General features: G+C 39.3%; 8 protein-coding genes and 2 long non-coding RNA genes across 13 annotated transcripts; 4 read left to right on the plus strand and 6 right to left on the minus strand.

The window, feature by feature from the left end:
• Positions 1–4,331: 4,331 nt before the first annotated feature.
• Positions 4,332–5,841, minus strand: LOC111571983 (endonuclease domain-containing 1 protein). Its single transcript, XM_035950597.2, has 2 exons — positions 5,517–5,841; positions 4,332–5,317 (listed from the first exon to the last, which is right to left on the minus strand). Exons 1-2 carry the CDS (start codon positions 5,808–5,810, stop codon positions 4,709–4,711), a joined length of 903 nt encoding a protein of 300 aa, XP_035806490.1. The 5' UTR covers positions 5,811–5,841; the 3' UTR covers positions 4,332–4,708.
• A 6,772-nt stretch (positions 5,842–12,613) lies between these two features.
• kdm6bb (lysine (K)-specific demethylase 6B, b) lies at positions 12,614–34,977 on the plus strand. 2 transcript variants are annotated; one of them, XM_023275439.3, is made up of 22 exons: positions 12,614–12,771; positions 14,987–15,125; positions 17,263–17,319; positions 17,732–17,855; positions 20,109–20,165; positions 20,392–20,605; positions 20,727–20,975; positions 21,129–21,284; positions 21,443–21,721; positions 22,042–24,662; positions 24,752–24,878; positions 25,280–25,385; positions 26,129–26,334; positions 27,510–27,688; positions 27,778–27,846; positions 27,945–28,093; positions 28,191–28,305; positions 28,398–28,585; positions 28,736–28,877; positions 28,958–29,084; positions 29,166–29,336; positions 31,467–34,977. In XM_023275439.3, the coding sequence occupies exons 4-22, from the start codon at positions 17,737–17,739 to the stop codon at positions 31,488–31,490; spliced, it is 5,298 nt and encodes a 1,765-aa protein (XP_023131207.2). In that variant the 5' UTR covers positions 12,614–12,771; positions 14,987–15,125; positions 17,263–17,319; positions 17,732–17,736; the 3' UTR covers positions 31,491–34,977. The 2 variants fall into 2 exon arrangements, with proteins under 2 accessions (XP_023131207.2, XP_035806485.2); XM_035950592.2 differs by having other exon boundaries at positions 17,281–17,319.
• A 1,403-nt stretch (positions 34,978–36,380) lies between these two features.
• Positions 36,381–46,119, plus strand: LOC129350492 (uncharacterized). Its single transcript, XR_008603906.1, has 3 exons — positions 36,381–36,562; positions 37,689–37,837; positions 41,256–46,119. It is a non-coding gene; the product is annotated as an uncharacterized LOC129350492 (long non-coding RNA).
• A 5,008-nt stretch (positions 46,120–51,127) lies between these two features.
• Positions 51,128–57,132, minus strand: LOC129350478 (uncharacterized). Of its 2 annotated transcripts, none has more exons than XR_008603890.1 (3): positions 56,410–57,132; positions 54,472–54,572; positions 51,128–52,623 (listed from the first exon to the last, which is right to left on the minus strand). It is a non-coding gene; the product is annotated as an uncharacterized LOC129350478 (long non-coding RNA). The 2 variants fall into 2 exon arrangements; XR_008603891.1 differs by lacking the exon at positions 56,410–57,132 and adding an exon at positions 55,477–55,533.
• A 647-nt stretch (positions 57,133–57,779) lies between these two features.
• tmem88a (transmembrane protein 88 a) lies at positions 57,780–60,700 on the plus strand. Its single transcript, XM_023275434.3, has 3 exons — positions 57,780–58,216; positions 59,330–59,655; positions 60,181–60,700. Exons 2-3 carry the CDS (start codon positions 59,347–59,349, stop codon positions 60,466–60,468), a joined length of 597 nt encoding a protein of 198 aa, XP_023131202.1. The 5' UTR covers positions 57,780–58,216; positions 59,330–59,346; the 3' UTR covers positions 60,469–60,700.
• A 1,574-nt stretch (positions 60,701–62,274) lies between these two features.
• pcolcea (procollagen C-endopeptidase enhancer a) lies at positions 62,275–70,334 on the minus strand. Its single transcript, XM_023275435.3, has 9 exons — positions 70,050–70,334; positions 66,537–66,645; positions 66,192–66,450; positions 63,781–63,905; positions 63,541–63,677; positions 63,102–63,457; positions 62,942–63,019; positions 62,696–62,866; positions 62,275–62,609 (listed from the first exon to the last, which is right to left on the minus strand). Exons 1-9 carry the CDS (start codon positions 70,136–70,138, stop codon positions 62,479–62,481), a joined length of 1,455 nt encoding a protein of 484 aa, XP_023131203.2. The 5' UTR covers positions 70,139–70,334; the 3' UTR covers positions 62,275–62,478.
• Positions 70,335–75,279: 4,945 nt separating this feature from the next.
• vamp2 (vesicle-associated membrane protein 2) lies at positions 75,280–87,290 on the minus strand. The gene is made up of 5 exons (XM_023275412.3): positions 86,940–87,290; positions 81,484–81,583; positions 80,989–81,147; positions 80,471–80,522; positions 75,280–80,234 (listed from the first exon to the last, which is right to left on the minus strand). Coding segments are annotated over exons 1-5 (330 nt in total). The 5' UTR covers positions 86,942–87,290; the 3' UTR covers positions 75,280–80,217.
• A 5,188-nt stretch (positions 87,291–92,478) lies between these two features.
• mpp1 (MAGUK p55 scaffold protein 1) lies at positions 92,479–105,211 on the minus strand. Of its 2 annotated transcripts, none has more exons than XM_023275416.3 (12): positions 104,864–105,211; positions 100,074–100,202; positions 99,903–99,981; positions 97,898–97,983; positions 97,717–97,785; positions 95,890–96,086; positions 95,336–95,439; positions 95,163–95,243; positions 94,774–94,854; positions 94,465–94,667; positions 93,360–93,434; positions 92,479–93,268 (listed from the first exon to the last, which is right to left on the minus strand). In XM_023275416.3, the coding sequence occupies exons 1-12, from the start codon at positions 105,197–105,199 to the stop codon at positions 93,092–93,094; spliced, it is 1,617 nt and encodes a 538-aa protein (XP_023131184.1). In that variant the 5' UTR covers positions 105,200–105,211; the 3' UTR covers positions 92,479–93,091. The 2 variants fall into 2 exon arrangements, with proteins under 2 accessions (XP_023131184.1, XP_023131183.1); XM_023275415.3 differs by having other exon boundaries at positions 100,074–100,205; positions 104,864–105,209.
• A 5,328-nt stretch (positions 105,212–110,539) lies between these two features.
• On the plus strand, positions 110,540–119,004 carry tmlhe (trimethyllysine hydroxylase, epsilon). The gene is made up of 7 exons (XM_023275436.3): positions 110,540–110,886; positions 110,958–111,134; positions 115,957–116,236; positions 116,392–116,511; positions 116,709–116,945; positions 117,796–117,934; positions 118,077–119,004. Exons 1-7 carry the CDS (start codon positions 110,583–110,585, stop codon positions 118,212–118,214), a joined length of 1,395 nt encoding a protein of 464 aa, XP_023131204.1. The 5' UTR covers positions 110,540–110,582; the 3' UTR covers positions 118,215–119,004.
• A 2,455-nt stretch (positions 119,005–121,459) lies between these two features.
• On the minus strand, positions 121,460–126,980 carry LOC111571984 (V-set and immunoglobulin domain-containing protein 1-like). The gene is made up of 7 exons (XM_035950595.2): positions 126,821–126,980; positions 126,568–126,731; positions 125,607–125,814; positions 122,680–122,835; positions 122,486–122,602; positions 122,250–122,394; positions 121,460–122,171 (listed from the first exon to the last, which is right to left on the minus strand). The coding sequence occupies exons 1-7, from the start codon at positions 126,861–126,863 to the stop codon at positions 122,075–122,077; spliced, it is 930 nt and encodes a 309-aa protein (XP_035806488.1). The 5' UTR covers positions 126,864–126,980; the 3' UTR covers positions 121,460–122,074.
• Between the last annotated feature and the right edge of the window lie 4,762 nt (positions 126,981–131,742).

Below are 131,742 nucleotides of genomic sequence, written 5' to 3' on the forward strand. Positions count from 1 at the left end.
TTTTAAAAGGGTCTACTACTGATATATAATGAGAATTTTATGCCTGCATGCATCTTTTGATCATAAGAGTAAACGCAAGCATGGCAACTTTTGTTGCCACTAGCATAATACATAGTCCAATACATACATACATAGTCAATACATAGTCCATCCAATAAACCAAATTTTGTGACCTATGGCCTGACTGTAGCAGACTGCATGAAACAAACTAAAGCAGACCCTGTTGATTTGTTCCTGCTGATGTATCCTCTAACTCTAAGGGTGCTCACAAGATGATTCCATACACAAAACAGCTATCAATTGCATGAACGCATTATGTACACTAATCCTCTGGCCATGATGTTAGTGGTCAGTAAATAGTCAATCTAAGCTACTGCCACAATGTCAATTTATTTTATTTTAGTAAACTATGGTCAGTTCTTATTTTTTAAGATCAAACACTCTTAGCTCTACGATTATTTAACTGTTTTATGAGACTGTGAAATGCAGTAATTGCATTATTGTCAAGTTTAGTTCTTTCCAGTATTCATTGCCATGGTATCTTCATGTATCTGATAAAGTTGTGAACACATTTATAACCATGCCTAGTTATGATATATTACACATATTACAGTAGTAAAAAAAGATGTCCAAAATTCCCTGAGTATAAACCTTTAATATGTCAACAAAATGAAGCAACAATTTTATATTTATATTCATTGTCTAGGTTTCTGGTTTGGAAATGAATGCAAATTAGTGCATAATGTGATGGATAATACTACATTTGCATAATTAAACATAAAAAGAAATCATTGTGTTAATGTAAGTAATCAACTTGGGAATTTTCCTGGTGCTATCTGTTAGTTAAATTTTCAAATCCTATTCAACTCTGGTGTCTCCCTTTAATATTTGGTTGCTAACAGAACGTCAGAATAGCTGCTGCTGAGAAATGAATGCTGAATATTAAATTTAGAAAAAAGGCCAAAAGATCAAGAAGGTGTGAGTTGGCGGTTGATGTGTTTTACTTACTATTTAGGACTAGTGGCATGTTTTCCATTAACAGTTTTTGGTCAAATGCAGGGTGCAGAGAGGCACTGCATGTCATCTGGGTTTCTCCTTCTCCTGTGTTTCTTTGCGAGCATATGAACACTTTGGTGCGTACTGCTACACCTGGGTTTACGAGGAGTTCAGCAAGTTCTCACTTAACATCAGCGTGCATTCAACACTTTAATAACAGGATCGTTTTTTAACAGTTCTTTGACATGCATTTGCAGAGGTTTTAGTTACTGTAGCTGTATTTCACAGGTATGTTCTGATTGTAGTTTCCTCTCAGCATTCTGCAATCACAGGTTGAACCACTGTTAACGTCCTAATTCTCTGCAAGTGCACATGAAGTCAAACACTTTTTGAGGAAAGAATATTGGATTTCCTTAAAGATGTTACTACACAACAAAGTAGATTTTCTAATATGTACCAAATAAGCACATACATAGCTAGCTAACTACTATCCATCTGTCGTACTTACGTGTCAAACCAAGTCATAAAATTCAGTCTGCTTAAATTAGTAAAACATGCTAAATCGTGTTTAAGTGCAGTCCGGCTGAGCAGACTGGGCAGTAGTCAGAATTAACAGATTATCATGTAAAGGGGCTTTCTATAGGGCACTTCATCCTAGTTTACCCTTAACTAAGACAGCCATAACAGAATGTGTTTTCTTTTTTTCTCCTTTGTGCGTGCACCTTAGAGATCATTTTATCATCTTTGTTCTGTTGTCGAGAACCTTAAGGGGCACTTGGCAGTTTTTTTTGTCCTTTGGGACACTGGAGAGGAGGGTCCACCAGTGTATAGGATGTCTTTTTGTTCTTTATAAGACCTTTAGTCAGCCAGAACATACCTGTCTGCCTGTCCACAGCTGCACATTTCTCATATACAGCACTGTGTACTTTTCCCCTTCATTCCACTGTGATGATGATGATGAAAATACGCTGAATAACCTTTTATAGCTCACCTGGCTGTATGTGTTTTTGTGCTACCCAGGCTGCCACAGACAGGATTTTCATAATAACATGATGAGACATTAACAAAAAAAACAAGCTGCTGAAACTGTTGCTAAGTAACCTTATAAATAATGTTAATCTCAATGGCCTAAATGCAATAATAAGCCTGTTTTTATCCACTACTGGAAAAAGAAGAGGGATAGCATTAAACAGTGAATATTTCTCCTTTAATTACAACGAAGAAGAATATCTGGATTGATGACAAAAAACGCTCATTAGCTTAGCTGCAGCCTGAGCAGACACACAGACAGGTGAGCTGCTTGGGTGAGTTTGGATGACATAGTTAAATGTCTAGACAGTTTTTGTAGCTCAGTCAAAAATAATGCAAGAAGAAGTTTTTGATGTGATTTAAAGATAGATCTGAGCGTTGCCTTGGCTCTGTAATGGCACTTCAAGTTGTTTTACCCATATAAACAAACCACAGAATCTCAGCTGAATAGTAGAAATTCTGGAGGATGACATACGCTTGCCCAGCATACATGGAATAAAAACAATTCAAGTTGGAGCTTGTTCTTGTATTGTGCCGCTCAAGGAGTGATACTGGCTTTGTGTAGTTTCGTCTAAAACTGGCGGTACTGCAACATACAAGGATTTCTTTATAGATAGTCTGACATTTTAAAAAATCCAGTCCATTTTGCTGCTAATGCCTCCATACTTTTTAAGTACCATTAGTAAATGAAGCCCACTTATTACGAACATTAGGCTAGTGGAAAGCAGTACAAACTGAGCTCTGACTGTCATTCCATTAATTCATATTCAAATGATTTTCAAAGCCTGAAATAACTTGGCAGCACCCATTTTATAGGGGGAACTGTCCTCCGATCTGTGTTTATTCAGCTGTTGTACACAGTAAATTATTATCTCAGCAAATATACTGAACCACCCTGATGCACTGGTTTGTTGGAAAAGGCATTTCTGCAAACGACCAGCTTTCCATTCATTCAAGCCCCAGTGTGGAAGTAATTCAATACCTTTTTTGCCACCGTTTACATTAATATCTGTGTTATCACTGTTGATTAAGTGCTTTCAGAGCATATTGCTCTTATTTTTACCTCCCCAAAGTCACATTTTATACTACAATCAATTGATCATTCGTTTTCCAATTACACCTTTGGCATTGTAAATAACCCAAGTAGACTACAAATAATTACCTTGGCTAAACAATAGAGATAGATGATTTCAATACGCAGTTCTTCCTGCAGCTGTGTTGCAAGTTTTTGTGTTGTGTGGGGTTTTTTTTTTGGTTTTTTTTTAGATTAATATACAAGAATCCCCTAAAGGAAGGAGGGACAACTCTAAAGAGTCTGCAATAAATTTTAACAGGTTAACTGTATACCTGTTTTTATTGGTTTTTAATACTTTGTGTTATCTGAAAGACCAAATGTTTATTTTTGGTTTAGGATAACTGCCTTGAGTTATTGCTGCAATAAGAGGCAAGTTATTAGAAGCTGCTAGGTCTAATAGGATTCATCATGAATAGATAGCACAATTGTTTAGATGACTGATGCACATTGTAATCTCATAGCACTATTGTGTTGCGTTCAACTCAATTACCTCTGCAGAGGATATTATGTTGGACTCTGTGTAGGCCGTGATCACGAACAGTACTTTCCTTCCTCACTAGATGGCAGTGTGACGCTACAATGTATGGACAAAAAAGTATCACAAAGTTCCTGCTTCTAACATGACTGAACTCTATTAAGGAAAAACTCACAGAGCATCTTGCGAGTAGAAAATTAGGAGGCTGTCTTTACCATCACTAATTACTCAGTTATCACTTTTATTTTCTATGATGATAGAATCTAGATGTTAAGTTTATAAGGGTTCTCAAACCCTGGTGGTTTTCTATTAAAACCTCAAGAGCTTTGAAAGAAATTTATGTGACTGTCTATGGATTTTTTTTTTTTTACGATATCCAAAAGTCTTTTATGACTTGTAGATTAACTAAATGATTAAAGACAATAAAACCCATCTGACGACCATAAAAGTCAAATCCAATTTCTATAACTGCCCATGCATTCAAACTCACATATGCTCAGGAATATGGTGAAAAGAAGCAATTTCTAATCTCACTCCAGTATACAGTGACAATTTACAAGAGGTGACCCAGCTTCAGTGAATGTCGAGGACTGTTTTTTTTTGTTTGTTTTTGTGTGGGGGTGGGGTGGGGGGTCCCACGGCATGTATTATTTGTCTTTATCACTGCAAAAATTCATGTTCAAATAAAATCTTGTATTTTACATATAAATATGCTTTGCATCTAAGTAACAAGAACACAGTACAGGCAAGTAAATAAGGATGTTTTATTAAATGAGCCCATTCCCATAGCCTCCCACACAGCAGTATTATTAATCCTCTTGTCAACGAAATAGCTCTTCTATAAATTATGTTTCAGTGGTTGTTTGTAAAAGGAGAGAAAATGAAGGAAAAACCTGCATCTACAAAATCTTGCTGAATACAGAACAAATTGGTTCCTTTAAAATTTTCAACAAGTTTTTTCCAAAGGATAATTTCAGAATAATCTGCAGGACAAAATTTAATTTGCCACTAAAGAGAGTTATTACAATATCTGATTTTTTATAAGGTTTAGCAAAAAGGCATAAATGTGTACTATAATTTGTGGAAGTACACAGAAACCTGCATGTACACAGCAGGTGTAGCTGGGATAGCTCTCAGATGGTGTGTTGCAGGTAAAGAGGAAGGGGTGAGGGAGAGATGCAGTTGTCATAGAAGATCTGAAGATTCTGATCAACATCCATGTGATTTTTCAGAAAGTTTTCAAGCTCCTGGACCGGCATCTCATGAACACTGTTGCCCTCTTTGGCGTTCTTGGCCAAGACTGCGTGGGATGGGAAGCGGATACGAACATCGTGAGGTGAGTTGTGGTCGTAGTCAGTGCAGCAGTAAGCGGACCACACATCTTCAGGGATGGCCACACGGTCCTGGTTGTTCCGACGGATCATGTTGCCCCTGGTGGTCACTCCAGTGACGATGTAGGCAGTGCCACGGCAGAAGTTGTTGAGGCGGACCCGGATCCGCTCCTCATACTCACGCCAAGGGCCAATGTTGAACTCCCGAATCTCTGGGACCACATTGGTCAGGGTGTAAGTGGCAGCACGGTCGTGTGGAGTGGACTGGTGCTGGTCTGGGTTCAGGTGACCTCTTTCATAAAGAACCACATCAGAATAGTCATCCAGCACTGCCTGGCTGTCCTCAAACTTCATGTGCAGGTACCCAGTGGGGAACGGCAGCATGTTTCCATTTCCATCAGTTTCTGCCAGCTGGAGAGACGGGGAAGAAAACATACATGAGTCTTTTGAAAACCGAGGAAATAATATGAATACAAAATACCTCTATCATCAGTTATTAGACCAGTTGCCTATTTAAGCATCTGCCGTCTTCTTTTAAAAGTTCACCTTAGTGTGAATTACTTCATTCAACAACCTTTATCAGTACAGAAACTACTTCAGAAAGACTGACCTGTGGCTCATACATCCAAGGGTAATCCACACGTCGGTCTCCTTCTGTTTTCTTGAAGGTGTAAGCTGAGTAAACCGGGATCCGCTTTTGAGGATCATACAGGGTCACGTATCGAGGTTTGTCGGCGTAGCGTTGGCAGATCTTCTTCAGTTTGGTCTCGATGATTCCCCGTGGTGGAGTCCCCATATACAGAGAGTCCTTGCACCTCTCTACATGATTGAAATCTTGAACAACTGTTGCCGATGTAAGAAAATTGAATATCAGAGCAAAAACTAAAGGCATTAACATCTTCATCGTTGAAACGTCTCCTCGAAGTCTTGTGCTGAACCCTCTGAAAAACAGTGACAGCATGTCAGTTAAGCTTTAAATGCCACACAGCAGATATGCAAAGCAGGAATTGTGTGATTAAAGACAGGCCTCCTAATGCATGTGCAGGTCGTTTCAGCAAGACTCTGACCTACAACTTTTGAAATTATATTGACTACTGTTAGAAATGTATGGACCTGTTGAGGTTGGGTTAGGTTAGGTCCATCATCTCCATGGCCATTTAAGCAGCCTTAACGAGTTTGCTGTGAGTTCTTCTGGTGGTTATTACTTCAAATGTAGAAGCCTTTATTATTTCGATAGTGTAGTCAAGTGGTTGAGTAACAGGAAACTAGATCATTTATTTTACTAGAGGTACAATGATGTTCATAAAGATGTTTTGTGTTGTTTTTACTTGTAATTAGTATTTACATTCACTGAAATACTAGTAAGACGAAACATATGACATTGAAATGGGACATTCACAAATGCTTTACCAGTGTAATCACGAAATGCAAAACTTTCTAATCTGTCTCAGTGATGAACAAAAGGCCCACAGTGACCAGTGCGCTTCAGAGGTATTACGCTATTCAGTGTCAAAGGTGGATAAGCCAATGAGTAAAACAGAGATAAAGCATTCAAGTTTAACTGCATCATGGCAAAGAGTGTAGCCTACGTGTAGTACACATTTTCAAGTCAAGATCTTTGACTCAGTACCCACTCATGTGTCTTATTGTTAAACAAAACAGTTGTAAAATAAGTTGACAGCTACCAATAACCAGAAATAATATACTGTTGGAACTATTTTGTTTGAAGGGTTGAGTGTAAAAGGCTGACATGACACCTACCATGAACATTAAAAAGTATTTATGAAGGTTTAGGACTGTTAATATTTTGTGTGAATTGTTTTGTAATTTTTAATGCAAAGTTGCCATATTTTGGGATGTCCTTCTTGTGACAACTTCACATTCATGAACAGTTAGGGATAACATACAGGTTATCTGACTGGTGTTTATTAACTAGTCCACTGCATCTAAGGTCAAGGAACATTTTCATGATGTAAAAATAATGGTTTCATCACTGACAATGTCAGAGTGAAAGATAGTCACACATAAAGTTAAATAGTTACAGTCTGATAATGAAGCCTGCTAGCTCATTTTTATGGCAGGTTTATGACTGCACACCAGTGAGCAACAATGGAAATATAAAACTACACATGTAAAAGAAAATATCAAAACTCTATCTGGTTTAAAAGTAATAAAAGTAGGTTTACAAATGGGTTTTACATGTCCAGCGTTAGTCGTGTTGTGAAGGGGCACAATGTAGCAGCAGCTGCTGCAAAGTCCTCTAGGCTTTAATTTAGACCTCTGGACAACCAGGAGCCTCTGGTCAGTAGGCCTCAGTGACCTGATGGGAGTCTGGAAAGTTAAAAGATCAGAGGGGTAGGGAGTGCTAATCTATTTAAGCACTTAACAACAAACAATAAAATGTTCAAATCAATTCTCTCTGTAACTGAGAGCCAGTGCAGAGTGGTAAGTTCAGAAAATAGACTCACTGACGTGCCATTTTTTTGACCAGTTACAGGCAAGAAAACAGAAACTGGCAGACACATGAATAGAGACTATTGCAGTAGTTGAGCATGGACAAAACAGAGGTGTGCATCACCTTTTCAAAGTCATTGAAAGAAAGAAAAGGCTTGATCTTCAGAGGGATCCTCAGTTGGAACAAGCTAGAGCTGATAACTGCATTTATTTGCTTGTGAAAGATCAAGCTGAGGTTTTTTGGCAAAGGATCTGTTGAAGGTACCCAATAAGTCAAACGGCACCTCATAGGGTGTGTGGAGGTCCATCCTCATACTAAAATGTCAGGTAGGTTATTGTCAAGTTGGTCAAAACAAAGACATCTCTTGCAATGTCAACTTCGCATTTAAGATAACATAATTCAGTTAAAGTTGTTGTTGCATCACGGTTTTAATGGTATCAGTCAGTGTTGTGCACATCCCATTAAATACAGTGTTACTAAATATTTTATAAGCTTTTTGTACAGGTAAAGGTTTAGAGTAACAGGCCAAAGGCCCAGTTCACAGGATGGTGTGTTTTTTTAAAAATATAATGACAAGCAACAAAGTATTAGTAAAGAGACTGATGAATATAAAGAAAAAAAAACAGAAGTACTTTATAACAAATCAGGAAACTTCATTTGCAATGAAGAACAAATATTTCATAGCAAATGGCTTAGTGTTCTGCCAAAATGGGTTCTTGACCTAATTTGGCAGCTCACTGTGTACAGATCAACCAATCCATCTGAAACTGTCTCACTGTTTCCAAAGTTTTTTTGTCCTCAGCATTCCTTTACAGCTTTTGGACACTTATTGCAAACTCTTTATTTGTATATTTCTCCTCATTAAACTCATTTCCCACCAATATTTGAACATTTGTTGACTCAAGCTGAGCAATTGTCCCTCTTCAGCAGTTGTATGTTACCTTTCTGTACATTTTCTTGATTTTATACCATACAATGTTGCCACGTTATAAACAGAAAGTTGACTGATTTATCTCTCCATCCGCCGCTTGTGAAGAGCTCCTTGATCTCGTTATACATACTCTGAAGAAGGTTATCATCGAAATCAGTGTTTCTGACCAGGGTTTTTTGCACCCATGGGGGTACTTCTGCACAAGCCTTGAGGCAAAGATTTAGAAAAGTCTGCTCAACATTAGTATCTGATCTTGTTGTTAAAGTGCTTTTCCCTTGGCATCACTGTCACATCTTGAAAAGATACAATCTACTTAGCTTTAAGGGCTTCATTCTTTTTCATTTTGTCAAATTAGTCTTGAAATGTATCAACAGTCCCCGAGCCTCTTTCCATATATACCTAATGACAAGACAGTAGCAGAGTAACTAGGAGCACGTTGAATACCACATTGTAGATCTAAATTTGGACAACCATCTCTCTCCATAAAGGGCTGTCAATTCCTGAAGCCATTACCAACTCAGATCAGATTACATACAAATATAAAGTCATTCACATAAAGGTTAAGTGCTGGCTAAAAGCAAACATAACCTGTTGCCATTATTTAGCTAATTATAGTAACACACAATTAAAGCATTTTGTTGTGAGTATTCCCTTGTGCTTTCATGTCTGTGGATTTAATGTGGTCTTATGAGAACAAAGGGGTATATCTAAATTGTACTGTGTTTGCAAAAGCTGCACCAGGACAAGAGCTGAAAATGAGCAATAGTTAGAAACTCTCAGTGCAGATCATCAGTTTCATGCTCTGTATTGGAACTATGATAAACTGCATTGTCCCTGTTTAATAACATATATTTTGTTCAGTTCAAAGCTAGTTGGGAACAGTGAAGTTAAAACATTTAGTAAGATAAATGAATAAACAGTTGATATAGCTCTATGAAAGTAAGCTCTCTCATTTAAGATCAATTCAAATGAATACATGTGGGCTGTCGTGATTTTTCTGAAATTGTGGAACCCGTCAGTGGTTTCTGGTGCTGCCCTACACTGCCCTTTGATAAAGCCTGCTCTATGCAAATGGAAAGTGTTTGTCAGATTAACTGGAGCAACAATCCTTCACTGCCCTAATAAGTCAATTTGAGTGACTGAGTGTTGTTATTCATCGAGGGACCAGCCTGCCTCTCCAATCTAATCTTGAGTTATGACAATCATAACTTATGTAGCTGTGGCTGATGATGCAGTTATGTGAACAGACATTTTTCAGCTGTCAGCATTTGTACCAATTAAAATTATAAATTCAGGCCAAGTGCAGAACCAGCTCAGCTGCCCTCTGCTGCTCCTTAGTGGAAGAGGGAGAGTGTTTTACTGCTGCTGAACCGTTGTTTCGAATCACTTCTGTTGTAAAAAACGTAACTGCTGCCCTGGATTGTCCATGCAACACATTTTAGTTTTTTTCATATTGTCATTGTGTGAGTGATGGGAGGGCAGCATTTATGAGTAGTTTCTATGATTTTCAAATATTTGGCAAAATTTGTACTGTTATAAAACATGCTTGAAACAAAGTTGGTACTCGAATCAATCCATCTAAGTGTGTGTCTGTCTGTTCATTTTTTTTGGGATGGATTAAATGCTACATAAATCTGTGATTTACAGTACTTATCATACAAACCACAACATTTCAAACACCTACTTAATTTTGTCCAGGCCTCCCTCGTACAGCCAAAGCAGCTGTGATCCATGAGGCCGTGAACCCAGGACATCTAAGGGTGTCCTGGGTTCATGGCCCAGCAGATCCTTTGGTTCCCGTTGGTCGTGGGGTGAAATCTCTGTAGACTGAGTTTGTACCGGTGCATCCTGCTGCTGCTGCTACTGGATAAGATTATGATACAAGGAGATTGGAGGCCGGTTCAATGCTTAGGCATTCATGTGTAGTTTTGTTGTTGGTCTGCAATAATGTTTAGGTAGGTGGTGTATGTATAAATAAGGTCAACATGAATGCAAGGACCCAAGGTTTCCCAGCACAACATTGCATTGTAATGAGATGATTAATGTTATACACTTCGCCTGTCACAAGCTTTAATGCTGTGGCTTTCTGGTTTACATACTCAACAAAATAAATTTCCGCTATTGCTCCATGTGATCCTCAGACTGCAATTGAAAGAATGGCCGGCATCAATTTTAAAAACATGACTGGCTTATTTAATACAAGCCTAGTAGACAAGCACAAATGTGTCAGGCTGTGAAAAGATTTATTGACAAATTAAAGAAATTAGTTGTTTTTGGTATTGGGCAATCACAATGTTATGGAATACATTATGACAATATAATGAAATAGATACTTAAAAAAACATTAAAAATATTCCTACCCACTCTATCATATCTAACAAAAAAAATGACTTCACGGCAGATCTTGTTCTGTCATTATGTAATACCATCCATTGCCCACATGGAGGCAGTGTAGACTTGGTTGTTGATTGTTCCCATTTTCTGCTCCATGCGGATTAACATAAAAACATCAAATAAAACTTTTTTTTTCATCCAGCCTCAAGGCTGCATGCACAAAACTTAAAGGTAGCAAACGCTGATATTGTCACTTTGGTTTTTAATCTTCACTGATGTGTTTGAAGTATTATTCTAGTGTGGACTGTAATGTGTGATTGTATATGTATGTATGTATGCTTAAGCGTACATTTTGGAGGAGACATAGAAGATATATTTCTATTGATATTTTCCACATATATATTTGTCCCCCCAAATAAAAACTTAAAAAGCAGAGGACTTTTATTTTTTGAAAAACTGCTATAACATTCTACAAAGATGATGCAACAGTGCAAACACATGCAGTAACATAAAAATTGCCATAATGCAGAAAATAAGGTGTCTGATGTGCTTTTTTCTTTTAATCTTGCATCTCTTATTTCAGTGGCATATTGTGTCAGGAAAATGTGTTTAATGATAAAACTTTTACTGAGTATATGTTTAAAATTACTTTTGAGCTTCACAGGTAACACTACATAAAAGATTACCTGTATCTTTAGTGTATCATTTGATCCTAAGCATGACAGCTTTTTGACTCTTGCTCCCAACTCCAATCAGATTCTCCCTTTATTTGTAAACTATAGGTTTAGGCTTTCACTGAGCCACCAGGGGGCATAATTTAGCAGATTTTCTGGCCTCTAAAGCTGTCCTTGCTTAGTTCTGCACCAAAGCTTGCTGATTGGTCCAAATACCCACATGGGGTTGAGGGCTGACCAATAGAGTTTGGGCTGATCAGGGGCTGTTGCTAAGGCACTTCAGAGGCAAAAAAAAAAAAAAAAAAAAAAAAAACTGTCAGCAGTCTGCTTCCACCATTTCACTCTTACTCTCATCTGGCTCCTCATCAGCTCTCCCTCCGTCTCTACCTCTCACTGTGCTCTCAGGGCTGAAAAGCTCAGGCGGCTTTTTATTGGTCGGTGATGGGTGAAACGAGCAGAGGGGTGAGTGGTGGTTTTGCATTGTGAGCCACAAAGACTAGGCCCTCCCTCATGAACTGAGAGCTGTAGCCCCACCTCCCCTGGTTATCCTGTCACTTGACATTTGAGCTCAGCCAACACTGGCAGCCCCTCTGTCACCATTTCACTCTGCTTCACTTCTCGGTTCATCCAAGAAGACACCGGGGTATTGAGCTCCACCAAGAGCCTCAAAAAATGGGGAAACTTATGCGCTGTTCTCACCGATACTGTGCATGATGATTCTATCACCTTTTGGTTTTTATTTAGTCATTGAGCATTCTGTTTTCTGATATATATATATATATATATATATATATATATATATATATTTTTTTTTTTTTTTTTTTTTTAAATGCAGTAACAAATGTCACACAACTGTTAATGTGCATGGATGCGTGTGAATCTTTTTTTTTTTTTACAGAGAAGAACATAAAGCCAAAAAATATCGCATTCAAAGTGAAATAAGTGCTGCAGAGACACTCAGTAAAAATATCTCTCTATCAGCCCCCAAAAATACTTTTACAGCTGTGGAGAGATTTAAAATATCTCCTCGTACTGTACTGGCAGTGTTCCAACTGACTTACACACACACACACACACACGCACACACACACACACACACACACACTGTATATACACACTCGCACAGAGGAAAAGAAATAAAGAGCCCCTCATTATTTCTCGCTGTCTGCTGTTCTCCCCTCCTCCTGCCTCCTCTTGTTCACTGCAAAATGTGACAGATAACAGATTCTCGCCTCTCATTGGCTCCTGTCTTGTGATTGGCAGCTTGTCGTCCCGCCCATCGGTCTCTGCACATGGATCGGTCTGCTATGAGAGCCCGAGCATCAGAGTGGAGTGGAAACAGGAAGAGGAGGAGAGGGGAAGAAAGGAGACAGAGGAGAGGATCGGGTGAGACAAGGTGGCGAGGACTGAAAGGGAGGAAAAGGGGAGCAGAGGGGTGTGAGGACCAAAGAGAAAGAAGACAACAAAAGAGGTAAAAGCAGGACTACAGAGGAGCGGCTAGATGAGCTTTTATGGCTGAATGGAAATATACTGCATGCATTGAACAGAGTGAGAGAAGTGTGTGTTATTGTACCTCTTGTTTGTCTTCATTTGTTTATTTTTTGTGTTTTGTGTTTCATTGTTTCTGAAGGATTCGTCTTGGAGTGAACATACTGCAGTGTGTGTCTGCAGACTGCTGCACATTCATGCATGAAGCTCACACACACATACACACACATGCACACACATGCACACATGCAGTGCTCACGTGCAGACACAGCGAGTGCAAGAGCAGCAGTGTGAAATGATGAATGTAGTGGAGGGGAACTGTTGCAGCTACTCTTGTGTTGTGTTTGCACTTGTGTTCTCCTGGACATTTAACTGTTGAATATCAGCCTGTGTGTGTGTGTGTTTCTGTGTACAGTAGTAAGAAGCTACAGTGTGACCAAGTGCACCGATTAACCTTAATTTAGAGTAGTGCCTTAACTGTGTAGCTTGCTGTGCAGGAGTTGGCTGCCTTTAAGATCAGTTCAGTTTGTTTGACACATTTTATACAAAGACTTTTGCTTTGCAGCATTTTAATAGAATAATTGGCTGAAGTGTCATACTTTTATATATATGTCACACTCATTTGTGAGTTATTTGAAAAAGAAAGGACATCTAGGGTTACTGTCACAAACGTACACCGTGAACCCAGTGTATGCTTTCAGTTGATATGATTGTCAGCTTAGGTAACCACCTGGACGTGCATTTCTAGGTTACCGTTCCCCACACAACCCAGCTGTCGGACGCCCACAGACACACATCCTCACACGCACACACACACATACTCGTGCATCCAGCGTCTTCTTCAAACCTGTTAACCTGCTTCATTGTCTTTGTTCACAAAAAGCTGTACATTTTGCATTGTTTGCAAAAGACACCCCTCTTTCTTCTTCTTGACCTTGCCTTGGTACATTCCGGCACCCCTCAGAGGGCTGTGCTTTATGGAGCATACACCGGGAGAAGCTGCTATTATAGAAAGGGAGAAGGGGATAGGGCAGAGGGAAGCGGGGCTGCGGGGATGTTATTTTTAGAAATGTGATTGATATTCGGCTCATACTGTAAGTTCTTTCTCTGTGATCGTGATGCTATTTCAGGGCTGCATCCAATAAAATCCCACACGTGCATGCATTCAGGGTGGGTTGTCCAGTGTCTGTCTGTCTGTCTGAACATTGTTGCTCCTCGTTTCCTCTCCATCTGTTCTCTTCATGTCTCTGCTCTTCGTGTTAGCTAGTCGAGGAGCCACCAGAGACAGGCCTGGTCTATTGCAGCCCATCCCTCCTTTTATGGTATAGCAGCAGTATCCTGACTACATACACACACATGCACACATAAAATCCCAGCAAGAGATGCACATCTGCAGTGGTTAACTGCAGCTAGCATGGGTTAAGATATGCATGAATGTGATGGTTTGTTTCTGATTGAACTCAAATTGGAGGGTGTTTGCAGCTCTTCACTCTTCAATGAATATTTTTATTCGGGTGACAAAGCATCTTTATTGATGCTGCAGGTACCTGAAAAGAGTCAACAGAGAAATGTGGAAGTATACATTCAATCCTATAGACTTGTCTACCCACCCACCCCCCTCTCACCATGTCAGAATCACACACAAATGCAAACATTCCCCTCCTTGCTTGAGGCCTTCCTCCCAGCTCTGGACTAAATGATATCATCGGTTGCCAGGGATACAAGGACACAGCGTGCAGAGAAAAGGGAGGGTGAGGCATAGACAGAGCCACACACATTGCCTGAAAGAGAAAGCGAGAGGCTGGGATATTGGGTATCAAGAAAAAAAAAAGAGAAGCCTTGTTGAAACAAGTAGTGAAGATAGCAAAGGCAAGAGGGCAGGGCCATGAGGAGGAAAGATAGGAGAAAATAATGCCTGCCAGCCTGTCAGAGGTTACCAGCCCATGTTTCCTCTCCCCTCCTTCTTACATCTCATTGCATTCTCTCTCTTTGTCTGGAGAGGGTCAGATTTGCAACTGCAGATGTTGCAGGAAGTAAAAGATAAGAATAGAAAAGAATGGATGCTATACCTGAGGGATGGAGGAGAGTTACTACCCTGGGTTTGACACAATAAACCCTTCCTGTCTTGTACATCTGTGCACCAACTGGCTATGGTATTTCCTCATTCTCTTTACTATGTGTGTCTGTGTGTTTGCCAGCTCGCAGAGGATGAGCCTGTCTATTTAAAGGCATCTGAGACTGCACGGGTCTGCTGTCTTTCTATTCCTGACCAACAGCATCATCAAATTTGGACCAGAAAGTCTGTCTCCCCTCTTTTTTCTCAGTCCTCATTGCAAGGTAAGATTGGTCACAAGAATGCACAAGCACATATACACATACACTTTATATTAGGTGTCACATGAACCTTTGCAATTGTGACTTCGCAGAAAGGATTAGTGGGGTGAAATTATAATAGGTTAGACAGCCAAATGGGGGGTTTTAGTAGAGACTTGAATGGATGCATGGTTGTCCTTCTATAGTGGCCAGGAACTCCTTGATGACAAGACAGAGGGAGGAAGCAGACTGAGGGCTGCAGACAGTGTGTTTAACCTGCCATTAGGTCTTAAGTGCTTACCCACCAGTGTAACAAATAACAGGTTTTGATTTTAAAGCATCATTTGAGCACACATAGTTAACTTTATATTTGAGGAACAGAGCTGTAAAGTCTTAAAAGTAGTGCCGTAATTTAATACAACTTACATTTAATACAATATACTCAGGTACTGTTTGCATTGCCCATTCTCTCTATAAGAGACTGTGAAGGAAAGAGTTTACCCAACAGCAACTTAACCCATTTTGCACATGACATCATTTAGCATCAGAACTGAACTCCAGATGTCTTGAATTAACCCTGCGCAGATGGGTTTCATATTGGAAGCACAGAGCCATTGTTGTGTAGAGCCAAATTTAAGCTGCTGTTGACTGACAGCTCCCCCTACAACACTGTAACATAAGTGTGTGTTCCAGTGTGCAACAGGGAGGGTCTACAACAGATGGTCTGTCTACTGTTTGCGTAATGTTGCTCAAATACTAGCAAGCTCTCAGTTACAAGCACAGTAAGTGCAACACTTTGTCAAAAAATGTTGTACAACCACACAGACAGTGCAACACAGTTTACAAGTAACTGGCATGAATTGAGCACACAGTGACCGTCTTTGTCAGAATTCATAACGGACAACAATGCAACATTTGTATGTAGCAACTCATGGCATAATGTGCTGTATATAAAGAGAAAGGGTCACAGTGTTATTTTACTGTATGTTAACACTGTACCACTGTATGGACATAAAGGCCTGTTGTGTCCTGTTTTTGCTCTAAAAATACATCGAAATGCAGTTGAGTCTAAAAAGCCTGAAGCCACAGCAGTAAGAACTGTCTGGCTTCAGTTGCTCTAGCAACTGGTTGGATATGGACTGTCGAAGAGGCTGCTTACTTGGCTCATTCAGCACTCACAGAAAGGTTAATATGGCAAAGCTGCACCAGTCTTACCACACGCAAACCCGTGGAGCAAACTTATTCTACGAAAAAACGTGAGACTAGGGAAGTGGTAAGATGTTGCACGCCACTTCGTTATACCGGTTATAAATAGCTGTGGGAAATGAATGCATATGGAGGTGCAGCCAGTCAATGGTACCACAATAATGTCTTCAGCATGCAAAGTTGATCTTTACAAGGTTATCTCAATTCAACACAAGTGAGTTTTGGACAGTAGACACAGTAAGACATCTTTTCTCTCCATGGTAACAAAATACAATAAAGAGAAAATACCCAACCTGGTATAGTTATACAGTAGTGGCTCAATACTCAGTGGGATGCTGTAGAGCTCGCTGTGCCTCTGGAAGTTGGTGTACTTGAGGAAAATGGAATAAAAAGAAGCACAGATCTACTGATCTAGCAGCTGATTAGAAGCAGCAAGACTGGATGGCCAGAATGAGCCCCTGTTGAGAATGTGTTCTCTTGATCTGAGCCACATCTACCATCAGTTCAGTCAGTAAATTAGGACTTAAGGAGAAGTAAGAGGAAGGGTAAAAGAAACACTACAGTAGTCCACCATGTTTTTTTCTTCCTTGTTCTTAAAATGAGGTTGTCATGGTCCTTGGTCTTACAGCCATGCCTTTTTCTATCATTGGACGGCCGCTGACTGTGGGGCTGCTGGGCTGCAGTGATTAGAGGGAGGCTGAGTGAACAATGCAGCTCTGGCTGACTAATGATATGACTGTTGAACAGATACAGTGCAGGAGAAAATACAGCATGAAAAATTAAATGTGCTAGAGATGCACAAAATTTCCATTTTTAATTGATCAGTCACAAATTCACAAGCTTATTTTGCATTACACTAAAAAGGTGTATTGTGGAGTAAGGGTCTAGAAATGCATGTTTCTTGGTCTCTGTGGTCATACACAAAATGTTCCACAACTATGTGTTTTGTCCACAGACTGCTTTTTGCTCTCAGGTGTGAAGAGGAGGGCCTCCCAAACACAGACCAAGACTGGTAACTACAGAACATGTGTTTCTGTCTCTGTACATTATGTGTGCATGTGCATGACTAAATGCAGACATACCATACTATGTGCATCACTATAAAACTGTAATTTATCACAGACGTGCTTAGTGGATTGAAGGTTCATAGCACAGTACTGCAAAACCAGTGAATGTCTAATCAGCCTAAGGTACAAGGATCCTTCCTTTTTTTATCATACATAGTATAAATCTAGGAATTAATGGCATTGTGTAATTCAGGGTGATAGGCATTCTCATAGTGTAATATAAAGTTTGAAAAGTAGCTGCACTTGCTTAATGCATTTTTATTCAGTCAGTCAGATTCTTCAAATAAGGTGATAGATTTATTTGTTCATTTACGTATTTTATATGTTTTCACACCATGCAAACCATTTGTGTTCCAGGCTGCATGTATCACCAAGCAGAGCTCTATTCTGGCCGTAACACATGGGACTCCTATCCAGCTGGGGGACCTAACAGAGGACAATGGGCTCCTGTCAGCAGTCGCCCCTGGAGCCACACAGAAAGGTGGGCTGCACCATCACAACACTGCATTGAAATTGGCAGTGTTTCTACATGTTTATCTTTTGTTATTTAAAGTACAATATTCCATACATGTACATAGAGATAGATTGGATGTCTCCGGTACATGTTTTTCTATTTCTGTTCTGATCATATAGATAGATCAGAGATTTTGGTCTCACAATAAAATGAGCATGGAGACTGCAATATTGATGTTTAAAATGGATATAAAACTCTACTCATAGAAAACAGCCCATAAAGTCGCTTGGCTATATCTGAAATTAGAACGACTTCTTTTAGTCTTTTCAAAGTAATGTTGGGTTTCACAACTGTCTGAGTTGTTGCTATGCAAACTGAGTGGGCAGACTTGAGACTTCTCTGTGCACAGCTGCCAAACTAACGTCTACCCTAGCCTGCATGTGAGACGTTTAAGGAACATCAATTAATTGTCGTGTGTCCATAAACACATGTTCAGGAAGTGAGGACTTTAGGGTGCGATTTCATTTATATGTTTCCTCTGCAAGATACACTGAATTCAGGTGAAGAGAAACTTTATTTTAAGTCTCATTCTGATGTAAATAATTGTGCATCACCAGGAATGTAGCACAGCATGAAAGTTAAAGCAGTGCTCGTTTATTCAAATGAGTTGATGATGTCAGTATTGGTCACAGTGTAGTCTTTATATGAACTTAAGGTATAAACACCCACCAAAACTAACACTAAGACTACAGTTACAGTCACTATCACTGTGGATATCGTTGGCTGTCACCGTGAAGAAAGCAGACATAATATAAATGCAGCATTTCTGAAAACAATTGTAACTCAGTGGGAGGGGGAGCAACAGCTTGAGGCTTAAACTTCCTCAACAAAAGTCATTCCAGCAGGTGGGACCTCAGCTTTTGTTGTCTGGGCTGAGTCTAGATAAGCACCACTTTATGGGGCTGACTGATTAACTGAACCTCTGATGAGCATATTCATGAAAAGCTCTTATTTCAGCTGCAGCTATAAGAATAAACCCATCTGCAGTTTCAACAAGCAGAGTTTTGGCGAATAAAACTAGAACATCCTCAGCTGCAGCTGACAGAAGCCTCAATCCAACTACTGAGTTGCAGCAGTTGAGAGTAGCACTAATAAATGTGATTGTAAATTGTACAGTGAGTATCTGATTGTGACTTGGGGCAATATAAACAATAGTGACTTATTAAGCTGTATGACTCTCAAAGAGACATAAACACTAAACTCTAAATAGTAAAAATAAACTTTTAGCGTAGAGCTGACATGTTTTGACTGAGCAGTATTCTGTATAGTACCTCAGGCTGGTAAAATAAATTACCATTTGATCCAATCTAGCTGACCTACTGCACTTGTAAAAGCAGCATTAAACACTTTGATACAGATGGTTTTATTTTAAGTAAAGAAAAAATTAACAAACGTAAGTTACTGATTTATACACTTGTCTGTTTGAAAAGTTCAGTTGAGTCAAGGTGACATTATGCCCCTCTGTGTTGTGCTAAATGATCCTTGCGTAGGCATTTAATTACCAAACTGCTGCAACTTAGTGAAGTCAAAGAAGTGTATTGCTACAAAACTGAATGTTTTCCAGTCTGTCATGCAGGAATATTGGTGAAATAGCATCTCATTTTTGAGTGTTTTCAAAGTCGCTATCAGCAGTGAGGTACCCTTGATTGAGTCATTCAGTGGAAGTGCATATACAGTGCATGAAACAAGTATTCACCTCCCCTGGAAGTTTTTCATTCTTATTTATTTTCAACATTGAATCATATTCGATAAAATTTAGCTTTTTTGACAGGAATTTACAAAAAAATGCTCTTTTATGTCAAAATGAAAACAGATTCCTACAAAATAGTTTCAAGTTATTAAAAATTTAAAATGTAAAAGTGATTGCATAAGTATTCACCCCTTAGAATTCCATATTTAGTGGATGCATCTTTTTGGCCACAATTACAAAATTTAGCCTGTGCAGAAAGGCTTCAACCTGCCTTGCACATCTGGACACTGCATTTTTACTAATTTTTCTTCACAAAACTGTTCAAACTCTGTCAAGTTGCATTTTTTAAAAAAACCTAGGAAGAGAAAATAATGGCTGGTTAAGTCAACAGTGAGGAAAATCTAATCAGTTTGACCCAGCATCTAGCCAGTGGCAAAAGTGTCCAACCTCCTGGGTTTGTATATTTTTGCTTGAACTACGCAAAAACCTTGAGAGAATATAGATTTTTCTCTGTTTTTTTATCACTACAGATGCCAAGGAGGGCGCAATCAATCACATCATTCACTATCAAACCGTCTTTACAATAGGTGAGTGAAACAGTTTATCAGTAATACATGGCACCAAAATAGTTGTTATTGTGTAGTACTGATAATCATCTTTAAAGTCTGATAGATAGTGTTGTTGTTGTTTTTTTAAAGTTGTACTTAAGCAACAGAACAGAACAACACTAAAATGGACCTGAGTAAATAGTTGTGTTGAATCCTTGCCTGCAACATGATTCCTGCTGCTGACTTTAGTTGGTCTTTTTCCTAGGGGGGACAGAGCGGTCAACCACGTCCAGGACAAGGGGATCTCAAAGGGGCACCGACAGCTGCTACGAATTGGTTACGGTAAAGAGCAGCCATTTGAGGCCCAGAACTGGCACCACAACTCCACACGCTCATTCCACAATCGAGCCGGTGGCAACAATGGTTATCTAACGGGACCAGGGGCACGCTACTGGGACAACAATGTCAACAACTCTGAGGTGAGAACTGATCTGATCTGGAACAAGACTATTTTCAAAGGACTTCATGTTGTCATTGAAGCTGGAAGTATATCATCATTTGACTCTTTCATTGTAACTGTGCTTTTCCTCTTTGTGTTAGCATGGGGGTCCTCGCCTGCATCGCAACAACAACAGGGAACTCCAGCCCCCACCAGAGAGATGGGCCCCCTCAGACTGCCGCAGGAGCTTCCCAGGCAGAATGGTAAACAACAGACCAGGGCCTTGGAAACGGCCAGCCCTCCATCAGCGGCGTGAACAACTGCACCAGCACAGTCCACCCCCACAGCACCCTTTATCCCCTAGAGATGAGTTTCCAGCCAAAAGGAGAAGAAACTCGGGTCCTGATCAGGTAAAGGTGTTGGATCTGGTAAAACAAACTTTGTTTCATATGTGAAACAGCTTATTTGTTTGTACATGATGTTCAATTTCTGTGCAACAGCACCACCCATTGGCAAAATTTTGTCTTCATAGTATCACAGGAGGCTTTCCCTTCTCTTTTCAGTCATCTCATCCTGGATCAAGGCATTTACCTTTACTTACCCATGCCCCATCACCACCTCGCCACCACCGCTGCAACCCAGATGACTGGAAGCCTCTTAATGACAGGGCAGGTCCTTGCCACCACTCTGATCACAGGAGCTCAACAACACAGCAACAAGTAAGCTTGTATCAACAGTGAATGATGACTGAAATTTTAATTTTAAACATAACTCTGGTTCATGACTAGGGGCTATTAGTCCCCACAAAAGTGTCCATGGCTTGATTCCAACCCAAAAGCCAGATGTAAAATTCTATTATTTGTCTTGAAATTTGCAGGAAACCTCTAAACTGCGAGCTGGAGGACATGGCCTCAGTAACCCGGTACCGCTACACCAGAGCTGCGGCAGCAGACCACCACATCATGGAAGCAGAGGGAAGATCGACCGGAAAATCTTGTCTTCACCAGCAGACCACACCCGTGTGCCTTACAGCCACCAAAACCATCATTACCACCACCAACGGCACACAGGCCACTCGAGGGCCCAACAGCACAACACCCTGCTACGCCCTCTGGAGGAAAAGGATTCAAGGACACATCACCACAAACAAAGCACAGTAAGACATAAACATTTTAACTGCATGATCACATAAACATCTATCTGCATATTTGGTGTTCTGTTGCATTATTTTACTTAAAGTAGTTCGAGTGTTATACTCTATATACATATGGTGATTAAGTAAAGGAACGTAGAAAATAAGACCTGTACACTCTCACTATATCTTCCTCTTTAGTAGTTAGTTTTGTTGCATCTATACAGACCTAGTTTCTACTAATATTAAGGTTATAATATCAGTATGATACTGTTTTTGAAAGAACAGAATTGAATGTCCTTTCCCCGAATAAAAGTCAAAAAAATATTATTTTAAATCTGCAGGAAACTCAGCGCACTCATTTAAGGGGAAATTCAAGAGATGTAGATTCTCCTCCCTATTCATCCCTCCTCTGCAGTCCAAAAGATGGAGGCTCGCCTTCCAGCAGTCCAGGTGCTCCTTCCAGTCCCTCTTCATACACACCAGTTAGTGGCAGAAAAGATGCATTAGTAATTCAACAGTGTTGTACCAGCCTCAGTGGACAGCAGAATTTTCAAGAAAGCCCCAATCACATCCCAAGGCCTAGTTTGTCATCGACCACATCTCTTACATCTCACGCTGGTTCCAAATCCAGGTTTTCAGATCCCAAATACAGAAAGACCTCACAGCTCCTTTCCTCACGACAGTCTCCTCATGGCAGATCAAGAGCAAACAAGCCTGAGAAAGAGATAGAAGAACACAAAAAACCCGAGTACAAACTAAAAGATAAACCAGTGAAAAAGGAGAGAAAGGGTGAAATTCTAAAGACCAATAGAAAGGGTGAGGAAAGAAAAAGGCGGAAGAAAAAGGAGGGAAAAAGGTTGGGCGAGAAGAAAAAGAAAAGAGATAAAGCTATTAAGAGGGAAAGAAAATTAGGCTTGAAAACTAAAGTCACAGAAAAGGAAATGTTTTCCTCTCTCTGCACTTCCACCTGTCCAGACGAAGTAATATTGAGTAAGATGGAGACTTCAACTTTGACGGCAGAGAATCAAGGACAGTCACCCCCCAAATACAAGCACTGGAAGGGGAGTGAACAAGCAGAGAGGATATCACATGGGCTGTCCACAGACCATCCTCCTCCCATCTGCACTTCACAACAGCGACCCTTAAAATCTGGAAATCACAACATGCCCAAAAAGGACAGCTGTCCCCTAAAACTCCCTGTCAAGGAACAACTAATGCCATCTCCTCCCAAGAACACTAGCCCCAGTCAGACCAGCAAGAAGAGCAACATTGTCTCATCCCAAACAGAAATGGGACCAAAAACAAAGCCTGATGACACACTCCCTTCTCTGTTATTTGAAGCCTTAGTACCTCTCAGTACAGCATGTTCTGTTACCTTAGAGCAGTCTGTCCATGGTAAAGAAGTTGGGCAGGGAGGGGTCCTCAGTGCCCCAGACCTCCAGCCTGTGGCGGTGATGGGAAATCTTAGGGAAATGGGAGACAACCTTGCCAACACTCCCCCTGTCCTCAGCTGGCAGGGTTCTCCTGTGTCAGTTCTGGGAGAGGATGAAGAGGAGCTAGAAAAGGGAGTGATAAGTAGACCAGTCCTCCAGCCCAGCCCCACCCAGTGCTTTTCACCTCCTCCTGTAGAAAGTGAAAGCAATGAGGATAGGAATAAGGAGCCTTGTGAGGATACACTGGATGATTATTCACAAAGTGGCGCATCCGAGCTCTGTGATCTGCCTTGTAAAACCGAACAAGTGGCTGAGGAAAAAAATGAAGAGGAGGTGAAGAGCAGCAAGGAGACCCCTGGCTCTCTTCTTCGTGAGCTTCACCACCACAAAACGGGTTTAGATGATGTCTTCAAGAGCTTGGCCTCCTTCCTTGGAGGCCAAAGGGTCACATGTCGAGGTGGTCCATTCGGCGGTCCTCCTGCTAGTGCTACAAAAGGTGTGAAGTACTCCTCCTCTCTTGCGCTGGGGCCAGAGATCCACTGTCATGAGAGTCAGGATTTCTCCCCCACATCAAATTCCACACCATCCTCTGAACCCAGTAGTCAATCGCCAACTCACACTACCTCAGACACACTTTTACAATTACACAGTAAAACAGATCTGAGTGAGCCAGTCACTGATGATCCGGCACAGGAAAAGCAGCAAAAAATTGAAAATAATATAAAAGAGAAACAAGAGAGCAAAGATGCAGAGATCCTACTGGAGAGAACAGAGTCGTCTCTTTTGGATGGGTCACTGAGTGCAGAGCTGAGACTGACCACAACACATACAGCCTCTTTCACCAGCCTCATTACTGTGTCTACCAAGGAGGAGAGAGAAAATGGCAAGGAGACAGAACACACAGGTACAGACAGAAAGAGAAAACAAAAGGTTAAGGAAGGAAGAGGAGAAGGAGAGATCAAGATTAAGATAAAGACAGGGGAAAGCAAAGTCCTCTGTTCTAAAAATAAAGCAACCGAAATGAAGGATTTGAAAGAGAAGGATGTTCCATCCTCAGTGCCGGTCATCTCCAGAAACTCACCCAGACCTCTCAAAGATAGTATGAAGGGCCAGATTCCTCAGGAAAATCAAACCCCACATGGCAAAGGCATCCAGGGAGAAAAAAGGAACACTGGGAATGCTAATGTAAAGAGAGCAACAGAGAAGAAGGAAGAGGTTGATGAGACATCGTCTGCAGCAGGAAGTACAGATACCAACAACTCACAGTCAGCATCTGGTGTAACAATCAGTACATCCAAATTAGGTGCTCCCACACCAGCAAGTAAACCTCCTTGCTCATTAGCTCCAGTGGACCCCCTGAAACTGAAAGCATTGTCCATGGGCCTGTCTAAGGAACTGAAGATCCTCTTGATTAAAATCGAGAGTGCTGGGAGGCAGACATTCAACATATCAGAAGTGGAAGAGCAAAGAATCCCACTTTGCAAGATCAGCATCAAAAACACGGCCACTGAAGTCATCAGAGCATGCAAGTGAGTCCAAGATGCTAGAAGTCCATCAGATTTTCATTCACTCCAGCTAATGAGTGTTGAATTTAATTGCTCTGTTATCTTTTTTGTAGGGGAACAAGAGTGAAGGGGAAATTCAAGGAGTCATTCGTGCTTCCTGCGTTCTCTGTTAAACCCAACATTGACATTGACATTCCCATTCCTCGGGAAAAGCTGAACCCTCCCACACCAAGCATTTATGTGAGTGCACACTAATTAACGTTGTCCGAATGACTCACCTTGACAAGTAGTGGTACTAAGTGTTGAATCACAAAATCTTGTTTCTAGCTGTGTTAGCCGCATGGTTACAGGGATGACAATGTCTCATTATAGGTCAGTCGATCCACCACTGTGGCCTAGGATAAACTTGATTGGAATACATTTGTACTGACATTGATCTTTCCAGTGGTTCCCTAGTGACTGTGGTGAACTTATGATTGGTTCACAGTGAAGTGAACAGTGAAGAGCATAGAGCTAAATCCTTAATAACAACAAGAACATCTTCACATCTACATCCTACTGTATTCTTCATTTGGTGTCAAGACAAATTTGTTCCTTTGCTAACCTCACATGTTCCAAATTATGCTGTTCTGTTTGTACAGTTAGAGAGCAAGAGGGACGCCTTCTCTCCAGTTCTGCTTCAGTTCTGCACTGATCCCAAAAATGCTGTTACGGTCATCAGAGGCCTTGCTGGTTCTCTCCGCCTTAGTAAGTATTTGTACCACAATCAAAATAACTAATGTACTCTAACATATTTTTTTAATTTCCATTCCATCTTAAGTTTTTCATGGTTAGTAATATATTGCCATTAATTTGGGCCTTTAGTTTATCGACATGAAAAGAAGGCATGGATATCTCAGATATACATGTGGAATGTATTGTAGAAGCTGTAGATGACTGCATGTCATTTTTTGATGTTTGAGTGATTTCTACAGTCACAAACTAGGTAAGAACAATTTGTTCGAAGAAGTGCTGTGGCCTGAAAACTCTGCACAGTCAATTTGCCATTAGGGCAGCATACAATACCACAATTTCACAGTCACATCACACCTGTGTCTTCATCTTCCATATTTGAATGCAGACCACGCATGCTGAACCACGACATGATGGCTGGGCAGCTAGGGACGCTGTACACTGATCGAGGATTGTTGCTTTGAATACATTTGCATATTTCAGTGTGTGTTTTACAATCATTAGTGTAGATAAACTCATCGTGTTTCTGTTCCTGCACCTTTTCTCTGCATCAGTAGTATGAAATATTTTAGGCTTCAGTCAGAAAAAATAAATTAATGCAACACCAGTGAGATACAGTGTTTTTAGTGTTTTAAAAATCTCAATGCCTTCATAAATCTAAAATGTAAAAAAAGAATCCAAAAGTATAACAAATAAAATAGTTTGGAAATTTTCTATTTACCTGCATAATTACCTGTGCTTTCTTTTACTTATGTGAGATCTTGGTCTGTTCTCCACCAAATCTCTGGTGGAGGCCAATTCGGACCATGCAGTGGAAGTGAGGACTCAGGTTCAGCAGCCAGCTGATGAGAACTGGGATTCAAGCGGTTCAGCACAGACATGGCCCTGCGAAAGCAGCCGCTCGCACACCACCATCGCCAAATACGCCCAGTACCAGGCCTCCAGCTTCCAGGAAAGTCTACAGGTAGACATTTTCTCTCATGCCCCATATGTACACACACAGTTTAATGTTTAGGAGTTGAAGGCATTAATAATTCACTTAGGCCTGTTTGTATTCCAAGTCTTATCTAAATGCAGTCAAAAAGCATATGTGCTTGCTTTACTGACACTTCATCTCATAAAAGATCCACTCCTACAAATAGACCTGTTTGAAGTTGTTCTTATAAGTGATTGAATCTTGATGACTTTTACTGGCATATTTAAGCAAATCAGATTTATATAGCTCCATAGTTGCTGGAAAATGTTCTTAGACCAACAGCTGCTTTTGGGATTTTGTACACGTCTCTGTCCAGTTGCACCCTGTGTTGGAACCAGCTGCAACAGTCTACTGTAGGCTATGGTGTTCTACTTTATAATATCTCTGTGACTGTACTATCCCATGGAACTGCTTAGCACTTCGCTTAAGCAAAAAGTATTTTAGCATGAATAGTATGTCTATTTTATCTTCATTCTGGTGCAGCACAGTGCTGCTCTAATGACAAAACACTGGCAGCTGTAGGAACCTGCTTCTCAACATTTGCTAACTGTCTCCGGTCCTCAAATATGAGTAATGACACTGCTAAATTTGTTGCACTTTTTAAAATTAAAAAAAAAAATAATTTATTACTATTACTGTGTTTATGTTTACTATGTTTATTGCTACATAAGTTGCTGTAACAATGTGAATTTCCCCTGGCGTGGGGAGAAATAAAGGACTATCTTTGCTGAATCTTTCTCACTCTTAGGTATTGTGTTTCACAAGGTTAAGAACAAGTAGCCCTATATGGTGATGTGGTAAATTTGAGTTTAGCCTTTCTTTATGTGATCTCTAGAGTAATGCCTTATCAATTTTCAGTAGGATTCAATCAGTTGTTTTTGACTCAGAAGGAATAGAAAGAAAGAAAATGGTGTACCGTAGCAAACATACAGCCATAGTATATAACAAAATAAACAAACTTAGCATTTACGAAATATGCTGTTTATGACATTTATTTATATTTTAAGTTTCTGTTCCTCGACACATATTCACACATTCTGGAGTAATAAAATCCACACATATGGTAGGCAAACACTGGTTGAACTCACAAGTGTTTGAAAGTTTACTATGGAGTGATGTATTTGTTTTTAGCTGGCAGCTAAGCTCATGCAGATGTGTTATAGGAGGAGAAGGAGAGTGAGAATGAGGAGGAAGGAGAGCAGACCTCAGACCAATCAGCGACCACAAAAGCTGCTCTGATGTTAGCCAACATTAAAGGCAGTGCCACCTCAGCAACCAATAAAGCCAATTCTGCTCCCATCGTCAGCAAAGCCCTCCCTGTTCACGGCACCAGCACGCCCAGGTTAGACAAAATCCTAATCTTTTTATGTGAAGAAAAAACTGTTTTACTATGTAAACAATACTCAGCTCAGACTTTACTATTTCCACCAGCTTAGAGCAGAAAACAGCCGGGAAGATCATTAAATTCGGGACCAACATTGACCTCTCTGATCCTAAAAGGTGAGATTATGTTTTTAAATTCCACTCACTCGAACTGAGCTCGCTGTGGGTCCTTTTTAGTTCTTGTGACCTGCCATGGTTTTTTTTTTTTTTACAAGGTGGAAGCCCCAGCTGCAGGAACTGCTGAAGCTGCCAGCTTTCATGCGAGTGGAATCCAGTAACAACATGCTCAGTCACGTTGGTCACACCATCCTGGGCATGAATACTGTCCAGCTGTACATGAAGGTGCCAGGCAGCCGCACACCAGGTCAGTCTGTCTGACGTCGCACTTAGGTAATGGCAATCCTCTCATTCTAGAAGTCTGGAAATGTTTTAATTTAGAAGTTGCCTGTGTTTCTTATCAGGTCATCAAGAGAACAACAATTTCTGCTCAGTCAACATCAATATCGGGCCAGGTGACTGTGAGTGGTTTGCAGTCCATGAACACTACTGGGAGGCTATCAACAAGTTCTGTGAGAAGTGAGTAAGGAGGTTGTTAAATTTAACTACAAGATGTACAAACAATATATCTGCATGGACTAAGTTGCTTTGTTGCAAACTGCTCCCTTCAGGCATGGAGTAGACTACCTTACAGGGTCCTGGTGGCCAGTCCTGGAAGACCTCTACAGCTCCAACATCCCTGTGTACCGCTTCATTCAGAGGCCAGGAGACCTGGTGTGGATCAATGCAGGGACTGTGCACTGGGTCCAGGCAGTGGGCTGGTGCAACAACATCGCCTGGAATGTGGGACCACTCAACTGTAAGTTACAACAAGGACCAGAAAAGACACAACACCCAGTAGCCTAAACCTTGATTGTACGTTGCTGTTCTTGGTTCAACTTACTAATTAAATAGGCTGTTAACTGTGCTTCTTCAGTCTCACCACTGTTTGTGCATTTTGTTCTCCCAGCATACCAATATCAACTGGCCCTGGAGCGCTTTGAGTGGAACGAGGTGAAGAAGGTCAAGTCAATCGTTCCCATGATCCACGTTTCATGGAATGTGGCTCGCACCATCAAGATCAACGATCAGGATACCTTCAAGATGATCAAGTAAGATGCCTGCATGTAGATGTCTGAGTGAGTGGGCGTTTGTTTGCATCTCTCACTGTCTGCTCCTGTGTCTCTCTCAGACACTGCCTGATGCAGTCCATCAAGCACATCCAGATTCTGAGAGACCAGCTGGTGGCTGCGGGGAAGAAAATCTGTTACCAGAGCCGTGTGAAGGACGAGCCGGCCTACTACTGCAACGAGTGTGATGTGAGTCCCCCCTCCTCTTCTGTGTTGTAAATGCATTACATTGATGATGTGAAACCGAGTGCCAGCACTGTGTTTGTGCAGGTGGAGGTGTTTGACCTGCTGTTTGTGACCAGTGAGAACAGCAGTAAGAAGACCTACGTGGTGCACTGTGAGGACTGTGCCAGAGCTAAGAGCCCATCACTGGCAGGAGTAGTGGTGCTGGAACAGTATCGAATAGAGGAGCTGATGAGAACATACGACAGTTTTGTGCTGGTCAGTAACACTTCATAATCTTGTGGAACATGTTGGACACAGTTTTTTTATGCTACGTTTTTTTTTTCCATCATTTATCTCATTAAAAAGAAGTGAAGCTGCCAAATGAATGTAGTGGAGTATGAAGTGTAATATTTTCTTTTGAAATGTAGTGAAGTGGAAGTATAAATTAGCATTAAATAGAAATACTCAAGTAAAGTACCTTAGAATTGTACTTAATTACAGCACTTGAGTCAAAATAGTAGAGCTTGAATCTTGAGTAGATATTACAAATGTACCGTACCCCTGACCATTTTGCAAAGGCCCGTACGATCACATTTTAGACTGATTTCTGGTCTTCCAGGCAGCCATTGGTTCAGTTTATTTCAGTTTAATAAGAGTTTCACTCTCTTCGTATTTACATGCATTTATTCATTCTCAAAGTCTACATTATTTTTTTTTGTACTCTAGCTACAGGCAGCGATCATCTAGATTTTGAACCTCTTGGTGCTTTTAAATAAACAGCATTCTTATTTGCCTTCTGTTCACCTTTTTTGGCAGAAGATAGTACGTTTGTAAAATTTCCAGTACCCCACTGACAAAGAAGTTTCAAAACAGACTTTGCTTAAACCAGACATCAAATGCAGTGTCTGTAGTGTGAGTCCAGCTGGAGGCTTTTGTTCCATGTCATTTCCCTATCTCATCTGTCAAATGTGTAATATAACCATTAAATTCCTCCCTGAAACAGTCTCTGATCACAGCTGGGAAATGATAATCTGACTTTCATGAAGCACCAATGCAAACTAACTGTCCACTGTGGTGGATTACCAGCTGAGTCTAGTGTAAATTTAATGTGTCTGCAAGTTTATTTGTATATCGCCTCATCAAACAACTTTGCCAAGAACTCAAGCCAATGGCTGGCTGGAGATTTACAGTCTGAAAACATTTGCTGTGTTTTCGAAAATGGTCAGCAATAATGTAAAGACGTTCTCAACGGCACCAAAAATCAGACTTAACATCAGAGTAGTATAATACAAAGTGAGAGGACTGGGTTAGTGATGTACAGTACGTAGAGCCTAAAGCCAGAGTTTTCAATGTCACAAAGGTGGAGCTACAAAGCTTACCTGATCTGGAGGTTTTGTTAAGAGTTTGGGATTTGCATCAGTTGTAAGAAAGCAGCTCTTTCAATAGTACTTTTCCTGAAAATATCCTTTATTTAGTGATACTGCTTCTCAGCTGAGGGAATACATTTTATCTGCAAAACCGTTGAGCCGCAAGTCAGTAATGTCACTGAACAAAGCCCTGCAGTTACAGTGGCATTGTCGCGGAGATCTATAGGCATTTAGTTGGTTATAGAAATAAATGCATAAATATAATTTTATGTTTGGTTCTGATATACTGCAAAGACTGTTTCACAGTGCTGGTAATGTAGCTAATAAAGTGCAGATTACAAAAACTGAATACTGTATTGTATTTATGACAAAGTATTTAATCAATACCATTAATTTCACTTTGATTTGGTCAAAAACTAAAATGATTTCTATGTATTTCTCTTTCAGGGACAGCGTTAGACCTAAATGTTTTGGCTGATCTCTAGAAATAAGCATTTGACTGCAGAGTGCACTAAAATAAGTATATTAACTTAGATCATTTACAATTTTGTACCAGCTTTACTCTCTTGCATCATTTGCATAAACAGCCTTTTTTACCTTAGTAAATTTTCATATTAATATGTGTTCTCTTCACTGATGTAGGCAGCACATGATTGGTTCGTTTGTGCATCTCATGATGCATCAAACTTCCCTTTTTTATAGAAATGTGTGCAGAGCCTAATGAAGAGAACCTGGTTAACAAAGGAAGTTGATAACTACTATTGTCATACCCGTTATATCTCTTTGTGGTTTGAGGTTTTGTCAAGCCAGCAAAAAAGAGACTGACCCTGTTGACCTCACCTTATAATGCACCCATCTGCAACACAAATAACTATGAAGTATAACATCACATATGCGCTTCTAAATATTACTAAACCTCGTGGTGATATGTGTTAAGTTACAAATGTGTTTTGTGTTTGGTACTGTGTTTGAAATAGGTGTTAACAGCTGTTTTTAAGTGGCCACCTGAGCTCTGTCTTCATCTTTTTCCCTCCTTTAGACTTCACCACCCCTTTCAAAGTGAGGACTCCTCCACAGTGTTTTTCAGCCATAACCAAAACTCTAATGGCAGCACAAATGTTGTCTTCAAGGCAATCTGTTCCTGCAAACACTTTCTCAGTCGGCCAATCACGTTTACTCAGTATTGTTTACATCACACAATAAGGTATGGATACTCAGCCAATCCAACTATAGCTCACTGTCTTCCCCATACCAGCTGCTGATTGGACGTGTGTTTTGAAATAGAATGACTAGACTGGTACTTCTCATGAAAAGCATTTCAGATGAAAAAAAAAAAAAGCAAAACAATGTGAGCACTGCTAGCACTGAAAATCAGGTTATATATGTTCAACGGACTCTGCTGTGATTCAAAAGCGTCAAGTAGCCGGTTCTGTGTAATGATTCAGGTACTTTTATGCAAATTCAGTAGAACTTTTTTACACCAATCTAGTTATTCTATATGTCCATGAATTTGCTGTGATTCTATTGTACCAGCAGGGGAATCGCTTCACAGGAGAAGTAGCTGATTGTCACATTTGGCATTGTTTTGGTTTCTGTTTTTGTTTGGTATTCAGGTGACATTTGTAATTCCTGTCTGTAAACTCTTTGAGGTGCTATTCCAATCTTATTTATTCTCGTTAGATACTTAAAAAGTTTTACCAGCCTAGAAGTACACCACATTGGCCTTGTGAACTGTATTTAGAGGAGAGGCAATTAGAGGAATAAACACACACAAATGAGGTTTTATGTAAGTATTTAAAAAATGAATCAAAAATTTTCAGTTTCTCTAAAATACGGGTTTACTAGAGGACTAATATGGTTTCACTCTTAGTTGGAAATTAAGTGTGTAGAGGGGAAGTGCTTGCTTTTTCACGAGTCCAGCTGACTGGCGGTTGGTGTGGTTTCTAGGATACACCGAGAAAACAGACATGGTGTCGTTTTTATTTTTGAAAGGGGAAAATAGTCCCAAGTTTTATACCTCTTTTTGTTGCAATGTTCCTGTTTCTAGATGACAGAGAAAATAAATAATTGTAAATTGTGAATGAATTTATGGAATACACAGTGGTGTGCATAGATGGGGTGCAGAGAGAGAAGTTGGAGTCAACATTGATGTTCGTGTCATTGAAGTGCCCATGAAGTAATATGTCCAAAGAGACACACAATCACAATCTTATAATGCAAAAACCAGTGAGGCCAAACATGAGCAGACTGCAGGGCACTTCACTGATTCCATTTAACCCCAAACATCCGTCCTGATGAGGTTCAGCTCCATGCACTGCCACGGGGTTTAATATACCGTATTCACAGTTCTACATGTTTAACAAGCACATGAACTGAAATATCACAAGAAACATCCAGATGTCAAGAGCCCATGTTATGCTTTTTGGGTTTTTCCCTTTCCTTTATAGCTTCTTTGTTTATATCTAAAGTCTGCAAACTTAGAAAGTCGATGCCAAAGGGAGCTATTGTCTCCCACAGAAAACTCTGCTTCTTACCTGCATGAAACGCTTCATTTGGAGTTCAGACTTTTGTTCTGTGACTAATTTAGTCACCGTGTAACATGTTTGCCTAATGCTTGCTTGCCTAATGTCTCCAAATGTTAGCAGCTCTTAGAGGGCTGCACAGCTTGCATAGAATTTGGGGTTACTGTAGTGAAGCAACATTGCTTTGCTTTTGCCAACCAGAACAGACAGGGAGAGCTAAAATGGAGCGGATGACAGACAGCAGATCAGACAAGGTGCTTCAGTAATGTACAGTTTGAGAAAATAATGTGTTTTGAACATTAAGTCATGTAACAATGGTCTTTTAGACCCCGAACATAAAACCATGAACCTGCAAATGAGCATAATATGGGCTTTTTACCAGTCCATCAAAATATTATTGTTATTATTTTAGCGCATTAAATAGTAGTTTTCCTTATTATATTGTATTTCTGATTGTCTGTTTGTAGTTATTTAAAAAAGACAAATATAAAGATGAGGATTTTTTTTTATAGCTTTGAAGTAGAACCTGAGTGATACCTGATTTTTTATTTTTTTTTTTTTTAAAGACCAATAACAACATATTGATATTTGTCAGTTTAAAACAACTCAAAATGCCATACTGGTTGCTAGTAATTTTTAAAATAGAAGCATAGCAGACAATTTTAGCACAGACCGCTTAGATTTTGTGGTTTGTTTTTGATGAATTATACCAAGTTACTAAGCTAGACATTCTACAGTATAAAACTCTACACATTGGTGCTCCCAGACTCTGTAACAGTGCATTACTTCAGATGTTGTTTGGTATTTCTGTACTGAAAATCCATGTAACTGCATACGTGAGCTAAGCTTGATCAGTGTATCGGTCTTGTTCTACTTCAAAGTACGTTCTGCAGCTCTGATTCCTGCACAGAATGTCTTTACTACTCACTACACTGGACTGTATTCACATACTGTAGGCCTGTTTTTGAATTTGAGTGGAGGTTCAGCATCACTGTTGTATAATCTTTGTTATGAAATCCCCACAGATGACAACTTTCAGAACACACCTCTGCACTCATTAGTCTGTGCACACCATTTCATGTACATAATGTATCTGTTTTCAGGTTTACTAGAAGACTTATGTAGTTTTGTTCTCAATCAGAAATCTAATTTGTATATGGTCAGATGTGTCCACCTCAGTCATTTGTTTTTGTTGTTGCTATATTATAATACACCTGAAAAAAAAATCCTGTTTCACTCTAGTTTAAATTACTGCAATGGGAATTTCTTCCCACTTTTATACCTCTTTTTGTTGTCAGTTTCTGTTTTTTGGATTACAGAGAAAATGGAATATTGTAAATTGTGACATTATTTATACTGTACATGGTTGTTTTCTTATATATTTATTGCATATCAAAGGATACTTCACTTAATAAGGGGCTACAAGGTATTTTAAAAATGTAGTATGATCATAATGTGTGGATAGGGGAAGTGCAATTAGGGGGGCGGTTTAATTTTCATGGTGCTAGACCCCTCCTTGCCTCAATGCCCCCTCATTAAACAGCATATAATGATGTATGAACATAAGTCAGTGATACAACTCAAACCAACCATTTGGTGCTTAGAACCATTTCAACACAGTTTACTGGTACCAGAAATGGAATGATGTCTTTGTACTGTATCTAACAGATAAATGCGAGATCTTTTTTAACTTTTTTCCATTGTATGAATTCATAATCTTGTGAGGCATTAGTGGTTTTATGATGAGCATTAGCAGTAGTTGTAATTCTTGACACTTTTGCAGAGACTTGTAGGGATGTGACTTTTAATGGCGTCGAGGTTTTTTGTGTCTTGTCCTCATTATTAGTATTATTTGGAGGATGTAATAATGCTCTTTTTTTTCCTCTTGTTTGATTTATGCTGCACTTATTGTTTCAAAAAGAACACGCATAGAAGAAGACCTGAGCCAGACCTGTCTTAAATCCCTCTGTGATTTTTCTGTGACATATTGTATCGTTGTTCAAGAAAATAAAATGTTTTGATAAATTATTCAACAATGACTTTTTGCCTTTCATTTTCTTTCTGTTGTCTTAATAGGGGCTTCTGAGATCAGCTATTCAGGTGCTGCTCTTTTATGTGTCCTAAAAGATACGCGGGATGAGAGTTTGATCTGTTATCAGCTCTTAAGAAAGTAAAGCTGAATAGATGTGATTTTATTCCCTTCATTTTTCATTTGAAATTGTGTATTTGTCTCGTACAGTTTTGCTTGTTGTTTCTCACACCGTCCAACATAAGTTGTGTTCTGAGGAAGCCAAATTCAGGCCCAAACTAATACCTACTTGATATGCATGAAATTGGCTCCTGCCTCAGTCTTGACGAATCCTGGATAAACATTTCAATGTGGAGTTAGTTTTGACAGGGTTTTGATAAGCTGTCTCGATATAAATATGTAAATATTGTGCCATTGCAGAATGATCCTGCGGAAGGACAGATAAATGCTGACTTCAGGCTTTGCTGTTTATGTCTTGTAAGGTGTCAGTCATGCTCATAACCTTTAGTCGATCTGTCCACCACAAACTGAAATAACTTGAAATTGGAGACTGATTACCATTAAATTTCGTACAGACCTTAATTATTTTATTCATTTGACTTTTCCTGCAGATCGCAATGTAGATTTACAGTGAAATATCTCAACAACTCATAGCTGAATAGCCCTTCATCACAGCAACCGTTTTGGCATGAGGTAAACGTGTCACTAATCACATCAGTGAAGGCTCCAACAAAAATAGAGCAGCGTTTTAATCAATGGGGTTAGTAACTCTGGTGTCTACCTGCTATCAGAGGGCCAAAATGATTTCTGTAATAAAGGTTTATTATTAAGAACTTCATAAGTCACCTTGCTTCCTCTCTACCACCACTAGCACAGCAAAGTTATAATTTAACGTGTGAAGTATCTCAACGGTCCGTGTACGGATCTGGTAATTAGATTTTCCGTTCTGAAACGGGTATTGAAAAACAAAAAATGAGTGGTTATTTGATTTTCGTTTTAAAGTACAAAAATTAAAATTTGAATACAAGGCGTTTTTCCTTTTCATGATCAAAAAGGGATATACGATTTTTTTTTTTAAAAATGCTTTGATTTTCGTTTTATATTTAGAATAACAAGAAAGTAAAATCAGTAAGAGACAGAAACGAGAAAAGGTCCGTTTTTTCATTTTCTGAGACCGGAAGTGGTCATCAGCAAGTGTGGAGACAAACAGAGTACGGTGCATAGACTGTACATAATTTTTTTTTTCCGTGAGTTTTCATGGTCAAAATGAGAGATCAGGTGGCCGATCTTAAAATAAATCAATATTGAATTTTTTATAGAGCGGTAAAGTTTCGCGAAGTCAGGAGGCGGGACTACTTGATTGACAGTCCGGTCTGGAAAGATTGACAGGTCCTATGGAGGAGGCAGCAGAGACTCTGTTCTCCTCGTTTGGATTAATTCTGATATAATAACTGTTGGTTTATTTATCAGTGCAGCAGCAGAACATTTTCCACACACAGTTTTCCTGCCCGTTGGCTTGTTTTAACCAGTTTTCTACCTTCGGCTGATTCTACCAGCAGACACTGAAAGGACTCTGATAGTTCGGTAAGTAAATGTTTATTTTCGTATCGGTGCCGCTTTTAATGCACTTTATATGCAGCTTTAGTGTCAGATATAATGTGTGCCATGCACTCCAGATGTTGGTGGAGTTTGTTTCAGTGTGTGTTGACCAGAGAAGAAAGTTAGCATAGTAAATATTAGCTTTAATGTTAGCGATGCTAACCGAGCTAGCTGCTCAGTCATAGCTAACGTAGCCTCAAGCTAATGTGTTGAGTTTCATGTAAACAGCTGAAGGGTGTTGTGTTAAGGTAATGTGGTTCATTAAATTCATAAAACTGTGGCTGGTTGACATTAATGTAACGTTCAGGAAACTTAAATGTGATTAAAACAGCAACGTTAATGTTCTAGTTGTCAGTAATCAGCTTTAATTTGACACTAAAACAGACTCTGATAGTTTTAAATTACATCAGTTTCATTAATTTGTTGAAAATTGTCTCATTTGTTGTTGTGATGTTGCTGCTGATTCATTAAAAGCAGATGATCCGTGTTGAAGATACGTTTAGTTCTAGTATCAGAAGTACAAGAAGGAAAATGGAAGTTTAGTTCTGCTACATCAAACATTTCAGGATGAAAATAACTAAATGAGTCTTTATGCCTCAAACTTTATTTTTACAATAAAGAAATAATGAAATAATCACAGATAATAAAAATATAAATAGCAGAGAAAACCTGAGAGAATAAATTCCTGAAAAGTCTGTGAAGGAAAAGCAGCCTTTTATCCTGAAAGATCAGAATCGGCTCCAACATCTGCATCTGACAGCTTCAAGTCAACCAGAAAGAAAATAAAACAGAAAATGATTTCTTTCTGATCACATCTGTTCCACTGCTCACAGTCTGCTGCTGCTCACATTCTTCACATTTATAATCCACTTTTAAAAGTTCAGCAGACAGGTGCTCTGCTTTGGAGTGTGACGATGTCGTTGGTGATGTGGAGAGTGAAGTTTCTGTTTCACCCACAGCGTGCTTTAGGGCAGCCGGGTCGGACTTAATGTTTGAAATACTGACCGACAGCTCAGATTTAACTGTCTGTAGTTCTGTTTTGATGTGTATTAAACTTTCTTTCAAAGCCGACAGGAGCTGGGTCTTTAAAATAACCGCCGTCTCGTTACAGAGTGAATGCAGCAGTTCCTCCTTAAGGTCAGAGATTGCAGCATCTGAGGGCCTCTTCAAAAGAAGACGTAGTTGATGAAGGCGTTCTGGAGCAGGACCAGAAAGACCACGACCAAGCAGCCTTGAGATCTTAGGCAGCGTCTCCCTTCGGTGGGTGTCAGCGGTGTGGTAATCCCATCAATAAACAAAACAGAAAAAAATCTAGATTATAAATCAACATGTAACCAAAGCACTCTGTATATAACGCCATTGTATAGGATGTAGTTCAGAAAATGTCAAAGTATAGTATATTTTTCAAGAATAACATAGTATGGCCTGTAGTTCAAAGTATAGCATGTTGGCAAAAAAACCCAACTGATTATTATTTGGTTCAAAAAGTGCAAAATGATAGGATGTTGCCTAAAATTGTCATGTATGATATGTGGTTCAAAAAATGTCATAGTGCAGTATATTGTCAAAATAGTATGTTTTTCAAGAAAACATCAGCGTATATGTCATCTAAAAAAATGCCATAGAATACTATTGCATTGCACAAGTAAAAGTATAGTAATTTTTAAAACTGTTCAAATTCTTGTATGTTGCTAAAAAACAAAAAAAACTGAAAAAAAAGCGTCATAGTAATATGTCAATTTAAAAAGCCTATAGTATAGAGTGTCGCCCAACAAACGTCATAGTATAGCATTATGCTCTAAAAACGTCATAGTATAGCATGTCGCTCTAAAAACGTCACAGTATAGCATGTCGCTCTAAGAACGTCGTAGCATAGCATGTCGCTCTAAAAACGTCATAGTATAGCATGTCGCTCTAAAAACGTCATAGTATAGCATGTTGCTCGTAAAACATCATAGTATAGCATGTTGCTCGTAAAACATCATAGTATAGCGTGTTGCTCTAAAAACGTCATAGTATAGCATGACGCCCAAAAAATGTCATAGTATATCATGTCGCTATAAAAACGTCATAGTATAGCCTTTGGTCCAAAAAACGTCAGACTGTAGCATGTCACCCTAAAAACATCATACTATAGCATGTCGCTCTAAAAAACGTCATAGTATGGGAAGTTGCCCTTAAAACGTCATAGTATAGCATGTCGCCCAAAAAACTTCAGAGTAGCATGTCGTCCAAAAAACATCATCGTATAGCATGTTGCTCTAAAAATGTCATAGTATAGCATGTCGCTCTTGAAACGTCATAGAAAAGCATGTCGCTCTAAAAACGTCATAGTATAGCATGTCGCTCTTAAAACGTCATAGAATAGCATGTCGCTCTAAAAACATCAGAGTATAGCATGTCGTCCAAAAAACGTCATCATATAGCATGTTGCTCTTGAAACGTCATAGTATAGCATGTCGCTCTAAAAACGTCAGAGTATAGCATGTCACTCTAAAAAGTCATAGTATAGCATGTCGCTCTAAAAAAGTCATTGTGTAGCATGTCGCTCTAAAAACGTCATTGTATAGCATCTCGCTCTTGAAACGTGACAGTATAGCATGTCGCTCTAAAAACGTCATAGTATAGCATGTCGCTCTAAAAACGTCATAGTATAGCATGTCATCCAAAAAACATCATGGTATAGCATGTCGCTCTAAAAACATTATAGTATAGCATGTCACTCTAAAATTGTCACAGTACAGCATGTCACTCAACAACATCATAGTATAGCCTTTGGTCTAAAAACGTCATGGTATAGCATGTCGCTTTAAAAACATCATAGATAGCATGTCGCTCAACAAGTGTCATAGTATGGCTTTTGGTCCAACAAACGTCATAGTATAGCATGTCGTTCAACAAAATATCATAGTATAGGATGTCCCCCCAAAAACTTCGAAGTATAGCAGGTTGTCCAAAAATACGTCATCGTATAGCATGTCGCTCTAAAAACGTAATAGTATACCATGCCGCTCTAAAAACGTCATAGTATAGCATGTCATTCTAAAAACATCATAGCATAGCATGTCGCTCTTAAAACGTCATAGTATAGCATGTCGCTCTAAAAACATCATAGTATAACATGTCGTCCAAAAAACGTCATTGTATAGCATGTCGCTCTTGAAACGTGACAATATAGCATGTCGCTCTAAAAACGTCATAGTATAGCTTGTCGCTCGAAAAACGTCATAGTATAGCATGTCGTCCAAAAAATGTCAGAGTAGAGCATGTCGCTCTAAAAACGTCATCGTATAGCATGTCGCTCTTGAAACATCATAGAAAAGCATGTCGCTCTAAAAACGTCATAGTATAGCCTTTGGTCCAAAAAACGTCATAGTATAGCATGTCGCTCTAAAAACGTCATAGTATAGCATGTCGCTCTTAAAACGTCATAGAATAGCATGTCGCTCTAAAAACATCAGAGTATAGCATGTCGTCCAAAAAACGTCATCATATAGCATGTTGCTCTTGAAACGTCGTAGTATAGCATGTCGCTCTAAAAACGTCAGAGTATAGCATGTCACTCTAAAAAGTCATTGTGTAGCATGTCGCTCTAAAAACGTCATTGTATAGTATGTTGCTCTAAAAACATCATAGTATAGCATGTTGACCAAAAAACGTCATAGTATAGCATGTCGCTCTAAAGACGTCATTGTATAGCCTTTGTTCCAAAAAACATCATAGTATAGCGTGTCGCTCTAAAGACGTCATAGTATAGCATGCCGCCCAAAATGCGTCATCGTATAGCATGTCACTCTTGAAATGTTATAGCATAGCATTGTCGCCCTTAAAAACGTCATTGTATAGCCTTTGTTCCAAAAAACATCATAGTATAGCATGTTGCTCTAAAAACTTCATAGTTTAGCATGTCGCTCTAAAAACATCACAGTATAGCATGTTGCTCTAAAAACGTCATATTATAGCATGTCGCTCTTGAAACGTCATAGCATAGCATTGTCGCCCTGAAAACGTCATATGATAGCATGTCGCTCTTAAAAACGTCATTGTATAGCCTTTGGTCCAAAAAACGTCATAGTATAGCATGTCGTCCAACGTACATCATAGTATAGCATGTCGCTCTTAAAACGTCATAGTATAGCATGTCGCTCTTAAAACGTCATAGTATACCATGTTGCTCTAAAAACGTCATAGTATAGCCTTTGCTCTAAAAATGTCATACTATAGCATGTCGTCCAACAAACATCATAGTATAGCATGTCGCTCTAAAAATGTCATAGTATAGCATGTCGCTCTGAAAACGTCATAGTTTAGCCTTTAGTCCACAAAACGTTATGTCCTGGCTGTCTGAAGTAGGTGAGGAGCAATAGAAAAACAGTCCAAGCTCTCGTTTCCAGAGGGTTAGATGAGTATTTATTTGAAAGAGTAAGTTTACAACAGCACAACATGTGAGGGGGTTAAAAGCAAATGGGTGTTTTTAAAATAAGAAGAAATAAACAGAACTAAAAGGGAACTTCACGTTGACATTGATGGACATTCCAACCATGAACAAAGTAAAAGATAATCAATACAAAAAACAACTCTTCCTGTTCACCTTTTAAAACCCCAAAACACACCGCAGTAGCACCCTAAACTAAAACTACCAATGGGTTCCCTGTTTTCCTTTCTGAACATTTCAAAGGTCCCTCTCTATCTCCCCACACATCCACCAACCACTGGAACACATCTCCAAAGTTCTGTGGGGCCAGCTCAGCTTCCCCTCAGAAGAAGTGCCACCACCTGCCAGATGACGGAGCCTTTTGAGAGGCAGCTGGCATCGTGATTGGACTGTCATTGGTCTGTTCCAATCCAGCTTCAGCTCCAGAGACAGCAGGCGGGACGAGTCAAGGGAGGCCGGGTGGACGAAGGCATGCAGCTGAGTCGAAAAAAAAATGTGATTTTTCAGCATGTTGTAAAAACATGCCATATGATGAAATAATGTAAAGGAGGCCATGAAATGCACTCCAGAAAGGTTTTCTTTGGAAAAAAAAATCATAATGAATTTTGGCGCAAAAAAACGCCATAGTATACTATGTCGAAAAAAAATGCGATTTTTCAACATGTTGGAAAAACGTGCCATATGATGAAATAATGTAAAGGAGGCTGTGAAAAACACTATGGTAAGGTTTTCTTTGAAAAAAAAAAACATCATGAATTTTGGCACAAAAAAACGCCATAGTATACTATGTTGAAAAAACATGCGATTTTTCAACATGTGGTACAAACGTGTCATATGATGAAATAATGTAAAGGAGGCCGTGAAAAACACTCCAGAAAGGTTTTCTTTGAAAAAAAAAAAAATCATGAACTTTGGCGCAAAAAACGCCATAGTATACTATGTCGGAAAAAAAATGTCATTTTTCAACATGTGGTACAAACGTGCCATATGATGAAATAATGTAAAGGAGGCAGTGAAAAACACTCCAGAAAGGTTTTCTTTGAAAAATAAATCATCATGAATTTTGGCGCAAAAAAACGCCATAGTATACTATGTCGGAAAAAAAATGTCATTTTTCAACATGTTGTGTAAACATGCCATATGATGAAATAATGTAAAGGAGGCCGTGAAAAACACTCCAGAAAGGTTTTCTTTGAAAAAAAAAAATCATGAATTTTGGCGCAAAAAAACGTCATAGTATACTATGTCGAAAAAAAAGTGATTTTTCAACATGTAAAAACGTGCCAGATGATGAAATAATGTAAAGGAGGCCGTGAAAAACACTCCAGAAAGGTTTTCTTTGAAAAAAAAAATCATCATGAATTTTGGCACAAAAAAACGCCATAGTATACTATGACGAAAAAAAAATGTGATTTTTCAACATGTTGTGTAAACATGCCATATGATGAAATAATGTAAAGGAGGCAGTGAAAACCACTATGATAAGGTTCTTTTTGAAAAAAAATTGTCATGAATTTTGGCGCAATAAAACGCCATAGTATACCGTCGAAAAATGTCATTTTTCAACATGCTGTGTAAACATGCCATATGATGAAATAATGTAAAGCAGGCTTTGAAAAACACTCCAGAAAGGTTTTCTTTGAAAAAAAAATCATTATGAATTTTGGCTCAAAAAAATGCCATAGTATACTATGTCGAAAAAAAAATGCAATTTTTCAACATGTTGTAAAAACGTGCCATATGATGAAATAATGTAAAGGAGGCCGTGAAAAACACTCCTGAAAGGTTTTCTTTGAAAAAAAAAATCATGAATTTTGGCGCAAAAAAACGTCATAGTATACTATGTCAAAAAAAAGCAATTTTTCAACATGTAAAAACGTGCCAGATGATGAAATAATGTAAAGGAGGCCATGAAAAACACTATGGTAAGGTTTTCTTTGAAAAAAATCATCATGAATTTTGGCGCAAAAAAAAACGCCATAGTATACTATGTCGGAAAAAAATGCGATTTTTCAACATGTTGTGAAAACATGCCATATGATGAAATAATGTAAAGCAGGCCGTGAAAAACACTCCAGAAAGGTTTTCTTTGAAAACAAATCATGAATTTTGGCGCAAACAATGCCATAGTATACTATGTCGAAAAAAAAAATGCGATTTTTCAACGTGGTAAAAACGTGCCATATGATGAAATAATTTAAAGAAGGCCGTGAAAAACACTATGGTAAGGTTTTCTTTGGAAAAAAAAATCATCATGAATTTTGGCGCAAAAAAACGCCATAGTATACTATGTCGAAAAAAAAAATGCGATTTTTCAACGTGGTAAAAACGTGCCATATGATGAAATAATGTAAAGTAGGCCGTGAAAAACACTCCAGAAAGGTTTTCTTTGAAAAAAAAATCATGAATTTTGGCGCAAAAAAACGCCATAGTATACTGTGGAAAAATGTCATTTTTCAACATGTTGTGAAAACATGCCATATGATGAAATAATGTAAAGCGGGCCGTGAAAAACACTCCAGAAAGGTTTTCTTTGAAAAAAAAATCATCATGAATTTTGGCACAAAAAAAACGCCATAGTATACTATGTCGAAAAAAAAATGTGATTTTTCAACATGTTGTTAAAAACCTGCCATATGATGAAATAATGTAAAGGAGGCCGTGAAAAACACTCCAGAAAGGTTTTCTTTGAAAAAAAAAATCATCATGAGTTTTGGCGCAAGAAAAACGCCATAGTATACTATGTCGAAAAATGTCATTTTTCAACACTAAATCTTATTGAAAAATATGTTTTACTCAAGTCCACCTGTTTCAGCCATCTCTACCCATCATTATGTACCACTCTAAGGTACATTATACAAAAAAAATCCAGTAGATGTCACTGTGTTTTGAAATAGCATGCAGAGCAAGTTAGTCTGCTCACAGGAAGTTAGCACGAGCAAAATCTCTCCTCACATGAGGCCTCTGTTTGCTGTTATTTTCAACAGTAAAGTAATACTTTTGACATATTATGGTGCCTAAGGAGTTGCTGAACACAAATGTGTCATTTAAAATGTAAAAAAAAAAAAAAAAAAGATTTAAAAGGGTAAAATAATTTTTCTCAACCGTTTGGTAGAGGTCAATATTTTAAAAATCGCTGGGTCTCTTCATAAAAAAAACATTGATTGTTGTTATTAATGCCCCAAAGACATAAGAAATATAAAGAAATAATTTTTTCATTGCCTTTTTCTTGGTGAGGATGTTTAAGGGTTAACTTAACATCTGTAAACAAAACAAAAACGTATCAACAAAGTTTTCTGTTAGAGTTTGTGTTCTTGTAAGGTTAACTCCAAGATTTTAAATACTTTCATTTACTGCAAATGAATATCTACTCCAAATGTCTCACTAATAATCATTATCAGCCTTAAAAACCCACAAAACACCCCTCTATACTCGACCACACTTAGTACAGTCCAGTTCCCCCTTCTATAAATCTGCTTGGAATCTTCCACTTCCTGTTTGTCAAAGTGGAATTCTGCCTGGACAGGTTTTGTTGGAGCTCATGCAACAAACATTTTGGGTAACTGCACTTTAATATGGATGGATGACACTGAATTAGAGTCTGTTTTAATGAGACTGAGTTAAGATGTGTAGCTCTGTCATTAAATAGGAAATTATTTCTCAGAATTCACAGAGAAAAGTCTGAAATGTTTGCTAGGTTAGCGTCCCACATGTTCTTTGGCTCAGCTAAAGCTAACTCTCTCCAACTTCTGGATCTCTTGAGTTGCTTGTTGTGAAAATATCTTGCTAGAGGTGCTGAAGCTCAGAAAGTCTGAGATGTTTGTTCAAAATAAGCTCATTCTCAAGTCTGATCTGAACTGTCCTCTTTTGTTTTAACTTTCCCTAAACTTAGGAGTTAATGACAGAGCAGCACATCCAGACTCAGTCTCATTTATGTAGAGATTAAACTTCAGTGTCATTCATTGATGTTAAAGTGCAGTTTTTCAAATGTTTGTTGCACATGCTCCTGACCAAACCAATCCAGGTGGAAGACGATGTGAAGAGAAAGCTCCAGAGGATGAATATCACACATTTACGTTGGAAATAAATGTCCTTTAATTAGACATTGTCATGCAAAAGTTGGATTTCCCTTTAATGATGTTCAAATCTTTGTTGAGTGTTTGGTTGATGGTGGTTTCTAAATGTTTTCTGACACTCGGCCCCAAAGATTAAAACCTTTTCCGGCTCACAAGCTGCAAAAATTCACACATTATCAACTATCTTTCTGATGAAACTAAGATAAAAAGTGAAAAACCGCGTGATTCCTGCATCATGAATGTAAATCTTTTTGGTGATGGTAAACTGAATATATTTGGGTTTGACATTTTATAAACCAAAACAAGAAATGAATTACTGCAGAAAACAATCAACAGATTAATGGACAAAGAAAATGTGTTTTCCAACATATATGGCTGAATTACTCCAACATTATAAGATACATACAATTTAAATTCAGGTTTCTTCATATAACGCCCATTACAGGTCAAATTGTCTCAAGACGCTTTATTTTTTTTTTTTTTTTTGTCATATTAAAAATATGACAAAGTAAGAAATTTAAACCTCTTGACTAATCCAATTTATTATTTGGTTTTTAAGAGATTAATCGACAACTAAAATAAGTTTCTCCACTAAAACTAATGAATATGAGGTCAAATCGAAGGAACAGTTTTAAATACTGCAGTCCCACGACGACAAGAATAAAGTTTGTCAACAAAAAGTAAATCTGCTGGTGGATTCCATTAAAGTCCTAATAAATGATAATAAAGTGTGATACTAAAGCTTTGTGGTGCTAAAAATGTCAAAGTAAAGATATCAAGTTGAACATCTGGATGGAGGTTGATAAAAGTTGACCTCCCTTCATTTCTCTGGAATCGACTCCATGGATTTTATGGACGGTGGTTAAAGACCTGCTCGTCTAGTCGTCGTCCTTCTAGTCGCTGTAAAAAGTCAGTCCATCCTGGCCGACTTCAGCACCTCTTCATGACAACTTGTTCTGCCTCAGACCTGGTGGAAACTCCAGAAACTCGGGAAAACCCGTGGAGACTCGAAGAACTCGTGGAGACTCGAGGATCTCGTCGGGCGGGGGAAGGTGTGGTGGGTGGTGGGGGGAGGTGGGGGAGTAGAGGGGGGGGAGGCCGCCACCCACCTCCCCGCCTACTCTCCGCCCTGACTCCACCCAGACTCCGCCTTGGCTCCACCCATGTGGTCACTTCATTAACTACGATGTCAAAGGGACGACGAAATTATTTCTTTTTATCTGATCTGTAGCTCAGTGAGTTAAGGATTTGCCTATGGAGCTGCAGGTCGCTGGTTCAAGACCAGACACTTCTTAAGTTTTCTCAAAATCCTGACAAAGACAAACAAAGAAAAGGCCGGCGGCGGGTCTTGAACCTGCGACCTTCCACTTGGTAGTCCTCTTCTTATCCTCCTGAGCTATTCGCTCAGATACTAAATCTTCTTTTTTTTGCGCATTTATCATCTATTTTTTGCCATTTTCGAGTTTTTTTTTTAACTTGAGTCTCGACTCGACAGTTTTTCTCAGGAGGTTGGACTTCAGCCTTTGTGCTGGAGGGTTGAACCTTCAGTTCCAAGACTTTCCAAAGCCTCCAGACCTCCCGAGTCCTCAGGACCTGAGCTTTCACACAGTCTGAGGGCTGAAATTTTCTAAGTCCCACAGTAGTTCTCTGTTAGATTTAACTTTCACACAGTCCAAGGACTGATGTCTTCTAAATTTCTGAGTAGTTCTCTGTTAGTTTGAACCTTTCCACAGTCCAAGGACTGAAATCTTAGAAGTTCTTGAGTAGTTCTCTGTGAGTTTGAACCTTTCGACAGTCTGAGGACTGAAATTTTAAAAGTTTCTCAGTACTTCTCTGTTAGTTTGAACTTTCTGGTTAACAGAAGCCTTAAAATTTGTGACCATGAGTGTTGATTTCACATTTAGACCATCCATCTGAGTTCTTCTCAGACCTTCACCTGTGGGTTTTTTAGAATTCCTGAACAAACTTTGATTCTCTTCACTGAACAGTAAAGTTTGTGGAGATCAGAAGGTAACATTAGTTTGATCAATGCCTTCAACTACTAGTGGACTTTATCTGGAAAGCATTTTTCTGAAATGAGTTGTTAGTAAATCTGTCCACAATCAAACCAAGAACATAGAAAGAGGAAATGTTTGAAGAAACAACTTCATGTTTTCATTTCAGACTAGAAAACGCTTTAATACCTTTATCTGTTTTTGCTCTTTTTGATCGTTTTATTGTCTCTTCTGTTTAATTTGATCTTCTAAAGTTTAACTGGTGTCTTTTCAAATGTTTTGTCTTTAGTTTGATTCTTCTTAAATGTTTAGTTTTGCTCTTTTGTCACCTTTTATTCTTTTCTAATGTCTGATTTGATTTCCAAATGTTTTGTCTTTTTAATGTTTGTTGTTGTTTCAAATGTTTTATCAGCTTGTTTGAAAAATTTCCTTTTCTTTCCCAATGTTTAATTTTTCGATTAAATCTTTAAGGTTTTTCTTTTTAAATGTTTTACCGCCTTTTATTGTTTAATTTTCTTTTTAAATGCTTCATTGTATTTTCTGTTTAATTCCTATTTGAAGTTTTATTGTCTTTAAGATGTAATTTTTTTAATTTTTTAATTAAATGTTTTGTCTGTTTAAAGGTTTAATAATCTAATTAAATGTTTTGCATTAATTTCATAATTACATGTTTTGTATCTTGTTTAATTATCTAATTCAATATTTTGTCTGTTTAATATAGTTAAACATTAAATACAATTAAATGATATTAAACAGACAAAATATTGAATTAGATAATTAAACAAGATACAAAACATGTAATTATGAAATTAAACAAAATTTTTAAAATACAAATATTAAAAATTACAGATAAAATATTTTCGATAACTAAACATTTAAAAAACACTTTTTCCTAATAAAACTTTTTAAAAGTTTTATTGTGTTAAATTTTTTTCCTTTGATTTAATTGCTTTTTGTTATGAGTTTATTTCTTTAATCTTCTTTTTCTGTCAAGATTTTAACCCCAACCTTAAAAATGAAATAAACCCTTAAATCACAATGAAAATACTTCTGTTGTCACAATCATGAGTTAGTCAATTATTCATTTTATCAATTCAACTTTATTTGTTTTGCACCTTTTACACAGATGAAAAAACTAAACAAGCAAAGAGAAAAAACTATGCTAAAACTATGATTAAAACTCAAAAACATCTAAAAAAAAAAAAGATTTAACATGGTAATAAAGAATGTTGTGTCTACGGGATGGAGGGAGTTTATTGAAGTCTTCTTGGGCTCACATGGGAAATCATTTAAAATATAAACTTGATATTCAGTCTAAGGAAACTGCAGAACAACAGAAGAACCAACAATATCTCCTGTTTTCTCCTTTAATGAGTTGACTCTTCTTGTGCTTTCAGACCAAAGAACTACAGACTCTTCACAATCTGCTCAAACTCTTGGTACAGGACTTCACCACACGGGTCAAGAAGGTTTCCGTCTCATTTCTACTCTGAAGCTCACCTTCTCCTGCTCAAACTGCTGACAAATGTTTCTGCTGCTCTAAAGTCTGGTCTCCAGAACTTCCTAAAAACTCTCAAAGTCTCTTCTGCTGCAGGTTGCTTTGTAGAACTGTTACAGAAAACCTCACTAAACCACATGGAGGGGCCTCAAGATAGTCGTCCAAATGAAACCATACAAAAACCAAACTAGCACAACCCAAACGCTAAAGTCTCCTGCAGCCTACCAGAGAACCTCTGAGAACAGAGAATCAGGACAGGAACTCTTACCTTCTGGACAACCAACGTTGGTTCTCAAACAAGAATACAGAATGTGTCTGACCAAAAACCTCTAAAGACTCACTACAGCCAAGATAAAGACACAACTCAGCTGCACCAAATCCACTAATCACTGCACACATTAACACCATGTGCTAACTGTGGCTAAAGAACCACATTTACCAAGACAACTATCCAGTACAAAGCCCTAAAACGCACCAAGAGACACATTAAAGACGATTTTACTGCTGGAAGCTGCAAGCCAACGCCTAAAGAACAAACTGAAGCAATGGAGCCAAACCCGGTTCAGTGGTGAAGCAGAGGAAATGTTTGACTGCAGCCACATAAAGCAGGAAGACACTGACCTGCTCAGGTGTTCCTGATAACACCAAGCAGCCACCTGGACAGCCAATAGGAACACAGCTTACTGGAAGTCCAGAGGGCTGGGTTAGTGAAGGAAATTTAGTTTAAAGTTGAGGCAGAAAGTTAACAAAGAAAGTTGAAAACCACCTTCTGATACCTGAAATCTCTGAGTTTTCACACAAAGAACGCCTGAACATGTCAAACTGGTTCCATAGTAGAACGTATAGTATGGTGTGTTGTTCAAAAAACATTACGACCCGGCTGTCTCGGGTCGCCGAGGAGCAACACAAAAACAGGACAAACGCTGGTTTCCAGGGGGTTAGGCGGCTATTTATTTGAAAGAGTAAGTTTACAACAACACAACATGAGCAGAAAAATCACAGTCTGTCTTTAGTTCAGCTGAAAATATTAGTTTTTGTCTTTTTTTTTGACCAAACTTTTCAGGAAGTAGATGAATAATAATAAAGCTCTCATGTAGAAGTCCAACTTATTTTGGATCCTTGTGGAGAGTTTAATCTTAGAGTTTGTACAGCTGTTGAGTTTTTAGAGTCATGGATTGTTTTGACATTTAATAACCGAGTCCTGAAATAAAATTACAGTTGTGGATTTCTGTCATTTAGTCTGGACTAAACAAATAACAGCAGCATAAATCTCAAACGTCATTATGAGGAGTCTGGATTGAGGTTTCTCACTTGATAATGATCAAAACATGAAATTTAGGTTGGTTTAAAGGAATATTTCACCTTAAATCTTTGAATGTTGACCTAAAAGGTTGGTTTCAAGAAGTATTCCACCTACAAGGTCCTCAAACATCCACCTTAATGAACATTCCACCAAAAATCCTTGGACATGCACCTAAAATGTTGGTTTAATCGAGCATTCCATCCAAAATCCTCAGAGACCCGAGGGGCTGGTTAAAAGGAATATTCCACCTAAAACCTCAAATATAGACCTGAAAGGGTGGTTTAGAAAAAATCCTTCAATGTAGACCAAAAAAGTTAGTATGGAGGAATATTCCACCTGAAATGTAGATCTAAGAATTTGGTTTGGAAGAATATACCATCCTAAACATCCTTAAATGTAGACTAAAAGACGGTTTGGAAGAAAATTTCACCTAAAATCCTCCAATGTAGACCTAAAAGGTGAGTTTAATGGTATATTCCACCTAAAATTCACTACTGTAGACCTTGGAGGTTGGTCTGATGGTATATTCCACCCAATATCCTTGAACATAAACTTTAAAAGTTCATTCAAAGGAATATTCTACTCTAAAATCTTCCAATGTAGACCTGAAAGGTTGATCTGATGGTATATTCTACCCCACATCCTGGAACATTTATCTAAAAGGTTGGTTTAATGGTATATTCCCAGAAGAACCCTTGAACATCGGGCTTAATGGTATATTCCACCCAGAATACTTGTGCATATACCAAGAAGTCAGTGTAAAGGAAATGTAGACCTAAAAGGATTGTTTAAAGGCATATTTAAATGATTATTTTCATTATTTAATAATCTGTTATCAGTGAGAACCCTGGCAAACTTATTTTCATCAGTTTTTTAGTGGAAGTCACAAATAAAGGAGCTCTTGGTTTTTCCCGGAGTTAGTGAGTCCAAAGCTGCAGTTTCAACACAGAAACGTTCACATGCATCCACAAACCTCTCAGCACTCAAACATCCACAGACAGGCGGCCGGCTGGGCCGAGGCTCGGCGGCGTCCTCAGACCCACGAGTCGGGGAGTCGATGAACTTGTTGGTCCGGTTTGAAGGCCTCCATGTGGTCCAGTAGAAGTCCACGTAGTCGGTGTTGGCTTTGAACCGCAGCGACTGGCCGCCATCAGGTGGACCGGCTCGTCCTCGTAGGGCTCCTCCTGTAGCCTTGAGGGAACCACAGGAACATTCAGTAGCTGTTGTTAGGTTCATGGTAGAACGGCTCTGAAGTATCTTGTACTTGTCTTATCTGGAACAATCTAACAGCCTAAACTGTTAACAGCGGTGTAAAGAAGCAAACACACAGGCATAGATTAGGACTCAAACTAGATTTATTTTAGAAAACAAATCAGCTTAGAGGCATTTGTTCACAAATGTGGCTGAATAGGAGGCCGTCCAATCAGATTCAAGGTCTTCACTCTGTAGGTTGGTTGTTCGGTGAGAGTCTTGGACCTCCATCAGCTGACGTGGATGTTTGATGGTCTTCCTCTCTAGTGCCAGATGATTCATCCATGAATTCAGCAGCTACAGACTGAAATGAAGCTCATGCTGCTGTTATTGAATTCCTGTTCCATATCAAATGTTCAGAGCTCACCTTGAATGCAGCCGTCTGCTGTCTGATAGTTTTTCTCATTGTAGTCTTCAATAAAGTCTTTTTCCTCATGTCAGGATGTGGTGAGACTCTTTCTCAGTCGCTGCAGACGTCCCTCATTGTGCATCTCCAGAGAAGAAACAGAAAAACTAGTCACTGCTTCAGCATCACAAACGCTCTCCAGCACTGAGAGTGTTTTAGGAATTCATTCATTGTGTTGTGAACTTTGAAGGAGCAGAAACTTAACAGCTGCCAAAGATATGAGCTCCAATTCTGGATTTTTAGGAAATGAAGTTCATCAAATGAACACTTGATTATTGCTGATAACTCTCATTAAATTACTGAAGAAATCTAACATAAAAACCTGTAAACTCTCAGGCAGCTTTTGTTAAAGTTTGTCTATAATTCTATCATGTTCTGGAACCAGGACTCTGCAGAAGTTCCTTCAATCAGATACTTGGGTGTTTCTCTATTTAAAGACTCAGGTTTGAACGTACAGCAGAGGATTAGAAAGGAGTGATTTTAGTATTTAAATCAATCCAGTAAATATTTGGAGTAAAAATGATTAAAATTTTGATTTAGATAGATTTGTGTCAAATAATATTCTAGAGTCTCACTTAAATATATCCAAATTAGTTCAGTGTATTTACATTTCTTAATCTCAATACTGTAGGGTCTGACCCTAAATATTATAATAATGATGTAAATTTAAATTATAATATTGTAGTGCAGAGTCAAACTTTAATCAGCTAAACTTACATAATAAATATCACAGCACAATCTTAACCTGAACATTCATATTACTTAGGTAAATTTACATAAATCATGATATTCTAGAGTTATTTCACAGAGAAATTAAAACATCACATTCCTCATAAAAACTAGATGGGACTTTTATTAAATAAAGTGTTGGTGAATAAACAGTGTAAAAAGTGCAAAGCAGCTCCATTAAATCAGGAGATGTGAGACTTCCACAGCACCTAAAGCTTCCCTGTTGGCACATTGGTGGAGTTTGTTACTGAGCATCTGAACCTTAAATCCAGTGAGACGACCATCTTCAGTCCAGGCCAGTCAGAGAACTTCAAGACCTTCCATCAGCTGGACCAGATGTGGCATCATCTCCCTCTGAACATTTGTACGACAGGAGAAAAGACAAATCAAACAGACCACAGAAATACAATTTATTCACTTTCGTCATTTTATAAAAGTAGCATGAACTTTATTAAAACTTGACAATATCAGTAATGAAAGTAAATGTTTTTATCTTGTGTTGAAGCTAAATTTAAAGTCAATGTTAATGACAGTTTATCCTGAGAGGAGTGAGAATGGAGCTGTTCTTTCCTTTTTAGAATATTCCCTCAAAATATTCTGTTTATTATTGGCTTTAGAAGCATTTTTCTTTACTTATTTATTTTAGATACCTCAGACTGATACACTTTGCTGGTTTGCAGATAATTTCATGTACAATGACAATAAAGATCTTCTATTATAACATATTTTGCTAAAACAAGAACTGCAAACCTTCTCAACCATTTCTTAGTCTGCAAAATTCCAACTGCGACCAAGAATTATCAGATGTAGTTATTATTATAATCTTTACTGAACCAGCCCTGGAATTAATAAAAATCTGTATATGGACATGATTTTCTCTGATGGGACCACTATGGAAGCTGTAGTAACAATTAACTATCCTTTGAAGGGAAAGATTAGGTCTTCTTCAGGTGGATGAAAAAAATGCTCTCCCTTAAAAAAACAAAAAAAAATCCATACAATAAAGTAAATCTCTTCTGCACTGCACACATACTACACTTTTGTATAACTCTGGATGTCAGAGTAAAGGCAGACAGATCCAACGATCAGCCACAACATTCTGACCACTGACAGCTGAAGAGAACAACATCCATCATCTTGTTCTAATGTAACGTTCTGCTGGGAAACCTTGACGTTCATGTGGATGTTTGACCACCTAAACACTGCAGGACAAACAACCCCCTAGTCTCCATGGCAACAGCAGTCCTTGATGCCAGCTGCCTCCCTCAGCAGGACAAACTGAAACTGCTCAGGAGTCGTCCGAGGAACACGACAGAGCTAAGCTGTTCACCTGGGTTCCACACTCCCCACATCCAGATCTGATTGAGCATCTGTGGGATGGTCCAGGATCAGCCTGGTCTAGGTAGGATCCACCCTGCAACCCACAGGATCCACAGAATCCACAGGACATCCTCAGAGGTTCTGATGAACCACTGGGTCAGAGGAGTTTTAGCAGCATAAAGGGACCAACACAGTATTAGTCAGGTGGTCAGAATGTTATACTGTTATATTGTCATGCTGATTATATGATCAGTAAATGTTACCATCAATTATAACGTCCACATTGATCAGGAAAAAACAAACTATCAGTTCATTCAGAAACTGTGGGGTTAAACCTAAAAACACAGACCTCAACAGCAGTTTGTTTCAAAGCAGAACACCAGCCGGTTTTCACTAAAGAAGCTTTCAAAGCAACAATTAAATGACAGTTTTGTTCTCATTAAGTTCACAGAGTCAGCCAAAATAATGTATACGCACATCAGGAAAAGAAAAACTTTTATAAATATTTCATTTGTATAAGTACTTCTATACATATAGATTCCTCTTTCTAAGTTTGATCAAATCACAATAACTCTGTGTCCTGTTGTACGATGTTTTCCCAACAGATGGCATTACCCTCATGAACGGAGCATCAACAAGTGACGTCTACAACACAACAGAAATGTCTGGAAGCCAGTGGCCACCACTTTGAGCACCTCTTGTAATTGTAGAGGCCAAAGATAACTTTTATTAATCTCATGATGTCTGAATAAATTTGGTATTGAAATATTTATGCAAGTTTTTCTTTTCCTGATGTGTGTAAACATTATCTAGGCTGACTCTGTATAATGGGTTTCTGACAGGTCACCAGGCAACATCTTTTTATAATAATGACAAACATACCTGCATTCTACAGGAGTGATTTTCCTCATGTGCAGGTAAAGATGTGTGAGGAGTTTAGAGATGACAGGAGCAGGAGTCATCCTCACTAATTCAGCTTCCACCTAGAAACAGAAAGACCACAAACAAACACACTGATATACTCTCAAACATTCAGCCTCACAGCCTCAAAATATCTGTTTAGGAAGTGTTGTGTTTCTAAATTCTGCTGAAAGCATTGACAGACATTCTCTTACAAGGTTGTGTAAAAAGCAGCCTGTCCTCTGAGCTACTGAGAGATTTTCCTGAACAAAGTTTCTACGTGTAAATTGGCTCATCAAAAACTAAAGCCTCAGTCAGAGATAACAGGTATCGCAAATTATAAAGAACTTCCTTTGTTAACTCAGACTTTCTGCTTCAACCTCACATAAAAAGGGGAGTTTAACTCATCAGGTGGCTGAAAATGAATGACTTGTGCAGTTCTACATCCAAAAGTAGGATGTTTCAACTCATGTTTTACTACAAATACATGCAGTAATAAATAAATACAATGGCTGGTTGTTAGCTTATTCACTATTAATGTCACTTTATATACTGGATTGAACTTGAGCAGTGGAAGAGAGAAGGAATTTAATGAAATTATGGAGATTCAGAGAGGTAATGTTGCGCAATGTTAAGTTAAGCGCGGTTTAATTCAAACCAGCTGAATGTTAAACTTCAATGCAGCTGAACGGGTTTCAGTTAACCTTGAAGTAAAATAACTTTTTTTAAAGGTAAAATACACAGCAAAGAAATACAGGTTGAGAAATACATTCTAATAATGACGGACAGCTGTGGCAGCACCTAACACAGGTGTTCAGCGGTAAGTTAGCCACCTGTGTTAATTAGCCCGCTAGCTAACTTAGCCGCTTAGCTAGCTAACGCGTCCGGACCAACTGCTCAAACACAACAAAACACAACTCTTCACAAGTCGCTGACTTAACGTACAACAAAAACAACGCTACTGGTTAGAAGTATTTATCTTCTTACCATGTTTCACTCCAAAAACAAGGTCAACAGCAGCCAGAGATGCTACCAGACATGCCCACCATACCTATAGATAGAAGACTAGAGACGCTAGCGCGCTGTCTTCTATATTATCTATGGTCTGACCAGTCACTGCTCTCTGGGTCCGCCCTCTGAGAATCTTGTCGTTTGGCTCCACACTTGCTGATGACCACTTCCGGTCTCAGAAAATGAAAAAACGGACCTTTTTTCGTTTCTGTCTCTTACTGATTTGATTTTTTTTGTTATTCTAAATATAAAACGAAAATCAAAGCATTTTTAAAATGTCGTATATCCCTTTTTGATCATAAAAAGGAAAAACGTAAAAAACGCCTTGTATTTCAATTTTATTTTTTGTATTTTAAAACGAAAATCAAATAACCACTCGTTTTTTGTTTTTCAATACCCGTTTCAGAACGGAAAATCCAATTGCCAAAATATACACGGACCATTTACCAAATACTGTATATGAAAATGGACAAACCCTCTGTGATGTCAATGCATTAGCAATTTAATGGCAACTTAATCAACGTCAACACATTTGTCAAACACCGAACTCAAATAACTAATAAATTTAGAATTTTGAACCAGTGACAGTCCCATCAGCTCCAGCTGTACTGTGGTACTACTCACCAAATGTTCACATGCTAATAAGCTAAACTGAACTGGTGATCGTAGGTAATGCTGGTTAGGATCACTGTGTTAGCATTGTCATGGTGTGTAAGAGTGCTGACATTAGCATGTAGCTCTACCTCACAGAGCTGCTACAGACTGCAGACTCATGTCACCTCAGCTTATATTCTATTATGATCCTTAACAGTTGTACTATATGATAGGACTGGGTGTTTTCAACCTTGTATTTATCCTTATTGTCACATAAACCTATTTTCTGAACAGTAGCTGCATGTGCATGTTTACCTGAGGTCTCCATGTGCTAGCTGCTCCTCTGTCAGTCTGCAGCTGATGACCACTGAGTGGCTCCACTGGACCAGTTTGCTGCATTCACAGTTGATTATGGGGAGGAGAGACTGATTTACTTCCCCTCCAGGCTGTTCTTTATATCATCTTGTCAAAGCAACAGCTACAGGCTGCTGCTGATCCATTTAGTTAAGAAGGAAGTGATCAAACAGTGCATAAAGTCCCCGGAATAAGAAGTTTAACCAGTAAAAATATTGTGCAGAGGGACAAGCACTTCTAATATACAGAGCTTATATACTGTCAGTTATAGAGACTGACAACTAAAGTAACACCAGATACAGAGTAGCATTAAATCATTCTTTAAAATAGCAAATGCCAGCAGTAGTCAGGGTGCTCCATGTAGCATGACTGTTGTTTATTCCTCCGTCAGTCTTCGGGGTTAGAGGACATGAGACTCGGGGACATCACATCTCAGAGCGTGGACACAGCAGCGGATATCCCGGTTCCAAGGACAGGAAGGCTGCTCTTCCTCTACCAACCCCCTCAGACATTGACATGCACATACAAACACACACTGTGGCATTGTTAATGGCAAAACCACTCATTACTCCCACAACTTTTTTTTTTTTTTTTTACCCACATGCCAAAGGCTCTTTGATCACTTCTCCAACTATTAAAATGCTTCTTATTCTCTCCGAGGAGTTCACATATTTACTCCTGTGAAGAAACAAATAAACAAAGATGCCCAGAGTGAGACAGAGAAATGAGAGTTCATATCAAAATGCCAATTTCACCCTTTGAACTGAGCCCCTCTGGCTTCTTATCAGTCCCATGATAGCCTCTTTTCCCTACCAAATTAGTCAGAGTTCTCCTGCATCCTCATTTCCTTATGTTTTCTGAGAACGGAGATCTGTTTTTCATCACAAGGTCAAGGGCCAAACCTTTGTCGTTCCTGCTTCTGTAACAAATCTTAAGCAGCTCTGGCTCGCCCTTTACCTTTTGATTTCAGAGCTATGTGTAGTGGCAGTAACACTGTCTCAGTGTCTAGTGTGATGGTGTTTGTAACACGGCTAAATGTTATGTAACAGTCAATTGGAAAGCCCCAGAATGAGTTTCTTTGTATTTTTTTCTTTCTTTTGGTATGAAAACTAATATAAAATCAACCCAGTTGTTTTGAATTTTGAAACCCACATTATCAGTGTTTGACAGTGGAGTAGAGAAAGTGCTCAGAGAGGGTGTAAAGTGTTCAGGATTGAGCAGCATACCCTGACTCCTCTAATCTATCCAAATAAACAGTCCTCTTCCCTCCCCCTGGTTCCAGGGGTTATCACAGAAACCCCTCCACCGCTCCCCTGCCCAGACACTAACAGCAGCCTTTAACGCAGCCCAGCTTGCTTTTCTGTGCATTTGAGGCAGCACAGGATACAGGCTCACACACTCAATCATATCTCAAACTGGAGTCACACTGAGGAAACAGAATGTCAGGGAAGGAAGCGCTGAACCCGGTGGGAAAGCACAATTTGCCACAAGTCGGCACAGCTTTTTTCTGACCTGCTGTGACGAGTTTGAGGTAGAAGTTTAGATTTATAATAGCAAATAACAGGATTTTTTTCAGGGGGAAATAGATAAAAACACAAAAGAAGAAGATTTAGTGAAGCAGCAGAAAGTTAGCTTTTACTTGCATACCACCTTCAAGATCAGGATTTTCACAAAGAGGAGACATACATCAGGGGCAAATTCTTGAAATTCTCTTCATCTGCTGCCACCGTAGAACTGCAGGAGGGCAGATCATCACGTTTACCACACGGTGAGTACAGCAGTTTAACATTCTTTTGACTAAAATCTGAATAAACTGAAAAGTGATATATTTGACTTCAACAGAATGGCTCAGGTTTCTTAAATCCAAACCTGGAGAGTTGGTTTTGATCTGGAGACAAAGAGGCTGTGGAAGATGGAATTTGTTGACATACATTCACAAGCAGAACCACTTTATAGGAATAAAAGGGGGGGAAAGTGGCTTTAGAATTACTGGGTAGCTTATAAAAATCCTCCTTGAGACGAGGAAATGTTTTATAGATTCTAAAGAAAAGACAATAAACTGAAAGAAGCCACATAAATTCTCAAAAACCCAGTCTTTTAACATTTTTTTTCCTTCTGTGCAACACTGTCAGATACTTTGCTCGTGTTGAAGTGTCTGAAATCACATGATGCACATGAATGATTTTTTTTAGAGCAGATTTTCTCTGTGTGGATCATCGTAACTCAGTGGACGGTTGATGGAAGGAGGCAGGAAGAGTTTAGTGGCATGGCTGAATATCAGCAGCTGCCAACTCACCAGAAGACAGAGACAAATGGAATTTTTTTTTAATCACTTTGTCACTTGGAAAATATCTGTAATCAGAATTTCTGAAATAACAATGGAGTGAAATGAAACCAGAGCAGAGGCTCTCAAACACAACATTTTGTGTTTCCAAATCAAAGTCACAACATTGTTCTGACACTTGAGTGATTAGTGGGATTTTTCAGAGTGTTCCAGCTGCTCCTGCCTCATTGTTCTGGGTGGTGGTTGTCCTGGAGTCTGGTGGTGGAGCCAGTGGAGCCCATTTCCTCACACTTAATGTCCTGCGATTATCTGTGTTGACTTTCCACACCTTTCACCACATTATTCAAGAACCCATTACTTTACAGTCTTGAGCTTTCCGTGTTTTTAATGGACAGACCGAAGAAATCAGGGCATGCAGGACAGGAAAGAGTACAGTTGTTTGACTGATATTTTCATCATTTTTTCAGTATCAGATACAAATAAAGACACTTAAAATGCTTGGCACGCTCTGATAAATGCTCTCAGCATTGTGAAGTCGCATGAATCCAGATTCTTGTTTAGATTCATCGATTACATTAAGTTGTCATCTTCCTGCAGAATACAGCACAAACAAGATGAGTTTGTCACGGAGCGGGACGCTGGAGAAGACGGTGTCGGAGCATGCCCACTCTGAGGCCCGCTCCCCCTCCAGAGCGGGGTCAGGGGTCGTGGTGCCGCCTCCCTACTCTCTGGGTGGCAGCGAGGTGGCTGACACCCCTCTGGAGCTGAGGGGCTCCCTGGACTGCTGGGCATGCTCAGTGCTGGTCACTGCACAGAATCTGGTCATCGCACTGATCAACGCCTCGCTGGCCAGCCTCGTGTTCGGCACCATCCTCACCCCTGCTCTGGCCATGATCATATTCGGCTTCCTCTGCCACTCCACTGTAAGGCTTCGGACTTTTCATTTCGTCTATTTATTCATGACTGACAGAAGTGAGAGAAATCTGGTAAGAAGTAGGTCAGACTTGTGCAAGCAAAATAAACTGATTCTGCAGTTAATATACAGCAAATCAATGCCCTTCACCTGTCAATCAAGATGTTATTTTGGATTTCTTCTGCCAATTAAACTGCACAAAGAGAAAGAAAAATGTTTTTGCAGAGATTTGACACTGTTTTTCCAGATCTTACTGGAGCTTAATGCTAATTTTTTGCAGCTGACTAAGCTGCTCTAGTTCCTTTGTGCAATGTATAGAGAGAAAATAGCACAAAGTAGCATCACACTGAACAATCCTGCACATTTAGCCCACATATCACCTATATTATACATCACCGTGTTACTTAGACAAGACTTTCCAGGAGTTAGAATGTGTCCTATGAATCTCACATACAGAAGAGGAGGTAGGGAAGAGCTGGAGGTAGTTTGGTGTGTGATTTTTGCCTCGAGTCATTCCCTCTTCCTCTTTCTCCAGGTGCAGCCTCATGGAACCTCCCTGTACTGTTCTGACCTGCTGGATGACGGCGGCTGTATTGCCCTGCTGGTGGTGGGTTTTCTGCTGCTCACCCCTCTGCTGGTCCTGGCTCTGGCCGCCTACTGCCGCCTGGCCCGACACCTCCAGCTGGGCATGTGCTTCATCCCCTACAGCCGAGCCGTCTACAAGAACCTGCCGGCTTCACGCCACCGAGGCCGCAGTTCAGGAGGCTGCTGTGGGCAGGAGGGAGCAGCCGAGAGGGAGGGGAAGGGCAGCGTTTGGGTGTAGGAGAAGAGAACAGGGGGGGTACATGGTTGTAATATGTAGAGTGGCTCTTTTTTTTTAAATTATTTTTTTAAATGCAAAATATATTTCATTTTTTTCTGAAGCCATTGTAAAAATCCATCATATTTCATCATTTATACTGAATGTCTTGTATTTCAGTATTGCTTTTTGTATACAATTTTGATGTACTGAATGTATTTTATACCTTTATACAATAAAGTGTCACTAAACTCGCTGCTTTATGTTTTAGACAAGAGGCTGCAAACTGAACAGGATGGACTAAACATTAGAAATTCAAAGAAAAATAGAAAACACTGAATAGATTCAATGAACAAAATAATTTAAGTGCAGATCAGGTGACACGCTACTGTTAGAACACAGGCAAATAGAGCATTTTAATAACTGTAACATGGGGCTGTGTGATACCTGGTTTATTGGTTATTCTCTCTTTATTCACACTGGACTTCTCAGATCTGAAGGCATGAAATAGTGTCATCTCACTGAACTTTTACACAAGTAAAATTTGTAACACTGTGGTAAAAAGTAAAAATCGCAGAAAAATGTGTAGATTAAAATATCAACACTAATGCAGAATAACCTACTTTACAATAATGTCCTTATTAAATATTAACGTGTTGATGTGTGAACCTCACTTTAATGTTGCAGCTAGTCAAGCTGGAGATAATTTTCACTATTCTATTCTTAATACCATGTCACTCATTCTGTAATTGTACATACATGGTAGATTTTTTAGACTATTTTGTATTAAGAATCTGAATTTTTAGAGTCAATAAAACTGTAAGATCAATGCAATATGAAGTACGAATTTTCAATATTTCTTTTTAATTATATTAAAGAGTATAAAACATGATAAAATGGAAATACTTTAAGTACAAGTAGCTCAGATATGAGTTGGTACAGAACTCAACTACATCTTCTTGATTACTTTCCACTATTGCATTGCACTAATCGGGATATTAGTGAGTAATTTTACTGGTTAAAATTCTGGCTAATTCAAATTCTGACTGCTTGAGTTTAATTATTCATTTAAACACATTGATAATGTTCTTTTTTACTATGGGCTCTTGTAAAATAAAATAAAAAGAAGAAATAGTGGTGTGATGGGGGTTGGGATGTGTTATTTAAGATCCTCACAGACCTCTGCTGGACTCGGACCTGTGACCTGAGGGAAGCTCAGACTTAACACTTATGTACGTTTTGATTGCTAAGCAGAACAAAAGGTCTTAGGTTCGACTGTGAACATATTGGTGGTGTAATACTTTTAAGTGATGTTTCATGAATTGAATATTTGATTAATTTTGTAGAGTAGCCACACATTTATTCACATTACAGCCACCATTGAGGTAAACGGAGAAAACGGAATATAAAGCAGCAATCGCTGCAGTAGCAATACTTGTAGTTTGTCCACGTTGTTCTATTCACATGTGGATTTTCTGTCATTTTCCACCACAGTCACATCTATTCACTTCTGTATTTATCTTCTGCTTCTCCTTTGCAAACCAGCTCAGTTCTGATCTCAGACCATCACCAACAGTTCGCTGTCATGACACGTGTCATGACTGCACTCTCATTAAAACACTCTGTAGACATTTTACTCAAATGCTGTACTCATTATGCTCTAATCTCTCTTAAACAAGATCCTGTATCAGATGTCTTAGAGAGGATTAGGTGTATTTGGTGTATTTTAGCCTGAGTGCTGTTACCCTTTAACTCCACTAGGTGGAGGCAGAGACATCATTCTAGCATTAAAGTCTGAAGCAAAAGTTTAAGGAGTGTGGAGGCAGACAATTTGAAAGAGATATAAAACCTTTTATTCATACATAAATTACAAACATAAGGTTTGGAGGGTGGGTTTGTATTCCTTTAAAATGGTGTATAAAACTGAAGTTATGTTTTAGCGTAGTAGTGCTTTTATAGATCTGTGTTTCACATTAAAATGTATTTGTGTGTTTGATATGTGGATTTAATGCCTTCGGCTCGGACAGTGTGAGGCTAACAGGGTTGGTTGTTGATGTTCATTAGTAGTTTGTGGTGTGGAGCTTTGTATGGAGCTGTGAATGCGCCGGGTTCTAGGGTGCCACGTCCTTCCTCATCCACCTGACCCATGATTATGTAGTTGATGCCTATCAGAAAGGAAGCAACAATCAGAGAGATTAATCAGGGTTTAGAGTCGAAGGAAAGACTCATTTCAATTTGAAAAAGTTCATACCTCTGCGGAGCAATGGACACTTCTTGCACTGTGACACTAGCTTCACCGACATGGTTTCTCCTACTTGCGTGATGGTTAGGCGACCCTGCTTATAGGCCTTAATGAGGGAGACGCTGATGTGAAGGGTGCCTCGGGGCCCTGGGGCCAGAGAGGTCACCTTCCCAGTTATCACTGCAAAAAGGATGACTCAGTCAGAACATCTGTTAGTGTATTTACGAGTGCATGTGCCAACGGCAGGAAACTCACCAAATTCACTGGCACAGAAACTGGTCTTGATGGTTCCATCTCTTTTACAGGCTTTGGCACACAGCGGATTCTGAGGAACTGAAAGAATAAAGAGCACACGGAGAGTGCATTAGATGCTGTATAAGCATCCTCTGACGAATGTGTGCTTTCCTTCACCCACCAGGCCTCTTTCCATTGGGCCTTGTGACGGGAACCCTCCTGTCCTGGTCCGGGGTGACCTGTCCTCGGCCTCTCGTGGGCTTCACTGGTCTGGCTCTGGTCGTGGGTTTAGGGGGAGGAGGCGGCACATATTTGGTGGTGGTGACAGGCGGCTGTTCGGTGGTAGCGGGATGCTGGGGTGCAGCAGGTTTGACCGCAGGTTTTGAAGGAATGAACCTGGGTCCAGCTCCAGAGTCGACTGTTGGTATCTGAGAGCCACGTGGGTAGCTGCTGTAGTGGGCGAGGAATCCATCAGATGTCACGCTGAGGTCAGACACAAACTGGACCAGGAGCACGTTGCCAGTGGTGATAACGGGTCTAGTCAAGAGAAAGGGAAAAGATTGAGACGTAAAATTAAGACAAAAACGACTATATAGTCTTTAAAAATATGTGTGACTCACTGTGGGGGCTCATCGCCGCAGAATCTTCCAATCAGTCGTGAATCATCTTTCTCTCCGCCGTTGAAGAATGCAACGTAGTCAAACCGACAGTAAGTGTCAGCCTCCAGGACAAACTTATCAAACTTCACCTGGATCACCTGCAGCCCAAACAGAAATATGACTGTAAATGACCACTTTAGGGAAAAAAAAAACTGAGGAAAAAATGGAATATCTGCATGCAGGGAGTAAATGACCCCCAACCATGTCAGGCTCCACAGTGATGAGCCAGGAGCAGCTGATTCCTGCTGGATATTTCTTGTCGGGCCAGTTAGGCGTCGTGATCTCTCCCTGGGCTTTTGTTATCTTCCCCCCACAGAACTGTTGGTCTGAACAAGTCAAACACACTCCATTAGGATGATAAATGACTACAGTCAACTATTCAGTAAGCAAATACTTGCTTCACTAACCAAACTATTACATAAGTCACACATATCTGGAAGATAATGATTTTAGAGCTGGAATTCTTAATCTTGCCTGTTGGCTGAATCAAACAGTTCCACAAGTGAAATGCATTGTGCAAGCTCAGGGGTGAAGCATGAAACTCTGGGCCTTGTCTGGCCCCGTTTCCATTTATATTACATCACTTCTTGTGAATGTACAAATAACTAATTTTTCCTCTCTTTGATAATCTTGGAGCAATTTATGTTTGTATAATAGCGAACCGTGGAGAGATGACAGGAAATGTCTGGAGGGAGAGAGATGGAACAGAGGTCCTCACTTGGATTCAAACAGAAGATCACAGTTCATTGCTGGTATCTTAATCTCTAGGAGAACATGCATTACCATTATGAATCCTTCATTTATTGGACTGAAAAAGCTCTCATTCACAACGGAGTGCTTCAAATGCATACTAAATATAACTACAGAAGTTCTAATTGTTATGTAAGTATAAATATAAACACAACATTTAACATGTACATTATACAAGGACAGAGTAGACAAAAACCAGAAGCATTCATTATATAAAGCATCATTCAACAGTAGCCTACACTGCTCCCTTCTAGTGGTGAGAGATGGCCACTGTAGCCTCTCATAGAGGATACAATGATGGGTTCTGAAAATGTCACCTGTAATAAATCTAACAGAGCCGTGAAACACGGCATCAAGCAGCTTGAGGGGAGCAGCATAGATGTAGATTACATCTGCATAGTCGAGCAAAAATGAAAAGGTTGCTGGTACAATCTGCAACTTACTGCTGAAAGATTGCTGACTTCTGAGCAAGAAGCCTGATTTAAACTGGAGTTTCTTAGTCAGCTCCTAAAAGATCATTTATCTCTTGACCATATACATAGGACCTTTTCATCTGAGCTCCAGTTAGTGCACTAATTGCAAAATTTTAAAAGCTTTTCATGTAATCTGAATCTGTAGTTATGAGGATTATTAGTATTGACTTTTTGCACCATTTACTCAAATAAATCTGATATTTCCCTAATAGTTGTTTAGATCATCAGGCCTGACAAAAGAAAGGACTACTGTGTTTCATAATGAAAGGGTGCTCAAGCTCAGATTTCACTACATTTCTGCAAGTTGATGTTGGATGCAATCCAACTTTAATACATTTCAGTTTAAACTGTTGCAAATTTGTGCTTGATTCATCTTTAGGAGTCACTTTGTGACCTCAGTAACAAACCAGAAGGTGGAAAATGCTAGTAAGTGATTCTAAGCTAAGCTGGTAGCTAGCTTTAGGGTTTACCTTAGAAAAACTGGAAAAGTTGTGTAAACCAACCCAGAGCCAAGAGGTTCTCATAGGGCCTATACTTTTAGATACAAACTATCATCAGTCAAAAATGTCGTTTAGTTATCAGTAATAATTTGCAGATGAGGCTGGTACTGCAAAAAGAATTCTAAAGCCACTCCATGTTTGGGCCTTCTGTTGTTCTGTGAAAGATGTGTCCACTAGAAGATGTACAAAGTCCCATTTCCTTCTGTATTGCCCAGTCCTGTAATTCTCTTTCCCACCATCAGATAAGGCATAATTTCTAAAAGTTTTAAATGTTATACCTAATGTAACATTTTACTGATCGATTATTTACCGGTTATTTTTAAGCTTTTTAAAGAACTAGTTTTGGGTTGCCGTGAGTGAATAATCTTACTGACTGGTAATTATAATGTCAACTTCATAATAATGGAGTTTTAAGTGTTGCTAAGCCTTTAATAAATACGTAAGAAGTTATAAATAATAAAGCTATTAATAAACCTGGATCTTGATCCAGAGTCTTTGCAGTCCTTGCCCAGTCCAAAGGGATTTTTCATAACATGGCAATCCAAAAGTTGTTCTGAATAATGACATCCAACTCCTTTATAAAAATTTACTAATTAACTTATTAAAGCAATAGAGCAGTAATTTGAGAAAGAATTATCTGTAAGTTAAAAAGCATTATCACTTTGTAGCAGTTACCTAATTAAAACATTTTAACAAATATTCTAGATTATTTTGTTTTTAAGTATTCTAACAACTTCAAAAAGTAAAAAAAAACTGTAGTGGTCCTTCAGTTTGCAAACACTCAAAGACGTTGAGAGTACTTGCACAGCGTTCAGGCCCTGCTTTATAATTTGTGGTTGGGTATGTCATGTGTGTAACTGGATCATAACTCTGAAATGTGACCACATACCATCTACATAGGGCTTGGTTCCGCTGAAATAGGCCACAAATCCTCTGCTCTGTGTCTCTCCATCAGTCACCATCTCCAGCATCATGGTGTTTGTGGTAGAAATAAGAGCTCCGGGACGGAAAGTTCCACAAAAGCGACCCAGTTTTTGCACCAAGTTGGAATGGCCGTTGTAAACATCCAGATAGTCGTAGCGACATTGTGAGTCAGCCTCCAGGTCAAAAATGCGGAAAGAGAGCGTGACCACGTTTCCCTCTGGGACCTGAAAACCACAGGGATCAAACATGAGTCAAACACTGGTGGACTGAACCAGGAGTATTTAGACATGCTGCAGGGAGGATGACTTACAGTGATGCGCCAGGTGCATTTACTGTTGGGTTTGTAGAAGCTCGGGAAGCCTTCACTGCCAACAAAGCCTGAGTCTGCCACCAGGTCACCTCCACAGTAGAACACAGGCCTGTGATGAAGGAGACAGTCAGACTGTGCAGGTCAATGAAACAATAGCATTATTCTTACAAGTCCGCTGAGACTCTTTCAACTACCACAGATCCAACAACCTTGACTGACTTCCTTCAGCTGGCTGGCTGTAAACACAAACTGCTCTTAGAGGTATCGGAGAATTCATAGGGAATTTGACTGTGTGATATTAAACCACAAATTATTAGCCTTTATAGTGTGCAGATGTTGCCATGTTTATTCATGCATTACAATTTCCTAATTAAATTCCGAAGCTTAAGACTGAACGAGTGGAAAAAAAGAGCAATAATCAGACCACTAAGACAGTCAACACTAAAGCCGTGTAGCAGGAACATAATTAGATAAAGAGGATTTATAACAATAGATTCTTCACTCTCAGTCATGTTTGAATGTTGCTTCGAAAGAGATTTGAGTCGTCACTTCACTGATACTGTATGTACGGAAGACCAAAGAGCACAATATTGATTCAGTTAAATACAAAATTAAATAAAAACTGACACAAAATAAAATTAAACAAAACTTTAAGAAAAACTAATTAATTTGTGATACAGTTTGAAATTGTACAGGTTGCTTTATAGTGGTATGGTTTATTACAGCTGTTGCCTGGTTACCTTAGCTGTGTTTTGATAATGTTCTTCCATCAACTTTATGTAAAATGTTTGTTGCTGAAGCTAACAAGAACTAGCTAACTGTTATTTCCATATAACTGATAGGAACTTTAAAAACACTGCAAAAAATTGAAAGGAAGAAAATGTGAAATGGGTGTGTTTTTATTAACGGCTTTGGAGTGAATAAACTAGGCTATGTAATGTTGTCAGGAGATGGCGGTACAGACTAGCCTACACATGACTGTAATCAACAGAAAACAATAAGGCAGGATCAAGAGAAGCCGCTAAACTAACTAACTATATTTTAATTTTAGCTAAACTTCAGAAAACTATTTTCATGTCAGCTGATGTTGGCAATGTTTCATGCTGTATGGAGACGAAGACAATGAAAGAAGTGAAAATGGCAGTCATGAGTTAAATGTTCACTACAGCGGAACACATTTGCAAAAGATGTTTCCGTCTTGCATTATGTACAGTAACTCTTTCTGGAAAGGTCAAAAAATAATTCAAGCATGTTTGAAAACTTCTTTTGAATTTTGCCATTTCAGTCACGTTTTTTTTTATCGGCTCGCCTTCTTCAAAATCTGTGTAAAAACATATTATGGCCTAATGTAGCCAGGCTAGCTAGTTAGCTAGAAAGGTAATATTGTCACCCTTCCTATGTGAACATTTATGAGTTTGATTTCATGTACTGTGTTTATTTATTGTCTGTAATTGGTTGATGCACAGTGACTCTAACATTGCGTTTGCTATAGCTAACAGAAGCTAAATGGTTTAATTTGTTAGCAGTTGTTCCATCCATCCATCATCTATACACTGCTCAATCCTCATTAGGGTCATGGGGGGTGCTGGAGCCTATCCCAGCTGACTTGTGGCGAAGGCAGGGGACACTCTGGACAGGTCGCCAGTCTGTCGCTACATGTACAGTCAAACAGTCACACTCACGCTCACACCTACGGGCATTTTAGAATAATCAATAAACCTCAGCATATTTTTGGACTGTGGGAGGAAGCCGAAGTACCTGGAGAAAATCCACACATGCACAGGGAGAACATGCAAACTCCATGCAGAAAGACCCCGGGAAGGACGGGATGCTGCAAGGCGAAAGTGCTAACCACCGAGCCACTGTGCAGCTCTTGTTAGCAGTTGTTGAGTTTGCTACATAAAGAGACAGGTGGGCAGTGATTGGCTGAAAGGTGACTGTTGCAATACTGACATTCTGAAATAGAGTTTTGAAAGTGGACATTTTCAAATAAAGCTATTAAAATGAACGAAGGAGTAACATTTTGAAGTTGCTTAGCATGCCTGAATTTTAAAACATTCTCTAATTCTTTTACGTATAATTGCTTCATTCATATATTTGGATCGACTGGACTCAGGTCATGCTTTCCAGAGAGGCACCAGGTTGTCACAATGTGGTGCTTAAATACAAACATAACCAGCTAAATTCATTATGACACACATTTTTAAGAAAACCTTTAACAATGCATCATGAAGAATCTGATGATATTGGTTAGTTAGTGGCCTGTAGAGATTTTTAAGTAGCAACAATAAATCTTACTCGTCAGTGTAATCTAATCCATCCCACGGCTTCGAGGCTGTGGTTTTCATTGGCATGGGCAAGGGTGTCTCTTTCTTTTAAACTACTGTGCATGTTAATAATGTTTCACCATATTAAAGTTGAGGCTATATGTACTTTAACTACATTTTCCGCCACTAATAAACATTAGAATAATATAAATCAATATAAGAAGCCCCTATTAACTGTGGAATGATGCCACTGCTGCTGACACAGCTGGTGGTCATCATAGTAAAGAGTGTCATTAAAAAACAGTCCTCTGGATGGGTACAGGGTTCAAAAATATATGTGAACTACTGTTTAAGAGTAAAGAACAATGTACAAAAACAGAGTTGTGGCCGTTAAACTTTTTTATGGGCAAGCACATTTACAGCTGACAGACTATTCCAACCTCGTAGTTATCATGTCAGTTTGTGTAATAAATTCAGTTGCTTCCCAGACACTGACAGAGCTTGCTGAATGTCAGAGCTCATTTTACAGATGGGAAAATTTCCTTTTTGAGGCTACCACCAGCAGCAATACATAAGGCCCGTTTGTAAACTTGTGAGCCAGAAAAATGTGTCAGTTATTCTGAAGCCACTAAGGCGTTTCACAGTCTGCTGAGAGTCTTTGGCTCACCTGCAAAAATTATGTTGTTTAGACTTTTCAGTGCATTTTTTGAGGATTGCAACACATTTGCCTTCATCCGCAATTCGGAGGACGTAAACAAATTGTTAGAGGGCAAAAACAACAATCTGAACAACCAAAATTAGATGCAAGGGAAAAGGAGTTTACAGAGCTCAGACGGCAGAACCCCAGCAAAGTCAGGCAGCTGCTGATTAAAGCCAAAATGTCCAGAGCCGGAGCCAAGTTTCTCTAATTCGACCCCACAGGCAGAGCTGAAAGCATTAACATCTGTGGCAGCTCAGCCACTGCAGACTCAGCGTGTCTCACATTATGAGCCAAAAACCAACAGGACAACTCTGTTCCCGATCAACAGTGGACTGGAAAGTATGTGCTTACAGAGACAGGAAAAAATCTGAATCAAACAGTAAAGATGATTTTTTCATCCTGAAGCTGCAGGAAGTTGTGAACTCAAGTAACCCTTAGTTTAAACCCTTCGTTAAAACAATATATTCACTTTAAATATCTACAAAGTCATATATTATGTTATGACTAGTATGTATCACACACACATCACACAAACTTCGACCTCACCTGGTGAAATTCGTCTGCTGAGCCTTCGTCCATCCTAAACTCAGACTCAGGAACAAGGCGAGACCCCAGATGCAGCCCACAGGCATCATGATGCAGCGTGCACAGAAAGCAATGCAGACTGTTGCAGAGGAGGGAGGTGGTAACAGGAGCCAAGAGGTGAAAGATGGAGGAGGAGGAGGTGGTTTGCTCAGGATGGGCGGAGAGAGTGGATCGGTAGGAAGGAATCAGAAAGAGTAGGGGGCTTCAAGAATGGATGAAGAGACGGACAAAGATGCTGAGAGGACAACAGTGGCGAGAAAGAGCTACGAGGGGGGATGACGTGAGCAGGGAGGAGAAAGGCTTTAATTCGAGCCAGATGTTTCCTCTGGAATAGTCCAGAATAACCCAGGCTTCGGTTTAACAGAGGGGTATCTAGGAACAAGGAGCAGAGGGTTGTAGAATCAGATGTTAATAGTTCATAGATCTTTTTTTACAGCAGCTGCTCCGCCTCTTCATGGTTACAACTGAAGAAGCTTGAAATTTGGCGGATGGACATTAACTCTATTAATGGCTATTGAATCTGTCCTGTGTCTGGTTGATCATTATCCAGGGAGCACAGGTGGAGGCAACGCCTGAGGCCCTCAACAAGCAGGGTCATAAATCTTTACATTCCACAGCAAGCCAGACCGCTAATTAACCAAACCGAATGTTTTTCGTAGTAAAATCATTAACTTTACTCATCCAGCTGAAACAAAATACATAACTAAAAAATGGTCCTAGAATAAAGTGGGATAAAAGGAATGATCTCTGTCCTGTTACCATGTTTCCCTAAACCCCAGAAGCTCCTTGGGCTCCAAAACATCCAAGTTAGAGAGTGTCTGTTTGCCCCCGCAATCCACCAAGGCAAGAATAACACTCAAGAGGGGGGAGTATTCTTACTCTGTTAAGATTTGGTGATGAGCCAGCCCTCTGGACTACATTACTGAGGCCTGTGGCGGGGATGCAGTTTCAATAATGCTATAAAGTCTGCCACTTTTACAGACTGCAGAGGTGAAACACCTCTATTTAAATCTGGAGCGGCAAGATGGACGGCCTGTAAAAGCACCAAGCAGATTCCTCAAAGAAATTGTTTCCATTTACATGCTGCACATTGTTTCTTTTTTTTTTCATCTGAGCTTTCCAGGATCTTGAAATAGTTTTGGTGCCACACATAAGGATTTAACAACTTTGACACAGTTTTGGGGCTCTTGAGGAGCTGGAGAAATGAGCTTTGCCTGATCCCACTGCGTAGTTAACCCAAAGTCTTGATAAAAATCAGCAGGAGCAGGAATGCGGTGACGCCTAGGGAGTCTGCTGGGGGGTTGGAGCGACGTCTGAGTGTGTGCAGCCACTACAATTATGTGTGGGAGTAGCAGTGACCTTTACGCTTAGCAGTAATCCAAGCCAAGAGTGTAGGTTTCTGCAATAACTCCTCTGACGAATCCTTCAAGCTGGACCCACATTCCTTTTGGACAGTCAAAGGGAATAACAGCGGGGGAGTAGATGACTGTTGTGGAGGGACGGAGTCAGGGAGGAGAGGAGGGGTTGGCTAAGTCAGAAAACTGGCAAAACAAACCTAAAACGATCTGACAGAAAGACATTCTAACAAAGTGAAAAGCTGTTTTTGAATGCACCCTGGAGTTAGGTCATGTTAATGCCTCCCTGTTTCAACACATGGCTGTTATTCCTCCACACAGTCCATATTAAGTCCAAGCTAACCACGCTTTGATTTATCACAGCACAATTGAATGTGACACGGTGCTGGAAAGGTTGGAAAACAGAAGTTCTGTGAATCCATCCGAGAAGGTGATGAATCCAAACTGATGATTGCAGAACAATCGTCGATCCAGCTGTTCTCTGTAATTGTGGCTCCTCTCAAATTCACCGTCCGCAGTTTAAAAAAAGATCAGACTTCCAATTATACAGTGCAGTACAGTAGACCAGATTTCATGTGATCCCAACAATAAACAGAAACGCATGCACAGAGGTGAACGTCTGACTGGAAATGATGGAATCCTGCTTTACTGCTTCTCTCATATTCAAAGAGTCAATGAGGCTGAACTGTTTTTTCCTGGATACTCTTCATTGTGCCCTTCATGAGAAAAGATGATGTACTGTGCATTCAGTGAATGTGCCAGAAAGCTCACAGCACCTAATCTGGCATTAACAGGAAGCGGCACTGCAGTCACTTCTTACAAATTAGAACCCTAACAAAGGCTGAAATGAAGCATACAATATCATACCTTCATTTTTCATGGCAGCTGCTCCAGAGACACATCATCATTCACCAGGAAGGCCACGGCAAGGGAATGACAATATCACAGCTGAAAAAGTAAAGCGCTTTCACAGTGAAAATAGCAATAAAGAACCTCTTCTTGTTTTTCCAAGTAGTGCTCGCAAATATGCTGAGAATTTTCTGAAAGTAAAAGCACTGTGGAAAGTTCAGAAGTCTTCACAGTCATGCATGAGTTTGTTCACTAACTGCTCAGAAAGCTGTGGTGAAAGTGCTGCAGCTTCGTCTACATATATATGTAGATGAGGGTTTCCACTTTTATTTACTGTATCTTCTATGTACACTGTAAATTCTTTCAAGTTCATTCAGCCTAGAAACATAACTCACCCTGCTGTCCTTAAAATGTAAAATGACCTGCATTTTGATTGATTTTTTTAATTGAAAGTGTAAAACTAGCTGTATTAAATTAACTGAAGTTGAAAAACCAAGTTCAGTAAATGTAATATATGTATTTCAATTGGTCACATAAGCAGTGGTTGCAGACTGATTTGCTTTCTTTTTCATTTAACTTTGAGAACTTACAGTCTCAGCTGTTTAAGAGTCAGTAAAAAGACAGTGTGAGGCTTCTCTTAGTTGCAGAAAATGTCATGGTCTTAGAGAGTAGAGACTGAATTTAAAACTGACATTTGTCATGGTTAGACTTGTTTTGATTATTATGAAAAGAAACAGCCATAACTTGATTTAACTGTAACTTAATTTAACTATTAAAGACCCACAGCAAATTCCCAACATGTCTGTTTGACCAAACTATAAAAAAACAAAAGTCTGTGGGGAGTATGAACTCATCAAGTTTAGTTTAGTGAACTCTCAGCTGTTCTTTCATTTAACTCAGAACTGTTTTTATGTTGTAAGTGGTGTGATGATAAAAATGTGATATTCTAAGTTTAATTAGCTCATAATGAGCAAAACCTACACTACTGTTCAAAAGTTTGGGGTCACTTAGAAATGTCCTTATTTTTTAAAGAAACACATTTTTTTTTCATTGAAGACAGCATTAAATTAATGAGAAGTCTAGACATTTTTATTGTGGTAAATGACTATTCTAGCTGGAAACGGCTGATTTTTAATGGAATATCTCCATAGAGGTACAGAGGAACATTTCCAGCAACCATCACTCCTGTGTTCTAATGCTACATTGTGTTAGTTGTGTATTAAAACAAGTAAACATTCCTCATTAGCACAAATACAAATAGTCTATTTTTGTTTATTTCAGTTTGAATGGAGAAATGAAATGCCAAAGTTGCAGATGGAGGTCCATTAGACACAACAGTGGAGGTTTAACTGCTGCTTAAATGAAGAGATGCCATAACGGAAGTGATGATGTGTGATGTGATGTATGACTCTAATCATCGGTCCTTCTGAACACTGCAGCCAAATAGCATCCTGTAGTTGTCATAGGTGACATCTGGTGGTCAAAATGGAAAACTACATCTTGATTGGCGGAGCTTTCTTGACAGTTCTATAGTTTACCTGCAGCTTGGTATTTCTTATCCTCCCCTCAGAAATAGCAGTTTAAATCATACGATACCAATGTGAGCCATAACCAGACGTTTCCTCACTTTCAAAGTGATCATAGCTGAGTGGCTTCAGGTAATCTCATTTCGTACAACAACACTGTGTTGGGGTCGGCTGTGGACCAAAATGATTTGATTTGAAGCTCCTGCAGTCATTCATTCATTCAGTCACTCAACCAGTCAGTCAGAGACACTATTCTCTGCTGACCAAGCAAAATTTTTTAAAAAAAGAGAGAAAAATGCCAGCATAGCAGTGTGTCAGCTGTTCTACACCAAGCATGAAAATAAATATAATATGCGAAATTAACCCTTTTATTCCCACCTTAGAATTTTAAGGCCATGGAATCCAGTTTAAGTCAACATTAAATAGATACCTTGATAAATAAATGTTCCTGTAAAATAAATAAATGGCGATGAAATAAATTCTGAATAAATAAATGTGGTGGTAAATATATAAATATGTCTAAGTATAAAGAAAATTTATCTTGATAATTAAAGGAACATTTCTTAAAGGACTGCTTCATTTATTCCATGGGCACTTATTAAATAATGGTATAATTCATAAGAGTTTATTTTTAATGCCTCGTTTAGTTACTTTGCGATTTATTTTATTGCCATATCTATTTATTTCATAGGAATATTTATTATTTAATTTGGGGGCATATAATAAATAATGTTATAATTCATAAGTTTATTTCTAATGCCTCATTTAGTTACTCTGGGATTTATTTTATTGCCATATCTATTTATTTCATAGGAAGATTCATTATTTAATTTTGAATTCAGTGGTATCTCACAGGGCCACTGGGTTATTGTCTTCTAAGTGATGTTTCAAGATTAATTATTCAAGATTTGACTAATGACAAAAAGTTATGTAACCACTGCTGCTGTCTAAATGAAGGTCTGCCTCACACTGGTGGGATGTAACATCACATCCTGTGTCCCTTCGCACTTTCTTCCTGACCAGTGTGGCATCCTGGTCAATGTTTAAATAGAGGTTTAAATAAAGGATAATGATAAAAAATAAATTAAAAAAACAAAACTGACAATAGAAATAGACGGGTGACAAATTAAAGGAAAAACTTGACCCCTTGATCTCTACAGTGTTATCCTGTGTAAGCAATTTTGTGTCAGAGTGCAGCGGTTAACAGCAGACTATAAACAAGACTCTGGACAAATGCAGAAATGTGCACTTTTATGGCTCCAGGTCTCCATGTATTTTTGGCACACTTACATGTAATAAGGATCAATTCAGGAAAGAGGTTTCTCATTGTATTGGTAACAAATTTATGCTTAGTCATACAGGTCAGATAAGGTCCCAGAATTGCAGTCAAAATTGCATCTTTCCCTTGTTGCACACCCACAAATCACATGAAGCACACACAAAAGTACAAGTTGTCATAGATACTGTTTTTCCAATATACATATATTTCATGATGTTCATCAAGATAATAAGACATTGATAGATTTACACTACAATTATTTTATGTACTTTAGATTTTCATTCAGTCTCCTCTCCTTTACATTAAGTCAACCTTGTTTAGTTTCTAATCCCATACCAAAGGACAGCACAATAAATCTATCAATAAATAAAAGCAAAAAGAAAAGGAGAAAATAAAGTAAAAACGAGCACATTGCCAATGAGCCTCCGGTCCTGTCCCTCCTGTAAGACCAGACGAACAGGGCCAATGTGGGCCTTCGTCCCAGAAACCCCACTCCCACAAAGAAATCAAAGTCTTTCCTCAAAAATAAACCGATTTAAACAAAAAATATATCTTGTAGATACAAACGGCAATCTGATGTAAACTGTAGAATCACTCTAAGCATTCTGGACAATTGAAGGTAAAAATACTTTTTTCCCATTAACTTCCCATTTTTGTTTACCTTTACCCATCAGTGCTGACACACAAACAATTCAGTGACATCTGGAGTTATTACTAAACGGATGCAAAACAAAAACACAATATTTGGTTCAAAATCAAAACATGGTAACATATGTTTAAGCAGAATATTGTACATTTATAGCCATCCAGAGAACATTCAGGGACTCAAAAGGTTCCCTCCTGTTGCTGCATTCATCCCTTTTGGGGGCAAAGTTAATGCAGGGGAACATTCTGTACATATTTCATGACACTTCTTGAAGATTTCAGATCTTCTTTTGGTTTGTTTGCTTTCTTTCAAGTTTGAGTTACAAGCTCACAAGTTACAAATCAAACCTGAAAAAGGGTCCAAATGCTTTTTTCGGCGAGTCGCATCTCGGATCACCCCTAAATGACCTGAATGCAGCGTTGAGATCCCTGAACAGTTCTGGCGGGTGACATAAAACAATATTCTCCATCAGATCATGTTCCCATCCCACCAAAATGAATGTTTCACAACAGAAAAAGTGCCACGGTGTTAAAATATACGCGCACTTCTTTTCATACAGACAATAAAGCAACAGAAAAAGAGAGCACTCAATTCATTTTCACTATTGTGACCAAACTGGTTGAGCACTCACAGGACAACAGTTGGATTTATGGATAACGCAGAAGTCCTACCCCAATCAGTAGTGTTATTTCACTTCAGTCCACTGTGTGGTTAACTCCTGTAAGATGGCTAAAAGGACCACATTTATAACCCCATAGTGATTTTCTATTGCCAAAAAAATCCAGTTTTTTTGTTTGCTAATATAGTTTTTGTCCTCATATATATTTTGGTAAATTGCTAATACCTTAAACCTGAGGATATAGGACCCCCTACCCCCAAAAACACCCCCATATTACAACACCAAACAATGCAGATTTTTATAATGTTTTTCTTGGTTATATCTACTAGCTATAGTTAGTTTACATGTCTTTTAAAACTTGGCAGCACTATGGAGACAGAAAAAAGAAGACTTGTGCTATAATTAGTTACAGGATCATGTGTCTGAAAACTTGTTACAGATTAGAGAAGCTCTTCAGACCTGGATACACATGATAAGGGGAGACTGTATTTTAGATTTGAAGCATGCGGTCCTCATGTTTTGGTTTAACTTGCATGTTAGGATGGCACACTGACAAGCCAAACTGACACACCATTTCGACAGTGTGTAATAGTTACAAGGTCCTATAGATAGGGTCAGGGTGTAAGCTATTTAAAACAGACTAGGACAGTTCAGATAACCTGTTTCTCTCCGCTTGTTTTTGATGGCAATTGGCAGCGTAAGCATGGAAATCTGGTCTTTGGTTAATCTTCTGCAGTTTACTTTTACTCCATTTGGAGAAAAGCACGTAGGGGGAGTGAGGAGGAGTGGACTCGTTAAGGTCGGGGTCCTCTTCTACTGGAACGGGCCGACAGATCTGCAACCTCTATGCTTGTGTACTTCAGTGGTCAAGGAAACAACACGCCCTCGCTCTGAGATTTAAGCGGCCTAATCTGTCAGGATAAACTGGGGATATTCCCAAGACAGAGCTATTCTAACACACACGCACACATTAATGCACTTGCACGCACACACACACACACACACACACACACACACACACACACACACACACACACACACACTCTCACACACACACTGTAAGAATCTGAATCAGTGAGTTGAGCAAAGGGGGGCAGGTTGGTCTACTCAGCTGGTTGGGAAGATAAAAAGTCATGTTGAAAAGAGACAAGGCGACTAAGGCTTTACACACAGCTGTTTGGAAATATTGTAGTTCCTATTGCATGATTTGAAAGTTCAATATATAGATTTCAGGACTGTGGCAGTAAAGCTGTGCAGCTTCCTGAATTTATAAATGCAGGCCTGCACAGTTAAAAATCCTCTATTCCCCCCCCCCAACACATTTTTGTCTGAATAACTGAACTGCAATAGTTTCAGAGCTTTGATTTACCACAACCACAAGAAAAACTCAACAAAGTCCTTCTGTGGTTGAAAGCAAAATAGTTTTTCAGGAGTTGCTGATTAATTCTTTCTCAAGCTCATGTGTACAAGGCCTTAGTTGGACGCCATGTCAGACAATTCAAAAATCAAGTGCATCGTATTGCCCTGCTCTCCTGTTCATAAAGTAGCCAAAAGGGTAGTATACACAGGAGTAGATGCCAAAGGAAAAGTTAGAGAATAGTTCAAGACCAAACCAGTGAGGGCACCAATGAAAGAAAGAACTGCAATTACAACAGAAGCCTCTCCCTTGATGCTTGGCAGTGTATAACGCACGGAGCTGAATTACAAAAAACACAGCAGACCGAGGTAAAGAGGAGCTTACTGCTGCTGCTCTTTACCTGTCTGTTTCACACAAAAATATACTATAATAAAAAATAGAATCTATTATATTTAAAAAAGAAAAAAGGCCTTAACTATAGGGAGAAACACTGAGACAGAACCACTGCACTAGCAAAACACTCTTCTTAGGAATGCTACTATTGTATGAATAATTGCTTCTCACTTTTCTTGTCACTAACCTTTGACTATAGATTTCTGAACCTACCCCAAAGTTATCAACCTGCTGAACTGAAACTCGACTGTGAATTTAAATTTCTCCTCATGAGCCTCTGTCCCTGTTTCTGGATCGGCAAGCTTTAGTTGTCTCTTTATGTTAAATGTGCTCTTCATGTGGAGAGGTTTTGCTGCACCAGGATCTCCTTTGGCCGGGCTTTGGACCAGCCAGACAGCGCCATCAAAAACAAGGTTGCTTGTGCATTTTAAACAGATTCCTTTTCTGCAGTCAGCCACTCCCTCCACACTCACTTAATGTGTGAGGGTGCGTTTGACTGGAAATAACCTACAGTAACTAAAGAAGTGACTGAGGACGAAGGCTTTTCAGTATCCGCATAAGGAATGGGCCAGTGAGAAGTAGCCATTGATTGGAGGAAATTAATCAATTTAAGCGACGTGCCATTTTATCGCCTGCCATTTGGATATTTTTTCAGCCCATATCCACAGTTTGACATGAATACACCTCCACAGTATATCGTAATGTTCGGAAAACTTTACTAATATTACATAAGAAAATCATTTGGACAGATTGAAAGTCGAATCCTGTCTATCCAAAATGTACTCTTACAGCTAATAACTATAACTAGTTTCTCCTATGGTTTGCATGACCAACGTTTTCGACACAAGTTTCATCCATGTATTTTTTTTTTTAAAGATACTTACACTTACATGTGCTACAGTAAGAGCATTTGCACTAGACTGCAATGAAGGAATGTTTTCGAAATAAGACACTACGTAATATTTAAATAAAAAAAGAAACACCTACAGACATTGGTCCAACTGTACTATGGCAGTTTTGAAATAATCCGAAGAAACTGAGGTGTCCAAGCATGCCGAGAGACGGAGGAGGACTGGGGGTGTTAAAGACAATACAGATGGAAGTTATTAAAGAGAGAAATGTTCAAAGAGAAATGACACTCATGTAATGGGAGGATCAAATGAAAAGGGGTTGAAAATGATGATTACTAAAGATTAGCTTCACAATTCATGCAACATTTGTGTTTGATCAGGATCAGTGAGCATTAACTCTGTCCAAAAGCCACCGAAAAAGCTAAGACTTGACTTTTTTTTTTTTTTTTTGATGGTATCAAGTTAGAGAAATGTGTAGCTAAACAAGGGGAAACCTAGTAGATTTACATGGGTAGTTTGTTTTGTGGAATAACTCCAAGTTCTTTAACTTGATAATGCATTTTTTAGCACAAGTTTTAGTTCTGTGGCTTATTTTGGACTTTCTTAGTGGACACGGGTAACACAAATGAAACTCAATTGGTATTCCAATAGTTAAATGGAGACTACCTCCACTGTGCAAAAACACACCAAAAAGAGAGAATAAGCTGGGGACGGACAGATGATGAGCACATGCAAGATACACACTTCGATTAATAGGCAGTAGTTAACGCTGAAGCATACGTAAAATTAATACAAAAAATAAAAAGTACAAAATGCACACACACACGCACACACACCTACAAAACAGTATATATCAGAATAAAACTCTACAAAGAACTATATATATCAGGTATGTAACAATTATCGCCAATCGTTGTTTCCTTTTCTGTTGTTGCATCATCACAAGTGTTTGGTTCTCAGTATGGCAGGTTAGAAAAGCCAAGAGTACCCAGAAAGGAGACAGGGCCACACACTCACAGGACAAATATTGACAGGGGTCCAGAGGCAAGGTGGTAGAAGTGGGGGAGCCATGGGGCCCTGAAGGGTTTTAGGGGTGTTATATCGAGGCTAATCAGGGAGATATATATATATTTAGATATATATATATTTTATATATATAATAAATTAGTCATCTGTGGTTAATTTTGTTGTCAATTTGAGGGTTTTTTCTGTAGTAAGGAAGCTGGGATCAGACTGGGGTAGGAGCAACTCTTCTTAGGTGCTGAAGTACACTGTAAATAGAAAGAAAAGAGAGAAAGTGATGAAGTTTAATTCATTATTTAATTCATCACGGAACACTACTGCATGTATTGGTTTAAATTCAGAAGAAAACACAATGTTAAAATCAATGCTGCAAGAATTAAAAAGCTATTGAACAAACATGCACGTGAAGACAGTTTTTTCACAGATTTGCAAGTGAGTAGCTCCAAAACAGTGTCGAATCTATGTGCACAAAGAGGGCTCTTACCGATAATGACGATGAGGACAATCACACATATCACACCCAGGATAATCATCATCTGTAAGTGAGCAGATTTCCAGAAAAAAACGTCATTAGAAAAGCAGTCGCTTGTTAAAAATCAAACTCGGTAAATTAATTTTTAAAAGCACAAACAAAGACGATCTTAGGCTGTATGTAGTTCTTACAGTCAGGACAAGATTTAAGTCAAGTATTCAGTAACACATCAAACACATATTATGAATACATTCAGCCTTTCTGCTGCTTAGGCACATAGCATGAAGCAGTTGCATGATGATTCCCAAGGCAAAACACCATTGTGTAACCCTCTAATGATGCAGATGATACATTTAAAAACAACCAATGACACAGGAATGATAACGTGAGTTAAACCTGTAGCAGAAATCAGCAATGACTACACATCACTGGAGTCTTTCTTATTTAATTCACCTGGTAAGAGGACAGTCTAAGGCAATCTTTATACACACGTATTTGCTATGTAAGCAAGCATGTTTACGTGCCCTTACCTTGGCATTCTTCCACCAGTATTTATTCTTCAGTTTTGCAGCACTGGTCTCAAACTGAGAGGCTCCAGCCTGCAGGGCATCAGCCCTGTCATCCAGTTCTGACAGCTTCTGATCACGCTCCAGAACCTTATCCACGTTTACACGCATGATATCCACCACCTGGGGAAAGACACATCGAGCAGTGTGGTGTAATCAGCAACTGAGACAGGATAACTGTGTGAGTGTTTGACAGGATGGAGCAGGACTGCTAGATATAGAAAATGATTGAAAGTTGTTCCTAAACTTTCATGTCTAACTACAGTTTAAGGCTTTAAGAAAAAAAATAGAATCAAATCCATTCCTAACTATGAAAGATTTATATTTTTATGCTCAGTGTGTATCATATGTGAGAAAGCAGAAAATAGCAAGTTACCAATATGACTAAAGCTTAAAGCATGTACTTCTACATGGGAGCATGTTTGACAGAATATGACTTTGTGTTTGCCGTATACTCACCTCATCCACCTGTGCCTGTGTCTGCTGCAGACGGCGGTTGCTGGTGAGGTTGGGGGGCTGATTCCCTCCCTCTGGTGCAGGGGCTCCGGCTGGGGCAGACCTGGAAATTAAAAAAACAATAATTTAGTGCTATATAAAGCATATCCACACAGAAAATGAAATACCACTGATGTTACCGTGCATCAGAAGAAAAGCGACAACACAGAACAGTTTATCTGATGTAATATAAATTATATAATAATGCGCACAAGAATGACCGATGCTCCCCATTCACAAAAAGGAAATGATTCAGGTTTTGCTTGAAAAAATAAGCACAATAAGAATATTTTTGCTATAGGGCCCATTTTAACTAGTAAATTAAAATAGTTTTAATGGGCTATCACTGTATGGCTAATTCTGCCTTTCTCAGTGAAATGAATAAAACTAGCATCAATGAAAACAACATAGAGTAACTTGTTCAAATACAGATCATATATCTCACATCAAATATCCCTTTACCCCTCTCCTGCATTGCATAACATTATATAAATGTTACCATGTGATGTGTGCTTGAGGAAAAGGTCAAAAAAGACATCAAATTTGGGTAAGTCATAGAAAAATACATTATCTGAGACATTCTTCATTTTCAACTCCTCCATTTGTTAGTTAATTTGCACAGAATGTGGAATTTTGCTGTGAACTGAACACTGCTGGGAGCTTCACAATAATGAGAGTGTAACTGAGGCCTTACTGATACAGTAGGTGTGTCCAAGGGATGGAAAAGTGCACATATTTGTATTGATATTTAAGACAGAATCTGGTCTAACTTGGAGACTCTACTTGTAAACAAACAATTCATATCATAATACGTGTTTGCACTAAAATATGGAACATGTGATAAAGGGTGACAGAGTTATCCTTTGTAACAAACAGAACCAACCAGGGTTCACAAAAGTCAAGCTGATTCGTCATGCTGTGGTGTATTGTGGCCTACATAGACCTATTCTTTTGGATGCACTATGCACAGATAATGGCTGCATTCAGAGACAAAGAGTACAAGCGAGAGTGTCATTTACCACTGAAAAAAGAGAGCCCAGTAAAAAATACCTGCCTTTGTGTTAACACTACTAGAAACCTCTGCTCTTTGGAGCGAGGAAGCAAATACACCAGAGATACAAAAATATATCTAAAATCATTTAATGAGTTACTGTTTTCTTTTTTTCTTGGGTTGGGTCAGCTAATCCTGTTCTGTCAAGCATAATTTGCTGATTGCATAATTCACACATGAATGACGAAGGATGAAAGATAGTTATGATCCGCAGTGAAAACAATATCTAACATGCAGACAAATCACTATGATCCAAAACCAAACAAAAACCCAGAGCATACGATCATGGAACAACCGTGCAACAGTTTAGCCACAACCTAGCCACACATTTAGCAGCATTCTTCAGATTCTCTGACAGCCTTTTTAGGGGGGATCTAGAACATAGTCTTGTTTTCCTTAATAGGTGCACTAGTATGTAGGTTTAAATAAAAATATCTAAGTTGCAAAGGTGTTTTGGAGGTCATAATAACATTGGGTATCAATAAAATTTACCATTCACAACCTGCCCTAAACCTGCTGGGCCTGTTACCAACATGCGTCATTTGTCAAACAATATTTCAGCCTAATTTTGTCTTAAAAGATAGAATTTGTCCTTGTGGATACCAACACTATTTATATGCACTCTGTTTATCTGCTATTTCAAACTAGTAAGAGCCTTTTCTGCACTACTGCTGATTTACGTGTTTTATTTTTGTGCTTAATCAGTACAAACTAAATTATCTATCTTAAAAATAAAGATTCATTTACAGTGAAAATTTTAAGTTCTATACATATTGTGCACAATTACAGGTTTATAATTGTATTTTGGGGGTTCAACAAGAATGAGTTTACATGGCTTAATGTGCAAAACACTATTTTTCTCATAATGTACATTACTGCAGCACCTCTTGTCACCCTCTGTCTGAAATGTTTGTCACTTTAAAACCTCCCTCCTGAAAAGCCCAGTCTGCTCTGATTGGTCAGTCGGCCCGATAAAAGTGAGACAAGGTTAGTTAGTACTGGAACACCAGATCTACGACTACAGAGATGTAGCTTTAGCAAAGATGGCTCGAATGAAGGAATAATCATGAAGTGTGAGTCAGCTGCTCATTCTTTGTTTCAGGGCGTGCCCAACTAGCTGTGCTTGGCAGGCGTTATACAAATGTGTTACATGTTGAGGTAAGTAAGTAACAGATGAAAAACTGGACTTTAAAACAAGGATTTTCAGGCAAGTAAGGAGAAGTGTTTTATATAAGAGAGAAGAATTCCCTTTGGCATGGATCATGGGCTTTTTATGTTTGCAGACCTTTCAAGTGCACAAAAAAGCAGCTATAACACACTAAAGGAAAGGAGGACAATACAAGCTCTTTAAGCCATCACTGAGATGTTGAATGGGCAGCAGGCACAATCACATACACGCAAAGCAAGCACATAAATCACATTTTTGATTAGCCATAAGAGAGAAATGAACAAGCTTGTCTCATAATTTTACGTACAGTAAGATCTGATTACCTCAGTTAACAAATACACGTTCTGCTTCAATACTGTGACCACCAGATAAAACTCTTAAACATTCTGCAACTGCTGGAGCAGCAGATCCAATAAAAGCAAGTCACAAGCCACTGAAAGGCTTAAAATAGTAGGTGGTAGCAGTGGAGTAGCTCAGCTAATCGAGCCTGTTTTATTGCTATCTAGCATTTCAAATTATATCACAGAGTGCATCTGCAAACCTGCACTCTGTGATAAAACCAAGGCTGCAGCGTCATATGACAGATACGCCTTAGTTGTAACTACGCTACTCTACTAGTGTGAGACAAAACTCTGTATAAAGGTCACCTTTGCTCGCTCACACATTACTAATCCTCTAACAGCAACAAATCCTTTGGAGTCGCTTGATGGGTGCTGGTGGTCCCTATCAGGTGCCAATCAGCTCTGACAGAAAAGGTCAGCATAAAACCCTCAAGGCTATCTGTGATGTTTATAATGTTAAATAATCACTATGTGTCTTTAAAGATATCTATGTGGACAACAAAGTTCCTCAAGAACTGTGTAACCGATGTCTAACTATTTAACATGTAATTACTGTTAGTTTCTTTTCATTTGTCAGCTCTGAGTACCACCATAAAGGTGAAATGTGTGCAGAGGTTCACACTGTCATCACCTCTGACACCACGAAGAGTCGTGAGTGCAGTGACAACATTGCTCCCCAGCTTCAGCCTCCTGTGAAAACTGCCTGCTGTGCTCCAATCAGTCAGGTAGATCAGGTGTTTCGAATTGGTGCCACTTCTGTACAAAATTTTTAATTCAAACTGAAGATGATAAAATTAACTGAGTCGTTGCATGCTTGCCTAATAATGGCACAAAGGATTGCATCATTCAACAGGAGGTGTCCTGTTGAATGATACATTTCTTGATTTGACTGATGCAATCGCTATCATAAGGGCTAGCATATGAATCGCTCTTCCTGCTAATGAATGTGTGTGCCAGTATTGCATTTCCATCCCATTTTTCAGACGAGAATTGGAGAAAATAAAAAGAACTATAATGCAAGCGGAACCTTTTGTCTGATAGAAGCAGCTGACCTAACATGCTGGGTTGGTGAGGTTTCACATCTTTCCCTGTACAGTGCACTGATAATGTCAGACTTGTTATGAAAGCTAAATATATTCAACCTTCTTTCAAGACACATCTTATAAAAATAGTATTGCCCTGTGGTTTCCAAAGCGGGCTGCTGCAACATTGACGGTTCTATTTAAGGTTTTTCAGGGGTCCCCAATGAAATGAAGAGCAGGTTCAAGATTTACGATAGATAGATAGATAGATAGATAGATAGATAGATAGATAGATAGATAGATAGATAGCATATGATTATACCATTTTGGTATTGATTTCAGCAGACTACTAAGAAGAGGAATAAATAAATCCAAATGAAAAATCAAATGAGCGTCCTGGTCTAATGGATTTCTGTTTGGGTGGTCAGTGTCATGGAAAAGCATGCTGTGTGATTCCAGCACTGGAGAGCGACATTTGAACATTTCAGCACTGGACAGCGCCACAGCAGCGTAGATCTGAGAGTGTCTGATGCTCTGCTGGATCCAACACTCATGACTTTCATTTCTGACCACCACGTCTCCACGATGTCCTGTTAAACACCAAGACTCAGGCCTGTAAATACACCTACAGCCTGTCACATCGAGGGCGGGGAGGTTCCTTATACAGAGGAGGCTGGATTTTAAGCTCCTGGATGCCCAACTACAACCAAATTAGGCCTCAAATGAAACTTAGATCCCACGGAGGGAACGTGAACAGGCACGATGACTCCTGCTGAGTGACATGTCGTGTGTTGGCACCAGGTTATTTCACTGGCAGACGGGGCTACCTCCCCTTAGCCGACCCCTTTATGTATCCGTATCATGTGTAGTCAGGAACATAAAACAAAATGCGGGTAAAACACACAATTTAAGGGGTTTGTTTGGTCGTGAAGACGCAAAAAGCCTCAGATATGGTGTGATATATAGCAGTCCGCCCTCGCACGACAATCGACGACATACAGCAGGAGGCTAGGCTATCCCCACCCCCCGCTGTAGGTTGCAAATATCACGTAAACTAGGCCTGAGCCTAATTCACAGCTAATAATACCATCGTCTAAAACACGATTCAGACAGTTTTCGTCGAATATTGTCGAAGGTGTGAATGTTCAACAGGCTCAGAGAGCAGACTGCCGCCGCTCCAACAGCTACTGAGGCTGTCCAACATTATGTCCTTGCTGTTTCTAGAATTAGCCTAATCGTCACCTGCGGTTCAACAGACACTAAAATTAAACCCTGGAAACGTCCACGGAGGACAAAAACAAGGCGTTTTTAAACACGACCTTTTCCTTAACGTGGTTGTAATTAGCCTGTGGGAAATCACACAGACGGTGTCCTTTTCAAACCAAACCAGTCCAAACTGGAAATAAAATGCGTGCGTGTTGGCTGAAGTGAAACCCACCGGACGATAGAAATAAAAAAAATAATAATAAAAAATACGAGACGAGAGGCGAGAAACAAGGAGCTGGTTTACCGTGTAAAACACCCAAAATACGGCTAATAATGTGTTTAATAAGAGATAAACCCCATGTCTCCGTCTGCTCCAAGGTTAGGCCGACGTGTTAGCCTCCACACTGGGTCCATTATGAGAGAGAGAGACAGCTGTGAAATTAAATTCAACATTTAGCGATGATTAACACGGCAGCAGTGTTCCAGGCGCAGTATTTGACGGCTAACAAGCACCGTTCAGACACCGTAAATCCCTAAACAGGCTGCCAATAGCAGTCGTCAGGACTGAATTTATTAATAAATAGGATTTCCCCCCCCCCAAAAAAAGAGCATTAAAACGATGATGTACTTACATTTTCCTGGTAGTATTAGCGGGACAGCTGTGCTGAAATCCGGACTGGAAATGTTAGCGCGTCCTAAGTGGCTGGCAGATGGATGTGGATTGCCTTGTGCGCTCCTCTCTACCCTCTGGCAGCCGTTGGTTGGTTATTGTGGCGTTTCCCTGCCTATATAGCCGAGGAGGAGCGCTGGTTTCTGTCTGCCACTGAAATGTGTCCCCTCACTACTAAAGGCTTCTCTCTCTTTGCTTTCTTTTCCTCCTTTTTTGTTGTTGTTGCTCGTCGTCCTGTGTTTGTGTGGCTCTGCGGCACCTGCAGGCTGGTACTGGAGCCTGAGCAGTGATGAAGGTGTAATAAACAGCCCGGATTAGCTGCACAAAGATGGCTGCTGACGTCAGTCGCGGCCAGTTTCATGTTGAAATGGGTGAACGGAGACTTGACACACAGCGGCTTTAACGCTCGGGATGGAAGTGTTTTTAACGTGCATGTGATGTTACTCGGGGTCCACGCGTGTTTTCTTTACATACTTGACATGTCACGGTCCCGCGTGGCTTTAAAGCCCTTCAAAAGGAGCTTATTTTGATGGCAAGTCTGTATGTCAACAAAATGGCGTTCCTCGAAAGGGGGTGTGGCGAGGCTCGCAGTGGGAGCTGCTATCATTCATAGTAAATGTATGGATGGAGAGGAGAGGAACCCACCTGGAACATATTTAACAAGCTTTTGTCGCAGGAATAAGGCTTCATTGTTATTTATCTGCATTACATAAGGTGTGGCATTGTTAATTGTGTAGGTATAATTAATGTGAGGGCAGGCTCTTGGCCCCTGGGGACCTGGGGAGCATCCCTGCTTTAAGTGCTTTAAGAGTTACCCAAGTAGAGTAAAATAAATGTACGATTTTTTAAAAACGCATTTTATTTTATTTATTTAGAAATTTAGAGACTAGATAACCATCATTATCTTAAATTTTTAAGTCATTTTTTTTTTGTCTTTCAAAAAGCAGGCTTTTAAAAACTTGTGTTTTTGATTATTTGGATTTAATTGTATAGTTTAACTACTGACAAATGATTAATTAACCTCACATTGATAACCTTGATACTTGTGGTGATTTTTAAAATCAGAACTAGATGCGGTAAAAGACCTGAAGGCCCAACCTGCTAACACAGTAGTTACGTTCTTTTAAAAACGTCACTTAAGAGAGGTGAATGTATAATTATCTTTAGACCTGTGATGACAGGATATTAGACCTTAAGTATCTGAGGAGGGTAGCCAGGCAAGCCTATAAAGCAGGCCCATGGGTTCCCCTCCTTCCTTGGGTTTCCCAAGCAAAGCAACAGGAAAAATTATGGATCAAATCAAGAAAGGATAGCAACCTCCTCTTTGTAGCACAAGTATTTAAGTCATGTTTGTTGATTTGGAACTTTTCTTTCTAAAAGGTGATTTCTTCTGAAATAAGACTGTGTGTAATGATTTTTAATTTTTTCCCCATGGTTATGATTTGTCTAATCAGAATTGACTGACATGGCATCAGGCCTATAGTCTCTAAAGAACTTAATCAGGCCAGCCTATTAAAAAAGGTCAATAAATGAATGCATACAAATATTGATTAGTGTTTGTTTCTTAAAAACTCTGACTAGACAGATGCAATTCCTACAAGCTAAATTATTAGCCGCATCAGCAGTGAATGTAAACATACTAACTCTTAGTCATTTAAGTGAATTCATTCACTAAGCTCCACACTTTTTAATTTTCTAAATCTAATGGAGATGTTAAGTATTTTCTGTTCAGCTAGCAGTGCATTAGGAGCTTTAAGTGCCACTTGTATGATTTGTTAAGAAGGTTTATGGTGATATTTTAACATGCCAGCCGTGGCACATTACAAGCTCAAATATAGAGTATACATGGGCACTGTCAGTTCAATCAGAACTGGACGACATGGCGTCATGAAGACTTAGAGTATTTGTGGAAGTTGGCCCTGCCAGCCTATAAAACAAGCCAATAAAGGAATCAATTTAAATATCATTTAGTGTTTATTTCTTAAAAGCTGCCAGCTGAATTACTGTCAGTTTCCATTTTAGCCTCCAGAGCTCCTTATAACTGCCCTGAATTTATTGTCTTTAGAGATGCTGCCAGAGAGGAAGTGAAAGTAAAACATGCTAATGAGCCATAAATTGTTGCATTACTGCACCAATAAACCAAAAACAGTGGAATCAATTGTCACCTACTGCAGGATCTAATCGGTTATAAAGAACAGATTTTATCTTTGGCTGGTTTCACCTGAAAAAAAGCGTCTTTAAGAGGAGTAAATAAACATACATGAATGTGCAGTAGATTTTAGATGTTTGAATGCCTGGATAGATGAACCTCATGAAAAATGTTACATTATAATCATGCTGTTTGATTGGCTTGTAATCCATGTGTATGTTGTCTGGCATCTGAGTAACACTGGAGGAATCCTTTGCCAGGCTAAATCCAGTTACATATTTAACCCACTAAACCTAACTTGACCCCAATATGGCATCAGTTGGTTTATTCTGCAGCATGGAGTGAGTAAACTACTGAAATCTCTTGCAAGACTAAAAACATGTTACATGTTTTCTAGAGTAACTTCTTGTATGGTGTAAATCAAACTCTCTTGTTTCATTATATTTGTTGTAATAACGTTCATTATCAGTATGTGGTTATAAATTAGAACTTGGGTAAACAACAAACATACCTGATACTTATCTATAATATAGGATAATGATATTTTACATTCAAACTGCTTTATGTTATGAAATCAAAACATTATAGACTACAACAAAAGAAAAAAAAATCAAGTTTTCTGTTTGAACCTGGGCAAATAGCACATTATTTTCCTCAGGATTTGTAGAAAAATATGTTTGGACAGAATATCCACAGACTCTTCAGGGCCTTTATATATCTAACAAATATCCTAATAATGCTTCTCACAAAGGCCCAAAATCATCTGTGAAACTGAAGTGTTGAATAAAAGATTTTTAAAGGAGGTTTTCCATGTTGGCAACAGGATAACTTGAATAAATGTACTTAACTTTTGTATTTTTTAAGTTTCGATCAGCTCAGAAATTCACAAATGTCAGTCAAACTCTCGCCATAATTTATTTTGTCATTGCTAAGCAGTTAAGTAGGATGCAATCCTACACTGGGCCTTTAAAGAGGCAGATTTGAAGCACTTCTAAATTTGAATAGATATTCCACTTCTCAGAAACACGTGGCTTTTTCTTGGCCTGTAACAGCATGTTTGGATGCTGTTTGTTTTATTTCTATTCACTTTATTTTGTAGTCAATCCATCATTTTTTCCCCAAAAGATTCAAAACCCACATGGTTACATATGCCACTGCAACTTCAGTAATTTACTGCACATGTTGTTAGAGGAGCGTATTTGCCAAAGAATTGACCAACCTTCTTAACTTGCAATATATTCTCAGAGTAGCTATGGATGTCCAGACTCAACCACATGGTGGCACCAAATGACAGCTTTGTTTCAAGTCTCCTGAAAGCAGGCACAAGCTGTTTTGGTAACTGTCCCCCTCAATATGATGACCTCAGTCATGATGTGGTGGATGATGTACAGTTCATTACACACACGTTACGATTTAATGAGCAGATTGAGCTTATTTTTACACATTTATTGTATGGTTTCTGTTACATCTTGATACGTCACTTCAGAAAACCTATTTGCTTATGCCAAGTGAGCTTAGTCTTTTATGATATTTATAGCATCATTGAATTAATTTACTTTTATTGTATATGTAAACTGCTCACGTTGGTTCTTATAGGGTGTATATAAATAAACTTTAATTTCCAAAATCATGACAATTTTACAGTTTTCCTTTTTTTCCTGCTTTTCCACATTTCAGAGCAAGAAAGATTGACAAAATCAGAAATGCTAGCAATAACCACATTTCAGAATCTATGAACAAATATCACCTAAAACGTGTGCTGTTTACAGATACACTATATTGCCAAAAGTATTCGCTCACCTGCCTTGACTCACATATGAATGTAAGTGCCATCCCATTCCTAATCCATAGGGTTCAATATGACGTCGGTCCACCCTTTGCAGCTATAACAGCTTCAACTCTTCTGGGAAGGCTGTTCACAAGGTTTAGGAGTGTGTTTATGGGAATTTTTGACCATTCTTCCAGAAGCACATTTGTGAAGTCACACACTGATGTTGGACCAGAAGGCCTGGCTCTCAGTCTCTGCTCTAATTCATCCCAAAGGTGTTCTATGGGGTTGAGGTCAGGACTCTGTGCAGGCCATTCAAGTTCATCCACACCAGACTCTGTCATCCATGTCTTTATGGACCTTGCTTTGTGCACTGGTGCACAGTCATGTTGGAAGAGGAAGGGGCCAGCTCCAAACTGTTCCCACAAAGTTGGGAGCATGGAATTGTCCAAAATGTCTTGGTATGCTGAAGCATTCAGAGTTCCTTTCACTGGAACTAAGGGGCCAAGCCCAGCTCCTGAAAAACAAACCCCACAACTTGTTGCACAGGTGGCATCCTATCACAGTTCCACGCTGGAATTCACTGAGATCCTGAGAGCGACCCATTCTTTCACAAATGTTTGTAAAAGCAGTCTGCATGCCTAAGTGCTTGATTTTATACACCTGTGGCCATGGAAGTGATTGGAACACCTGATTTTGATTATTTGGATGGGTGAGCGAATACTTTTGGCAATATAGCGTATCCTTGCTTCCAGTAAATATGCTTGTCCTATGAACTTTATTACTTGTTAATTTATGTTAGCAATATTTGTATACTATCTCAAGCATTTATATAATTAGTATTTTTACATGGAATCATTTATTAAGATTTCATTAAGTACTCATTTCTCACAATTCAGCCAGGAAACTGTGCAAACTTGAACTGGATGTCAGTTGTGATCACATTCATTGTCATGTATAACCTGTAACTCTGTCTCCCACACTGTGGATGAGGGAGGAATTGTAATGTGGGAGATACAGGTACATTACCTGCTCAGGCAGAGACGTCTTGATCTATAATTGATCACAGCCTTGAGCCATGATGCCCTCTGAAAAATTCAGGCAGACATGAGCCCTCTGCCCCCACAACGCTTCTGCTGCTTAGTCCAAGTCTAAAAAGTTGTGGGAGGTTTGAGGGATGGAATATTCTGCTCAGATATGATAAAGCATTTTTGGCAGCAAGCATAAAATAGGTCTCCATAATACATTAACTCAACCATAAAAGACTAATTATTAACCTTATATTTCAGTTAAGTCTCCTGGTTTTGCTCATCATTGACTGCCATGTGTTCTCCTATCTAAAGTGGATCTAGTGGAATTAATTTGTTCATATTTAGGAGATTTCCTGCTAACAAAAACCTGCCATAAGGATTCCTTCGGGGCTGAGCAGCAAGTCCCCAGTCGAATCTGAGCCAGTCAAAACATTAGCTGCTTGTCACTCCCGATTTTGTCTTCCTCATGTAGCCCAACTCACTTCACTATCCTCATTAATAAATGTAACAATGCCTTACAACAGAGATTTTAAAAAAAAAAAAACAGAAGCAGTTGTAACAGAGCTGGGAAATTTATTTTTGTTTAAAAGTGCCTTTACAGTACCCCATGAGGTATACAATTTTGATAAAACAAAACATGTGAGGTTGTCAACGACTGACATTGTAAGGTTTTGTGTAGAGGACATCATTGATGTATGGAGTTACACAGACTGCATGAACAAAAGAGAATCTCAGTTTCATGGGACAATCTAATGAAAGCAGAGAAAACATAATGAATCCAGAATCAATGCTTCACATGATAAAAATCCTGCTATTTTAAAATGTGGATTTCATTCACAGTTGTGGTCCTGTTTTGGATTTTCTAACCACCAATCACAAAAGTGAGCGACACCAAAACTTAACCCTTAACCCCTCAAAAGCCTCAAGCACAAATGTCTAAACAACCACAAAAAAACATCCCTGGTGAGAATCTCCACTTTCTGTAATAAAGCTTTCAACATATTGCTTAATTTTTTGGATGCATTTGTGCAAACAATCTCTGTGACAATTAAAAGTAATTGAAAGGTAAACCCACACACATCACTAACTCAGAGGTTTCGTGTAAAGAGTGATATTGCACTGCTTTCCAACAAATAAAAACGTATCATACTGGTGTCAGGCATCTTTCAGTACACCCATGATACAGGCACCCACTGCGGGGTGGAGGTGGCTCGCTCTATGGCCTCCTCCACACCTTTAACACTTTCATCCACGTCGTTGTTGACGAGAACCACATCAAAGAAGTGTCTATATGTGGTCAAAATGGCGTCAGACTCTTTCTGGATCATCTGCAGGTTTTCCGTCTACGAGAGAAGATACAGAAGTTCAGCAGTTTGAAGATGATGGAGCTTGGTGTTTTAAAGTGTTTAAAGTATGCTCGTGAAGATGTATCACCTGGGGAGCTGTGTTGGTCGGAGCAATGAACACCACCAGAGGTGCAAAATCAGCAGTCCGCAAGAGTTTCAAGGTCTGCGAGAAGAATTAGTGTGAGATCGATTAAATACAAGGAAACAGCTTGTAGGAGGATCATGCTGGAGATTTATAAAGAAGGTCCTTCTAGCAGAACAAATGATTTCCAGGTGATGAAAATGCTTTTGCAATGGGTAAATCCAGGATATGACACATTTTTTTTGAATTTGTACCCATGTTGCTGCCTTGTGGGTGGAGATGTTTGGTTATTGAGTGGAATACTGCTGTACTACAGACGAAAAAATCTTCTGAAGTGAGGACAAATGAAAAACACTTTTCTGGCTGTTCATTTGCTTGTTAGACACTATTTGTTTGAAAGCCCATAATTGGAAATAGGCAAGGAGGACTAATGTAAGAAAAAAGAAATACTGTAAGTTAAGGCTAGTTCCAGAGAAGCTTTATGTTTATGCTTATTTCTCAGTATAAATCAGTATGTTTGTGTGTTTTATCAGCCCACTTTCACCTGACAGGAGTGCTTCTTTGATTTTAAGTAGATGCTTTTTTTAGTCAAATTTTGAGGGATTTTCTTCCTTAACTCCATTTCGACAAACCTATACAGTAGATATCTTCGTTTAGTGCTGCATGTAGATGGGAAGAATAGTATCTCACGGTAGGGAAAAAATACATTGTTTGCGTTGCTGAAGTTGGACAGCAGACCAAACAATCCAACTGTTCCACAACACACTGCTGATATACTAAAAAACAAGGGCAACAGCAGCTCAAACTGTAGCTATAACTGACAATAACTTTGATGTGGACCTCTTTGTACTGTACTGCTATAAACAACAGAGTTAAGCTAATGTGTACGTGGTCAGCATTGGAGGAACATTTTCCAACCATAGAGTGAAGCATCGTTAGTTTATGCAGGATAGCAACCCGATGCTAGCATACTTCCAAATTGCTAAGAGGCATTAAAACACTCATTGACTTTATGTGACTCTGGGTAATGCTGAAACAGTACTACAGGTAACAATAATAGTAATTTCTTTTCATCACATCTATTGCTTTGATGTTACGTGTTGCTGCTAACCTGTGGTTCTATATCCAGCAGAGCAATTTTGCCCTGCTCATGGATCTTCTGGATGGTCTCAATTTTGGTACCAAACATAAATCCCTGGAAGCTGCCGTACTCCAGTAGCTCATTTCCAGAGATGCATTTGGTCATGGCTTGATTGGAGATGAAATAGTACTCCTGTCCGTTCTCCTCATCCTTACGCTGGGGTCTGGTGGTGTCTGTGCAGGTTAAAAGTTTAAAAATTAGCCTGTGGATAGTTTGTCAAACCTCTATGCTATATATATATACATACACCTCGGATGAAAAGATTCTGAGTCTACTTACGTGGTGCAGGGTAGGAAAATTTCTCTGCGTATTTTGTCAACAGTGAATTTTTGATATGGCTCCTTCCCACACCAGGTGCACCTAAAAACAGCAGATGTTTAAAAATAGGATCTTAAAAGGACACATTAATCAAACATTAACTTTACTGTCAATTGCAGAGAACCACTGACATTAAACAAGTTACACTGTCATCAGTTTTGATTAAATACAATTGTTAAAGTCTGTTGTAGACAAGTATGACATCCTCAGGCTGTTTTAGAGTTCCATACATACTTTCATTTTAGACGTTTTGTGAGACAAAAGTTCCAAAAGAGAATACATGTGGATCAATGATGATGATCAACAATGTCTTGCTATGTAATACAACGTAACTGTAGTAAGATGCTTACCGATGAGCACCAGCGTTTTCCTCTTAAAAGCAGGGAGCTGAACAACTTCCTCATATGAAATCACATCCAATTGGTCAAAAACTGCAAAAGGAGGGATTTTTGTTGTAGATAAAATCATACTCGAGTGCAACTGAGTGGAAGCACACATTTCTCAATTCCAGTATCACACTCACTCGAGCTGTGTTTAGCTAGGTACTTGTCTTTGCACTTCTTTTTCTTTCCGAATGGGCTGCAGGACTGGCTGCCCTCTCTGGCCTTGCTTTTACTGGCCACCCTCCTGCAGGGAAAACAGAAATTTGGGTTAAGTTGAGAACATTTGGTACAGTCCTTAAGTCTTTAATTATGGCTTCATTAAGCTGGATTAGTCATCATTCCTTCTTCTATTAATCTGTTAAGCAAAAACGTCATAGTTTGAGCCATGGGGACCACAGCCTTGAAAATACCCTTGTTAGGATGGCTGGCTGTTCTTTACATTGTCTTAAAAGTATGCAATGTTGTTCTGAGTTACACAATTTGTTGCTTTCAGTCGTGCAATATGTTCTAATTTGCTGTTGTACAATATGTTGTTTAACTACAATGTTTTGCGTTGAAGTTTTTTACTAATGGCACGTAAATGTGTGTACATACAGCATGTGTACTACTCCACTGTCACATGTCTATAAACTCTGTAAAACACAGGGGACAATAAAGTATATCGTATTGCATCGTGTATGAATGAGCTGTGTACCATTCTTGGAGCTCTGGGGAGGGTATCAGACCAGCGAAGTCAGCAGCACTGCTTTCCACTCTGCCCTGCCACCAGTTTGGATCCTGCTTGTTGATGATCTGAATGATGTCACCATTTTGAAACTTCAGACCCGCCTCTTTGCATGGGATGAGGTCGTCCTTGGCAGGGTCGTAGTCAAACTGGGCCCTCATGTACATCTGCAGATCAAGAGCACATCTGATGAACTTCCTCAGTGGGAAAATAATTGAACATTTGTGGTGTGTGTTTGATATTTGTAACCTGATATTTCAGATAACCTGTAGAGCTTATTATTGTGTTCAATAACCTCCCATCACCTACAACAGATCAGCCTTAAGTAAAGTTTCTAAAATCCACATATTTGTTGTTGCTGAGCACAAACTTTCCAATAACCCTGACTTTGAAACATAAAACTATTTCTATATTTTTTTCTGAAATCTGTGAAGACATTTTCTCAATATTCTATTCAGTCTGTTCTAAGAAATCACATCCTGTTATGCCAGCTGCTTGCTGGATCATTGTCATTTCTTTGAAATCGCTGAAATACTGCATTCTCCAACCTTGGACTAAAATATGCCACATTTTGCTTTTCATAAACATTTCAATGAAAGTTTAGATGCTGCTGCCAGCTGGCTGATAACCGCAGCACCTGCAGAACATACTGCTGTAATGGGGACAGAATGTTACAAATTATTTGCCTCAGCAAATGCTAAACATTTAGGCCCTGCAGTGCTTGTAAATATACATAAATAACATCCTTGAGAACAAACTCTCATAGTTAGACTTTGAATACACGTGTTTGGATTCTGCTAATGTTAACTGTGAAATCCACCCTTAAGCAGAAAATACAAATTCATGGTATGATCTTGGACAGCTCAGTTCAAATTGGGAACATATCAATGCCCTTTCTTCTGCTCTTTTTGTGCAGACCACTAACTGGTGTCCTATTAATATGTTAAAATATTCTTTATGTATATAACAGATTAGAATTCTTCCTCCTTCTATATAAACTATGTCTAAGCTGTCAAAGGTCACAGCAAGAGAGCATGTAAATTCTCTTCAGGGTGAATTAATTCTAGTATTAGTAGAGTTCATGAACATTTGTGGTTTCCCCAAGACCCTCCAGTGTACACAGACAAAACAGATACGTCCAATGTGTAAGAAAAGCAAAAGCACTGGAATGGTCTGGGTCACCAAAAATGATGCTCTTTGGATGCAAAGCGGATTAACTAAGGCTACACATTAATGGACTACAAGCTGTAAAGTTGATTGCTATCACTGACCACAGCAGACTTAATGCAGAAGAGCAACATCACAGAACAGATTAATGTGGTTATTAAAATAAAGCCCCTTTATATCCATGTATATCACAGACTATTCTACAGTGAGTTGCTATTAGCAGCCATTTTTATGCCATATGAGGAACACGTATTATGTCTGCTGGAGAAACAAGTTGTGGCCAGTAGATGGCAGAATGAAACACACTACCAGAGTGTTTCAAGTCAAACTAGCAAAGCAAATGAGTGATTTTTTTTTTTTTTTTTTTTTTAGCTTTGAATTAATTGTATAATCACCTGAGTTGTTCACTGACTAACAGAAGATTCACCTAAACAAGATCATTTCAAACAGGTAAGTTGAAGAAGAAAAGAAAAAAAAACATCATCTTTGTACTCTGGATCAGAATAGAAAGTGGATTTTCTATGTTTACTCATGCAAATTTAAAAAAAATAAACACAAAGTTTAGTCAGAACCAAAGTTACAAGCACCACAAGACCAAAGCTGTGCATGTTCTGCCGGTCATGTTATTACCTCACAGGCTCGGGATCGACTCTGAACGTTGGGAATGATCTTCATTGTCACTACTCCATTGGTTTCTTTCTGCGAGTGAAGACAACATAGTTTTACATGTATTTAGTCAGGTAAGTGGAACAAAAATAAAAACTAGCATAGATTATAGTGCTAAAAATTAAGCAGGGAGGTATCAACTTACCAGGATCTTTTGTAGCTGATCTACAGTTTGGTTTGTCACACTTTTCCCATTGATTTCTGCTATTTCATCTCCTTCATGTAAAGACCCTGAACAGAAGAGAGAACCAGGAGAAATGGAGTGAATTCAGATGTGCTTTGTTTTGCATTCTTGCTCAGCAACACAGCATATGACATTTTTTGATATTATCTTGTACAGCTCATTCAGAAGAGTAAAAATAGCATTTTCTTGTCAAGGCACAGAGTCTATTCGTGTAGCTCAGTAACTGTTGACCTATTGACATCGTAAAGTGGTCTTTATTCATATCACGCTGACTAACTGGCCAATCGATTAAATGTTATTTTTGGATAATCTGCATTAGCCACTAATTGTCTCACAAGACTGGTAAACAAAAAGATCAATGCAGAGTTTGCATCAGTGTGCCTTTAACCACACTCAGTGGGTTCTGTGAAACATTCCACTGCTGAATGTAACGGTAAATTGCTTTCAAAGCCGGACATATTGAATGGGTCACTTCTCATAAAATTCGCCTGACTCCTGGCTTTTAATAAGGAACAATGATTATGTTAGTTGGAAACAGAAATGTAGCGAAAAGTCAAAAGCAGCTGACTGTGCTCACAGGGCTTGAAACACTATGTTATGGTCATCTCCAGCTGACCCAAACAGTTAATCAATTTCAAAAATTTGAAATTACAATTCATAACATTGCAATGAGAAAATGGCAAGGACTGCAGTTTACCATTCACTTTGAGCAGCATGTGTGATCCATGGTTCAAACTCTTGTGTCAATAGTTTTTCCCCCCAGATCACTCAGCTGTAGACCCCACCCTTCACTCTTTTTGATGAATTTTACTTTCAAGACCATGGCCCCCCAGGAGGCCATGGTCTTGAAAGTAAAATTCAATTTTCACTTGGGACGCTTTAGATAGCTTTAAACTTCACACTGGAATTTTATTTTTAATTAGTGTTATACCCTACAGTATATCTCTTTGCTATTATCATTACTAGGGATTCATTGACACATGACTAAAAAACCTACAACATGGTGTCTGCATTATTAATTGGCACTGGGCATTAAAAAATACAAATCAGCTGACCACTAATACAGTATATATGCTGAGTGAAACACATTTAACCCTCTAATTATCTTGGGGCAATGTGACCCCATTCAATGTTTAACGTCTCTGAATAAATAATTGACATTGACTTTTTTTCCTTCATATTTAACGACTTTTTCTAATTTAAAAGGGACAACTGGGTAAATATAAAATTAACATGTTAATATGTTTTCATTGTCCTGTACACATGTTGTACACATCAGACCCCAGGCTTTTAGCTGTATAAAACATGTAAGAAATATCAATATTTACACAGTTTTTCTTTGGTTGTTTTGGATGATACTGAGGACACTATAACATCCACTTTTATAATCTTCAAAAACTTTAGGGCCCTAAACTTTTTTAAATTGTGTTAATTTTTTCCTGGGGTCAAATTGACCTCAAACATAATACATGTTACTATTCTTGATAACAGAAATTGTTTGTCATTCCAAATGTTATAGATAACTAAAAATATGTACTTTGAAATAATATAAAACCATTTAAACACCAGAAAAGCGATCTCTCTCCAATTATAGGTCAGTCAGTGAGATCTTCACGTACCAGGTATTCTGCATGTATAAGCGGAGTGGGTGGGGAGTTGTTTTATTGAAAGGGCTGCTTAGGTAGTCAACAGAAAGACATAATGTCCCTGACACACAAACCTGGGGAACAATTTTAATTATAATAATTTCCTAGAGGTTTAAATTGCTGGAGTCAAACTGACACCAAGGATAAAAGATGTTAGTAAATTTGAAGGTAATAGGAGGGCTAAGTAATATATTTTCTTGATTCTATTATCGTATAGTTCCTGATCAGGGCATCAGTTCGGCCTCCTCCACTAGAAATAGATGCAAATGTATAAAGCAGGTCTGTACTCCCCACTAACAGATCAATGTGTGATTAATTACCTTGTCTGTGGATCATCCCCCCGTGCAATATTCTGGCCACTGTGCACCGTTGTTTGTCGTTCAGCTTCAGAGTGACCCCCTAAACACAAAAAAACACAGTCAATGACGAGGAATCCAAAATTCTAATTTAAAAATAGACCATTTGTGTGCATTTAGAAGCAGATAATATACCATTGGCTCTGAGGGATTCTTTTCAAATGCTACTTCTTTCATCCTGGTCAGCTCTGTGCCGTTCATGTGTCGAGCGCTGCCGTTGGTGTAAACATCTGCCCCTTTATTCTCATAGGTTTGCATAGCCGCCTGCTAAAAATAAAGACAGACAATGAAATTAAAAACACTCATTTTATCGAACACGAACTGAAATCGACTTTGCTTAAAATTATCCTGAGTCTAAACCTCTCATTAAGCAAGTAATTTAATTCACTGTTCAGTTCACCTGCTCACATCAGGATCATTATCTCAGGAGTATTTCCAATAACTGCAGCGAACACTTTCTGCTCATGTGTGCCAACAGCTATGTTTCATTTGCAGTTTCAACATATGTTCGAGGTTGAAAATTAACCCGGCGTTATAACACTTCATTAACCGCGTCCAGTCATCTGGTCTGTGTGGTCATGGATACCAGCAGTGTCATCAGGTGATCACACAGAACAAAAGCATCAATGCAAGACAACTAATCCTCCTTAGAAGTATACGGTCTCTGAATGAAAAGCTTCGCATGCTGTGCTTTTACGCCTACAACAAATACAGTCCACATCACTGTCAGAGAAGAAACCCACATATTTTAAAGGCAGATGAGAAAAAGCTCCACTGAGGAATCACTTTCAATGTCTCACGTACAAGATAAGATATATATTGACTCCTTGAAAGTACTTTTCTGTGGACAGCACGGAACAACGAGTCCACGATATGAAAATTAGTCACTGAACTAACATCAGACACATGATCACCTGCATCAGCACAAATTTTCTGCATGAAAATGACACATCAGCACTGCTTCAGCAAAACTATATTATCTATCTTCCAGCATCAGCACTACAATAAACCAATAAATATCATTATCACCCTCCTCCTCCTCTTCGCCTCTGACCTCACCTGTATGTCCAGAAAGGCAGCATGGTGCAGGCAGGAATTCACTCATAAATGTATGTTTTAAGTAAGTGGTTAACATATAGACTACCGTTCCAGAGTTTGAATCACTAAGAAATGTCCGTATTTTTGAAAGAAAGGCATTTTTTTAAATGAAGATAACATTAAATGAATAAGAAATACAGTCTGGACATTGTAAATGTGGTAAATGACTATGTAAACGAACATCTCCAGCAACCATCACTCCTGTGTTCTAATGCTACATTGTGTTAGCTAATGGTGTTGAAAAGCTAACTGATGATTGGAAAACCTTTGTGCAATTGCATTAGTACATGAATAAAAGTGTGAGATTTCATGGAAAGCATGAAATTGTCTGGGTGAGCCCAAATTTTTGAACGGTAGTGTGTATATACATATACACACAGTAAGTGTGTACATTATTTTTTTGACACGAGCGACCTCTGGAAACCGGATTTAGAAAGCTACTTCTATTTTTGCATTGGTGAGTCAGGAGAAGACTGGATGCAGGAGTCACGACAGTCCCAGTTGTTTGTCTGTGCAACGTGATAGTTATTTACCAGCACCTGGAGTACTGGGACGAGATCCTGCGATGAAATGATGAAACTACATCTTCTGACGAAAGGAATTTGTGCGGCAGTGAAAGTCCTGAATCACCACACACTGATTTCCCACTTTCTGCTTCTTAGAGCAAATGATCTCAATCTTGAGCTGCTGCAAGATGACAGGAAATTCATTTTCTGAATCCAGAAAATGTACAAAAGTGCCAGAAATCAGACCATTAGGACGATCATATAATGATATTTCAGTTTTTTTTCCACCAATTTAGAGAAAATATTATAGGGGCTCACTACAAGCAGGAATAACTGTTGACACAATATTGACAAGTTTGCCTCATAGCACTGACAGAGACTTTTTTCCCTTCATCAAAGTACAGACCCTCAGGGGGAGCAGGAAGGAAACTGAAAGGTTAGATCTGAATGTCAACTATCATTGCTGCAATAATCTGCTTTAGCACAAAGCAGCCATCTGAAAAACAGGTTAGGCAACATGAATGCATAGTGCCTTTAGAATATTTAGATGATTAGATTAAGATTGGAAATGAAAGGCCTGTTAATTAAACGGGTCTCGTCAGGATGTTCACAGGGAGCTCTGTCAGAGATAAACTCCTGATTAAAAGCAGTCTTCTGTTTTATCGCTGCGTTCAAATCACTGGTGGCCCCTGCTGCCATAAGTGCAGTCAGGAAGTCCTTTTATAAGCTTGAATGTCGGCTTTGGGTGTGGAGAAGCAACAGGATACAAACAAACCTCTGGTGGAAAGGACAAATGCATTCAAAAGAAGGGAAGAGTGAGCCTTCCTTTCTTAGGGTGGGTTTGTTTGTTGTTGAAGTAGATCAAACATAATGTAATGGACACATTGGGTTGTTGTTCTATTTGCTTTTCTTCATACAACCCCTGATCGAATATCACAGATAACTACAGAATCTGCCTCTTTTTACCTGCTCTCTCTCATGACATGATTTGCCTTTTAAATCAATGAATATTAATTATTAATCCTCCCCCAGTGCAGCATTTAGGATGCCTCTCCTTTGTCTCCCATTGATTTCCTCAAGAAACACAGTAGGAGATCAATATCTGACCTATATGGGAGTCACAGAGTGGGTAACAGGCTCAACACAAAAAGAAAAAAAAATCCCTGAACAGCTGCAGTTTCTGAGAAAACAAACTGGAAGATTTTAGACAGATTACAGAGAAATAGCCGGAAGGGCTGCTAACGTTCAAGACATTCAGTCCTCCGTCTCTTTTCCCTGAAGTCTGGCCTGCCTGAACTTGTTAAAGTCCTAGGGTTTGGACTTTTCTAGGCTGAAACAGTGATAATGGAAAATGTGGTTAAAACAACAAGTTTCAAGAAGTTTAAATGCATGATTAAGTGAGTATGTACACTGTTAAAGATGGGGGAAAAAAGATGAAGTAACAAGAGTCTCAGAAAAAAACACTTTAAAAAAATCCGTGGAACACTGTAATCTTCCAAAACTGTTTAAAAAAAAAAAAACAAAAAAAAACAAACAAACAAAAAAAAAAAAAAAAATATATATATATATATATATATATATATATATATATATATATATATATATGGTAAATATTTGAACAACAATCACACTTTTAGCTGATTTAAATACAGTAGGACACTGTAATTATATGTTCCCATATTCTAAAAGAAAAAATATTATTTGTAAAAATACATATTTTTTATGAGGACATTACGTACACTTTGGGCCTGTTTTTTTCTTCTTCTTCTATTTCAGAAGATACTATCTGTAATTTAACAAAATAGGAAAAATCTTAAAAATAACAGTTAAAACTATTTGTATTTTCTATCTTCAATATACACATTTTTAAGAATTTCATATAATGGCAAATATTTTTAACTGTTGCTATTTATTGCTGATTAAATTACAAATGGCCTGTTTTTAAGGTTAAATTTATATTTAATTGTGTGATTTTACTAGTTATTATTGCCATTTTCACAAAACAGGAAAAAAAATTACGTGAAACGAGTAAATTGTTCAACAGAACACAGCTAAAAGCTTCTAAAAACATAATTCTTTTTACAGTGTATGCAGGGTCATGCACAGTTGTAAAGCCTGAAGTATGAGTTGTGGGTTTTTTAGAGGAGCATAACTTAATGCAAGACTGCAAACAGCACTGAGCTGGAACATGTGCAGAGCAGAACAGGCTTTCCCACTCCTCTGTTCATTCCTAAACTCAAGATAAAGTGTCCATAAGATACCAATAATTGCCCATGACAGATACCACACACAGTGCTGGGAGATAATGGCCAACATGACCTCCCTTAAAGACACTGATTTCATGAAGCAGCGCTGAGCAGAAGAATACAAGATCATAACTCAAGGCTATTGAACTGCAAACTGCTGATGTCAGGAAAGGAGTTTCCTCTCTTCCCCATTCCCTCAGCGGCTCACTGCTGACTTTTCAAATTCAGAGAAGACTCTTCAGCACAACAGAGTCCTCTCTGCTGTCACGGGCTGCCAAATCCAGGCCTAACAGGTCGCTGAGGATTTAACCGGTCTCCCCCCCACCTCCACACATCACTCAGATGCTGTTTTTAACTACTTTCAGTTCACATGAGTGAGGTGTTGTTCACTTGGAGGCAAAGTCGGTGGTTTTGTAACATAATCCAGTGCTAAAGTAAAAAGTAAAGAGGTTTAAAGAAAAGGCTGTGATGTGGTAAACAAACTGCTGCTGGTGACACTAATTCCTGAGGCAAAATTACACAGCACTGTTCAAAACACCAGCAAATGTTATACATCACCCTGCATTATTTACACTACACACCCTGTCCCTTTAAGATGAGTTTACTGCCACTGTAAGACATGTTCACATGATTAATATGGGGTCAGAACAAAGACATTCATTAGGCTGAGTAACACTGGCTTACAGGATCATTGTCTTATGATCAAAGCTGGAAATGCAGACTTGACTACACGTGACAGACTAGTTTCGTGAAGTTGCCAAATGGCTTTCATGTGCAGTTTTGGGGGAGAATGCAGAAGTGAAATTGCCAATGCAATGTCTGCAGGAATGAGGCTGACAGAGCAATGCAGAGGTTGCTAACACAGCAGCTGTAAACATCTGCACGTCTTTGTTTAAGACATTTAGCCGCTGTGGCATGAACACATACGAGGCTCTATTTTTAAAGATCTAGTCGAGTCACAAACAGCGGTCACAGCCTCTGCTCTACATCTGCTTCCGGGAAGCAAATACCGAAATATGGGGGGTCCAAAAAAACCCCCACTCACATAAGGTTAAAAATAAAGCCTACATCCTACCTTGTCAGACTTTGGTTTGTTTTGAAGGAGCTGCTCCAGGTAGAGATCGGAGAGGGCTGTCCGGACGCTGTTCACCGGCTCCAGTATGACAGCAGGTTCGTTTTTATTGGATTTTAACGTCATCTTTCTGTTAGCTAGTTGGAAAAAACTGTGAACCCGACGTGCCCCCCGATCAAGGTCCGCAAGAGGCCGGACAAGACGGAGAGGAGGCCGCTGATAAGAACCCTGACGAGATGATAAGTCACCGCTGAGACAAAAGTCCAAGGTTTGATCAGCAGTAGGTGAGGGACATGAGATAAGTGGTGCGGGGACACCGCTGACAAAGCAAGTAAACATGAAGCTGACTGCCGCTGCTCAGAGGGGCTGGCTGCTGGGGCCTTCACGGACCCACTGGAAGCTCGGAAATCACAGCACTCCGGTTGTTTACAATGACTTCACACATTTGCAGCAACAACCACTCAGCCAACGTGCTTGCAGTTGAAAAAGAAGTTTAATTATTGGGAGTTAGGACCCCACAGCGTTATTAATGAGGGGGATTTATTGATGAGGGGTGATTTAAACATTAAGGATTAAAACCCTAAAAAACTAACAAACATAAAATTAAAATTTACCTGACTTTAATAAATATTAAAACGACAGTATCATTAATCATTGGAGATGAACTTGAGTAATTTAATTATTGAGAGTAATATTGTACAGTGTTATTTATTATGGGCACTTTCCTATGTAATTTAAATACCAAGGATTAAAATCCTGCAATGGTTATATATATATCTTAGAAACATTAAGGATAATATCCTATGGCATTATTTATGATTTGAATTTACCATAGTAATATAAATATTAGGGATTAAAACTGTATATATTTTAAATAAAACCTTACCTTGCTATATTTAAAATTAGAAAATCAGAAGCGTTTTTTATAGTATAGTGTTGTACAGCAAGATTTTCACCCTTTGTTCAGTTGTCTTTCTTCCTTTTTAAATCTGTCTTTTTCTTAATTATATTTAGAATTTATTTGTCTCAAAGGCTTATTTAATGCTTATTGTTGATCCATTTTTATTAGATAAGTAATTTTTTAAAAAAAATGTTACCTGCTGTCTTAATAATCTGGTTCAAATTACCACACTATCTGAGATCATCTTAACTGTCCAAATATTGTTAAAAAATAAATCAAACCGCATGTCATTCATTTAAAGAGCTACAATTATCTGTAACACGTCAATTAGGCATTCTGGTGAACAACCCAAGTTCATATGACGTATTAAATCGTGCCATGGACTCTATGCACATACACCTCGGTTTCAGACGGTCCCTGAACGCAGCATTACCGCAGCATTTCAGCAGGGCTGCCCTCTCACAGGCTACAAAGAATCAAAATAACGTTGTCGTGGTGATGTTGGTCCCAGCAGCTGATCCCAGTGATGTCCTTTCCATCAGCCAGCTGCAGTGTGCTGCTCTGTGTGCTAATTTAAAAACATCCTCACAGCAAACAACGGGGGAGTAATCTGATTACATCACGAATACATGGGCGTTTCAGGGAGGCAGATTTAAGTCAAATGGCAGCAGTGTTGCAACACGTGTGGAGGGTTTTCTGTAGGATGAATGAAGTGCAACATGGTGGTCAACTCGGGAGACAACGCCCATAATTAGATGGTCTTTCTTGAAATAATAATTTGCTCAGTGCCCCAAAAACACACGGTTTATTCCTACATATGTGCACTTCATTTTACCAGACAACAAGAACTGAGTATTAGTAAATGGAATCATTACATATCTAAATCTGCATATGTCCTCAAATTGTTTCTGTTCCTTTTCATGGATTTGCCAAGTTAAATATGCACAAAACACACACACACACACACACACACACACACACAAATGGCTTTTAAAATGACATGCCCAGTGCAGAGAATGTCCAATCATCCACTGCTCAATGACAGAGAACACACAGTCTATGATTTATGGCTGCCTGGCTTACACAAAGAGGCACTCTTCACTTTGATTACATGTAAAAATCCCTCCTGTCCCCAGTGAGTGTTTTTGTATTACCTTTGTTGAATACTCCAGTGTACAGCAGGGAACAGGTGGAGCCCCTCTGCTCTACAGTGCACAACAAAACAGGCTGGTAGTCAAGGTGGCAAGGAAAATGGTTTCCATCCAGCTGAGTAGAAGCTCCTGACAGTTTCTACAGGGAACTGCAGAGGGAGACATTGAGCAGGTCTGAATATTCATTAAGTCCCTCTCTGACATAGATTCAACCATATAAGTAGTCTGTGTGTCAAAGTGTAAAACATATTCCCCCATGAAAATCCCCCCTTCCTGCTTTGAAATAGTGTAGTTGCAACTCTACACTGTTGCTTCCACTAGAATGTGAAGTCTCTATGAAGGCCCTACCTCTCTCTCACCACTCTGCACTCCCCACTAGCTGCAGCTGCAGCTCCAGCACACCAGCTCACCTTTGTCTCCGCTAAGACACCGTGAAGCTGCTTTACACGATAGCAAGCTGCAATTGTGGAGTAATTCAGGCCTCAATGGTAAACGCTTAATAGTTGTGAAACAGAATAAGGATGTCTCACCCTGCAAGTTGACAGGATCAGTTCCTGAGGTTTGTTACGTACGAATCCCTGAAAATCTGAATCTGTGTTTTTGAGTTTTTGAGTGTGCATTTATAGGACTTTTTCCACAGAAGATGAGATGTGTTAGAGAAATTAAGAATCTCTCTGATCCTTTTTTTTTTTTTTTTTTTTACCTGCAAGTATAATGCAGATCTGCTTTTTAGTAGGACCAGTAACAATGCAGATAATCAAACTAATGCAGGCTGAATTCCATTTAGCTGCCAGTTTCAGTGTCAGGGTCCTGCTGTTGTTCATGCAGACTCACTGTCATGCTTTCCTGGCTAACTTTCTTTTGCAATGCCATTTATAATTCTGTCTTGGATGTGCCATTTAAAAACATTGTTTTGACTTGACATAACTACTTCATTTTTTGTTGCATGCATTTGCTATCTCATTTATTTGTTAAATTTATTTTCTAATTTGATATCGGTATATTTCAGGAAGGCACTTTGTAAAAGAAAGTTATTATTTCTCATTCTTATAACTGATCTGTCCCTCATCAGTCGCTTTACTCTTCTTGTCTTCTGTGCTTACCCTCCTCTCTGTTGCTGACTGTAAGCCTAATTTTACATTAAGTTAAGACTAGTTTATCCTATGCTTCCTAATGTATCAGTTCTGTTTTTGAGTTTCACTGACTTTGGCCTGAAACCACAAGTTTGGCCATTCTGCACCTTGTTTTGAGGCAGTATAGTTTCATAATCCAGTGCTATTGTCTTGAAAAGTTTAAACTTATCATGTAGATTTACTGAGTCACTTTACTTGCTCCCTATTTTAAAAAGAATTCTACTATTGATCTGGATGGAAGGGACAAAGTGTTAAAGGTGGGAGACTACCTGTAGTAGAAAATATTGATACAAACTGGGGGAAGAACAGTTTCATTGATTTACAGTATAGAGAATGTAGTGGTTTCAAGCTTGAGTCACAATGAGGACTAAACGTCAGAGTATGTGAGTTTTGCCGGATTAACTGTAAATCTGCCTTTTTTTAGGAACATAATTTCTTGTATTCATAGCTGAACTTTCTTTATTATGACACAAATGTCGGCTGTGAAGAGACTCGATTTTGGCCTTAATGAGATATATATGTCAGATGCAAGTGTACATAGCTGGATTATCTTTGTGCTATTTATTTATGCATGTACTTTATTTATTTTTGGAGCTTGGATGAACTAATCCCTTAACTTTTAATGGGCTCTGACAGCAAATCCAGACCTGTACAGGTAAGTGCACTTATGTCCACATTTTCAGTAGCATGCAAGTACAAGAGAGAGATTTGACTCATAGCCGACATACAGTTTGTGCAAAATCTGCCAGGTTCTGTTGGCACAGTGGTGGGAGGAAGAAGGGAGTTTTGGTAAAGGTGTCTTGTGCGGTGATTTATTACCTGCTTAGGTTTTCTATGGGCGCCAGCACGTTGAGGTAGAAAGTACTGAGATTGGAGATGAGGTATCTATAGGCGGAGTTCAAGGAGGGACAGCGGATGTGTAGGTGTTACTTGGCAGGATGAAGTGCTGCAGCATCATCAGTAAGAGAGTGAATTTTCAGTGGCAGCAACTGTGGGATGGAGACAACAGAGGAAGAAGACTATGCAATGACAATAAAGCGAATATGCCTTGGAAATTATACAAATCGACAACAAGACTAAGTGGGGAAGCACAGAGATGGCAACTGGGAATATTGTGATATTGTAGAGTTCTAAAGTTTGATACTACACGTCTTGATTCATTGCCTTCACTTGCTGTAAAAAGGAAGGTTGTATTCATGGATTTAAGAAAACTGGAAATTAAAAAAAAATCCTTAAAACACTGCTGATTATTGGAGTGCTTAAAAAAGAGAGAGAAAGGGAAGTAGTACGTTTCCTCTAAACTACCTATACAGACATTTAACAAGGGGACGGAAAAAATAACAGAATGTGTTCTAATAAAGCTCTGGGTGCTCCTGAACTTTATTGGAAGGATAAACATTATTCTCCCAAATTATATTGCCTCATTTGAGGCATTGATGATTGTGGATGAGAACACTGGTGGGTTGAGATCTGTCGATGATTTATATCGAGTTCGTACTTATAAAATCATTCAGATACCGCTCGTATTTTATGGATGGAGGTGTCACAAAGTTATAAAGGAATTATCTCTTTGGCAATAATCATCATGTCTCTGCATGGTTTTATCTGCTCTGTGGCCCAAATTATAACCAATCCAGCACTTTTTTCTGGTCAAGTCATATGATGCAGTTCTCCACTTGCAAAAAGTAATTACATACCATATATTATGACTGTAATTTAAGATTGCGTCAAAATGACTTGAAATCGTTCATTAAATGCATATGTCAAAGAGTATAACCCATCAGGTAATTGCAAAAGAGACAGCATCTTGAGTTTACATATAAAACCCATCCATAAATCTTATAATTTACCTTTGAGTCTCCAAATATAAACAAGGATATTAGACACTGTGCACACAATCAGCGTAAAATTAGGAAACAACACTGTAATTTTGCTTGATTAAGTTATAAACACCAAACAGCTCTTTGGTCACAGTGATTTACAAGAAATGTTAAAGTCATCCAAGACACACCTTTTGCAGGACAGACAAAGTTCTGTGCATTTCCACGTTATCGCGCTTTGATCAAAGCAGCTGCAGATGTGTATAAACTGGGCAACCATCATCAGCTTTTGGCAGGTGATGCTTTTTTTTTGACACAACAGGAACATTATGATCTGGAACAGACCACTCCCATAAGTGTATAATAATACCGTCTATGATCAAGATAGACATGTTTCATCACAGGATAAAGGTGAGCCCTCAGAACAGCTTTGTAATGATTTGCAATGACCCTTCCTCGTAAGTGAACCCCCCCAATAACTGAATAGAATAACACAACAGAGCCACCAGATCCCTTCAATGTCGGGGTCAAAGGTTCAAGTTTTTTCCTTTAATTTGTCACCTGTCTGTAGATCTGTATGGTCCAGTGTACAGGGGGGCAAAACTAGCAAAGGCACCAGTCGGGGGCAGCAGTACAGTAAACCGAGCCAAGTCTGCAGGAAAGAAGAAGAAGCAGCCTTATGGCGCTAATGCAGTGACAGGAGGAGTTATATGTTTAATGATTAACCTCGGACTTTCACTGTACAGCAAAGGCATCTCCCCAGACAAAGCTTGTACCAAAGTGAGCGCCGGATTGCTGTCTCTGGTCTGCGATTGCGCGGTGTCTGTCAGGGTATTAGAGCTTCATCCCTTTAAGTTCTTCTTACAGCTCAAACTCTGTTCACGCTCGGGGATGTTTGCCAGGTTAAATGTAAAACTGCGTCCTGCGCGCAGACAGGCTCAGCTGTCATGGAGACACAGGACGCAGATCCGCGGCCGTTCAGACACATCTGCAACTTTCCACTTACACGAGGACTGCCTCGGTGAGTTTGCCGTCATTATGTACCCAGGCTGTTTTCGTTACTTTGTTATTAACTCTCTGTAAACCTCCCAGAGCTGAGCTATGGAGGGACACCGATGCGCTTCAACTACGTGTGGCTGCGGGACCACTGCCGCTCTGCAGCTTCTTACAGCTCCGACACCCACCAGAGGAACGTGGACACCGGCAGCATCGAGCTCTCTATCCGGCCTGACAGGACCACAGTGGAGGATGGACATCTGGTCCTCACCTGTAAGTCTCTGATGCAGTAAAACAGTGAGGTAGACTGTCAAGAGTCTGCCTCATTCAAAGTGAATGCACAGCGATGAATCCGTAATAAACTCATTATTGGGTCAATATATAATTGAGGGACTTTTGAAGTCCATGGGATGTATCTTGCATACATTTTTATTAAAAGTTTTAAAAAATATATATACTTTTTTTTAATGTTCATTATGATCATGTCTTTGCAAATTCCATAATTATTTATTATGGAAACAACCACTTATTAATTTAAAAAAAATCACTGGATATCACTAAAATATCAACTAAATAACAGTCCGAATTTAATAATAACCAACTTCTAATAAGCTAAACAATAATAAAATGAGCTTATTCAAAAATTGCTTTGATTGTGTTCTTTTTATTAAGTTGAGATAATCCTGACAGATATTTGTTTTTTGGTTATATATCAAATTTTATATGGAAAATAACAAACTGTATCTGTGTCCAAGAAATCACTTTCAACTAAGTTACCATTACAAAACACCTCTCAAGGAAGCCTGTTAATTACAAATCACATGACCTGCTCCACATGATGGCATTTTGTCCTGAAGAAAAGACTGGCAAGACTCAAAGGCTTCGTGAGTTATTTGATATAAAGTAGTGTGTGCAGTAAGTGTGGATTTATCGTATATCAACAAGTTTACTACAATATCTTTATAAATAACTTTCCAATTTTACTCAATTGTATATTATAATATTTAGAAGAATATTTTTTCGAAAAAATGCCATGTGGTGTTTCGTTATAAGCGGCCATGTTGAATTTATGCTTGGAAACAGCAAAAAATGGCAACTATGATACCTGTCAACTATGTTACAAAAAGTCCCACAATTATGTATTGACCCTATTACAAGTCTACCAGACAGTTGATGAGGAATCAGCACAACACCAACTAAAGTGGATCATGCAGAATTATGCAATCTGGTGGTTTTGCGTAAAAAAATGCATTTATGGGTGAATTTGAGTATTTGGTGCACATGTGGTTGATAATATTGAATACATTGTGTTTATTTAAAGTAAATCAAACCAAATGGACTCGCAGAAAACCAAAATAATGAAGTACATTTACTCATGTACTGTACAAAAGGCCAATTTTGAGGTGCTTTTACTTTATTTCCATTTTTGCTACTTTCTCCTTCCACTGCACTGCGTTTTACCAGGAAGTCTTGTATTTTCTATTCCACTGCATTCATCTTCAGCTTTTGAAATGAAGGTTTTACACAATGGATAATACAACCATCCATCCATCCATTATCTATACACAGCTTAATCCTCATTAGGGTCGTGGAGTCTATCCCAGCTGACTTAAGGTGAAGGCAGGACCATCAGTCTATCACAGGGCTACATATAGAGACAAACAAGCACACTCACACTCACACCTACAGACAGTTTAGCAGCGTGTTTTTGGACTGTGGGAGGAAGCCGGAGAACCCGGAGAAAACCCACACATGCACAGGGAGAACATGCAAACTCCATGCAGAAAGATCCCATGCAAAGTCTGGGACACAAACCAGGGCTAACCACCGAGTCACTGAGCAGCTTTGATAGTACAGTCTTTCCATATTCCAGATCTTCTGTCTCTAAACTGGATATTAAGTGGTTCAAACCAGCTTCACCTGCAGCAGCTACAACAGTAACATGCTGCTGATATACTGATGCTTCACTATTCATCTAATCACGATATATGTAATAATATATCAGTCATACCTGGACTTTAGTTTTAGTATTTGAATTGTATTTTTCTGCTAGTACTTGTGTACTTTTGTTAAAGTGGGGTCATATTGCAGGAACTGGCGTATTAAGTAAAGGAATACTGAATACTTCTTCCTTCACTGGTAGCAGTGTTAGTTGGTTTACAGGGCTCTGAAACTGTCATATTAAATAATTGTATTGGCAAAAGACATTTTGAGCAAATAATCTGTTCATCCAGCGCAAGTGTTCTTCGTGTAACTACAATGCTCACTGAAGAAAGTTGTGTTTGGATGTAGCAAAGAACTGTTCAGAACTTGTTATCATGCATTACATATCTTGAGTTAAGTCTGGATTAATCTTTGCCCTCAGTCATGATGCTCGTTGCTTGTTTAAAAATTCACATTGTTGTCAGGTGATGGTTGGGGCGGTGTCAGGTAAGAAGTAGGACATTTGTCTGACTAAACTGTAAACCGCATAAAAGAAAAGAACCTTTGTGTTCGAACAGGGAACATTTTACACACACAGTCAGCCTGTAACTGATATCATCACATAATCAGATAAGACCAGGATATATTTGCTGCTCATTTCATGTATTTTATGGAGACATAAATGCTAAAAAAAAAAATCAAAGGAAGCTCAAAAATTACACGTGCTATTAAATTAAAGTGCATCTAGTAAAAAAGTTGAAAAAAAGTTCAATATTTTAAATTACTTATTTAAGAAAGGGGAAATGTAATATGTTGTGGACTCACTACACGTAAAGTGAAATATTTTGGGCATTTTTTGATTTAATTCCAATGATCATGGCTTATAGCTCATGAAGACCAGAAATGAAGTATCTCAAAACGTTATTATATATATTATTTCATTTTGAGTTTGAATAATTCAAGCACCGTAAATACCATGTATTTCTCAGTGCAGTTGAGTACACACATCCACAATCACAGAGAAGACTGTCCAAAGTCAGCTTTATGGAGATGCTGATTTCCTTTTCCAGCAGGGCTTAGCAGCTTCCCTCAGAGCCAAAACTACGACCAAATGGTTTGCTGACTATGATATTACTGTGCTTGATTGGCCAGCCAACTCACCTGACCTGATCCCTGTAAAACACCATATGAGGTTTTGTTAAGAGGAAGATGAGAAACACTAAAAGTACAGATGAGCTGAAGTCTGCTATCAAACTAACATGGGCTTCAATAACACAGCAGCAGTGCCATGGGCTGGTCGCCTTCCCGCCACGCTGCATTGATACAGTACTTCAGGCAAAGGAGCCCCCACCGAATATTGGGGGTATAAATGAAGGTAGTTTTCAGAAGTCTGACACTTCTGTATTGTAAATCTTGTCTTTGATTGATCTCAGGAGACACAGTAATAATCTAAGATACTGGAAATCTGATTTGCCTGACCTATAAGCTACAACTTTTTTGAATTAGGTTCTAAAAAAATGCGGTTTCTCTTTTCACATGCTTTCACATGCCAACATGTGCTGCATATAACACGTGAAAGATCACAGATTTCTCTCCTGCTGCCCACCACTGTAGAAACACCTCTCCTACTCCCTTTGCTACTCCACCTAATCCTCCACATTGAGCCGGCATTCCCTTCATCGCTCGCTCTGTTGTTCCCTTGAGATGCCCCACCAGGTGGAGATAAACTAACCTAACCGGCACAAGGCATCAGCTAGCTGGAGCCATCCCTTATTCTGTCGGTCTTATTGTGCTCCTGCACGCAAAGGGGGGGACAAGCCAGGTGGGATTTAGTTGCCTCCGTTTTGAGTAGGAGGAATAAAACGGTCCCACAGCAGCCAGGTGGGGAAAAGAAACCAGATGCTGCCTGCAAAGCTTCACCAGCTAAATCTGCCGGCTTCATGTGCAGACCTCACACCTCCTCCACCATGTTACCCCACAGTTTGAATCTCTGTGCCCCATGGCCCAGCCCTGACATGAACAGGATGATATTTATTGTGCTGGATCATTTAGTTTTTAAAATATGGACAGGGAGATGGCATCACTTGAGTTTTTTAAAACCACAGCAGTGCAGTGCGGCAGCTTTGAGGTGTTCATGCTTTTTCTCCGTGGGTCTAGATTCAGTGCTGCCATTCTGTCCTAAAGACTGATGCCTCCCTGTGGGCTGCTGGGTTCCTGCAGCTTCAGTGAAAAAGATGGTCTGTCACTGTGTTTTTATGCACACGAGTGGCACTGAATCTTACATAAAGTGACGAATGGCGATCTGCAGGCCTCAGGACTGTCGATGATGCACGTGTTCCTGCAGGCATTGCTGGCAAGTGTGGAGCAGATTCAAGGTCAGCTGAGTCTGGGAGTGAATGTTCCATCCATGAACGCTGGTCGTCACAGGGAGAAATGCTTAACCACAATGAAGGAATGGCCACCATAAATAATAATGGTACGGGCACATCAGAGCCCAGCTACAAATTTGCTGCATGCAAACAGGGCATAAAGAAGATGTATGGGCTGTTCTGTTGTCTCTGTAGTATCTGATGGACTGCAGTTTGAAAGGGAATCTTCAATGCATGTTTCTGTTCATAGCACTGTGGTGATTTTGTATAACTGAGACAAAGTCAGTTCATCTTTCTTGCAATGCTGCAGCAGGTTCCGGAAAATGTTGCACGCAATTGAGGTTTTCACACTTGCCCCTGATGTCTTTATATTTTGTAAATATTCTGTGCTTTTCTAATATTCTCCTGCAGGTTTTCTGTGTCTTTTGGCAGTTCAATTGAACATGCATTTATTTAGTCATGCAAATGTTACTCCTAGACATAGAATGACAAAGTTACTCTGTATTTAACTATACTACAAAGTCAATTGTTACCAATCAAAACTGCCAAATAGTGACAGTTGGTTAGTTTGGGCATTCCAGCTTTACTTGCCAATCTTGCAAATTTTCCACATATTAGGAGTGTGTTAAGCTACCATAAAACAATAAATATATTATGAAACTGACAATATCATGGAAGTTGAATTGCTGTCAAATGTGCTTTAACTTTTCATGAAGATCAAAATGAGCTAGAGTACTAAACTGTTTAATGCACATTACATTAATTGTAGCCAGTAACACTATTTTTTCATGTCTGTGCTTCAGGGCCTGATGGTCACTTGTCAAAATACAGCCTCAGCTGGTTAGCTGAGAACAGCTATGAAGTAAAGAAGCAGAGCGCTGTACAGCCGCGCATTCTTTGGAACTCAGACATCTATAAAAAGGCAGACATGCCGTCAGCCAAGTACAACAAGTTTATGAGCAGCGATGATGAGCTGAAGAAGTTTCTTCAGCACTATCTTCAGTATGGGATCGCGTTTGTGGACGATGTTCCTGCTACAGTGGAGGCCACAGAGGAAGTTACCAAGAGGGTCAGTCTTATCAGGTATTAGGTGTTTCTAAATGGCATTCGTCATCAAAAATTACAAAAAAAAAAATGATGGAAATATTGTGCATCAGTGATTCACATTCAGTTACAATGTAAAAGATGTTCAGCTTTGTAAATTTATTCTATTCATTTGTGTGTGTGTTACTCCCCAGAGAGACAACGTATGGCAGAATGTGGTGCTTTACTTCAGATTTTTCCAGAGGAGACTCTGCTTACAGCCAGCTGGCCTTGGACCGTCACACTGACACCTCATACTTTCAGGAACCATGTGGGTAGGTGCTGCACAGACCGGCTCATATGGGATTTCAAAATAGCTCTGCTGTAATGCTAGCGAAGGTAATGTTGGTAGATCACTAAATAAATCACTACTTAAAAAGCAAAGCAGCACTGTGTTTTCCCACAAACAATGTTATAGTTGCACTGACTAATCAGCAGACTGCATTTTGTAACTTATGAATTGTTGTTGCAGAATCCAGGTTTTCCACTGTCTGAAGCATGAGGGATCTGGGGGAAGGACACTACTTGTGGATGGGTTCTATGCTGCAGAAAAACTGCGGCAGAAGTCGCCTGAAAACTTTGAGCTGCTTGCTACTGTACCCATCAGGCACGAGTACATCGAAGAAACCGAGGGCCATCGGAACCACATAACGGGCATTGGCCCCGTGCTCAACGTCTATCCTTGGAACAATGAAGTTTACCTGATGCGGTAAGCTGGTGCTTAAATTACACTTTGTGCACAAAAAAAAAACTAAAAACTTGGCTGATTATCAGATCTGATACTGAGCATTTTTCTTTTATTACTCCTAATATTGAATAAAAATACATTTAAAAATGCACAACTTTGGCTCTGATGCAGCCACCTCTGTCTGATCAATGTGCTGCCCACAGCACAGTCTGACTGGTTACATGACATAATAAATAGCCTACAAACACTGATGGATACATGCTGAAAGTGCTCTTCAAATTAAAGATATGTATATATATATGTATCCATTCATTATCTGTACACCGCTTAGTACTCTGTAGGGTCATGGGGGGGGGGGGGGGTCTATCCCAGCCAACTCAGGGCAAAGGCAGGGGACACCATGGACAGGTTGCCAGCCTACCCTCAGAATACTGAAGTCAAAATAATGTTTGATTTATTAACAAATATCAATGTATGTTTGAGAATGTTCTTTCTTTTTTATCATGTAACGTAATCTGTAGCCCTGACAACTTTCTGAAAACATCCTCTAAATACTGCAGTTTAAACATTGTGTCCAAGTTCACTTTTAAACTTAAAGCAACATTATTAAAAAGATAAATGTCATTAAAACATTCTTTGCATATTTTCCCATACTGGATGAACACAGTTACTTTAAAAAATTGATAAAACTTGTAGGTAATGTTCGATGAAGTGTGAATGTTCCCTGCTAGCTGACTTGTCCTCACTAAAGTTTGGTTGGAAAACGTAATAGCTTAAATTAGTTACTTTATTGCTGCTTTGTTTAGTTGTTAAATGATGAATAAATGTTTTAAACCTAAACAGCAACACTGTGGTATCTTTTTTCTCATAGGTACAACAACTATGACCGAGGAGTGTTAAACACAATCCCCCATGACACAGTTCAGAGATGGTATGTGGCTCATCGAGAGCTGACGGCAGAACTGAGGCGTCCAGAGAACGAGCTGTGGGTGAAACTGACTCCAGGGAAAGTAAGAGAATTCACCTCCAATCAACTGCTGTTAGATGTTAGAATTCAGACTAGTCCAGAAATCAGTCTGCAGTTTTTCAGTTAAATAATTCATTTACAGGTTTAGAGGTCTAAGCTTTTTATCCTGTTCTCTTCTTCCTCAGGTGATTTTTGTAGACAACTGGCGTGTCTTGCATGGAAGGGAGTCTTTCACCGGCTTGAGGCAGATCTGTGGATGTTATCTGACCAGAGACGACGTCATCAACACTGCTCGCTGTCTGGGTCTGCAGGCTCTGTCCTGAACATGAAGGTCCCTTCACTTCTCTGCCTTATCAGTCTACCTATAATATAGGTTTCCAAAAACACCATCAGGTTAATTGATAATTCTAAAATTGCCCCTAAGTGTGAATGTGAGTGTGTTTGTCTGTCTCTATATGTAGCCCTGTGATAAACTGGTGACCTGTCCAGGGTGTTCTCTGCCTTCACCCTAAGTCAGCTGGGATAGCCTGGAGTCTACCTCCTTAAAAAGCTTGCTCTTCTTGAGCTTGTACAATCACCTGTAATGATGTATGCAAGAATAGGATTGCACCAAAAGCACTAAAATTAAACTTCAGACAGAGGATGACTTGCTAAGTGTGAACTGTCTCTAAATTTGATCAGACATCCCCCCTAAAAACCTTCTGTGTGATTTCTGCTGTGGCTGTTGCACAGTATAGCAGTGTTGACAGAAAATGAATAATTCAAGCAAATTACATTGGATTTTTTTTTAAGCTAAGGTCTAATCATGAGGTGGGGTTGTAGACTTCCTGTTTGACTCCATAAAGATGTCCAGCAGCTGCTCTTTAATATTTCCCAGTTAAAGGAAGCATATTGGAGGTGTCTGTGCTGCTGTCACATTTGCCAAACAGTCATCAATTTATGGTTACTAGCTTTGGCACAGGCAGCACAGTCAGGTTTAAATGTACTGCTGGGTTAAAGAAGGAGCTGTGTAATATTTGCTTTTTCTAATGAGAAAATAAATATTGTTGGCATGACTCTACAAAATGCTCATATTTCATCTGCAGATGCGAATAAAGGTGGTGATCAAGCCGATGGCTCAGTGATTTCTGGTTTTTACATTTCCCCCTTAGAACAGAATGGATATACACTATATTGCCAAAAGTATTCGCTCACCTGCCTTGACTCGCATATGAATGTAAGTGACATCCCATTCCTAATCCATAGAGTTCAATATGACGTCGGTCCACCCTTTGCAGCTATAACAGCTTCAACTCTTCTGGGAAGGCTGTCCACAAGGTTTAGGAGTGTGTTTATGGGAATTTTTGACCATTCTTCCAGAAGCACATTTGTGAGGTCACACACTGATGTTGGACCAGAAGGTCTGGCTCTCAGTCTCCGCTCTAATTCATCCCAAAGGTGTTCTATCAGGTTGAGGTCAGGACTCTGTGCAGGCCAGTCAAGTTCATCCACACCAGACTCTGTCATCCATGTCTTTATGAACCTTGCTTTGTGCACTGGTGCACAGTCATGTTGGAAGAGGAAGGGGCCAGCTCCAAACTGTTCCCACAAAGTTGGGAGCATGGAATTGTCCAAAATGTCTTGGTATGCTGAAGCATTCAGAGTTCCTTTCACTGGAACTAAGGGGCCAAGCCCAGCTCCTGAAAAACAAGCCCACACCATAATCCCCCCTCCACCAAACTTTACACTTGGCACAATGCAGTCTGACATGTATGGTTCTCCTGGCAACCGCCAAACCCAGACTGGTCCATCAGATTGCCAGATGGAGAAGCGTGATTCATCACTCCAGAGAATGCGTCTCCACTGCTCTAGAGTCCAGTGGTGGCGTGCTTTACACCACTGCATCCCACGCTTTGCATTGCACTTGGTGATGCATGGCTTGGATGCAGCTGCTCGGCCATGGAAACCCATTCCATGAAGCTCTCTGCTGAAGCACTGTTCTTGAGCTAATCTGAAGGCCACATGAAGTTTGAAGGTCTGTAGCGATTGACTCTGCAGAAAGTTGGCGACCTCTTGGCACTATGCGCCTCAGCATCCACTGACCCCACTCCATCAGTTTACGTGGCCTACCACTTGGTGGCTGAGTTGCTGTCATTCCCACACACTTCCACTTTCTTATAATACAGCTGACAGTTGACTGTGGAATATTTAGGAGCGAGGAAATGTTATGACTGGATTTGTTGCACAGGTGGCATCCTATCACAGTTCCACGCTGGAATTCACTGAGCTCCTGAGAGCCACTCATTCTTTCACAAAGGTTTGTAAAAGCAGTCTGCAGCCTAGGTGCTTGATTTTATACACCTGTGGCCATGGAAGTGATTGGAACACCTGATTCTGATTATTTGGATGGGAGAGCAAATACTTTTGGCAATATAGCGTACATGTACAGAAGAATCTATTCTTAACATGTAAAAGAAGAATCTGTACATGAAGTTAGAATGTTCAAAGCTAACGACAAGACAGTGTTGCTGGTGCTCTATATGAGTGTGATCATATTATATAGTGTTCTGCAGGGCTGACTCTTTTTTATTCCACTCTTGAGTTAACCACAGGGCATAGCCTTAAACATACAGATCAGCCACAACATTACAACCTAATACTGCCTAGTATTGTGTATTTCCCCGAGTGATTGGGCCATGAGCACAGGACTGTTGGTGATGTCCTGTGGTGTATGACGCTGGGACGTCAGAAAATCCTTCGGGTCATGTGGGTTGTGGAGTCTCTCTGGAGTGGCCTTATTCTGCTGCTTCCTGCAGATGCTCAGTCAGAGTGGGGTCTTTCAAGTTTAGGAGGCAAGTCAACATTCTGGGCTCTCTTTCATGAGCAGTTTTTGTATGGTAGCAGGGACTTTGTCCTGCTGGGGGAGGCTGCTGCTATCGTGGAGTATCGTTACCATGGAGGGGTGTGTTTGTTTTGCAACAATTTTTAGGTGGATGGTATCATAGTAACATCCACATGAATATAAGAACCCAAAGTTTCTCAGCAGAACACTGCACTGTAACTATATAATCAGTGCTATACACTTCACCTTTCGATAGTTTTAATGATGTGGCTCAACAGTGTAAAACTTGATGCCGACCGATCCTCCCAGTCCTTGGTAAGAAAGCTAGTCATACATACACTACCGTTCAAAAATTTGGGGTCACCCAGACAATTTCATGTTTTCCATGAAAATTCACACTTTTATTCATGTGCTAACATAATTGCACAAGGGTTTTCTAATCATCAATTTGCCTTTCAACACTATTAGCTAACACAATGTAGCATTAGAACACAGGAGTGATGGTTGCTGGAAATGGGCCTCTACCCCTGTGTAGATATTCCATTAAAAATCAGCTGTTTTCAGCTACAATAGTAATTTACCACATTAACAATGTCTAGATTGTATTTCTGATTGATTTAATGTTATCTTCATACAACAAAACTGATTTTCTTTCAAAAATAAGGACATTTCTAAGTGACTCCAAACTTTTGAACAGTAATGTATATGACAAATCTTATCTAGGATCTCACAGACTATAACAGAGAGTCAAAAAACTCAATATTGTATTTAATAATGATCTGTAAATTGCTTGTATGTCACAAATCATCAAAAATATACAACTTACATTCAAATACAACAATGTCTTACAAAGGAACTACAAAAAACTAAATCATGCAATGAGCATATTACTCACAATCCTCAATATTAGCACCCTATCACAATGATCATCGTTTGTATGATTTGCATCTTCTGATCATATGTAAAAGCTGTTTTTATGTCACCTAGAGGTCCATGCAGTACATTCAAATAAGCATACATGTGGAGTAAAGGTGGTTTGGTTTGATTGTCACACCACCTACAAAAACCACAAAACAAACAAACAAAAGCACAAGAAACACACTTTAAAAACAATCCTTCTACGGTTTCATTTTCACACCATGTTAGAGGGAGAGCTGCATCTACACTCCAGCAAGGGTTTGAAGGAAAAAAACACAAAGAAGCAATTTGGCAAATGAAAAAAGCTGCAAAGTGATTGAATTACAATGAGCATAAAAAAAAAAAAAAAAACATCTTCAGACATGAAGCTGATGTATATCAAAGCCTGGACATTCTGTTATTCAGATTAGTGACATTGTTCCACTTGTTTTCATGGGGCCTTTTTTAAGCATGTGCCTCATTTCCCTCAGCATGCTGGCTGCTGGCTGTGGTTGCCATGGGAACGCTTTCTGCAGCCTCCTGGGCTTGAGTAGGGTTCCTCCTAGTGGACAAACAGAGAGTTGACGTCACACCCTTAAATCACAACTATGTGTGGTAGCAGGATTAAAAACATTCTCACTTCATCTCGTTGGCCTCTGCTGCCTTCACAGCTTTGTATTTGTGTTTCTTCACTGAGTGAGTGATGAACCACACAACCAGGGCGATGAGGACACAGCCGAGCATAGCTCCGATCACGGCGCCAGCAATCACTCCATCTCCCGTGTCTATACAAACACATTTTTATATTCATGAATAGAGCTTTTGTATAAGTATTTTACTCAATGCACAAATTTGCACTCCAGCATATGAACATACCAGGACTGAGCTCAATGGCGCAGGTAGAAAACCCCACTGCATTAGTAGCGTTGCACTGGTACTCTCCGAACTCAAACTGGGACATGTTTTTGATTTCCAGTACTCCAGTTGTGGTCACTGAGGAAACAAAGTTCATGTTCATAAAAAACAGGTCCTATTGTTCACAAATACTCACGTGCACATGCAGGACTCACTTCTCCCCAGTACAGGCCTCCTTGTCTTGGCCTGGTCCAGTCTGGTCCAGGTGTAGGTTGGGTTTGGGCTTCCATGTTCACTGTGGCAGGTCAGAGTGACCAGATGACCTGTTGCCACATCACCATGGACAGCGCAGTAAGGAACAGAGGGCTTCTCTAAAACATCACAAGGAGGATGAAAGGTTTTTATTGGGTAACTTTACATCCTGTGTAATAAATCGACTTGACATTATTACAATGCATAGTTGAAATTATTGACATTTTCCAAAGTTATTCAGCAGAAGCTTCAAAGTGAAGTGATGAGCTTCTCTATCAAGTTTGGTTACGGAAGGTGGTGGAGTCTGTTTTCAAACTTTACATTGCACATAAATCTAATTCAGATACTTAGCATCTTGATGTATATTCTGATTTTGGCACAGCTTGACCCAAAACAAGTGTGTGAACAAATTGTAACACATTGAAAAACAAAAAAAGATGTCTTTATTGTCTGTTTATTACTACGCCAAGGAACACGGCGGAGTTATGTGACGATGGGCTTTTTAAATTCGGTTTGTCTGTCTGTCTGTGTACAACATTACTCAAAAGCGGACTAATGGATTTGGATGAAATTTTCAGGGAAGGTCAGACGTGATACAAAGAGCACTGATTAGATTTTGGCAGTGATGCAGCTTATAGTCTGGATCCATTTGCTAAAGATTTCTGTATCATTGTGAGACATCAGCTGCCTGCTGACGATCACATGATTGTGATCCTACTACAAATCGACCGCTGCAGACTTTTCGGGACTTATCCATTGGAAATTATACAACAACTGAGCAGTCTTGGTGGAGCACTGTGCTCTCCGATTGTTTTCTTGTTTTTTCAATGTTATTAGATTTTTTTTCAGTTAGATTTTTTTCACTCTCTCACTCAAACGAGTTGGGAAGAATTGCTTTAATCTACACAATGAGTTTAATATATGTAAAGCTTTAGCATGAAGATTAACTAGTTAACTAGTATCAGTATCTGTCAAATAAATTTACTGAACACATCTCTCTTTCTGACAGTTCTTACAGCATAAATTAGAATAAAACAGAAATAGCAAAGTCGTGATACCTCTCAATGGTCTTTCTGCCAGTACTTTACGATATATTCTGTGCACTTTATTGAGATATAGTCCAGTCTGAGGCACTGTGTGAATATTTTCTTTCCTGTTTCTGTCTCTTTCTCTCTCCAGGTGCCATCAATAATCAGCTTCCACCACTGTGAGCGCCTGTCCAACACCTCATTGGTGGATTCTAATCTGAGTGAGCAAATCACCAGCCAGACACGTCAACTAAAGTGCAGATCTCCATCATGCGGGTGTCTCTGCTCTGCCTGGATGAGCTGCTGTCACTGTGCTGATACACTTTGGACACACTTGTTACAGAATATAGGATGCAAATATTGTGAGGTTAAGGGCACGATCCTGTCTCTCATTCATGTGGGCAACTTTCAGTGTGACAAGTTTGATTTACTCATTTCCCACTGGGCAGTCTTTGCAAAACCAACAAGCTCATGCAGCCTTTCTGGCAGAGATTAGTTCAATCAATAATTTGCTTATTTAAAACAAACGAAAAGGACATATTAAAGTGGATATGTAATATAACATGAATAAATCTGTAGGCCTTGCGTATCAAATCTGCTTTCCAGATTTCAGTTTGTTGAAATAGCAAATCTAGTTTTTAATCAAACATGACGTCATGTGTCCCTCCGTTAGTAATCGTGAGGACATGTTGGGTGTGGACTTACAACTCTGCTGCTGAGCTGAGACACAATTTCTACTGTTTATTTCTGCTCACCGATCACTGAGCTCCAGCAGTTTAAAACTGCATGGCAACTTTATATTTGATAGCAATTGTGTTTCCCAGATATTGATCATACTGCGGGCAGTAGAGTTTATGCACATATTTGTAATTTATGATGCTCCACTCAGACGCTTTAAAATATTATCATAATTACATGCAACAATAAGTGATAATTAAAATCATCCCTGATCCCAGTTTAATCAGCATGAGAGGAGCCATACATATTCATGGTCTGCATCACATTCAGTATGTAGAAAGTGTCCCCAGGAAAGGCCCAGGTAAGGCAACACATGTGGTTAGCATGCAGCAGATGCGTATATATACTCTGTATGCAGTACAAGGATGCAGTCACAGTCCTCCTTTAATTTCCAACACTGACAATGAGGAGACTGCTGCAGTAACCATGGAAACTACTGAGGATGCTGAGGCCTGCAAGGTTGTCCTGGTAACTCAGTGAATGAGAGGATTCGAACTGAAAGCAATTCCCTATTCACACTATTCAGGGCCACTATTTTAATAGGTTTGTTAATATAAAGTCTCTGACGATGGATACAGAAAGCTCAGAAATCGTGACCAAGGGAATATTTCACTGAAATCACAATTCAAAATCAATAAGTGGCTGTTAATTCTGAAATGTCAAAGAGACTGATAGAGTGCCTGGGTGCTCTTTTTCCAGCCAGGCAGCAACACCTTCTTTCTGAGCAGGAGAAGGACCGAAGCACCAACACGAAGTTCAAATGTGTTATTTTTCTTTTTTTTTGTATCAGAAATTGTCGAAACAACATCAGCAGCTCATGTTGCTCTCCTGATTACACCCAGACCCACTTCTACTGTGAACGATCAGCTACTCCCGCTTTTTCCCACAATACAAACATTGAAAGCGTACTGCTGACGGGTGTGGTCAGATAGCACGAAATCTACATGCCATTGTTCACAGCTACAGTGTGTTTGAGTCCTGATATCATGACTGTGTGAAAGTGTACACATCCTGCATGACTTGGAGAAAGTCGTAATAGTGGTAGTGTCCTTCTCTGACTTTAATATAATGTAGACACACAGAATAGCCAACAAGCATCTCTCTTGAAAGTTAACAAAACTCACCGAGGACATTCACGATGATATTGGCCTGAGACTGTCCTTCCACATCAGGGAAGTTGTGAACCTCGCAGGTGTAGACTCCAGCATCTGACGGCTGCATGTTACTGATTATTATCGAGGCGTTCTTGGTGGTTGCAGGATCAGACGGAAACTTAATCCTGCCATTGTAAGAATTTGTAATGACAGCCTTTCCTGACTGAGAGAAACAGATCTGAAAGAAAAATGGCGACACATCAGATCTCACACAATAGCACTGCTAACAAATACATGACAGCAAAAACTTCACTGTCCCGCAGCTTATTTGTGTGATAAATCCAAACATTTGGAGAAATAAAACCTGTAGTGCCTCAGTGGATGGTGATTTCCATTTAGTGAATTAAACATTGATTCATAAGGCCGTGTCAGTAGGTTAAATTAGCTTTGCCAGAATGGAGATTTGTCACTTCTCAATCTCAGTCACAGGCTTTGTTATCTCAGTGAGGTGTGTCTCTGCTGAGAAAATACAGCAAACTAAAGAAAGGGAGCTAATCTGTGTGTGTAGATATGCACAAGCATGTGTTTTTGGTGAATGTTCTTTGTAATGAAGTTGACTTTTCTATGAGTAATTTCAAATGCAGGAACATTCATCATCCAAAATCCCAATCCAACTGGAGAGCTGCTTTTCAATAATTAAGGCGACAACATTTCACTTTTTGAAAACTTGAAATATACACAAAATCACTTGTGTCTTTGTAGTATTATCTCTGAAAACACTCTGAGCTTCTCGGCTTCAGCTAAACCTAAAGGCAAAAGGGTCGCATTTGTGCTCAAGAAATTGAATTTAAAATACAGTGATAATGTTTTTGGAAGTGAAGGAAGTCACCAGATCTGAAGCTAATATCTATCATCTCATAATGGTAGAGTTTAGACACGTTTGAGGTCAGTTAGGAGCACAGCTCTGACCTGAGCAGCAGTGTGTATCTACCTGTTGAGAAGTCATAGCGGAAGAAGAAACAAAATCCCACTGGATGGTGAGACTGGTGGTCGCCGCCTCAGTGGAAACAAATGAACACTGGAGCAGAGCACTTTGACCTCTTGTGACATTGACATATTTTTGCGAAGTCGTGACTGTGATCAGTTCAACACATCCTATAAAAAAAAACAAGTTCATCAGGTTTCAGTGATGAAATTGAAATTGGCTTTGAAAAATCATGAAAAACAAGTAGAAATGCAGTTACCTATGAGGCTCACAAGCACCAACAACTGCTGCACGAAGCACATCTTCACAAAACGTTGAAGTCAGAGTTTTTACTGAACTACACTTTCCTCTGTCCTGTTTCACCAATGAACCTCACAAGCTCACAGTAGAGAGAATAAATGCATTACAGTATCAGAGGCAAGGTTACAGTATTCTTGGTAACAGACTGGCTGATACTGATCATGTTTGCATATCAATGTTTGCCAGACTGGGTGTGAAGTGTGGGTGTGTAGATTGTTGTTTTTCAAAAACTGTTGCTTTGGCTGTTCATAATTTTTGGATGGAAGCAGATGAAAATAAAACACGATGGAAAAAACACCTTCATCTGTTTATGCTTCTGCGAAAACTCTGAGTAAACAGTTTGCATTTTAAATTACCACTGGAGTCAGTGCAGCCTATTGTGTGTGTGTGTGTGTGTGTGTGTGTGTGTGTGTGTGTGTGTGTGTGTGTGTGTGTGTGTGTGTGTGTGTGTGTGTGTGTGTGTGTGTGTGTGTGTGTGTGTGTGTGTGTGTGTTTCAGATTGTTGACAGTACACGACAGGCTGGGACCACACTGTGTTGTGACACTGATGGTAAATTCATTTTTCAGTGCTTTGGCAGTAGTTTCACTACAGCTCATCCTCCTTGTCTTGTAAGTCATTCTGGGTCGGGGCTCCTGGCGAAAGAATTAATGTAATTTAATCTCCACCTGGCCTTTATCGCTCGCCTCAAGGAAATGTTAGCCAAAGCACTGCAACATGCTGCTTATCATTGGGGAGTTCACTCCCTGGCGCTGCTGCCTACTTAATAAAGGCTGTTTCACCTCCGTCGTTTTCGCTCACACAGCGTAGAGCACGCTGCTGACGGAGAGACACAGTGAATCACACATGATTAATTGTCTATAATTGCCAGAAGCTGACATAAGTGATTAACAATGTGAAAAATGTTGATCAGGGGTGACTGCAGGGGTGAGGGAGGGAGGCGCTGGGATCATGTGGGAGGCGGAGGAGGCGTGTGGTGCTCATTATCAGGAAGACATTTGCGTGATAGGTTGGGATGGGAGACGATCTCAGTGTATTAAGACTTGGTCCGAACAAAACAACATGTGTTGGCAGCTGTGTGTCGGTCTGTACAGTGGAACAACAAGAGGCCAGGCTTTAAATAAATACATGACTCATGACCAGTGTCCAAGAGCAGCTCTGAGTGCATGGAGTCACGTGGAGAAAACACAAGAGAAGGAAAAAAAAACAATGATAATGGGCCCATTTTGTTACATTTTGGAAATGCTTGTCTTTCCAGAAAAATGATTTTGAAAATGACATTTTGAACACATACATTCGTGAGTTGCTGCCAGGAACAGTTATCTACTATATTTTTGCCATCATGTGCACATGGTTTGGCTTTTTTGTGCTACCTATGTGCTGTATAATTTACTTGCACATCAAATTGCACTATTACACTAAAATAGCAAATTGCCAGCTCAAAATAAAAGCACATGAGGACAGCAGAAGACATGTGTGGTCATAACAATGGGAATGACACCTATGTACTGTCAGTATTTTCTTTTTTGCTCTAGGAATTTATTTTATTTTAAAAAAAAATTTTTGCTCTATATTTTCCTTTCTTTTTTGTTTATTTTTTATTCTAGGATTTTCTTTTAAAGATATGAACATTTTCAGAAAATGTATCATGAGTAGCAGAAACCTATATTACTATAAAACAGAAAATGACTCATGCGCTCAACTTTATGCTTTATGTTGCACCATGAGACTTCAGTTACGGCTCATAGACTGTCAACACTCAATAACCACTGACCTGTTTAATGTATGTTGTAATGAAAATAACGTGTATAAAAATGCATTGTTAACATGTCTGTTAGGCTGCTTCCTATTTACGTTTCAGCCACAAATCCGTATTTCTGCAAGGTCATGTTAATTGGGATTTACACATGCCTGTTATTTACACTGCTGTGTGCAAAAAAACTGAAGTTTAAAGTCTCATTATGGGCCAGCTATTTTTGGATTGATGCTGGGTTAGATCAGTTCTGCTATCTGACTCAACCTACACTAACCCCAACCAGAAATCACAGCAGTGTCCCCGTGGATGGCACAATCTATGACTGGACATATTTTAGTTGGAGGCCCTTGGCAGCTGTTTGCTCACTGCTGATGTACTGTATATAAAAGTGGAACAAATACGAAAAGCTTCATGTGGCTTTACTTGTGTTAACACTTTTAGATTCTACAGCCATGTTTGCAGCCCTCAGACCAATTTCAAGAATAATCTCCCATTAGCTGTTAATTCATTAGTTGGTTTTCACTAAAAAAATAAACAAAAATGAGGAAAAGGTTATTACAGGACGCCTATAATGACTGTCCAACAATGAAATACTGACATATATTTTGCCATCAGACCTAACTGACCTTACTTAATTCTTCTAACTGCAGTAGATTGTTGCCTTTCCCTCTTTACATGCTTCTAAACAGCTTCCTTTCACATTAATGATTCTTCAGTTCACTTTGAATGTGAGTGGAGAGCCGATGACGAATCCTGCCTCCCACTCCTAGCATGCACCAGACGAAAGCTGTCTCACACAGTGAAGCGAAGGTTGCAGAGGCCTGGATGTGTGTCCCACTCAAACCTCCAACAGGTTTCAGTGCAATACCTCTACACAGACTTATTCATCCACCCACCACCACTAGTGTTTCCCTGTCGGCAGACTGCGAGGGGGCGTGAATCAGAGCCCAGACAGAGACACTACACATTAGAGGTGTGGTGATGACAAACCTGTCTGAGTTTGCTTTTATATTACACATGTTCTACATAGGGCATTATTACTGATGCTGTTGTAATGTATTTATTTACTGTGTTTATTTAGTAAGAGGTTGGATGAGGTACTGTAACTGCTGCTGCTTTTAAAAAGGCAGAGCTGCAGTTCAGATGTTGGTCAGCAGATGGCAGAGCAGCCTGTTAGATGCAGAGTGTTTCTGTGTATGTGTGTGTGTGTGTGTGTGTGTGTGTGTGTGTGTGTGTGCGTGTGTGTGTGTCTGTGTGTGTGTGTGTTGTGCAGGAAGCTTTATGCAGCTGATGGCAACAGAGTGAAGAGCGCCACACCGTGGCCTCAGCAAGCCTCGCTCTTCTTCCTCACCCTCCTCACCCACGAACATATAGGCCATGCATTTAGGATGACTTCATTTCACGTCCCCACAGCTACCAAGCAACCATACCAGCGCTGCTACAAAACCCAAATCATATGTGAGGACAGGAAGACACATCCACACAAAAACAGTGCAGTGTGAAACATCATCTGTCTGGTACAGAAGAAAAGGTCTCTGTTGCATTGCATTCTTTTTTTCTTCTTCTCCTCAGCACTAAAAGCCAAATGCAGTGACACTGAACTATCATCTCACATTGGCATCAAATACAAGCATGAGACGCTGCTTCCGCAAAGATTGACACAATTGTGTAAATAAACCTAAAAGAAGTGGGGCAGAGGCAGTGAGAGGCAACATCTCCTCAGAGCTTTGTCATCTCTGAAATCCAGAGTCTGTCACTGGAGAAGGCGACCTATCACACATTGTCTGAGGAAGAGAAACAAGGGCCAGAGGATGGGAGTACGTTTACATCAGCTAATCGACAACCTGTCACTGTTGCATTTAGGCTATAACTTTTATAAAGTGCTGGCAGTAAAAAAGAGGAGCAATCACAGCTGACCCTTACTAGCATAGAGAAACATTATGCTTTCCTAAGAAGCATTATGTCCCCATATCCATTTTGTCTAATGGCATTTTTGATCATCCAAAACCTGTCCTTCAGCAACAAGGGAAATGCCAAAATAAATTGAGAAGCAGGCTGTTGAGATTTGCCAGAAAGGTATAATATTATGTGTTTGACTTCACAATATTTAACTGAAAGATCTCACTTGGCAAGAGGAGGTTGTTTTTTGTTGTCGTGTTATTTTTTGCACGCATCACACTGATGTGTTCAAGTGATTCTCACACTGCTATCCTTATGTCTGATATAGAAAACATGGAGGGAGATCTCTGTGTCTTAAAGCAAGATCTGGAGCTGATTGTTATTCATGGGATAATGCAAATGTTGGAGGGCAATGACAAGCTCAAACAGAGCTGATATTAGCCACACAGTATCAATTAATTGTGAAAATTGACTTTGACACTGATGGCATGTGTGCACACCTTCTTATTCACCAGACAATATGCAGTGTTTGCATTTTCTCCAGCACATATGTAACTATAATCTCCCCATCCTTCTTGCTGCTTTTTTTTTTTTTTTTTTTTTTTGCTATATGCTCGGATTTTCTAAACGATGCCCCTGGGGGGTTGGATTTAGTGGTTCAGCCGTGGTCACACTGCATAAAAGAGATGGGTCTTAATATTTTATTAAACACATTATGTTTCTACTCTTCTTCATCTCTTCACTTTCTTTTCAAGTCCCAACCAAGAACTCCATGGCAACACTGATGAACATCCTGTAAAAGGAAAATAGACGGACACAGTGCGCTACAGGAGAAGCATGGCTTGACATTTTACCATGTCAGAGCTTATGTTTATAAAATTTCTAACAGATTTTAACTGTTTATTCACTGAATAATTGAGGATTTTAGTGGACAGTATCTGTCTTGTCAATCCAAGAAACAAACCAGTGGCAGTAAACCTCTATTGTTCCCCTGCATCAGTAGAACCACAGTGTTGCTCCAGTGATGTACGGTCGTTAACCTGAGCTTTCCTCAAATAACGGATTGATTTGCCATGATGGTAAGGAATGTAACACCGAAAGCTCTGCATTACTGACCTTGTTTTTAGCATTTCTTTGCATAAGAATAAATGTTGGACTCATATCCTGAAATTACTGTAAGTCAACCATAATGCACTGATGAGAATCAATGAAGGCAATTTATTAAAAA

Source organism: Amphiprion ocellaris, chromosome 14 (genome assembly GCF_022539595.1).
Source record: "Amphiprion ocellaris isolate individual 3 ecotype Okinawa chromosome 14, ASM2253959v1, whole genome shotgun sequence".
NCBI classification, from domain to species: Eukaryota; Metazoa; Chordata; class Actinopteri; family Pomacentridae; genus Amphiprion; species Amphiprion ocellaris.

Excerpts from the sequence above, each read along its gene's own strand:
- LOC111571983 (XM_035950597.2), bottom strand. The coding sequence starts at position 5,810 with ATGAAGATGTTAATGCCTTTAGTTTTTGCTCTGATATTCAATTTTCTT. Across the intron at positions 5,318-5,516 it reads CTTGGATGTATGAGCCACAG|CTGGCAGAAACTGATGGAAA; the intron begins GTCAGTCTTTCT and ends CCGTCTCTCCAG.
- kdm6bb (XM_023275439.3), top strand. The coding sequence starts at position 17,737 with ATGTATCACCAAGCAGAGCTCTATTCTGGCCGTAACACATGGGACTCC. Across the intron at positions 24,663-24,751 it reads GAAGTCATCAGAGCATGCAA|GGGAACAAGAGTGAAGGGGA; the intron begins GTGAGTCCAAGA and ends TCTTTTTTGTAG. Across the intron at positions 27,689-27,777 it reads CACGGCACCAGCACGCCCAG|CTTAGAGCAGAAAACAGCCG; the intron begins GTTAGACAAAAT and ends TATTTCCACCAG.
- tmem88a (XM_023275434.3), top strand. The coding sequence starts at position 59,347 with ATGAGTTTGTCACGGAGCGGGACGCTGGAGAAGACGGTGTCGGAGCAT. Across the intron at positions 59,656-60,180 it reads GCTTCCTCTGCCACTCCACT|GTGCAGCCTCATGGAACCTC; the intron begins GTAAGGCTTCGG and ends CTCTTTCTCCAG.
- pcolcea (XM_023275435.3), bottom strand. The coding sequence starts at position 70,138 with ATGATGCCTGTGGGCTGCATCTGGGGTCTCGCCTTGTTCCTGAGTCTG. Across the intron at positions 63,906-66,191 it reads AACCAAGCCCTATGTAGATG|ACCAACAGTTCTGTGGGGGG; the intron begins GTATGTGGTCAC and ends TGACTTGTTCAG. Across the intron at positions 63,020-63,101 it reads GCCCAATGGAAAGAGGCCTG|TTCCTCAGAATCCGCTGTGT; the intron begins GTGGGTGAAGGA and ends TTATTCTTTCAG.
- vamp2 (XM_023275412.3), bottom strand. Across the intron at positions 81,148-81,483 it reads CACAGGCACAGGTGGATGAG|GTGGTGGATATCATGCGTGT; the intron begins GTGAGTATACGG and ends GTCTTTCCCCAG. Across the intron at positions 80,523-80,988 it reads ACTGGTGGAAGAATGCCAAG|ATGATGATTATCCTGGGTGT; the intron begins GTAAGGGCACGT and ends GCTCACTTACAG.
- mpp1 (XM_023275415.3), bottom strand. The coding sequence starts at position 105,199 with ATGTTTACTTGCTTTGTCAGCGGTGTCCCCGCACCACTTATCTCATGT. Across the intron at positions 97,984-99,902 it reads GGGGATGATCCACAGACAAG|GGTCTTTACATGAAGGAGAT; the intron begins GTAATTAATCAC and ends TCTTCTGTTCAG. Across the intron at positions 94,855-95,162 it reads GAAAACGCTGGTGCTCATCG|GTGCACCTGGTGTGGGAAGG; the intron begins GTAAGCATCTTA and ends TGCTGTTTTTAG.
- tmlhe (XM_023275436.3), top strand. The coding sequence starts at position 110,583 with ATGATTAACCTCGGACTTTCACTGTACAGCAAAGGCATCTCCCCAGAC. Across the intron at positions 116,237-116,391 it reads AAGAGGGTCAGTCTTATCAG|AGAGACAACGTATGGCAGAA; the intron begins GTATTAGGTGTT and ends GTTACTCCCCAG. Across the intron at positions 116,512-116,708 it reads TACTTTCAGGAACCATGTGG|AATCCAGGTTTTCCACTGTC; the intron begins GTAGGTGCTGCA and ends TTGTTGTTGCAG.
- LOC111571984 (XM_035950595.2), bottom strand. The coding sequence starts at position 126,863 with ATGTGCTTCGTGCAGCAGTTGTTGGTGCTTGTGAGCCTCATAG. Across the intron at positions 122,395-122,485 it reads CGCCATTGAGCTCAGTCCTG|ACACGGGAGATGGAGTGATT; the intron begins GTATGTTCATAT and ends GTGTTTGTATAG. Across the intron at positions 122,172-122,249 it reads GCAGAGGCCAACGAGATGAA|GAGGAACCCTACTCAAGCCC; the intron begins GTGAGAATGTTT and ends TTTGTCCACTAG.